Source organism: Lissotriton helveticus (genome assembly GCF_964261635.1).
Source record: "Lissotriton helveticus chromosome 1_1 unlocalized genomic scaffold, aLisHel1.1 SUPER_1_unloc_57, whole genome shotgun sequence".
In the NCBI taxonomy this organism is placed as follows: Eukaryota; Metazoa; Chordata; class Amphibia; order Caudata; family Salamandridae; genus Lissotriton; species Lissotriton helveticus.
This window is the reverse complement of record NW_027611700.1, coordinates 1,073,399-1,217,577: the sequence shown is the minus strand read 5'-3', so window position 1 is coordinate 1,217,577 and position 144,179 is coordinate 1,073,399. Positions and strand designations below refer to the sequence as shown.

Below are 144,179 nucleotides of genomic sequence, written 5' to 3'. Positions count from 1 at the left end.
GGCACTTCGCTGAGAATGGTGAGGGGCCTTGTTTCTCCCAACCACTTTCTCATTTCCGTTCTGCAAAGAGATTAATTTGAAGAATCCTATCAATTATTCGATGGCATCTGGATTTGCCATTTTAGTAAGTCTGTATAGTGATATCTTATAATCCATCATCTAGAGCCATACGATTGTGCTGTATAATTGAAAGTTTCCCCCGCCCTAAATATGTATATATCATTTCTGTTTAACGCTATAAAAATATACCTTTTATATTGATATTTTTATATACCCCCCTGTCATTAATCGTGTCAGCTTCATCCTGATGAGTTATAATTTTTATTCCGACTCTCGATACAGTCCTTCTATTAGTGTTGTGCCTTCTATGTTTACACTTTACTTGTCGATAGCGATATAGTTTATGCCAAAAATAAGTTGACCATTAGGCTTTAATGAAATGTTACCCCATTGGTCTCATTTTCTCTTACAATCGAAATATTAGCGATATGAAAACACTGTTTTTTTCTGCATTATAAAGCAGGCTAAATACATTAGCTATATCATCAAGATCTTAACTTTGTGCTGTGTTAGAGACACCCTATAATAGTCCCGTTGCTTTTCTCCAACGCTTACCTTTGAAAATTTGGACGGCCTCCCTGCACCCACACGGATCTTGATATTTTCCAAAGACAATCCCCTTTGGCGTTCTTGTCATTTATAAGCATGGGCGGATTTTGCGGATCCACGATTCACGAATTTGCGTATTCACGGATCGGTGATCCGCAAAATCCGCGTATTTGCGGATTTTCGTAATTGCGGATTTAGGGCGGGGCTTCCATGCGAGTGCACATGCCTCTTGTGTGTATAAAAAGTCAGATACCGATCAGAGACAGCTTCCCAGCCTTGACAACGCTCACAATGGTTTTCGGGCCGCTAAATGAGTCACTGAATTTAAGCTTCAACTAGGGCTCATGCTTACATGATATCTGTAAGTGCTTCCGGTTGAGGTTTAATTTTGTGCCAGCCCAGGACCATCGTGCCAGAATGAACTCTGCCCTTCATATTTATTCAAGAAGACGCCACCGTTTTGGGAAGAGGGCACAGCTGCCTGGCCTGGAAACTATTTTACGATGGCGCCGGCAAGCTGCCAGCGCCATCCTAAAATAGTTGCTACATTAGCTTCAACAGGAAGCGCGAATAGATAAAATAAAGCAGATGCACGAGCGCCTGCTTGATTTTATCTATTAGTGCTTCCTGTTGAAGCTAATTTAGTAACTATTTTACGATGGCGCTGGTAGCTTGCCGGCGCCATCGTAAAATAGTTACAACAACAGGCCAGCAAGGCTTGAACTTTTGACCTAGGAATCCGCCGCTCGCGGATTGCGAATTTTCGGTAAATTCGCGAGAGTTCGCGGATCGCGAATTTACCGAAAATCCGCAAAATCCGCGAGCGGAGCGGATTTAGCGCTCATGCTTAGTCATTTATACCGTGCTACGTCGGGTCAAAGTTCACTGAAAGTCACGTGACTTTCCCAGGAGTTTTCATCAATTTTATATATCCAAATGAATTATTAATTTACCTACAAATAAGGGTTATAACAACACTGACCCATAATTACTAATATCCTGCTACAGATTATAGTATTGACTTATATATACTCGCTCGTTTTACTTAACCGCAATTTTTGGCCGCCATTTTGGATCGGTATTTTTTTATTTTTTTATTTTAATTGTGAAAATTGTATCATCACTTACATCAACTTAATTCACATCCTGTCTCATCCTCATTGCTATTTTAATCACAGATATCAATTCGATATTCTGATCCACAATTCATGAGTCCGGTTTCAACAATATTTGCCCGCCATCTTGGATCGGGAATCCAGATCGCCTAGACTCACAAAATATTTTCTAATATGTATCTTAAGCAGATTTCCAAATTACGGAAACCGCAAGGATAATTTTACGGAAGTCAGCAATATCTAGTTCCTAAATGGATCATATATGTCTGTGTTGCCGGTTGGTCTATATTTTAAAGATCCAACGTTATTCATGACATCAGAGTTATTTTACTATATTAGGAATTACTTCCTGGAACCATACACTAGGTATAAAGATTCTGGATGAGTATCCATAGTGTTAAAAAAGTGTTATAGGGTTTTTATAAGAGTCTTTCCCAGTCCTCACGGCTATTAAGCCCTCTTTTAACAGTGTCAAACAGACTCATGTAGAATTGTTCACGTGTTTTCCTTTTGGTCTGTATACCTAGTGTGTGGTTCCAGCTTTCCAGGTAAATATACCGGAAAGAAACCACTGAATTAATTAATGGCAAGGGCATATTAAGGACAAATGGGTTCAATTATATATTAGCTTTCTATGCCATGTTTTAACATTGCCATCAACAATTCGGAACCGTAATATGGAGCTTTAATATATATAGTCAAACTGTTAGAGCTCCAAAAAAAAGTAATTCCTAATATAATTAAATAACTCTGATGCCATGAATAACGTTGGATCTTTAAAATGTAGACCAGCCACGCCAGCAGAGCGCCCGATTTGTCCCCCTCCCCGTGTATCCGTGTCCTAATTTCTTGTAATCGAATGAGCATAACCTCTTCATCTGCACCGCAACAGCTTCCACCTCAGTGCCTGCCCCGGGTTTCCCCGGTCTGTCTCTCTCCGCTCCCCTCAGTCTGCCCTCCGCTGATTCCAGGTCTGCCAGTAACGTTTTCCTGACCCCTGCCACCTTGTTAATGCAAACGCCCCTGACCACAACCTTAAATGCATCCCATTCTATTACCGCCGATGTCGCCATCCCCTCGTTCTCCTCAAAATATCGGGCAATGCCCACCCCAACTCTTCACTAAAGACCGGATCTTCCAGCGCCTCCGGGCGGAGCCGCCAGGTCTGTATAAGTGATCTCTCTCGGCTCCATCGTATCCGCACTAACAACGGATTATGGTCAGAGATTGTTCTCGCTAAGTACTCATTATCTGTCACCTTAGCATGGATGTCAAGGGTGCACAATATGGCGTCCAGTCGCACATGCAGGTTATGGATGCTAGAGTAATAAGAGTATTTTAGAGAAACAGTGGTCCTTAGATAGGAAGTGCAGAAGAGACAATAACATATAGACCTTAATAGGTACTATAGATATTCAATGCCCTGCCGGACAAAGAATTTTTAATTTGCAATTGGTCAGTAATAGTTTACATAAGGAACAACACAACACAATGTAGAAGAAAGCAAAACAAAACACATACAACACGAAGGGTTTCAGGCAACAAAAGAGCAATGGCTGCTTGGAATAATCATAGAGTCAAGCAAGCTAGCCAAAACAGTGACCACATTCTTCATATAAATTGCTAAACAATGGTACTGTTTTTGAAAATGTCGACGACGTTTCGATCCCTATCTCTTAACATACAAGGATCATCATCAGGACTAAAGAAATAATTGCCTGGTATTTTTACACAATGCCTTATAAAAGCGGTGATGCCATCCATAGGGTGAGGGATGACAATCCTGCCGTGATGGATATACTGGGGTAGTCAATAAAGCATTTAGAGTGGAGGAAAGCGCTGTAACAGCTTCACTTCGGGATTCACGCGTCAACTGCTACGATGGGCGTGGCACATTGACGCCTCTCAGCCATTGAGCGAGAAGGATTTTGCCCATCGTAGCAGCTGGTGCGTGAACTCCTCGCGATGGCTCCAACTATGCCGATAGTGCAGGATCAATAATGAAGGTCATGGAGCTGCAGCTGTGTGATAGCCAGGTTACGTACCTCACTTCAGAAGAGTTCAGGATCAATAACGAAGGCCACGGAGCTGCAGCCGTGTGATTTCTAGACCAAAAACAAGGTGTCTGTTCAGCAGATACAAATTAATAATGAAACTCACTGACCCACATGCTGTGTGATAGCCAGGGTGAGCACGCAGCTTCTCTTCAGGAGAGTGAAGAATCATTTATAAATGTCAATGAGCCGCATGTTGTTTGATATTCAGGTTGAGCACAACAGTAGGGGCTCATTAACAAAAGTCACAGAGCCTCACACTGGTTGATAGCCAGGCAAAATCACCATTTTACATTCTTGGACAACAATTTCTAGATGGCTAATGGAGCCAAATTTTGAAATGATTGTTCCACAAAAGAAATGAAAAACAAAAAGATTGATTGCACAAAATAATATATAGCTAGAACCAATCACGATGCTATAAAACTTACACAATAATTACTAGCTTTTACATGTTAAAAAGCAATGCATGTTTTTTGATATGTAATAGAATTAAAAAAATGATTTGGATTTTGGCATTTGACTGCTGATTGTAAAGAAATGAAATTGCTCCCCTAAACTCAAGATAATTTTTGCTGTCAGCAGGGAGTCTGATAGAGGAGGTAGTAGAAGGGGGTCCCGTCTCGACAGTGTGACTGCTGTCAGCAGGGAGTGTGGCAGAGGTGGTTTTAGAAGGGGTCCTGTACCGACAGTGTGACTGCTGACAGCAGGGAGTCTGGCACAATGAAGAGACGATGCTTGAAATGAATGTCTAGAGTCTTCCTCATCGGGAGTTGTGAGGGGCTCGATGTGACACTGTTAGTCAAATCTTCAAGGGGAGGTCACAGAGACTCAAAGACAGAGGATTTCAATGTCGAGCCTGTTTATCGCCACTTAATCATCCACACTGATCATAATAAGTGATTGGATCAGGCCCTCTCCTACCAAATTGTATTAGTATTGTTTTTATGTATGATTTTCTACTGTACCATTCTGCGCAGTGATGTTAACTACGATCCCATTGCACTTGTTACTTTCTTATATGCATAGTTGATGTTTGTCCTTCCGTATATATCCTTGTATGTCTTTATATGATTTACTGTATGTAATTTTGTCTGGAAACAACCAATAAAAACTTGTTTGAAATCAATAAACCACTAGGACAGCGGCTGATGTCAAACTCTTGAAGGGGGAAGAGTCACGTTCCCTAAACCGCTGCAGTTAGAGCTGACCCTAGGAAACCACCCAAACTTCAGGCAACTTGACCTCCACTGGTTCTTTTGGTCGGGCACCGCCAGAACCTCCTTTAGGATTACTTCAGGAAGTAGTGGGTTTGAAACTCTGTGACTTGGATTACAGTCCGTCTTTGTGTAAGTAGCCCTAAAGTTGTAGGGTGCTTCATAGGGTTAGCATTAGAGTTGGAATAGGAATGTTCCCTGCATTGTTTTTGGAGTTTTATTAAGCTCGCACTCAAACCGAAGGTATCGGGGATCATAGTGCTTTACATGAGCCCTAGTTGCGTTACAGATCGACACATTCATTTGTGTTAGGCACGGGGATATTGAATGATTTGCCCAGAATCACAGGATGTCTCATGTGACGGATCTGAGTGCCATGCATGAAAGTATAGAACTGGGAATTTTCAAGATTATTACGTCACCAACAGATAGTTGGAACGGTGCGCTAATATACCGACCCCCAGGAACTAAGACCAATTTCATGGACCAACTGAGAGATCTAATTGCTATACATGTGCTCCCCTCAAATACATTTCATTTGTTGGGGGATTTTAATTTTCATGGTGAAAATCATACGAACCCTGAGGTTAATAAACTCCTCTCTACACTTGACATGATTGAACTCGCCCAAAGAGTTACAGGCCCAACTCATCCAGCTGGCCACTCGCTAGACCTAATCTTTTCTAATATTGATCATCTAACGTGTAACCTCCCAGATTCTTTCGCTTGGACCGATCATTCAATGATTAAGTTCTCTTTCCAACAGCCATGCCCTAAGAGCTCAGACTTAAGTGCAGGGAAAAAACAAGTGGCTCAAGACCGTGGCGAAATCTTTCTGTAGAAGCCTTTAATGAGGCTTTTCACCTGAAATCACCAAAGAAGGATAAAGATGCTCCTACGACGTTGGAAGAATTTAATACCGCCTTTGTGACAGTTTTGGATTCTCCCCAATGTCCACCATCAGCCCCCTGGTGCACTTCGGAGCTAAAGATTGAAAAATCCAAATGCAAGAGATTGGAGAGACTTTGGCGAGTTAGTAAAGACCCACAAAACAAACTATGGTTTAAACAATTCTTGTCTAGCTGTAATCTGAATTTAAAATCAGCCAGACGTCTATTTATTATTAACCAAATTGGACGTGCCAGTAACGTCCCAAAGGCCCTTTTTAATATAGTAAAAGAAACACAAGATTTTTGTAATTCGTTAGCAATCTATTTTCAAGAAAAGATAATTAATATTTATGCTAACTTTTCATCGATCACCTCTCAAGACCTTGAAGCCTCTACTAGAACAGAGGGCTTAGAAAAAATGGCAGCAAGCACCTTAGATTGTTTCGAGTTAACCACGCTTGAGGAAGTTTCCAATGCTCTCTCCTTCTCAAAATCTGGCTCACCCGAAGATCTTTGTCCTCCAAAGATAATGGCCCTATTAGACACTCGTTGCGTGCCAGCAATTCTAAATATCAATGATTGTTCAATACAATCAGGTACCATTCCAATAACATGGAAGGAAGCATTCGTAGGTCCAATATTGAAGAAACCAACTGCGGCTCCCCGAGAGCTCAGCAACTACCACCCTATTTCTTTGGTACCCTTATTGGGCAAGCTGCTGGAAAGTATAATTAACAAGCAACTAAGTCTATGCCTGGAGTCCAACGAAATTCTGGATCAATCACAATCCAGGTTTCAACCGGGCTTCAGTACAGAGACTGCCATGCTCGCTGTAACTGACTCGCTCAGACAGAAAATAGACATTGGAGGATTGGTAGTACTGATCCTTCTAGATCTCTCGGCGGCTTTTAATACCATCTCACATTTAGTGCTCGCGGAGAGACCAGCTTCCTGTGGCATTCAAGGGACAGCCTTGAAGTGGTTGCAGAACTTTGTCAGACAGAACACAAACTATCATGCTAGGGCCATATCTGTTAGAAAAAATTGTAGAACAGCAAGGTTTTGAGATAATTTCATATGCTGATGATACTCATCTTATATTTACTATTGGCCCAAAGATAGAAGCAGAGAAATTGCGGTTCTCCTTCAGAATACTTGTAATCTCTAGCTGTATGACACAGAACTGCCTCCAATTGAATCCTGGAAAAACCGAGGTCATGCTAACGGGGAAAGCCTCCACTGGCTGGTCTGATGAATGGTGGCCCTCACAATTGGGACTAGCTCCTGTTCCGAAACAATGTGTTAAAAATCTAGGCCTAAAATTAGATCAGTCATTAACCATGAATGACCACATTGCTGCCACTACTAGCTCCTGCTACTATAGTATGCGTTTACTCCGCAAAATTCTTCCCTACTTGCCCACCAATCACCGCAGAACCTTAGTTCAAGCCATGGTCATCAGCCAATTAGACTATGGTAATGCTCTGTTGGCGGAAGTGGGAGAGACCCTGCTTACTAAATTACAAGTGATTCAGAACACGGCGGCCAGAATGTTACTGAACCGCCCTGCTGGCTCCCCTTATGCTCCCTTGTTGAGAGAGCTGCATTGGTTACCTGTAAGGAAGAGATCCTTTTTCAAAATCTGTTGTCTCACTTACAATGCGCTGAATGGCAGAGGCCCTTACTATCTACAAAAGATACTCACCTATCATACACTGAACATAAATCTCAGATCCAGTACTCTAGGCCTTCTACAGGTTCCTCGTATACGTTTGAGTCAGACTGGTGGAAAAGCTTTTTCGTATCTGGCCCCAAGATACTGGAATAAACTACTGCTGTCCCTAAACAAAATTTCCAAATACAGCACCTTTAGGAAACAACTAAAAGCATTCTTGTTCTAACTCTGTTCTGACTTTCAGTCCTCGGGCCAAATTTCTAGGCGAGCGCTGAGATGCCCCCAGGTAAGTCATGCGCTATAGAAATTAACTTAACATAACATACATAACATGCCTGAATATAGCTAAACCAGAACCCCTAAATGTGCGCTGCCAGCTTTGCGCAGTTTGACTTCTAATTATTATAGCAGCGCTTCAGCACTTGACAGCTCAGGAAGCCATAAAAATGTGTGTCTTTGCATTTCAGTGCGGTGATGCGGATCACCACATTGAAATGTGTTACTCTAACCCCTGATGCGTGGTACTTGGCAGGCCTGCTCCCCTCAACGCAGGCACCCTTGCAGTATGGTGCAAGGCTGCCTGCATTGGCGCTAGGCAGCTAAATTCAGCACCAGCACAGGGAGAAAAGCAGGGCTGCACCGTATTCTTGTAAATACGGTATAGTCCTGCATTTCATAAGTGGAGTGCGTGGTGTTAAACCAAGGAGGCCAACGCCGTGCTCCACCACTTCCTTGTAAATATGCCCCTTAATGTCACCAGCCTGACCTATTTTATCAAGAGACAGGAAATCCTCTCATTTCAGAAGATGCACCGCATTGATGTAGCATTGCTCCAGGACACACACCTGTCACCTAGTGAACATGATACATTCAGAAGGGATTGGATGAGTACGGTACTACATGCCAGCAGGATCCTGACTACCCTTACACACCCATCTACTCCTTTGGAACATAGGGAGAGTGGGTTGGACATCTGTTTTCACAAATCCCTGGAGGTTTGCACACTGCAGACATGGCGGGACCACCCGGGGCAGATATATTTTTGCCAAGGTTCAGATACTCAATGAGTCTTTGTGTGTGGGCTTTATCTATGCCCCGGCGGCTGACCAAACTCCTGCTCTCCTTTGGGACAGCCAGGGTATTCATGAGGGGAGGTGCTGGAATATGGCACCTTGACAAGTCCAGAAACCAAACGACCAGGCAGCCCCGAGACCGGTTCATCCTCCTTGACATTATTGATGATCATGCCTTGATGGATCCATGGTGATTGATGCACCTGAGGGACGCGGACTATACTTTCACCTCCTGCGTCCATTGTAAACGTTTACGCCTTGATCCTCCTACAGTACCTCTGATCATGATCTTCTGCAACTCGACCATAATCTTCGACGGTTGCAAACCCCTCAGGCCCCTTGGCGTATGTATACAGCACGGTATAAAACCCCTGAAGACAAGCACAGATGGTGCCAATATCTGAGCCAGTACTTTTTTTTAATAGAGTTTTATATAGTGCGAATTGACCCGAATAGGGTATCAGAGCGAAATACATAGCACCAGTTGCGTTACATTAGGACACATTCATTTTTGTTAGGCACAGGGAGATTAAGTGATTTGCCCAGAATCACAGGATCGTAAGCATCATTGCTGAGACTTGAACCCATTTCCCTAGGTTCGAGGTCGACCGCCCTAGCCGTTAGGCCAACTACTCTCCCCTAACTTGGAGGAGAACGTTGGGTCCATCTCCTATGCACAGGTGCTGTGAGAGGGCAGGAAGGCCCTTGAGAGGTAATTCGAGGAACGATTTGGCTGCTACTATGAGGCATAACAGTGTTGGTTGACTGACCTCCCGCTTCACCTGACTCAGACGTATAACGCATTGCTGACACATGCTCTTCTCAAGGAGCTGCTTGGAACAAAGTATGATCTGAACTCTGATTACACAGTGGAAGACCAGAGGGATACGCTCTGTTGACGATATAGTAGGGGATGGTGAGTTGGCCCCCTTTGCTACTCTCATGCGTGATTATGGGCTGCCACAATCGCATCACTGACAGAACCGACAGCCCCTGCAGAGCCTGCTACACATGCTGGGTGCTCCCCCTTATGATCTTGAGACTGACCCAATGTTGCATTATATCCTGATGTGGAAAGGATATAAGGACACCATGGTGGGATTGTATGTTACAGCTGTGGACAGCCTTTTTTCGAGCACCACTGCCCACAATTTATGCTGTTGGTGGGCGCAGAGGCTGTGCCTATCACTCACTGAGCAGGACGGACACGAGCTTTGGAAAGACCATGGCAGTTTCCTCCAGGTGGTCAGGTTGAAATTAATTTATTTCAAGTACCTACACCACTGGCACTGGACGCCGGAGTGGGTCTATAAAGCACATATGGTGGAGGAATCCAAATGCTGGAGGTGCTGAGGGTGTGGTGCACGGCCTGAGACATTTTGCATTTCCTGTGGACTGTACAGTACTTTGTGCTACTGGGGCTCCGTTTGGGATACCTTGATGACCAATCATGGGGTGGCATCGCAATTCATGGCCCGTCTGACCTTGCTTCACAAAATGTCAATATTCCAGGATTTAACACACCATGGTAAGAGTTTTCTGGCTACGGCCTTTGTAGTGGGAGTTGGCTTTTTGGGTGGCGACCATGGGGCCTGGCACCCTGACTTTTCTCTCCTGTTCCCATGTCCCTTCCCCTCGTGTTCCCCCTCTTCCTCCTTCCCTGATAATCTGCGGGATCTTCTGGGCCACATCACCTCTATCTGGAGGGGTTATCTTATTTATTGATTTTCCTGTTATCAATGTCTTCTCACAAGTTCTAGTTTACGCAGTATCTTGGACTCTGCTGAATCGATAAACATTCATTACTGTTATATGCTCATTGTATATGAAAAATCAATAAAGAATTGAGGTATTTAAAAAAAAGACACAGGGAGTGTTGTCACTTAACATTTGACTTTGACAATTCCAAAGGAAGAGACATTACTGAATTTATAGACATGATCAGAACACATGTAAAGTGATAAAATTAACAACCAAGTCTCACTAAAATATACATTCAATTTAACATTCTACTGAACTGTGTGCAGTACTCCTGGTGAAATATGAGAAAGGTTTTGCCAACAACATGTGGGACAGAGGGTCTGCTCTGTGCCGAACAGTCATGTGTGAAGTTCTAGTTACTCCCCATAGTTTGGAAGAATGGGCCAGGTTTGAGCGACCTCCAAATGTGTGAGTGTCACTTGTGATGAGTGAGGCTTGAGGGCTCTGATGTATGCAAGCCCAAACTAATGTCGCTGTTGAGGCACTCAAGGCTGCTTGCACGACAATGCTACAAAGAGTTGACGCACTCACTAATCAATGGTGTACAGATGACGAGTGTACTATGACATAGGGGCTTGTATGAAGTAGTACAATATTTTTGAGTAATGAAATGCCCCTCCCCTGTTCTTCAGACCAGTAATACCCACTTTCCGTCCACCACGGTACCCACCGCCATCCTAATTTGGCGGTGGGTAAATCAACATTTCAAGGTGGAAGGATCGCCACCGCCGTCCCGGAGGTGGCGATCCTCCCGCCATCATAATGAGCCTCTAAGTGTGTGCTTCAAAGAGCCTGAGGCTGCCTCGACCAAAATGCCTGGGGTGCGTGCTACTGCTCCAGTCTGTCCCCCCCCCTTAGTTTTCACTTGACTTTATCCTGGTGAGCCAACAGCAAATTTGTGCTTTACTTGGGTGATGATAGGAAATTAATTTCAGCTCTCTCAAGAGGCTGGTAGGTGTCTCTCGAAGGTAGTGCCCATGTTTGTGAGTCAGCTCGTACCCGGATGTATACGTGTGGTACATGAATGCTAGCTAAACTAAATTGCAGCAAAAATACACCAATTATTGGAGCATGTGGATGGAAAATAGAACAGGTAATTTATTTTGTATATTTACTAATTCGTGCTGAGCTGCCTCGAGTTGAATGAGCCATTCCTTGAAATTCTTCGAAACAACTGTGTAAATGTTGAGGGAGACTCATTTATAAAATTATTAACACTACAGGCACTAGCTGTTGGCTATGCCTGAGACTTCTCTGCGCCTCAGTCTGAGGCTTAATGCGTTTCAAGTGCTTTGCAGCAGTTTAAAGATTTTTTTGTTGCTCAAATTTAATTTCGTCTTCATTGCTTGATTTTTTCTCGCGAAAACAGTTTCACTCATTGTCATTGAAATGTCACTCATAATCACACTGAATTTATGAAATGTCACACATAGCAATATGAAACCTTGGCAGCTATGTATTGTCTCTTTGACACATGACCTATCCTGCATTGTCACTGATCTGGTGTTTAAAACTCCATGGTATTTTCCACTGTTTACTTTCCTACGTACCACGCTGTGGATTTGAAAAAAACTGCAAATAAATAATTTTTAAAAATAAATACGCTGTCCAGTTTAATTGCAAAACTAACCAAAATACTTATATATTCATTGAAATACTGATATATTCATTGAAATACTGATATATTCATTGAAATACAGATATATATACATTGAAATACAGATATATTCATTGAAATACAGACTGTCACTTCCAGTTGTCACCTTTCTGTAAATACGCTTAAGTCCTTTACGTCAGTGTTTAGAAGATGCTCATCTGAAGTAAAGCTACAAATACTTTTTTACAGCAGCAACCAAGTGTGAGGCCCTGTACTTGAACTGTCTGACCTTTAAAAACATTCACGTCTGTGACATCCGAAATCCCAGGTCTTTACAGGTATAAATGCTTGTGTGTGTGAAATGTATTCACTGCTGGAGCCTGGAGGCAGCGGTTCCGTCAGCGGCCACCAGAGGGCGATCCTCGCCTGCCGATGAAACCACTGAGCTGCACATTGGATGAAAGGGAGAAGGGTTTCCTCTTCCGGGTCAGCGGCGGCAGAGACAGCAGTAGCAGCGGAGGCTGTCATCACTGCCGGCCTCTCCTTGTGTGTCCAGCCAGCTGCCAAGGAGGAAAAAGCCCTGTCTGTCTGGTGGGCAGATACCTTCATCTTCAGACCCTCACAGACCCCCCTCAGACCCCAGATCTGCCCCTGTCCCCCCTCAGAGTCCAGATCTGCCCCACCCCCCCATCAGCCCCTCAGGAGGAGGAGAGAGCCTGGACATGTCTGCACAGGTCTCTGCTCAGGTAGGAGATTGTCAGCACCTTCTGCTGTGTTTGTAGAAATAGACTGAATAATCCTGGAAGGAATCTCTGCAGGAGCTGGGCTGAGCTGGGCTCTTCTATCCGGGGCCCCCTGGGGCTGAGCTGGGCTCTTCTATCCCGGGGCCCCTGTGGCTGAGCTGGGCTCTTCTATCCGGGGGGCCCTGGGGCTGAGCTGGGCTCTACTATCGGGGGGCCCTGGGGCTGAGCTGGGTTCTTTTATCCGTGGGCCCCTGGGACTGAGCTGGGCTCTTCTATCCGGGGGCCCTGGGGCTGAGCTGGGCCCTTATATCCGGGGGCCCCTGGGCGGCTGAGCTGGGCTCTTCTATCCGGGGCCCTGGGGATGAGCTGGGCTCTCCTATCCGGGGGCCCCTGGGTGGGGGCTGGGCTCTTCTATCTGGGGGCCCCTGGGGCTGAGCTGGGCTCTTCTTTCTGGGGGCCCCTGGGTGGCTGAGCTGGGCTCTTCTATCCGGGACCCTAGGGATGAGCTGGGAACTTCTATCTGGGGGCCCTGGGGCTGAGCTGGGCTCTTCTTTCTGGGGGCCCATGGGCGGCTGAGCTGGGCTCTTCTATCCGGGGGCCCCTGGGGCTGAGCTGGGCTCTTCTATCTGGGGGCCTTTGGGGCTGACTTGGCTCTTCTATCCGGGGGCCTCTGGGGCTGAGCTGGGCTCTTCTATCTGGGGGCCCTGGGGCTGAGCTGGGCTCTTCTATCTGGGGGCCTTTGGGGCTGACTTGGCTCTTCTATCCGGGGGCCTCTGGGGCTGAGCTGGGCTCTTCTATCTGGGGGCCCTGGGGCTGAGCTGGGCTCTTCTTTCCGGGGGCCCATGGGCGGCTGAGCTGGGCTCTTCTATCCGGGGGCCCCTGGGGCTGAGCTGGGCTCTTCTATCTGGGGGCCTTTGGGGCTGACTTGGCTCTTCTATCCGGGGGCCTCTGGGGCTGAGCTGGGCTCTTCTATCTGGGGGCCCTGGGGATGAGCTGGGCTCTTCTATCTGGGGGCCTTTGGGGCTGACTTGGCTCTTCTATCCGGGGGCCGCTGGGGCTGAGTTGGGCTAGTCTATCCAGGGGCCCTGGGGCTGAGCTGGGCTCTTCTCTCTGGGGGCCCCTGGGGTTGAGCTGGGCTCTTCTCTCTGGGGGCCCCTGGGGCTGAGCTGGGCTCTTCCATCCAAGGCCCCTGGGGCTGAGCTGGGCTCTTCTATCCGGGGGCCCCAGGGGCTGAGCTGGGCTCTTCTATCTGGGGCCCCTGGGCTGAGCAGGGCTCTTCTATCCAGGGCCCCGGGGGCTGAGCTGGACTCTTCTCTCTGGGGGCCCCTGTGCTGAGCTGGGCTCTTCTACCCGGGGGCCCTGGGGTTGAGCTGGGCTCTTCTATCCAGGGGCCCCTGGGGCTGAGCTGGGCTCTTCTATCCAGGGGCCCCTGGGGCTGAGCTGGGCTCTTCTCTCTGGGGGCCCCTGTGCTGAGCTAGGCTCTTCTACCCGGGGGGCCTTGGGGCTGAGCTGGGCTCTTCTATCCGGGGCCCCTGGGGCTGAGCTGGGATCTTCTATCCGGGGGCCCCTGGGGCTTAGCTGGGTTCTTCTATCCGGGGGCCCTGAGGCTGAGCTGGGTTCTTTTATCCGTGGGCCCCTGGGACTGAGCTGGGCTCTTCTATCTGCTCTGGGGGTGTTTGTTGGCATCATTTGTGTTAAAGAGGGGATCCTTGCACTGTTGCACTGCATCTTATTGCACTGTGAGGAATCTGTGCCACTGCACTGATCTGTACTGCACTATCCATGCATTCTACACCGTATCCTACTGCACTGGGAGACACCTGTGCATGCTGCACTGCTTTTTACTGCATTGAGGAATCTGTGCACACTGCTTTTTACTACACTTTACGACATCTGAGCACGCTGCGGTGCATCATACTGCAATATGAATGATCTGTGCACACTGCACTGCATCTTACCGCACTTTAAGAAATCTGTGCACACTACACTGCATCATACTACAATATGAGGGATCTGTGCACACTGTACTGCATTTACTACACTGAGTAATCTGTTCACACCACACTGTTTTTTCTGTGTGACGGCAATATATGGGCTGCATTGCTTTTTGTTGTACTGACGAATCTGTGCACACTGCACTGCTTTTTACTATGCTCTGTGTACACACGTCATTACTTGTAATTGACTATGATAAAGCATTGCATGCTGCTATTTACTGCACTATGAGCAATATGTGCACACTGCACTACTGTTTGCTACACCTTGAGAAATAATAGGACGCTACTCGAGGAGAAATCAGTGTACACTTCAGTGATGTTTACTGTACTCTGTAATCTGTACACACAACGCTGCTGTATGAGAAATATGTGCACAATGGATTGTGCATTCTGAACGGCTGTTTAATGCACTTTCAAAAATCTTTTAACACTACTGAGATTTGTCCTGATCAATTAGTAATGTGTGCGTACCTCACTGCTTTTCTGCGAAACTGTTGGAGCACTATTAGCACTATGAGAAATCTGTTATGCCCTTTGGTTTAAAAAATACCCTTGTCACCTTCCAGAGGTTGGTGAATCAAGTCCTGACTGGGTTGGAGTCCCTTAGTGCAGCTTATCTTGATGATATTGCTGTCTTTAGTTCCACCTGGCAGGATCACCTGATCCACCTTGGGAAGGTTTTAAAAGCCCTGCAAACTGCAGGCCTAACCATCAAGGCATCCGAATGCCAGCTAGGGCAGGGCACTGTGGTGTAGTTGGGCCACCTTGTTGGTGGAGGCCAGGTACAACCTTTACAGCCCAAGAGCCAGGTTATCCTGTACTGGGCATCTCCAACAACCCAGGCCCAAGTCAGGGCATTCCTTGGCTTGACTGGGTACTGCAGGAGGGTTGTGAAGGGATATGGGTCCATAGTGGCTCCCCTCACAGAACTCACCTCCAAGAAAATGCCCATGAAGGTAAACTGGACAGTTAGTTGTCAAAAGGCTTTTGACACCCTGAAAGAAGCAATGTGCTCAGCACCAATTCTGAAGGCTCCAGATTATGCCAAGCAGTTCATAGTGCAGACTGACGCCTCTGAGCCAGCGATAGGAGCGGTCCTATCCCAGACCAATGATGAAGGCCAAGACCAACCTGTTGCTTTTATAAGTAGAAGGCGTCTCCCCACGGAGCAGAGTTGGAGTGCCTTTGAGAGGGAGGCCTTTGCTGTGGTTTGTTCCCTTAGACCATTCTTGTTTGGTACTCACTTCCTAGTTCAAACTGATCACAGACCTCTCAGATGGCTAATGCAAATAAAAGGAGAAAATCCTAAAGTGTTGAGGTGGTCCATCTCCCTACAGGCAGCGAAAATTACTGAAAAAGCATATTCATTTCAATGTTCTGTATTTGCTAACTGTTGCATCCTTCTGCATACCCTGTAAATCAAACAAAGTACAATTTCTATTGCATTTTCAAACTGTTCTATATCCAGTAACTTATTACTGAAAAGTATTTAATGCATACCTGTGCCATGTTTACTTGTCATTTGCTGACTGAGTGTGTACATCAAATGCTTAACACTGTCCTCTGATACTGCCTTACTGCTCGACCAAGCTACCACAATCAGAGAGTAAGGTTCTATCTAACTTTAACCTCTGCCTACCTCTGGGTTCACTTGGTCTCTATACACACTATACCTCATTTTTGTGTAGTATATATATAGTCAGTTTCCTACAATATGGCATTGAGTTTTTTTGCTACAAGTAATGGATGGGATGGAAGTCTCTGTTGCGTTTGCTTCCAGAAGCATGAAAGATTTGGAAACACAATATTCTGTAATAGAAAGTGAAAGGTTGGAATGCATTTCGGGGTCGGCAAGTTTAAGCATTATCTCTTGGGAAGAAAATTTAGCTTGAGGACCGATCTCAGACCACTCATTGCTATTTTGTCTAGAATCCAAATTAAGATCCTCAGCCAAATTATCTATCAAATTATTGAGTTTTAGTGTGCTTCATATTACAGGAAAAAGAACTTTAGAATGGACTTTCTGTCTTGGTTACCATTAGATTTGTGTTAAGTGGATGTACAGGAAGAAATTGAGGCATGTATCATTGCCTAAGTTGAAGATTTGGTCATCTGTTCCGATATAATGGTATTGTTTGATCGGTTGGGGGAGGATACAAGGTCATGAATTTTGGGAAATTTTGGGGGCCGAGGGAAAAAGACTTCTTTGCAATCTTATTGCAAGGTGGCGGATGAGTTATCTTTAAAAGGTGGATTGTTGGTAAGAGGTGATAAGTTAATTCCCCCAGAATGTTTCAACCAAAAGATTTTGGAGACAGCTCATGTTGGTTTGAGCGCCACTAAGCATACGATAAGAAATGATTTCTGGTGCCCTGGAGTGGATGTGGAGGTAGAAGGATTAGTGAGAAATTGTGCACCATGCTGTTTGAGTGATAAACATTTGGTGACCTCTGTGTACACTGCTGTGCCTGTTTCATGTCCTGGTAAGGTGTGGCAGAGAGTTGTGGTTGATTTTTTTTCTCCAACCCTTTTCATGTAGTACCTTCCAATATGAGACACTTTATTGTCATGATGGATCATCTTTCCAGGCGGGTGGAAGTACGTGGTATAGCCGAACCCAACACAAACTCTGTGATTCCTTTTGTTTGTGAAGTGTTTTCTAAAGAACGGACTCCCGAGGAGCTGCTCACTGACAATGGAGTTCAATTTACTTCTTCCACCATGACAGAGATTTTAGGCAAATGTGGAGTGAAACACCTCCGCACGCCATTGTACCACCCTCAGGCCAACTAAAAGCGGAGAGATTCAACAGGTTTCTAGTGGAGTGTATTCAGAGCATGGTGACATCCAGAGTTGACTGTGAAGTAACAACTAGCGATTTAGTGTGGGTTTATAGATCTACACCTCTTTCGATCTCTGGTAAAGCATCTTTTAAACTCATGGCGGGGAGAAAAGAGGTCTCCTCATTGTGTCCCTCATTTGATCTCTGGTAAAGCACCTTTTAAACTCATGAGAGGGAGAAACAAATTAGAGAATTTGTTGGATAGTGAGAGGGAAAAATTGCTATTCCCACTCCAGAAAGTGCAACAGTAGGGAAAGCATTGTATAGCGGAAGGGTAAAAATTACTATTCCCACTCCAGTGAGTGCAACAGTAGGGAAAGCGTTGGATAGTGTAGGGTGTAAAATTACTATTCCCACTCCAGAGAGTGCAACAGTAGGGAAAGCGTTGGATAGCGTAGGGGTAAAAATGACTATTTACACTCCAGAGAGTGCAACAGTAGGGAAAGCGTTGGATAGCGGGGGATAAAAATTACTATTCCCACTCCAGAGAATGCAACAGTAGGGAAAACGTTGGATAGCGGGAGGGTAAAAATTACTATTCCCACTCCAGAGAGTGCAACAGTAGGGAAAGTGATAATTCCATATTAAAATAAAATGTTATTAATTATCAATACCAATAAAAAATGTATTACAAATAATTACCAATTAATAAAAATGTATTACCAATTACAAACATTATTTACAAATTATTAAAAATTAATTACCAATTAATAATTAATTATCAATTAAGTATCAATACATATAAATACAAATAAATATTTACTTTATTACAATTAAATGAGTTCCCACCCTATTCCCCTATAAACCCACAACCCGCTCCCAAAAAATAATAAAATTAACATAATTATCAATTAATCAATGAATAAAAGATATTTACCAATAAATAAAAATGACTTACCAATTAAAAAAATTAATTACGAATTAATAAAAATTAATTATGAATTAAAAAAATCATCACCAATTGATAAAAATTAATTACCAATTATTAATATTATCAATACATATAAATTAAAATTGATATTTAATTTACTATAATTAAATCACTTCCCAACCTATTCCCTTATAAACCCTCAACCCGCTACGGAATTAAATTACGCAAAAATTAACTATAACAAAATTAAACATACATTACAACATTAATACATAATTTTAATACATGTACTACCATACATAACACTAAAAAAAATTATATTATGGAAATCAATATTTTAAATTCGATATTATGGAATTCGATATGTCATACCCCAAATTCGATATTCTGACTTACTATATTGTGGTAATTTGATATTCTAGGCAGTCTATATTTTTGATTCGATATTTTGGGCAGTCTATATTTTGGAATCGATATTTAGGGTGTTCACCTTTTGTGTGTGTGTGTGTGTGTGGTGTTAAAAAAGAGAGAAGATGTGTAGCCTCTGCAGATAGGATGCCTTTACTGTTTATTGTTACTTGATGTAATATAGCAGTGTACAGACATTTGTGGAAAAGTAAATTTTGTCATGTTCTGTGTCCCTACGTGTCATCCATCATATGTTATGTGTGCATGACCAATATGCATATGTTATTCCCCATGTCCGATTCATGACGCAATTATAGTTGTGTCCTCCTCTAGTATGCCAGTTTCCAGTCCTCGTGAATACTACGAATACCAGGCCTATGTAAAGCTACGTTGCCACGTTTCTCAGTGTGCACGTTATTTCATTATAAAGTCCCCGTTTCCAGGCCTCAACAGGGCCCGGACATCAGATTCAGCTCCTGTCTCCTGAAGCCTCGCTGAGGAGCGATCCAGCCCCCACCTGTATCCTCGACCTTTCACTTACTTCCTGCCTCGCAGTGCCCGGTGCAGCTTGGCTCTGCCTCTGAGTCTGCCAAGACTATGTTATGATTCCAGCTATCAGTTTAGTCCTCCTTCTCTGCATTCCTAAGCTACTGAACTGCATCAATAGTTTCCGTCATTGTCTAGCCTATGCGGCTCCATGTTAAGAGAAATACTGTATTTAATGGTCATTTAATATTCTTCATCACGCACTACATGTAGAATAAATGCATGCTCCAGTCTTAGAGTCCGTTAGCTTTTCCCCTCATGACTTCTAGTTTATATCAACATGTTCCCTAAACATCAGATACTAGATAGGGTTTAGGTACATGTCGCTCCGACCCTCCAGACTTTAGTCTCTGCTCCTAGCACAGAGTTCATAGCCCCCAGCTTCTCCTCGTAACACGTCATTATCAGTTTGCGCGCACCATTAGGTTAGAGGTCCCGGCTCCTTAGGTAGCCCCCTCCTATGTTTCCGCCCATTCATGACATATTCTGTTACGTTTACATCACATGTCTGAGTTACGCCTTCTTTATCCCTTATCTTTCGCGACTGCTACGCGTCACGCCTTCTGCTCCACCCACTGCTACGCCTACTGCAATGTAATGCTATGTGTTTGCGTTATGTATATATGCTCATGTATTGTTATTAAAAGCCAGCGCGCTCATCCCAGATCGAGCCCCAGCAGCTGCTGGGCCCTGTCATCCTATTCCTATGCAGGTTGTCCTGTTCCTGTCCTTATGCTGTATTAAACCTGCAAAACTCCTACTACCTCGAATCTTGACTCTTATTTATTGAGCTATCTGTTATGATATATGTCTAGTCAAAAATAGGGTATTATTTATTTATTTACCACATAATGGCGCCCGAACAGGGACTTGCCCTTTCCCCACGCGTCGGTGAAGCCACGCCGACCCCCTGACCCTCTGCAGTCGTGACGGAACTCTTCTGCGCAGTGGCAGATATTTCTGCTCAAGTATCCCTCAGGCCCACGGAGGAGACGGAGGAGGCGGTCCAGCATCCAGACGAGACGGTGGAGGAACGCGGCGAGTCCCGACCAGAGCCCAAGCCAAGAGTCCAAGGTCCGAGGTATCCGGAGGTCCACCCGTAACTGAAGTCCGAAGTTCGTCGTCGTAGCAGTCCAGTCCAGTCCGAGGCCTTCCGTTCTTGCTGCCCGGTGAGTACCGTTACTGGGGTGGTATCTAGACAGGGTCAATTTAATTGACTCTGGTCTGTGGGTTGGTGGTACACAGTCCCACAAACGAAGTGTCCACTTCGGTGGATGCGGGTCCTGACGTGTCTCTTTAAGAGACCGGTAAGTTTCGTACTGTTTCAGCAGTGCATCTAGTTTCTGTTCTAGTCAAGTTTCTGTTCTCGAGAAAATTTCTGTTCTCAATATCTCCAGGTAGTATTCTGTTCGAACTGTTATTTTAAATGTTTTTCATGTATTCTAATGTCGTGGTATGAATGGAGTATAAGTATCGTGTTCATTGTGTATTGTATTGTGTCTAGATTACAGTTCAGTCATGCCTATATTTTCCAAGTTACGTCAGTTAAAGACTAGAAAGGGTCTGCTGGAAGCAGCAGTTCCCGTCCCGCCCAGGGACAGTCCAGGTCACTTTATGTATCAGAAACATGGCATAAGTGCCATATTGTATCTAGATTTATGGGTAGAGTATACCAAACAGTTAGAAGAAAAGTATAGATGGCCCGTATCGGGTACATGGGATGCCGAATGCATCATGCGAGTAGAAGAGGCATTATGGAAAAAGAAAGCCAGACAGTCACAGAAAGATGCCATCGAGTTATGGCGCAAAGAAGCTCATAAAAGAACCGAAAAAGAAATCAGAAAGTCAGAACTAAGTAGAGAATCCCAAGAACGAGCCCAAGAAAGAGAATTAATCGAGATAGGTGAACGAGTTAGAACTGAGCAATCAGACAGACAGAGGAATGCCCTCATTAAGGGTATGTATCCTCTTCTTGCTGAGGGCTTGCCAAAAGCGACCCCGGAGGCATCCAGTAATTTCCCGCCACCGTTAGTTCCGACCAAGCTACGTCACAAACCGACCGCAGCTGATATTTTTATTTCGTCCTATCTGGACGACACAGTCCCCGAATATGTAAATCCTGTTCGCACTCCGCCAGTCCCTGTAAATCAGGTAATTCCTGCTCCTCCAGACACCGGGGTGCCCTTAACAGCCCCCCCGGGTCAGCCCGCCATACAAGTCCAGCCCACGTTACAATTACCCACCCTGCCAGGACGAAAAGCATCAGTCGATGATTCTAGTTTAGGGGCCGCAGGAGGAGGTCCTCCTCAAACCCCGCCGCCATACAAACGTTTATCAGCACTCGAATTACATGCTCAAGCATCACAGCGTACTCCTAAGAGTAATAAGTCTGTTGCAGAGATCAGGCAAACCCTTGGCGAATGTGTCTATGACCCAGTTCCAGGCGAGTTTAATATGGTTTTATATTCCGTACGCGTAAGGAGAGTGACCGAGTATCTAGTCACCCTGCCGAATATGAAAGAAGATCTAGACAGAATATATCGTTTCATCCGTACAGGGGATGATCCAGAAAGTATTAGTGATGCCAGGTCTCAAAGGAAAGCTGAGATCCAGCGTATGATATTAAAGTTCTTAATTAATTTTCTAATAAGAGAACAAGATTACCCGTCTAAAGATCCGGCAGAAATGAAAACTCTGACAAAGTGGAGTGATAATATAGCTGAGGGTAAGCACAATACCATTAGTGCCATGGAAAGTATGTACAAGAAAATCCGTAGAGAGATAATAAAGATACACGAACAGCGTAAAGCAGCACAAGTAAGCGAGAAAGAAAGTACCTCTGATCCTGAAGAGGAAGACGACGAGAATACTGCCAGAATAGCGTATGTAGGAAAACCTAGATTTCCAGATCGCCATTTACGTCTAGAACACAAGCCAATTTTCCATCATTCAGCACCAGAACAAGGTTCCCTAGAACAAGTATTTCAAGCTACCGATCACATTCTGAAATCACGAATCGGTTACAGTGAGTTAAGTACCATGCATGAACAGGAAATAGTTCGGTCAGCAGTCCGATGGATTACTGATTCTACCACTTTTCCAGACGAAATAGTGGCACAAATGTTTCTGAAATTGCCCCCAGCCGAGCAGCGACTGGTGGGTATGTATATGATTCAGCACCTCATTACTCTGTATGAGGGTCAACATTCTGATCCAGGCCCGTTACATGATATCTTGAACGAGTTACTCCAGTATAGATGGAGAGGTCTAGGTACCGATTTAATTAGTGTCATTCTAGAACAGCGTCACAAATATAGAACATTCTTGAACCCACATTTTGTCCATGTCTCACCCCCAGAAAGTAAATCATTCTACATAGACAGACAGAATCCGTTACGAGAAGTCCACCCAGTCAGAGGAACGGGTGGCGAAATGCAACGAGTGTTTGTATACACTCCGATCACAAAGATGGAACTCCTCGAAATGAAGAAATTAATTCCCTGTCATGACAAAGATCCAGCAGGGTTCCATAGAGAATTAAAAGACATGCTCCGTATGGGAGAATACACTTACCCAGATATCATTAAAATGTTAAAGGTTCTGCTACCCGCAGGGGTGTATGAAAAGCTAAAGGAAAAAGAATGGGAGGTGGGAGAGAAAAAGATCGATTGGGCAGTCCTAGAAGCAGAAGATAAGATACGTGTACCAGGTACTGGTCTTGGAGAGAAATGTAAAGAATTACCAGAATTATTAATTCAAGTTTTACCCAGATTATTAACAACGAGAAAAGAAGACTGGGATGCAATCTCAGCCTGTAAACAGAAACAAGATGAAGATATTAGTGATTTTTATTCTAGGTTTGAAAAGTGCTTTAGTATCAACAGTGGTCTCAAGACAAGTAGTGAGTCATACCCTCACCTTTTCGTTACTAAATTAGTCGAGAATTCAAGCCCACAAGTTAAAAACCGAGTTCTGAAAGTCGAAAGCACCTGGCAAGCAAATACTCCGTCCCAGATGCTCCAGATGCTCCAGTACCACCAGAATAGAATCAGGGAAGAGCAAGAACACGAGAGAAAACGTATGAAAGACACGAAAATGAAAGTACTAGTTGCACAATCTGTTCCTCAAGACAGTCAGAAGAGGGGTCCGAATCAAGCCAGTCATCCTGCAGCTCCCGTTAAAGGGAACTGCAATTATTGTAAACAACCAGGTCATTTTATAAATGAGTGTGCAGTTCTGAAACATAACATAGCTACTGGTAAGACTAAAGAAAGACCACGTCCGCCTAGACAAGAACAAGTTTCACAGACTCCTCAGTCACAGAATGCACCACAGACAGTTACAGCACCGCAGCCTATTGCTGCAACACAGCATGTTACATCGCAGATGTACCAGTATGCACAGTCTGAGTATCCAGAGTACCAGCCATATTCATGAAACAGCCTAGAGAGGGAGGTAGGCTTGCCTCTCATCGAGATACCTGTAGATCAAGAAGGTCCCTATGTTCACAGTCAAGTATTAGGGAAAGACAGAAAGTTTTTGATTGATACAGGGGCAAGTAGGACCACAATTAGTCATGCCGAAGTTCCAGGGGCTCCGCTCTCAGGCTCAAGAAATGTTTCCCTTGGCCTATCGTTAATGAGATTTCAAAGCCAGTCACTCTAGAAGTAGGTCCATTGTCCCGCACTACTGATCTGTTACTTACTAAGTCATGCCCAGAAAATCTATTAGGCATTAAAACACTGAAAGAGTTAGGTGCAGTTATATGTTGTTCCCCAGAGGGAATACGTCTGTTCCTACGTGACTTTAAGGGTCACTATGTATTACGAGATTTTGATTCCAGACTGTCTAATGTCCCGCAGCATTTATGGGCGCAAGGTCCAACTGATGTAGGTTATATGCAAATCACACCCCATCGTGTGACTCTCAAACCAGGTGTAGTGTTACCACGAATCAGGCAGTACAGATTGCCACCTGAGGCTGTAGCAGCCTTATCCAAAATTATAGACGAGCTCATGGCTCAAGGAGTAGTTGTAGAAACTGACTCCAATGTATGTAACTCTCCGATCATTCCAGTCATGAAACGTACTGATCCAAATGCACCCCCAGTATATCGATTAGTGATTGATTTACGGGAACTTAATAAATGTATTATTCCGCAGTACCCAGTTGTCCCAGATATCTCTTCCCTATTGACAGCCATTGATTCCGAAGCCACGTTCTTCACTGTCATAGACCTCAAGAACGCATTTTTTAGTGTTCCCATCCATCCAGACAGCCAGTTTCTTTTCGGATTCTGTTTAAATGGAAGGAGCTATATGTTCACACGCGCTCCTCAAGGTTTCACAGAAAGTCCTAGTATTTACAGTCAAGCACTCAAGAGACAACTAGACAACATTCACATGCCAACTGACACTGCCCTGCTCCAGTATGTCGATGACCTACTGATCACAGCCCGTTCTGAACGTGACTGCGAGCGAGCGTCACTGACGGTTCTGTATTTCCTAGCCGAGATGGGGCACAAGGTGTCCCCTTCGAAGCTTCAATTCTGTGTCCAGCAAGTGGTCTACTTAGGACACTTACTGTCCAAGAGGGGTAGGCAGTTGACACCAGACCGTATCCAGTTGATAGCGAGTCTTCCCCAGCCCAGAACCCAGAAGGAGGTACGTGCCTTTATCGGCCTTACTTCTTATTGCAGACAATGGATTCCCCAGTATGCATTTCTAGCCAAGCCACTGATACAGTTAACGACACAGGAGGCAGCCGTATCGACTGTCCTCCCTTGGACATCTGAACATACACTTAGTTTCAACGAGTTAAAGAAAGCTTTATGCCAAGCTCCAGTTCTAGCCACACCGAACTACAGTAAGCCTTTTACACTTTTCGTCACAGAACGTGAAGGTACAGCATTATCTGTTCTCACACAAGACCAAGCAGGACAATACAAGCCTTGTGCTTATTTTTCTAGCACACTAGATCCAGTCGCCCAGGCTCTGCCTGCGTGCCTCAAGTCAGTTGCAGCCACAGCACTAGCTATCAGACAAAGTGATTCCATAGTTTTAGGACATACCTTGACAGTACAAGTCCCACACTCCGTGGAAGTTCTTTTAAACCGAACACAAACACAGCACTTGACAATTGCACGTTTAACAGGTTATGAATTGACACTGTTCCAGCCACACATAGATATTAGACGCTGCAACATCCTGAATCCTGCTACACTATTACCATCAGTTAATTCAAATCCTGCCGCACACGACTGTGTGGAAGTAGTCAACATTACGACAAAGCCAAGACAAGATCTGACAGATATTCCGTTACCAGACCCTGACCTGACACTTTATGTGGATGGTTCATGTATGAGAACTAGTACAGGAGAACTAGTCGCCGCGTATGCAGTGACTACTGACACCGAAGTTATTGAAACACACCGCATTGATACCCTGTCCGCTCAAGCAGCAGAGCTAGTTGCTCTGACACAAGCCTGTATACACGCCAAGAACCTGAAAGTTAATGTTTACACAGATTCACGTTACGCATTTGGAGTCGTTCACGACTTTGGAGTGCTCTGGCAGGAGAGAGGTTTCATGACTTCTCATGGAACCAAGATTCAGCATGGTCTCCTTATTCAAGCTCTGTTAGATGCCATACACTTACCGACATCTATTGCTATCATGAAATGCAAAGCACATACGAAAGTTACTGACATTATTTCCCAAGGTAATGATCTAGCAGATCGCACAGCCAAGCTTACAGCACAGACTCCAGACATTCAAGTTAATCCGACACAGACACAAACTCCAGATCCGACTACATGTATGACAGTTAAGGACCCCACCCAAGATGTCATAGATATCCAGTTACATGCTACTCCCGATGAAACCAAGAAGTGGTCTGAACAAGGAGGGGTCCAGACAGATCAGGGATGGTTAACAAAGGGTAGAACCGCATGGTTTCTCCCCGACTCTATGGTTCAAGTCATCATTAATACCGCACATAGTCCAGCACATTTAGGAGAAAAAGCAATGTTAGACAGTATCCAGAACATTTGGTTTAACAAGCATTTACGAGCTGCAGCCAAGCAGAAAGTCCGTACCTGTATGATATGTTGTCAGTTTAATCCAGGTAAAAGTGTCCCGGTGGAACAAGGTGGTTTCCAGCCCCCTGACCACCCTTTTGAGGTCCTCCAGATGGATTATATTCAGATGGAGCGATGTCGAGGTTTCAAGTATGTCCTTGTAGTTGTATGCGCTTTGTCCAGATGGACAGAAGCATATCCAGTCCCAGATTACACAGCCGCGACCACTGCCAAGCAGTTGGTTCGTGAATTCTTCCCTCGATATGGACTCCCTAGAGTCGTATATTCTGATAACGGTCAGCCATTCTCATCTGAACTGATGAAGCACGTTTCCCTGTTGTTAGGGTACCAGTGGAAGTTCCATTGTGTACGCCATCCTGAAGCAGCTGGTCTAGTCGAGAGACATAATCAGACTCTGAAAATCCGAATTGCCAAAATATGTAAAGATAAGGGTGTGGACTGGCTAGTAGCTCTGCCAGTTGCTTTGTTTTATATGCGCATGGTCGCACATTCCAGATCAGGTCTGTCCCCGTATGAGGTCGTATTCGGCCGCCCCCCTAACATGTGGGGTACTCCTAGACCCCGAAGTATTACTGATGTTTCATGTAATATGCTGACAGATTACCTAGCTTCCTTGATGTCTGCCCTCAACTCATGTCGTTCACAGGTTGCCGCCGCATTTCCAGACAATACCGAGGTGGCACCGCATGAAATCGTTCCAGGTTCGATGGTGTTCGTCCGGAACTTTGACAGATCAAGTCCTCTGGAGCCACGTTGGAAGGAGCCCCGTCAGGTCCTCCTCACCACCCGTACAGCCGTGAAATTGGAAGGACGCCGCGGCTGGGTGCATCTTTCGCACGTCAAGAAATTCTACGGATTAAAGCCGGTCTTTAAAAACATTTCCCAGGATATCAAGACTTGTCAAAACATTGTTCCTAAGGACTGTCCCGCAAATGACATTGACACAACCCCTCCCTTGTTAGAGAAAACTCCGCAGCAGGAGTATAAGCAAAAGCTAAGGTCTAGTAAAATAAGTCAGTCAGTTTGATTGTCTAAGTCCTCCCCTAGGTGAAACGGTTAAACTGTTTCTGACATGTATAAAATAGACCCCCATAGTGAGAGAGTCAGTCAAAACTCAATCCAATGTATCGTTTTTCTAAGTTTCATATTATTCATCAGCATAATGATTTCCTGCACTAGTTACGCATTTTTCCTGTGTTTTCCAGTTCCTCATGTAAATAAGCCTTCTAATGTTACAGTAGAACACACGTTTAGTGATCTGCCTCCTCACGAATATTCATACCGCCTCGCTATGCGTAACAATACATTTATCCGCATGTTACATTACTCACACCAGACCAGCAATGCCACTAATTGTTGGGTGTGTGGTCGACTCCCCCCTTTTCAGACGTCAAAGGGAGTTCTGCCACTCTTTCCTTATCCGTTTTCACATAATGGTTCGTGTGGAGCATGGTCCACGTTAACGTCATCCTCAACAGATATGTCCTTTCTTAACAGCACATGTTTCCCAGACAAGCAAGGTTTCCCCCACAGAACAGGTTTAGATCTAGAAAATGAAGTGTATAATTTAGGTAACTATTCGTCGAACTTCATGGTCCTGAATGTTCAGTCTGATACTACTCCAGACTCACCTGCTATTTCAGTATTACCAGTCAAAGGCGAATTATGTGTCCGAAATTATGGTTCTGTACACGTAGGACATAGTGATTGTATTACTATTATCCAGTATAGTGACAGTGGGAAATCTATTTTTAAAGCTTCACGTCATTCTTATTTTGTTTGTGGTCAAACTGCATATGCTCGTCTGCCCCTCGATTGGGAGGGAACCTGTTACATTGCCTTCCTACTGCCACCTGTTTTCCTAGCCCCACCAGACTACCATAGGAATTCCTTCCTAGTACATACTAGACACAAGAGAAACCTCCCGATTGTCGATTATACTGAAACTGCTGCAGAGCAATTCATTGATATTGATAAAGGTGTGTTCCCTTATTTAGGTACAGTTATAAACAGTAAGCTAATCCGTAGGTTAACAAGAACCCTTGAAGCAGTAGTAGATGAGACTGCCTCCGCTCTAGGTAACTTAACCGAAGAGCAATCCTTTATGAGAATTGTTGTGCTCCAGAATCGTCTCGTCCTTGACGTCATACTGGCCGATAGGGGCGGGGCCTGTAGAGTCATCGGATCCAGTTGTTGCATTTTTATTCCAAATAACGCGCCGTCTGTTTATTCAGCTATAACCAGACTTCATAAAATTGCCCATCTGTTACACCAAGATCCAGGCACCTGGACATGGTCCGGTTGGTTCTGGAATATAATTTCCGCCTGGGGATGGAAAGTCCTGTCCTTTCTAGGTATCGCAGTAGCGATCATATTCAGCTGCTGCCTCTGTATACAATGTGGCCCTGCGATTTGCGGCATGTGTGCTACCTCTTGTATTCCTAGTCCCAAGCCCCGTTCTAAATCCCGTTCCAAGACAATTCGAGATGAACAAATGGTACTGTATGAAATGATAGATGGTATCATGAGTATTGATGTTTCCTGATGGAAACGTAGTGACAAGGAGGGAATGTGGAAAAGTAAATTTTGTCATGTTCTGTGTCCCTACGTGTCATCCATCATATGTTATGTGTGCATGACCAATATGCATATGTTATTCCCCATGTCCGATTCATGACGCAATTATAGTTGTGTCCTCCTCTAGTATGCCAGTTTCCAGTCCTCGTGAATACTACGAATACCAGGCCTATGTAAAGCTACGTTGCCACGTTTCTCAGTGTGCACGTTATTTCATTATAAAGTCCCCGTTTCCAGGCCTCAACAGGGCCCGGACATCAGATTCAGCTCCTGTCTCCTGAAGCCTCGCTGAGGAGCGATCCAGCCCCCACCTGTATCCTCGACCTTTCACTTACTTCCTGCCTCGCAGTGCCCGGTGCAGCTTGGCTCTGCCTCTGAGTCTGCCAAGACTATGTTATGATTCCAGCTATCAGTTTAGTCCTCCTTCTCTGCATTCCTAAGCTACTGAACTGCATCAATAGTTTCCGTCATTGTCTAGCCTATGCGGCTCCATGTTAAGAGAAATACTGTATTTAATGGTCATTTAATATTCTTCATCACGCACTACATGTAGAATAAATGCATGCTCCAGTCTTAGAGTCCGTTAGCTTTTCCCCTCATGACTTCTAGTTTATATCAACATGTTCCCTAAACATCAGATACTAGATAGGGTTTAGGTACATGTCGCTCCGACCCTCCAGACTTTAGTCTCTGCTCCTAGCACAGAGTTCATAGCCTCCAGCTTCTCCTCGTAACACGTCATTATCAGTTTGCGCGCACCATTAGGTTAGAGGTCCCGGCTCCTTAGGTAGCCCCCTCCTATGTTTCCGCCCATTCATGACATATTCTGTTACGTTTACATCACATGTCTGAGTTACGCCTTCTTTATCCCTTATCTTTCGCGACTGCTACGCGTCACGCCTTCTGCTCCACCCATTGCTACGCCTACTGCAATGTAATGCTATGTGTTTGCGTTATGTATATATGCTCATGTATTGTTATTAAAAGCCAGCGCGCTCATCCCAGATCGAGCCCCAGCAGCTGCTGGGCCCTGTCATCCTATTCCTATGCAGGTTGTCCTGTTCCTGTCCTTATGCTGTATTAAACCTGCAAAACTCCTACTACCTCGAATCTTGACTCTTATTTATTGAGCTATCTGTTATGATATATGTCTAGTCAAAAATAGGGTATTATTTATTTATTTACCACACATTGGTCATGTTGTGTTATGTGATGGTTTGAATAGTGTTATAGATGCAAGGATACGCTGGGCCTTCTACAGCTGTGTAACAACTGGCTCTTCTGGAACTTCTCAGATCTCTGCCCCCACCCCGCCCCCCCACCTTGTGGATTGGCATTATTTCCACATGGATTCTACCCCTCTGTTCCGGTGGTTCTTGCCTGTCCTCCCCATGGCCTCCGCATGTTTGCCGCCACTGACCCATACAGTGAATAGTGGTGGGAGGGGAGAGTATATTTGTTTGCGAGTATCACAAAGTTCCTTAGTTTTCCACCTGTTACCCACTCCATAGCACTTTTATACCCTTTCTCTCCAACAACCTAGACAATATACCTCATGCGAGAGTTGTAGTAATGCCGACAGTGTAAGGTACTTCGCACACGGAACCCTCATTTGTGTTCGCTGCGAGACCCAGGCCCATTGAAATTGCAGGATGTCCAGCAAAAGACCAGCTATTTAACGCTTGTTTGAGCATTAGGGCTAATCAATCTGGCCCATAGCATGGTACTGGCGTAGAGAAAGTGTACGCCAGTCTCTATCACGCCCCTCTCCCCCATCGACAATGTCGTCAGTAAGCTGCCCATTTCAGGTGCGCCGCCAGACAATAAAGCTCCAAGTCAGGGACCGCTAACCCACCTCCATCAGTGGGGAGCCGTAGTTTGATTAATGCCAGTCTACGACGTCCTGTGCCTTATATGAGGTATATCAATAGGCTGTTAATCTCCCAAAAGATGGATTTTGTGAGCCAATTTGGGCGAGCTGCAAAGTAATGAAAGAGACTGGGAAGGAAAACCACCTTCACAGTATCACCCTGCCTGCGACTGATAGAGGAAGTATTAGCCAGAAATGTATGGATGTCTGCAAAAATCAGTGCCAGTTGAAGATTGCTCAAGATCGGCCAAGTTGTAGTAAATATGAATGCCCAGGAAGCATAATGTGACTGGTTCCGAGCAGAGATCCTCCCCGATTTCTGGCAGAATAGTGGCTGGTGTCAGAGCATGTATCGGGAATGCATTTGACTTATCCCAATTCACCTGGACTCTCGACGTCTGGCTAAAATCATCCAAAGCTCTAAATGCGTGATCCACATTTGCGTGTTCCCCACGCCGGTACACTTATAGATCCTCTCCATATAGGGGGATATAGATGGGGTGGTCGTCAATCACTATTGCTCGATAATGATGGATGGTGCAGAGTGTCAGGGCCAGGGTCTCAACAGCCAAGGCAAACGGCACTGGCGACAGCGGGCAACCCTGTGTGGCATCAGGCTCTACCCTACAGGGTGCTGATATCACACCCCATTTCGGACCGGAGACATCAGGGGCAAATATAGCAAACGTGTCCAGGTGAGGAAGCCATTCCCCAGTCCCATGCTGGCCAGTGTAGCATCAAGAAAGTGTCAACGCCGATAGTCACATGCTGTCTCTGTGTCAGTGTTGATCACTAGTGCTCTAGGATAGTCCACTAATAGGGTATGGAGCATTAGGTGAATGTTAGGGATCAAACTGCGTTTAGGTATAAAACCCATTTGATCCGTGTGAATAAGATCACCTAGATGGGGGCCCAGTCACCAACAATTTACTAAGTAGTTTATAATCTACATTTAATATGGAGAGCAGTCTATAGGATGGTATCTTATCACTCTACCCTTTTTGTGGAGTGGAACAAACAGGGACTTTCCCTTCATTGGTGGTAGTTCCACCACTGTTTTTGCTGCATTATACAGTGTAGTCAAGATTGGGGGAAGCGAGTTTGCACAAGATGCATAAAATTCCAGGGTCAAGCCATCTGAGCCTGGTACCTTGCCCAGGGCTTTACTCGCCCCCTCACCTCCTGGATTGTGATGTCACCTTCTAGGGATGCAGCCACTACCTGTGTCATTTGCTTCGTACTTGCCGATAGAACATAATCCTGCACTGGCTGGGTTGGGTCCACATCAGAGCACCCATAGATGTCAGAATAATAGACAGCAAAGGCTGTGTTAATCTCGGCTTACCTATAACGCTGGTCACCCTCCCCTTGTTGTGTATCTGCAGTATTTGGGAACGCTGTCTATCAGGATTGAGCATCCACACTAGTAAACTGCTGGATTTATAACATTCTATGTATGCCCTAGTTTTATATATCTCACTATTCATATGCCGTGAGTCTCTCCACTAGTTTGAGGAGTTTTTCCCTTTCTGCTCTCAGTGTGTCATGCAGCACCTGTGCTCCCTCTGACGGTAGATCCGGTTTTATTAAGAGGTGCTCCAAGTGTTTGATCTCAGTATGAAGCTGGGGCCGAGTCCCTACTACTGCTGAGATGCTGTGACCACGTACTACTAGTTTGAATGCCTCCCACTCTGCTAGTGGGGAGGAAGTCGTACATGTATTTTCATTAAAGTAATTACTGATCACGTTCCCTGGGGTAGATCTGAAGACTAGGTCATCAGCTTCGCAGTATTGAGCTTCCATGTCGCAGTGCGGGGTCTGGACAGCGCCCAGGCCAGAATCAGTAATAAAGGATGGTCGCAGTATTTTTCACCAGATATTCAACCCTTCTAGCTCTTGCATGTACGCTAGCCGAGCATAAGAAAGCATTTAAGTGTACTGATAGCTTGTGTGTACCCAAGTAATAAGAATCGAAGCCGCCCTCCGAAGTTAAGGTTCTCCAGGTATCAACAAATCCTCAATCGTTAATCCAACGTGGGCAGTTTTATGTAGTAGGGATGTGAGCAGTGGGGGTGTGATCTATCTAAAGGTACACCAGCCATGCAGTTAAAATCTCCTCCAAGTAACATAGGGTAATGATGTATTCGGGTGAACAGAAAATTAGGGAGAAAAGGAATGATAGTTTGGCCCACATTGGGGGCATAAATATTCACACAGGCTATATCTTTGCCATCCAGTTTACCTGTTAATATTATGTTGTGACCTTCTGGGTCTATGATCTCGATCTGTGAGAGAAACAGGGAAAGAAGGAAACAAACCAGCACCCCCTAGCAACGGCGGAGTACATGGTGGCAAAGATTTCCTCCTTCATCGCTTCTGCAGCGCTAGGCCCACAAAGCAGTTCTGTTTGAGGTATCTGTGAGGGATGATGCAGATATTCAACCTGCGGTCCCCTTGACCACCCACAGTTGTTGTTTCAGGAGTACCCAATTGATGCGTTCCAGATCTGTGGCAGAATGATATGCTTGATGTGAGACCTGATGCGCCATATGATATATTTCCATCTTTGGGAGTCTCAGTCCGCCTGAAGTAGCGGCTTGGAGTTTCGACATGGCCAGTCCACCTTGCCGGAAGTATGTTATAAGGGCTGCGTCTATTAGGCATAGTTCTGATGCCAAGACCAGTATAATAAGCATGCTGCAAATGTAGTTAAACCTTGGACTACCGCCATGTTCCCAGTTTAGACTCGTCCCCACAGCGACAATTGCCATTTGATCAATTTAGTGAAATCCCTGTGCATTTGATCAGTCAGTGCAGTCATATTGTCTTTGATCATCATTGGAAATCAATACTTATAATATTTCATCTTTGTGTCGATTTACCGAAATGGATGTGCGCGGAGGGCTTCCCTCGTTGTATTGACCATCAAGGGTAAGACTTCACTTTTGGTCTAGTTCATTTTGTACCTGGAAAATACTATAAAGTCTGATATGGTGAACGTCGGTGCTGACAGCGAACGTTTTGGAGAGGGTAAAGTGAGGAGTATGATGTCCGCACACAGTTAAATTTTCAGGTCGCCGGCTATGATTTCAGTTTCCCAAATGTCTTCTGTGCAGCATATGGTGAATGTGAGGGGCTCTATGGCTATCAGGAAGAGTGCCACGACCAATGTGCTTCTTTCTCTCCCTTTCCCTATTGCCCTTCTCCACTTCTTTTCTTGCCTGCCATCTGTTTGTTTTAATCCAAGTGCGCACTTCACATTATGTGTTGTATGCATGCTCAGAATTGAGATTTTCCTAGGTGTGAAGATTCAGAAAATCTCAACTATTATGCATTTCATCCCTTGCTTTATCAGCTTCCACGTTAAACACAGTTATAAAAGGACTACACTTCCCAGAGACCATTGGAATTCATGACTACAGAAAACTGCACCTGGTGCACCGTCATGGCACACTAGATCTCTTAGTTAATCCTCCCATGCATACAGCAAGTCCTCTTCTCTGATCATAGGCATTGAAAACAAGATGCATAGGCTTTTCTGTTTTCAGTTTCTATAGGTTCTAAATTGTGTTTTTTTCAGTACTTTGCTAACTTTAACTTTTTTTTGCTCTATAAAAAATCACAGGGCAAGTGAGTTTATTTCCTTATCTTGCTTGTCCCTATTGTAATTTCTAATATCCATCGATCTCCTCCATACAATTATTTTTTAATTTGTTCTTTCAGGTAATGTTTCAGTGTTTTGCTCACCTCCAAACCTTTCTCATTTCCCATCGATCTCTTTCCAGCAGTCTTGTCCCAGGATGTGCAGGGTGGAGGTATGTTTGCATCTCATTATCTCATAAATATTTGATTGCATGTTTTATTCTTGTCAAACATCAACAAAAGAAAACTCTTTGAGCAATATTGGTTGCAGGGAGCATCAATTACATAATATATGTGGCAGATGTAGAGCACATCATGGTTGGGAAGCATTTCCAGTTACATCAGTGTCAGAGCTAGATCTACTAACCCCTTCCAAGCCTTGGACATAACGGTTACGTTCAAGGTTGTGGCACTCCGGTGCCAAGGATTGAACCATTACGTCCAAGGCCCACTATTTTGAAATCTAGCTGCCCGATGCACTTTTTTCCAGTATACTGACAATTGGCGTGCATGGCGTGCTGACTTCCTTATAGTGAAAGTGAAATTAGCTGATCGGTTCATTTCATTTTCACTGCCTATATGCTCTTGGCACCGCAAGAGGGCGATCCCCTAGCAGGGATCCACCACTAGACACCAGAGAGGGGGGATTGGCTCCTTCGGCAAGAGCCTTTGCTCCCCCATAATAATTTGGCCATATTCAGTCTTTCTGCCCCCCCCCGGGGAGGTGGGGCGGAAGGCACACTATACACCAAGGAATCTTTTTTTTTTTTTACTTAGGGGTGCAGGCTGCCCAAAATGGGCATTATAATGCCCCAACTGTCACAGAAAGCCAACTAGGCACCAGGGATTATTGTCTTTTTTAATAATAGAGAGGTGGAGGCTGCCCACAATGGGCTTGTCTATGCCCATACCCCAAACACAACAGCGACAGTCTGCTTGCCCCTCTGGGAGGTAGATAGGGATTGTTAGACCTGGCATCCTTGGCGTGGGACTCCCTTTCCATTTTCATTATGCCTCCTACGTGTATGACCTATTTTTGTGCTGGACAAGATGCTCTGAGCACTGTGCCACTGCTGATCAGTGCCACAGTGCAAGTGCTCCTTCTGATAAATATGACATCTTATATTCGTATCTGACCCAGTGAAAATGGTAGAGATCCCAGACGAGTGTCCCTGAACTCAGGAGTTCGTAATGCATTCTTTTAGGGGAATGATTTTTAGACTCGGAGCTTGGAAATAGCACTTTTAGAAAGTGACTATTTTCTTACCCAAACCTTGCTGTGTGCTGCCGAAGATGTGTGGTCAGATGTCTGGGAAAAGTGACAGGGTCGAGGCCGTCTCCAGAGCCTGGTGTTAGCTGGCTGCATTTAGATGGGAGGGGTGGCGTAGTTTCCGTTGAGCATCCTGCCTTCCACAGTGCCGGCCCCACTTCCCGCTGAGCGTCTGGGGACCCTGCCTCCCTCATTCAAAGGAAAGAGGTGTCATCTGGCAGGAAACACCCACAACAAGGACCTGGGTACCGATGAACCCCCTGCCGGATCAAACAACTTCAAAAGACCCCTTTTGCCCTACATCTAGGGGCCTTTTTGGCTGTAGTTTAGATTGCTTTGGACTAAGAAGAGCCCTGCTGAATTTGTCGCGGCTCACACCCTATGAACCGTACCTCCTGTACGCATCACATCTTATCTGTTGAGCCCTGCTGACATTGTCGTGGCTCACACCCTACGAACCGTACCACCTGTATGCATTGCATCGCATCTGACAAGCCCTGCTGACTTCATCGCGGCTCACACCCTACGAACCGTTCCCCCGTACGCATTGCATCGCATCTGACGAGCCCTGCTGACTGCATTGCGGCTCACACTCTACGAACCGTACCTCCTGTATGCATTGCAACGCAACTGACGAGCCCTGCTGACTTCGTCGCGGCTCACACCCTACAAACCGTAACTCCTGTATGCATTGCATCGCATCTGACGAGCCCTGCTGACTTTGTCGGGGCTCACACCCTACGAACCGTACCTCCTGTACGCATCGCATTGCACATCTACAGCCCAGCAGTATTTTAGCGCGGCTCGTACGCCTCGTACCGACATCTACAGCCCAGCAGTATTTCAGCGCGGCTCGTACGCCTCGAGCCAAACATCAAGTGCGCCTCGTACCAACGTCTACAGTCCAGCAACTTCTCATCGCGGTTCCCCAGAACCGACTCATACTATCGAACACATCGTACCAGATGATTCCACATCACACCCCTGTCGACTGTGAGTATCCGAGTCGCCCCAGCCACTCGAAACCGAACTGAACTGAGTCTTGTTGCAACGCACTTACAATCATCTTTTTCTTCTAACTTATTGTGGATTCTTTTTTACCGTTATTGGCCTGATGATAAAGATTATATAAAGAACACTATATTTTCATATACAACTGGTGTGGTGTCCATTTGTAGAGTGTGAAGATATTACTGTACATGGTCATAAATGCGTCATGCCTTTCCTCGAAGATAAGTCTAACCACTCGGTAACACTACTAAGGGGGTAACCTTCTACCCTAACTAGAGGAGGTGGGTCCCTGCTTGGTCAGAAGTAACTTCCTCTGCCAACCAGAGACAGCCAAATCTAAGAGGGATTATTACCCCCGTTCAGCCCCCCCCAGGTGGGCAGAAAGCCCACTAGACGCTAAGGTTTTTCTCCCCTCTCTGAAAGAGGTGTGGGGGCTTCCCAGAATGGGCATGCTAATGTCTCTATACCCCAAAACTAAAGGGACAGTCTTTCTGTCCCTCCCTGGGGCAGATGGGGTTATTACCCCTGATCTGCCCCCGGGGGGGAGCCCACTAGACACCAGGGATTTCATTTTTATTAGAAAAGAGGGATGGGGGCTACCCACAATGGGCAAAGCCATGCCCCCATTCACAATTATAAAAATAGAAGTCTTTCTGCCCCTCCTCAGGTTTAATTGAGGGTACTAGCCCCCGCTATGCCCCCATGGGGCAGAAAGCCCACTAGGCCCCAGGGATTTCTTGTTTTTAATATGTATGCCAATGCCCCCACCTCCAAACAAAAAATGGGATAGTCTTTCTGCCCGCCTTCAGGGGGCAGATGGGGGTAATTGCCCTTGATTTGCCCCCGGGGGCAGGAAGCCTATTAGACACCAGGATTTGTTTTAGTAAAAGATGGGTGCGATGCTAATGCACCCTCCCCCAAAGGGGCAATAGCCCCTGATCTGCTCCCTGGGGTGCAGAAAGCCCACCAGGAACCAGAGAAATGTTTATAGGCTTAGGCTGGGCCGGTCCCCTTTTTTTGTGAACAAATCTTTGCAGCTTCTGCCCCCCTCCACACTCTTGGGGGCAGATCAGCAATATTTTTAGGCTAATCTGCTGAAAACCTCTAGACACTAGCCTCTGTGTGTGAACTGGAGTGTGGCTGATGGTCGGTGTTTACTGGCGTTTGACTGACTGTGTGTGAACCTGCATTTTGCTGGTGGTGTGTGTGGGCTTGCGCTTAGCTGGCAGTGTGTGTGGACTAGTGCTTGGTTGGCAGTGTTCGTGGATTGTTGCTTGGCTATCGGTCTGCATGGATGGACCATGTCTTGAGGTGTGTGTGTGGACTTCAGCTTTGCTTGTGGTATGTGTGGGCTGTCACTTGGCTGGCGATGTGCGTGGATGTTGTGTTGCTGGCGGTGTACATGGATGGTGCTTGGCTAGTTGTGTGCATGGATGGTGCATGGTTGGTGGTGTGCATGGATGGCGCTGGGCTGGTGGTGTGCATGGATGGTGCTTGGCTAGTTGTGTGCATGGATGGTGCATGGTTGGTGGTGTGCATGGATGGTGCTTGGCTGGTGGTGTGCATGGATGGTGCTTGGCTGGTGGTGTGCATGGATGGTGCTTGGCTAGTTGTGTGCATGGATGGTGCATGGTTGGTGGTGTGCATGGATGGTGCTTGGCTGGTGGTGTGCATGGATGGTGCTTGGCTGGTGGTGTGCATGGATGGGTCTTGGCTGGTGGCGTGGGTTGCGTGAAACCTCCAGCGTTTTGCTACCTAGAAGCTCCTGCAAAACGTCAATTTAGATAGAAAGTCACACTTTCCTCACATTTCTGTGTGGAAAAGTTGTGAGATCACTGCACCGGCACACATTTCCCACCACCCAGCGTACTCCTCAGTTTCCTGACTAGTGTATGAGTGCTTTTTTTTACTAACTTACTCATGAACACCTTTGCTGAAATAAGTAAGATGTGACATATTCAAAGCAACTTTTATGTACATTTCTGTGTACGGTTAAAGATGCCTTCATAAGTTTCAAAAATGGTAATCAAGATATATTTAAACAATCAATTAAAAATTGTGTATGCACATTCCGTTATGTTTCCCTTTAAGTAATTTTAAATCTGACAGAAAACAATCTTTGATTGTACGAAATGTTTCAAAATAAGGAAGATAACACTGTAAATCTGCAAAGACGAAGTCTGAAATATTGAGTTCCAGTATTCAGGAAAACATAAGTACCGACAGAGCCAGCCGGACTGAACATAAACTGAGGCATCCTGGAAGAAGGGACAAGGGACACGAGAAATTCAGTGATTCCACGAGTCTCAGCTGTGCACCTCCGTGCCTCAAAACGAAGAAGTAACCTCTAGAAAATTAAGACAACACTGATAAACCTCCTCTTGTGTAAACATGTCCAATAACAGCTTTGATCATGAGGTCGGTATGAGGTGGTTACAGCAGTGCTCTGCTTCCTTAAATAATACCAGGCCACCATTCAGTGCTAGAGGTGCATTGCAAACTGTTTCAGACCAATCCACAGCAAGCATTGAAAAGCGCAACGGAGTGGAGTCAGACAACTGAAGGTTAAAAGAAATGGGGTTTTGCAGTCTAAAATACACAGCACTGTCCCAGTGTGCCCCGACCAGAAGGACGATGGATCTTTACCCACAAGCACGCAGAACCATTATCCAGTCTAAAGACACAATTGCCCACGAAGAAGCCTTTCACACATTATGAGATTGGGAAGTAATTGGTGACCATTGCACTTTATTCTTTAATCGGAAAACAAACGTGCAAAATACGACTCATACAGGGAATGCAAGAATAACACAAGTGCTTTATCAGTCATGTTGGCCCTTCAGGAAGTACAGTCAAAGGATGTAAACAAGTATATACCAGAGCCAGAGACGCTAACCAAGAGAGAAGTCTCAGACACATGCAGTGAGGGCTTTAGTTTGTCTTCAATATTAAAACCCCATCAGCGAATACACACAGGGAAAAAACTATTCAAATGCACTGAATGTGTAAAGAGCTTTATTCAGTTATCAGACCTACAAAGACATCAACGAACACACACAGGGGAAAAACCATATCATTGCACTGAATGTATGAAGAGCTTTAGCCAGCTATCAGATCTCCAGACACATCAGCGAACACACACAGGGGAAAAACCATACCATTGCAGTGAATGTGGAAGTTGTTTTAATTACTCTTCAACATTAAGGAATCATCAGCGAACACACACAGGGGAAAAACCATTCAAGTGCAATGAATGTGGGAAGAGCTTTAGTCAAACAGCAAACCTAAAACGGCACAAGGGAACACACACTGGTGAAAACCCATATCATTGCAGTGAATGTGGAAGTAGTTTCAGTGATTCGTCAACATTACAGAATCATCAGCGAACACACACAGGAGAAAAACCATTCAAGTGCAGTGAATGTTTGAAGAGCTTTAGTCGATTATCAGACCTAAAATGCCATCTGAGAACACACACAGGAGAAAAACCATTCCAGTGCAGTGAATGTGAAAGAAGTTTTAGTGATTCGTCAACATTAAGGAAACATCGGCGAACACACACAGGGGAAAAACCATTCAAGTGCAGTGAATGTTTGAAGAGCTATAGTCGATTATCAGACCTAAAATGCCATCTGAGAACACACACAGGAGAAAAACCATTCCAGTGCAGTGAATGTGAAAGAAGTTTTAGTGATTCGTCAACATTAAGGAAACATCAGCGAACACACATAGGGGAAAACCATTCCAGTGCAGTGAATGTGAAAGTAGTTTTAGTGAATCTTCAACATTAAGGATTCATCAGCGAACACACAGGGGAAAAACCATTTAAGTGCAGTGAATGTGTGAAGAGCATTTGTCCATCATCATACCTAAATCAGCATCAAAAACACACACGGGGGAAAAACCATACCAGTGCAGTGAATGTATGAAGAGGTTTGCTCAATTATCATACATAAAACAGCATCTGTGAACACATACAGAGGAAAATCATTCAAGTTCAGTGAATCTGGAAGTAGTTTTAGTGAATCTTCAACATTAAGGATTCATCAGCAAACGCACGCCGGGGAAAAAACATTCAAGTTCAATGAATGTCTGAAGAGCTTTAGTCAACTATCAGACCGCAAGTACCATCAGAGAACACACACGGGGGAAAACCATACCATTGCAGAGAATGTAGAAGTAGTTTTAGTGAATCATCAATATTAAGAAAATATCAGCGAATACACACTGGAAAACCATTCAAGTGCAAGGAATGTGACAATGGACATATATACATATATATATATATCAGGTCTAAAACGGCATCAGAAAACACGCACAGGAATCATTCAAGTGCAGTGAATGTTGAAGTAGGTTTTATGAATATTCAATATTAAGTGCTGATCAGCGAACACACACGGGAAAAGCCGTGTCATTGCAGGAAATGTGTGAAGATCTTTTGTCAACTTTCAAAGCTACAAAGACGTCAGCCTCTCTTCAGAAGAGTGCAGGATCAATAATGAAGATCACAGAGCTGCAGCTGTGTGATAGCCAGGCCGAGCACACTTCAGAAGAGTGCAGGATCAGTAACGAAGGTCACAGAGCTACAACTGTGTGACAGCCAGACCGAGCACACTTGATAAGAGTGCAGGATCAGTAACGAAGGTCACAGAGCTGCAGCCGTGTGATAGCCAGGCCGAGCACACTTCAGAAGAGTGCAGGATCAATAATGAAGGTCACAGAGCTACAACTGTGTGATAGCCAGACCGAGCACACTTCATAAGAGTGCAGGATCAGTAACGAAGGTCACAGAGCTGCAGCCGTGTGATAGCCAGGCCGAGCACACTTCAGAAGAGTGCAGGATCAATAATGAAGGTCACAGAGCTACAACTGTGTGATAGCCAGACCGAGCACACTTCATAAGAGTGCAGGATCAGTAACGAAGGTCACAGAGCTGCAGCCGTGTGATAGCCAGGCCGAGCACACTTCAGAAGAGTGCAGGATCAATAATGAAGGTCACAGAGCTACAACTGTGTGACAGCCAGGCCAAGCACACTTCAGAAGAGTGCAGGATCAGTAACGAAGGTCACAGAGCTGCAGCTGTGTGACAGCCAGGCCGAGCACACTTCTGAAAAGTGCAGGATCAACACTGAAGGTCGTAGAGCTGCTGCTGTGTTAATAGCTAGGCTGAGTACTTCACTTCAGAAGAGTGCAGGATCAATAATGAAGGTCTCAGAGCTGCAGCTGTGTGATCGCCAGGCCGAGCACACGGTGTCTGTTCAGCAAATACAGATTATTAATGAAAGTCTCTAACCTGCATGCTGTGTGATGGACAGGGTGAGCACGCGGCTTCTCTTCAGGAGAGTGAGGAATCATTTATAAAAGTCACTGAGCCGCATGTTGTGTGATAGTTAGGCAAAATCACCATTTTACATTCTTGGATGACGATTTTTTGATGGCTAATGGAGCCGATTTTTGACATGATTGTTCCACAAAAGAAATTAAAAAACAGATTGATTGCACAAAAATAATATAAAGGTAGAACCAATCACGATGCTATAAAATGTACACAATAATGACTAAGTTTTACATATTAAAAAGAAAGACACGTTTTTAAGATATGTAATAGAATAAAAAAATGATTTGGATTTTGGCATTTTACTGCTGATTGTAAAGAAATTATATTGAGCCCCTAAACTCAAGATAATTTGTGTTGTCAGCATCGGGTCTAGCAGAGGTGGCATTAGAAGGGGGCCCTGTCTCGACAGTGTGACTGCTGTCAGCAGGGAGTCTGGCAGGGGTGGCATTAGAGGGGGGGTCCTGTCTTAACAGTGTGACTGCTGTCAGCAGGGAGTCTGGCACAGATGGCATTAGAAGGGGGTCCTGTCTTGTCAGTGTGACTGCCCTCAGTAGAGAGTCTGGCACAGGAGGCATTAGAAGGGGCTCCTGTCTCGACAGTGTGACTGCTGTCAGCAAGGAGTCTGGCACAGGTGGCATTAGAAGGGGGTCCTGTCTCGACAGTGTGACTGCTGTCAGCAGGGAGTCTGGCACAGGTTGCCTTACAAGGGGGTCCTGTCTCAACAGTGTGACTGCTGCCAGCAGGGAGTCTGACACAGGTGGCATTAGAGGGGGGTCTTGTCTCGTCAGTGTGACTGCTGTCAGAATGGCTCTGCTTTCGGCGTTCACATGACTGACAAGGTTTCTTTGAGATGGGACTAGCTCTCGTGTGTTGATAGAGAGATAAGTGCTACTGGTGATACAAAAACGTGGGCTTCACTTGTTTTAATTCAGTCATTTTTGTCCATCCAATGTATCATTTCTTAGGAAAGTTAAAAATATGTCTGTGGCTTGGCACTCCCCATGTTAATAATCCATAAAAATGCCATGAAATGTTCAGTACTTGTAAGTATTCTGCTACAAGAGGGATGTAGACATAGATTTGTCATATTCCAAAGAGACTTTTTTTAAGGGTCTTATTTAGTGCAACTTTATATACTGGGTGTTAGATTGTGTTATATCTAGAACAACGGTATCTGTGATGGACGTGGAATAAGGGAGCCGAGTACAAAGAGTTTCTCAGAAAGCTGTGAGCACCTTGTAAGGGTGAACAGTTATAAAGCTATGGTTATTTAAGGGTTGTTTTTTTGTCGAAATATTTATGCCACAATCATACCCAGAATGTCGGTCTTCCTGTGTCCAGGACTAACCGAGTGTTTCAAGCTTTTTTCATAGTATGGAAGGAAGGCTGTTCCTCAAAGCCCCTATAAGAACATACGGTGCTAAAGTTCGAGCAAAAGCAATCTATGGCGCCCTCCGCTGGTGTTACTGAGCAGCACCTGCTTGAACTGTTGTCGTATTTAACTTGTAAAAGAGAATTATGTGGGTTCCTCTGGGGAATAATCATGCCATAGTCCTATGGAAGCTTAACTTTAAATGTATAATTGACTATAATGGAACTGAAAGCCCTCCTGGACTGGGCCAAGATAGGGATAAGTAAGTAGTCTCTACTGATGATTGTCTTTGTTACCTGATGAGCTCGAGTGTGGATGATTGGCACAAGGATCGCTGTCATCACAAAGTTTATCCAGCTCACATCTGTGTATGGAATTGTGTTAAAATGTCCTCATTTTGTACACATATTCACTCCAGTACTTCTAAAGCCAGGACACCAATATCTAAATATTCATACAATTGAATCTAAATACTAGTGAGGCCGAGTCATTTGAAAATTTTAGAGAACCAAAACATTTGACACAAAAAATTGTGATATAAAATTGATTGTATTTGGTTCTTTTGATTGCGTAAACCTTTTTCTGACCCTGGTTCACTTTAAAACAGGTGGTAGCTGATATACCTATAAAGCTGGTTTCAAATACAGCCCAGCACACTAGGTCAATGTCCGGTAGACTAGGACAAGGTCACTTTCAGAACTTGGAAATTAAACCTTTAGTTACCGTAAAATGCTAGAAAGAGCATAGCACAGCCACAGAGCCAGAGTTCCGTCCACCATGGCACTTTTGGTATGGAAGGCTTTGCGAACCAATGATATTCAAGTAAAGAAAGATGACTCCCTATCGACTTGGCTACCTGTCCTGTATGGCATGGTGGGTGTTCACCGACAACTGGTTTCTCAATCTAGGCGGAGAGCACTCGGGATGCTCAAACTAATTCAAAAGGTAGTTTGATTGATGAACACGACAACTGTCCCTAGCTTTTACTGCAGTGTACAGAATAAAAAGGTCATACATTTCTGAAACACCTAGTTACTGACTCCAGAGGGGCGGATAAAATTATAGCAAAGCGGCAATTTGCCAACAGTTATGTATTGAGATACATGTTCACTGTATTAAAGCCCTTAAATGGCTTGTAATTGCTGGTATAAGTCCGGAGCTCCAACATTCCAATGTTTGTCTTCATGTTTTTTCTCTTTTTAATTTAGAATATTCTACACTTAGTGGGTGGAATCTTCTAATTGCCTTATAGCCCTTCTGCCTCTGGATATACCGGTCGTTAAAGGCCCTGAACTCGTTACAGGCCCAAGACGCAGGCCCTCGTCAGCGGGCCATAAGGCTATATTAAGGCCTGCCTGACCAGAATAGTATGTTTGCCAATCACGTATTTGATTGCATTCTTAAAACAGTACTTAACTGCAATGTTTAAATAAGTCTAGACATATTTAAACATTGTCAATTGAATAGAATAATTGTGAAAAATTCTGAGGGGTGCCCGACGATCGCTGTGGGGTTGGGGGCGTGGCATTAAAAGGTTTTAAGACCACTGGTCTAGGGTGTTCCTCATCGGAGAGGTGTGAGGGGCCTGATGTAACACTGTTGGTTAGTCAAATCTTAAAGGGAAGGGCACAGAGACTCAAAGCCGATGGATTTCAATGTCGAACCTGTTTATCACCACTTAATCATCCTTACAATTGCAATAAGTGACTGGGTCAGGCCCCCTCCTCCCATGTCCAGATGTGCTGCCAGCTAGGTATATTCAGCACAGGTTTGGAAATCAAGGTTTGAGATGTAAAACATGAAAGTAATAGATACATGTACGCTTTACAAAGGAACGATGATGGTGATGCCAAGCCCTGTGTGACACTGTTAGTACTGCTAGCAAGAGCGTGTACATTTATCTGCTAACAGCGCCGCTCCATGGGAATGGTCAGCCGTCCCTCATCATACCTGCAAACCCACCCTATTCTAGACCCTCTCCAGCAGCACCTGTAGGCGGCTGGCCAGTGAACACTAAACTCTCTCTCATAAACCCACCTTTAGCAGACATGGGGGTGAGCACTTCAGGCAAAAACAACAAAACTAGGGCTGCTGATCGACCCTGATCGCAGGCCCAGTGTGTTTGGTCCCAGAGATCCACGAGGACTAGTTTGGTCCTGTGTGGGGCTGAAACGTAACCGGTTCCTTACAGAAATACTGAGTGTTGACAGGGGACAGGCAGCCCTTGTTCTGGAAGAGCATGGGCAGTCAATGCTTATGACCAGGGGTTGCTCAGACCCTTAAAATATTTAGACAGTACATAAACCACTCCCTTTACCGTTCCCATCCCCTTCCCTCCCTTGATGAACTTGAACTTAGGAGCTGCGACGGCAGATCCGTCTGAGGGCAACACGGAGGTTTTTCATTTAAACAAGTTATGTCAGGAGAAACTTGAGTGAAACTGTGAGAGAAATATTAATTAGAGGGTTGCTCTTGCAATTATAGGAATGAACATTCTGGCTATTCTGCCCTGGTCAGGTCTAATTAGGAACATCATTAAGTATTCTTAGTCCTCAATGCTTAAACCTTAAACCTTAAACCCCAAGCATCCTCGAACCTTAAGCATATAAACCGTAAGTACATATAAATTGAGTAACAGAAAGTGCCGTTGCACTTCTTACGAACATTGAATGTTGGGAATTGAATTCCAGTGATAAGTGACAATGATAACAGTGTGTTGGCACAGCTAATTCAGGAGCAAAAACTAAACTCTAGATGCAAGAGTCGTGGTTTAACATGGGGTTTGAAAATTAACAGGACTTACCACCCTTACAACACTGAATATGTCTAACTGTATAGAAGTACATCATGCAGGGCTTCTTTGGATGACATTTGTGCAAAAGCAAAGTAATGGTGTAAGTGTTGTGTGACAAAGAATACAAAGTAAAGGATATCAAGTTTTCCGCTTGTTTGAGGAGCCGCCAGAAAGGTCCATCTCCTGGGCAGGGTTGTCTTCCAGGTGACGGGCGAGGTCTTGGGGGTTTGTAAAGATGCTTGGTTTTCCATTCTCTAATATTCTGGATTTCAAGGGTCCTGCAAAAAAGAATTGAATGTTCTTCTTCCTCAGAATGTCCCGAAGTTGTAGGAATCCTTTCCTTGTGTCAACTGTGTCTTTGGAGTAATCCTGTGTAAAGGTAATCCGTTGGCCTTCCCAGGTGACGTGATGATTTTTCCTGGCGTAGTTTAAGATGGCTTCTGTGTGTTGGTAGCGGAGCGGTTTGCAGATCATGGGGCGAGAGCCTTTTCTATTTAGAGGGTTGAACGACGGGATTCTATGGGCTCTGTCCAGTTCCAGGCCCTGTTGGAAGTTTATCCCCATTATCATTGGTATTCAAGCTTCGAGGAAGGCTACGCATGATCCTGCATCAGACTCTGACCCTTCCAGAATACCGAAAATACGTATGTTCCCTCTCCTTTTTCGGTCTTCCAATTCCGCGTTCTGTTTCTTAAGCTCACTGGTGATGTTGAGGAGGTGTTTGATCTCTTTGGTGGCCTGGGAGGTCGTGTCTTCAACATCGCTTATTCGTTGTTCCGCTTCATCAATTTTCGTGTTCATAGTGTTCATATCGGCACGGATTGTGGTTAGTTCTAGTTGCATTGCATCAGTGTTTTGTTTCGTTGATTTGGCCAGGTCATGGACTTCTGCTAATTATTTTAATATCATGTCCATTGTGCTATTTAGGTCTGGTCTTTTATCGGTGATTCTGAGATGGTTGGTTCAGGTTTCACTTTCTTGTAGGAGGATCTGCTCTCTTTGTCCGCCATTTCTAGTCAAGAGGTGATTGAGATGGCTAGGTGACGCGATGATTAAGGGCAGGCTTACTCTCAATGAGCTATATCTCGTAGGCTGCAAGGTCGACAAAGATCCCAGGGACTGCGCTTGTCAATATTAGCACATAGATACAGTTAAAGCCCAGGTAGGAGCACAGGTAGGATGATGAGTGTGCCTATGATATCAGCAGTAGGAACACTTGGGACAAGTAGTCAGCGCAGACACAGTAATGCAGATAATGTTAATGTCCAATTGGCAAAGTTAACATCCAAGCCAATGGGTCAGAGGAAGCTGCAACCTTGATTCTGACAGTATACCGCCTGTGAAGGCTTTATAAAATGTTGTCTTTCCTGAATGATAGGTATTGTAAGGCAGACAGACTTAGCTGGCAATGGAGTTGGGTCACCATCAGAAGAGGCTTGCCCCTATACTTGCGCCCAGTAATTAGCGACAGCAAACACCTACATGACACAGAATAGAGCCTTAGCAGAGAACCTTAATATTGTATCTCTGAACGTTAAAGGCCTCAATCATCCAGTGAAGCGCAGGAACATTTTTGAATACCTTGAGAAAACCAAAGGGGACACCATCCTCCTACAAGAATCCAAACTCTCAGAAGAAGACGTAGGCTTCATAAAACATAACTGGATCTCTTATGTCTTATGCTCTCCATCAGACCATAAGAAACAAGCATTGGCATAGCTAATAGGTGTAGGAGAGTAGGGTCTGCTATCCTATGGTCACCCCAAATTTTTGCTTTTTGCTTCACTGGTTTATGACTTAATGTGGCTGTGGGCCTGCTAATCAGACCCACAGCCTGCTGTTCTCTCTCTAAATTGATGCCAATGCACTTTAGGTGCATTACGAAATTGGAACTGGTTCACCTTATTGGCCCCTGTAACAGTGTACCCAGGTACCCAGGGCATAGGTGCTTCCAAGGCCTACCAGGGGCTGCAGCACGTATTGTGCCACCCCTGGCCTGGCCTCCGTATTTTACACAACTGGCTGATCACTCAGCTGGGGTAAGTCGGTGTAACCACCCCTTACTTAGGTGTAGTATGCCTATACCTAACCTAAAATGGAGACATATGTTCCTATCAGCCACTCCTATGGAAGGCCTCATCAATCCTGGAGGCAGAGTGCTTGGAAATATGTGAGATGGTGCTCTGGCATGAGCTGAGCCTGTCTGCTGCTTTCGGAACCATGTCCTTTAGCTGTTTCATGATACTGCCATACCATATACTCTTAAGTGCATTATAATCCTCGCGGTTGAATGCTATCTTAGGTATGACTTTATCAAAACATGTCGAGTAAGGTGTCATACGAATTGGAATACTACCCCCTCGCCAGTTCTGGCGGCGGGGGTAGCATTCCACCCTTCTAGAGGGACACGACATGTACCTAACCTGAACCCTGGTTAAAGTTAAACAGAGCCTCAGCATCACAAAATGGATGCTGCCACCACAGACACAAGTCTGACCTCCTGTTGCTGGGAGTCCTTTCAGTGAGGGCAGCTTGGACAAAGGGTTTCCTGCCTTGGGAGGTGCTAGCACCACCCCAGACAGGATTTTGTGTATTGGGTAGGACAGGGCTGAATAGAATCAGACATGCCTGGGGCACACAAGGTGTCCCTGTGCATAGGCCAGTTCAAACCGGTGCTGGGGCTTTCCAGCCCCAGTCCTGGCGCGAACTGGACAAAGGAAAGGGGATGTAACCACTCCCCTTCTTGGTCCCACCCAGAGGAGGGACCTAGTAGGTGATCCGCCCCCCAGATTGGAATAAGAGTGGGAGCTGTGTCCTGAGACTTCAGATCATCCTGAATCAACTTGAAACTAAGAAGACGACAGGGGCGTGGCTTGCGCGCCGCTGTAGCATGGCGTGTTGCGCTTGAGCTCCGAGGCGAGAGTGTCCCGTCGGATTAATTTCTCCGCTTCCTGACTGCCCCTGTGTGCGGAAACGGCATCCTTCTGCAGCGGAATATGCAGGGACCTGTTTGACGGCGTTTTTGGAGATTTCTGCCATCAGCTGAATGCCTTCTCTGTCGAGCGCCTGTGACGCTTGATTCTCTCACGGGCGGCCGCCATTTTCCCGCTTCTGACGCAGCTGGCATTTTTCTCTTCAGAAGTGCCGCCTTGGTTACATTATTGCCGGTTGTGGTGGCTGTCCAGGACATTTCTTCTACGATGCCTAAAGTTGGTAACATTTCTTTCTTTTTCCTGCTATTTTTTTGCTGCTTGGCTGGATATTAAGTTGCCCATGCGCTGTTTTTCTCAGTGAAGCTATTCTTTACTGGTGTAGATCTTTTTCTTACGAAGTCATTGCTGTGCCCTCCTGCTCTATTTGTGGCTCTGTCATTACTTTGGTATCTGCCTGCCCTGCATATAAGTCCGCTGCTATTATTTAATTAGCGCCCATTGCGCTCAGTGTGCTGTATTTCTCTATTTGGGTACAGACTACGCAGTTTTTGTTCTTCTCCTCAAGTGGCTGTGTCTTTTTTCTTGAAGGCTGCTACTCTATGGCTGCAAATATGGGTCGTTCCTTGAGCAACAAAGATTCAAAGGATGCTGGCACTTCGCTTAAGAGACTTAAACCATTGTCCCCTACGCCTGAGTCTGTTCAGTCAGACACTAACTCCACTCTGGACACAATATTAACGCGCCTTAATGAAGTGCATGATATTGCGCAGTCAACGAAAACTAATACGGATTTACTGCAAGTGGAGGTGTCTGCTATTAGAACTGACTTCAAAGCCCTCTCTCTTCGTGTATCTGCTACGGAATCACGAATCAGCTGTGCAGAGGATGGTATGCAGAAACAATCCAGATCTCTCAGCCACTAAGAGCGCTCAATGGCGGCATTGCGAAGAGATCTCACTGAGCAGGAGGACCGTAATCGTAGATCTAACCTACGCATTTTTGGTCTGCCGGAAGATGCAGAGAAATCATCTTCGTCTATGATTGAGTTTTTATCTCATTGGCTTCCGGACACCTTACAAATCTCATTCCAGAGAGAATTTGAGATAGAAAGAGCACATCGTGTTCCAACGTTTCGGTCTAAATCAGCAACCCAGCCAAGAGCAATAATTTTCAAGCCGCTGCGGCATCAACATACTGAACAGATTCTTTCTCATATGCGGAAAGCTAAACAGGTCATCTGGGAAGGTCATCGAATCTCAATTTCTCAGGACTTTGCCAGAGATACGGTTATAAGAAGAAAGGGCTTCCTTAATCTTCGGAAACGTCTTTCTGAGATGAACATTCCCTTTTCGTTTTCTGGTCCATCGAAGTTTCGCATTACTTACAAAGGACGTTCCAGAATTTCCGATGAGCCGGCCGACCTAGCTACATTCCTGGACAACCAATTGGAGATAGAGATGGAGATTCAAAGAGCGACATCGCAAGATCCTGGTGCCTCGGGCACTTGAAATGTCTTCTTGTTTTTTCTTGATGGTGGTTTTCTGTATGCCTGGGTTATCTCCTCTCTCCTGTTGAGCTTCTATTTCGGTCTTGACCTCCAACTCTGTTGCTGAAGTTTCTCTGTTCTCCTTGTGTCCGCAATGTCTTCTTTGGGTATCCCTCTTCCTTGCATTTAGGCTTTTTAGATTTCCTTCTCTCTCTCTTTCCATTATTGTTCTTATTTATTTTTCTATAGTTTTCCCGATCTTCTCTTTTACTCCTCTCTTTCCCATTTCTCCTTTCTATATTCTTTTTTCTTTCAGAGTCATGTTGTTTACTCTATTTCTGCATGTCATTTTCTCTTCTCTTTATCCTGTTTACAGCCCTTGTTGTCTATATTTCATCTCAATGTTCCTTTCAGGTCCGTTTTTCTTTTCTTGACTCTTATCTATTCCTAATAGTTACCTTGTTCTTTTTTTTTTTCCTGATATGTGTCATTTTCTATCTTCTTCTGTGTTTCTATTCTCCTATTTTCTTCCTTTCTTCTCTTATATGCATATATGTTCCTGCATTCTCAATTCCAGTTACATACGGTTAACTTTATACAGTTATAGATTGTTCATTAATTACATATTTATTTCTAGGCTATACATAATTATCTGCATGCATTCATCTATTGTTCATGCTTTACCACATTGTTTTGTTTCCTTATCAGATTGTCTGGTATTATTCCTTAGTATAATATAACTCTTGTTATTGGAGTAATAACTCACTGTGATTGTACACATTTCTTAGTTACATTATGATAGTTTACAATATTAAGCTGATATTCGTTGCTACTTTTGATTGTTCCCAGCTCTTATTTTACTGCCATCAGCTTGTTATATTATTGGGGCTATTGATATTAATTACTTTTCCTCCTTGTACGGGTCCCTTGCTCGCCTTTCCACATTCTCCCTAGTATGAAGTTGGTCTTTTTTAGGCCTCCCCTCCTGCTTCTTCTCTCCCTTCTCTCTTTTCTCTTTTCTTCTTTTCTTTCTTTTTTTCTATTTCGGATTCCCCACATGGATTCTCCCTCTTTGTTTCTTATATTTTCTGGTTGGTTCCTTGTCTCTGTGAGGTTGGCTGTTTCTCTGTCGTCCATGGCATTTTTTTTCTATCTTTCTGTACTTCCATGCCGGGTTTAAATGTATTATCCCTTAATGTTAAGGGTTTGAATCATCCGGTGAAGAGGTCGAAAATTTTAGATTATTGTAAATCTCTATCTTCTGACCTGGTCCTTTTTCAGGAGACCAAGGTCACTGCCAGAGAGGCGTTGTTTTTGAAGAAGGAGTGGGTTTCGGATGTTTGCTGTTCTGATGCCTCGGGCAAACGAAATGGGGTCGTTACATTAATTTCAAAGAATTCTGGCTTGTCTATAATTTCTTCTGATCATGATTCTGAGGGTCGTTGGTTGTTATCTAAACTGTCGGATGGACATCATGATCTTTGTTGGAAATGGGGGTTGCCCAAGTCTCAAAGGGGGTAGCATGGCATCAAGCGGGCAGGCCAAACTTCGAGGACATGTGAAGCACTCACGCAGTACCCTCAGTCAACACACCAGGCACACCACAAAAGAGGCAGGACACCAGTTTGAGTTGGAAAATTAAGCAGTTTAGTATCTCCAACCTGCAAGGCAAAAATGCATCAACAGTGTCATCATAACACGGCGCCAACTGGCACCAGAGCCAAGTGTATCAGGGGGGGGGGGGGGATTATTTACATGGGAAGTAGGGGCTGAGTCTGTAAGTCCATCTGAAATAAAGAAGAACCAATTAACATTGAGCCTGGGGCCAATATGGCGGGGCCAACTCAGGCTCTCATCCTTAGTGATAGACTGTAATGCAAAATACCATTAGCATGAGTACACATAACCTGCATTATCACTCCACCACGACCCCTGTGAGGGAAAACATCAGGGCATCATAGTAAGTCCCAACATACCGGAACACCTGCAATAGATCAGCATAGGGATATCAAACACCAGGCGGGAAGCATTAATAAGCATTGGCATCAGTAACCTCATATAACTGTAGGCCGTAAGTCAGCAACTCCTTTAGGCAGGCCTAAACACTTTAGTGAAAATCAGATAACCTCGTGCCATCCTAATCTTTTAGCATTCCGGTAACATCTCATTGGGAGAACAAACACTGCATTAACATCAGGTAGGGGCCATATTCGTGGACCAGGAACACCTGTAATGAAACAGGCTTGCTCCCTAACATGGGATGCAGCCAGGGGCCTGATATTCAATAAGACCTAGATATGTGCGCTAGGCATCAAAGGCAACCTGGGGGACATGACTCCTTAGCCCCCCAACCTGAAACCCAAACATTAGGCAGTACATTAACAACCATAACATATGCACCAGGCCTCTAATTGACTCCCTAGGGCACCCCACACTGGCATGAAGAGCAAGATCCACAGTACCTAGCAGGCGCCCTCAATGCCCCACCATTGCAGTTCCACCTTAGGAGTCCCTGTATCCTGGGACTCCACGCTCAAGAATTAGGGGCCCACAGAGTTCCGGTCAGTCAGGGGGGGGGGGGGCGAGCACCATCCGGCCCCGGTACCCTCTCTACCTCTCCACACAGTCAAACGTAGGCCCCACTCACCGGGCTCCTCTCACTGGCTCCTCGGCGGTAGGCCAGGCACCGACAATGTGCCTCGAGGCCCCGGTCGCACAGCACTCGAGTCGCGGGCTCTCCTCCTTCGTCTGGCTCGGGTCACACGGGGCCCGTCAGCCCTCCATCAGGCCGATACCATACAACCGGGGCTCCCTCTTCTCTCCGGGAGCCCCGCGGTACACCTCCGGCTAGCGTCGTGCCTCCCCCGGGCCCCTCCTCTCTCTCAGGGACCCGGGTCTCCTCAGGTAGGCCTCCTAGCAATCTCAGGTTCTCTGGGCCTGGGCTGGCCGATGGGGGTTCTCGGGCTGCTCTAAGCCCTCCGGCGAGGATACTCGGCTGTCCCCACCTCCGTCCTCACTGGGCCCGGGACTTCCACCGCGGCCTCCGCGAGGCCTCTCTCTGCTGCTGGGCCTGGTCTCGGCCTGGGAGCCAGTCAGAACGCGGCTCTCGGGGGCGCGACAGCACCAACCAATCGGTGCGCGGCGGGCTGGGGGCGCGGACGGTGACGTCACCGGCGCCCCAGCCACGTAATGCCGGCCTCTCCGGCTTCAGGCCTATTGCGGCCTCCTCCTCACATCGGCGGCCCTCTCCTGGTACCGGGGGCCGCCGCGACGATACCAAACACGGCGGGGGTCTCCCTGGTGACACCGGGCTGCGGCGGTGACGACGGCACCAGTAAGGGGTAGGCTCCCTTCTTAATTAATTAATTATACGGCGGAAAGCGCGCCAAAACGAGGGTTGGCTCCTCCAACGCGGTTTCTCCTCACAGTCTCCTCAGCACCCGGGCTGCGACGGTGATCTCCGGCTGCGACAAGGGGTAGGCTCCCTTCTTAATTAATTAATTATATGGCAGACAGCGCGCTGACACGAGGGTAGGCTCCTCCAGCGTAATTCTCCTCAGGAGAATGGCGCTATTCACAGCGCACTGCTCTTCCCTCTGCCCACACGGTCCTCAGGGCCAACAGCACTTCGGGGGCCACACCAATCACAGGGCACAGTCCCTTGGGGGCACAATCCTCCCCAGGCAGCAACAGTCTTTAGACACCCAGCGCTTAGGGGGCGATACTACAGTTTATGCCAGTCAGCTGTCCACAGCCCTTCACCATAGGCACCTCACAGCCCAGCGCTTCCAAAGGGCCTCACGCCACCTCAGCCAGCAACAATTCCTTTGGGGGCACAATCTTCCCCGGGGTGCTTCAGAGGGGCAGACAGTCCCACAGCAATTCCTCAGGGGCACACTCCTCACCTCCTGGGCGCTTCTTCACACAGCGCTGGCGTGGTACCCGGTCAAATAGCGTCAGTGACCTGGATAGGGGCCCTCCCTTGTCAGGGGCCCATGGGGACAGCAGAGGGGGGGTTTATAGGGGTGCAGGGCCCAGCTCACAGGCCCATGTGGCGGTAGCACCTCACAGCAGGTCCCCTCTCTTCTTTGTCCCAGCGCTGCCTGACTCTCTGGTGACACTTCTCCCTATTTATACCCTCCTCCCTCACAGAGCCAGCACCTTCCGGAATGTTGGGGATAACTGGTTCACACTGGCTCAAGGGGAGGGGTTGAGCACCCTGGGTGCCAGGCTTTCCCTCCAAAACTAGGGGTAGCTGGGTAATATTATCTAGTCCGCTGACCTATGTCAGTCCAGTGGCAAAACCCAGGGCCATGGCATCCATTTTAAATACAATACATTTCAATCAGGTGAAGTTTTAAAATGGGGGATTTTACAAGTGCTCACATTATGTCATGTAATTACATTTTTCACAAGGGGTCTCACACCACTCATGGCCTATACAGGTTTAATCCCATGGGGGAGACAATCTAGATAAGGGGGTCAAAAGCGAAAAATTTTGGGGGGAAAAGGCCAAGTCCAACACGACTCCCCCCCAGCCAAAAGCCAGGGTAGACTGATCAATGCCTTGATGGGCTTCCCTGCTTGGGGCGGAAAAAGGTGGACGCAGGCCTGCAACTACAGGAGCACCTGCAGTCTCTCCTCCACTTTGGAACCCAATGGTTCTCTTTCGCAACCCTCCCTTCACCAACAAAACCACCCCACTGGTGTTCCCTAGTGGGATGTTTCTCCTTCCTAGAGTGGGAGGCTCTAGCCTCAGGCTTGTAATTCTCTTGGACCACTCTTCTCTCTCCAAATGGCCACTGGTTCACCCATCTGGGGTCTACACCCTCAGACTGACCAGCCCTTAGGGGCGAGGCTCTCCTCCCCCTACTTCTCCTCCAAGGGTTCCTCCATCTCCTACGCCTGGGGACACCCTCACACAACTCTCTCCCCAACCTGGAGTCGAAACCCACAGGCTGAACTGGTGACAGGGGCGAGTCCTCCCTCTCCCTGCACCCCCTCCCAGAGTTCCGCACCCTCCTACCCGGAGAAGTACCCCTGGGAGTCACTTCTGGGGGGACTCTGGTTACAGAGGTCCCTCCCACCAGGGCAGGCAACCCCTGTCCCTGGCCACCCAACCCAGGATCTGCGCCCTGTGGCTGAGCCGGTGACAGAGAAGAGACCTTCCTCCCTCTGCACCCCCTCCCAGAGTTCCGCACCCTCCCACTGGGAGTAGTACCCCTGGGAGTCAAATTGGTAGGGACCTGAATTACAGGTACCCCACCCTCCAGGTCAGGCAACCCCTTAACCTGGAACCCCAGTCCAGGATCTAAACCCTGCGACTGGTCAGACCCCCGAACCACTGGAGCTCCGATTATTGATGCTCCGGGTCCTCCTGACATGAGGGGATCCCTTCCTCTGGATGACACATCGGGACAGCCTAGTCTCCCAACCTGGGGTTCTCTTAAAGAACACTCCAGGCCCGGTGACCACAGCTGGGGCACCTCGGGACACCTCCCCGTCTCACTCCCTTCAGGATCACTCCCCTCAGCCTTCCCAGACGCTCTGGCACTTACCCAGAGGTCTGCCTCCCGTGCAAGTTCCCTGGGGTCTGAGAACCCGCACCGCAACAGATGGTGACGCAGTCTTGGGAAACAACTCCTCAGCATGTGCTCCCGGATAACGGCATGGCACAGCCCTTCCCAATCCTATACTGCTCTCCTCACCACCCAATCCTCCAGTACAGTCCAACACTCCTCCTCGAACTCTCCCCAGGACTGATGGAACAGCTTTCCCCTGCCCCTAAATACTAACCCTTCCTCCTCTTCCGGGGAATCAGGCACAGTCTCATGGGTTTCGGGAGTGGGACTCCTTGCACTGGACCTACACTCGCTGCCACCACTGGATCCCACCCTCTTCCGTGAATCCAGACTCCTAAAACCACTCTCAGGGGACAACCTACCCACCTGAGCTGATCTCTCTCTGGCGAAGGCCCTCTCCGCCTCCGCCATCCTCTCCAGCGCTAGGACTTTTTCAGTCTCTAGTCGCTGCTCTTCTACCCTCAGCTGCGCTAAGCCCTCGGCATGCCTGAGCTTTGCCAGCGCCAGCTGATACTCCCTCTCTTCTCTCCTATCTACCCACTCTTCTGGGGACAGGGAAAGGGATGGGGCAGTGCCCCCGGGACTGGACCCAGTGCGAGACTCCCTATCTTCGGTGTCCTCCACAGCTACTGGCGTCTCTGCCCTGCTAGACTCTTCCTCCTCCTCATCGGAGCAATTACCTCCCAGGGTTCTAGATGGGGAGCCCTCGCTCTGGTCTCTAACCCACTGACCCTTCAAAACTTCAGGGGGTAGTCAGACAAGTCCCCATCAATCTCTAAGGGCTCTCCCCTCTTGAGGGACTCATAGAGAAACAAATTCCTCCTAATGTTCCCTACTGGGGGTATCCCTCTCTCCAGGAGGAAGTCTATCACCTCCTGTTCGGTGTACTCCATCAGTTCCACTTCCTGGTAAATCAACCCCATCGTGGCGAGATACACCCGGGACACACCCTCCCAGTGGAACAAGGGGACAGTTCAGAACACTCTTCAGGAGGAAGCAATTTAGCAAACAATAATAATCCCCACAACAAGGCTCGGATTACATCCAAAGCTCTATTTGCAGTGTAACCCGTGGCCGCTGTGGTACTGCGCAAACACAAGTCCTATCCCACCGCTCTGCCACCAAATGTTGGAAATGGGGGTTGCCCAAGTCTCAAAGGGGGTAGCATGGCATCAAGCGGGCAGGCCAAACTTCGAGGACATGTGAAGCACTCACGCAGTACCCTCAGTCAACACACCAGGCACACCACAAAAGAGGCAGGACACCAGTTTGAGTTGGAAAATTAAGCAGTTTAGTATCTCCAACCTGCAACGCAAAAATGCATCAACAGTGTCATCATAACACGGCGCCAACTGGCACCAGAGCCAAGTGTATCAGGGGGGGGGGATTATTTACATGGGAAGTAGGGGCTGAGTCTGTAAGTCCATCTGAAATAAAGAAGAACCAATTAACATTGAGCCTGGGGCCAATATGGCGGGGCCAACTCAGGCTCTCATCCTTAGTGATAGACTGTAATGCAAAATACCATTAGCATGAGTACACATAACCTGCATTATCACTCCACCACGACCGTTGTGAGGGAAAACATCAGGGCATCATAGTAAGTCCCAACATACCGGAACACCTGCAATAGATCAGCATAGGGATATCAAACACCAGGCGGGAAGCATTAATAAGCATTGGCATCAGTAACCTCATATAACTGTAGGCCGTAAGTCAGCAACTCCTTTAGGCAGGCCTAAACACTTTAGTGAAAATCAGATAACCTCGTGCCATCCTAATCTTTTAGCATTCCGGTAACATCTCATTGGGAGAACAAACACTGCATTAACATCAGGTAGGGGCCATATTCGTGGACCAGGAACACCTGTAATGAAACAGGCTTGCTCCCTAACATGGGATGCAGCCAGGGGCCTGATATTCAATAAGACCTAGATATGTGCGCTAGGCATCAAAGGCAACCTGGGGGACATGACTCCTTAGCCCCCCAACCTGAAACCCAAACATTAGGCAGTACATTAACAACCATAACATATGCACCAGGCCTCTAATTGACTCCCTAGGGCACCCCACACTGGCATGAAGAGCAAGATCCACAGTACCTAGCAGGCGCCCTCAATGCCCCACCATTGCAGTTCCACCTTAGGAGTCCCTGTATCCTGGGACTCCACGCTCAAGAATTAGGGGCCCACAGAGTTCCGGTCAGTCAGGGGGGGGGGGGGCGAGCACCATCCGGCCCCGGTACCCTCTCTACCTCTCCACACAGTCAAACGTAGGCCCCACTCACCGGGCTCCTCTCACTGGCTCCTCGGCGGTAGGCCAGGCACCGACAATGTGCCTCGAGGCCCCGGTCGCACAGCACTCGAGTCGCGGGCTCTCCTCCTTCGTCTGGCTCGGGTCACACGGGGCCCGTCAGCCCTCCATCAGGCCGATACCACACAACCGGGGCTCCCTCTTCTCTCCGGGAGCCCCGCGGTACACCTCCGGCTAGCGTCGTGCCTCCCCCGGGCCCCTCCTCTCTCTCAGGGACCCGGGTCTCCTCAGGTAGGCCTCCTAGCAATCTCAGGTTCTCTGGGCCTGGGCTGGCCGATGGGGGTTCTCGGGCTGCTCTAAGCCCTCCGGCGAGGATACTCGGCTGTCCCCACCTCCGTCCTCACTGGGCCCGGGACTTCCACCGCGGCCTCCGCGAGGCCTCTCTCTGCTGCTGGGCCTGGTCTCGGCCTGGGAGCCAGTCAGAACGCGGCTCTCGGGGGCGCGACAGCACCAACCAATCGGTGCGCGGCGGGCTGGGGGCGCGGACGGTGACGTCACCGGCGCCCCAGCCACGTAATGCCGGCCTCTCCGGCTTCAGGCCTATTGCGGCCTCCTCCTCACATCGGCGGCCCTCTCCTGGTACCGGGGGCCGCCGCGACGATACCAAACACGGCGGGGGTCTCCCTGGTGACACCGGGCTGCGGCGGTGACGACGGCACCAGTAAGGGGTAGGCTCCCTTCTTAATTAATTAATTATACGGCGGAAAGCGCGCCAAAACGAGGGTTGGCTCCTCCAACGCGGTTTCTCCTCACAGTCTCCTCAGCACCCGGGCTGCGACGGTGATCTCCGGCTGCGACAAGGGGTAGGCTCCCTTCTTAATTAATTAATTATATGGCAGACAGCGCGCTGACACGAGGGTAGGCTCCTCCAGCGTAATTCTCCTCAGGAGAATGGCGCTATTCACAGCGCACTGCTCCTCCCTCTGCCCACACGGTCCTCAGGGCCAACAGCACTTCGGGGGCCACACCAATCACAGGGCACAGTCCCTTGGGGGCACAATCCTCCCCAGGCAGCAACAGTCTTTAGACACCCAGCGCTTAGGGGGCGATACTACAGTTTATGCCAGTCAGCTGTCCACAGCCCTTCACCATAGGCACCTCACAGCCCAGCGCTTCCAAAGGGCCTCACACCACCTCAGCCAGCAACAATTCCTTTGGGGGCACAATCTTCCCCGGGGTGCTTCAGAGGGGCAGACAGTCCCACAGCAATTCCTCAGGGGCACACTCCTCACCTCCTGGGCGCTTCTTCACACAGCGCTGGCGTGGTACCCGGTCAAATAGCGTCAGTGACCTGGATAGGGGCCCTCCCTTGTCAGGGGCCCATGGGGACAGCAGAGGGGGGGTTTATAGGGGTGCAGGGCCCAGCTCACAGGCCCATGTGGCGGTAGCACCTCACAGCAGGTCCCCTCTCTTCTTTGTCCCAGCGTTGACTGACTCTCTGGTGACACTTCTCCCTATTTATACCCTCCTCCCTCACAGAGCCAGCACCTTCCGGAATGTTGGGGATAACTGGTTCACACTGGCTCAAGGGGAGGGGTTGAGCACCCTGGGTGCCAGGCTTTCCCTCCAAAACTAGGGGTAGCTGGGTAATATTATCTAGTCCGCTGACCTATGTCAGTCCAGTGGCAAAACCCAGGGCCATGGCATCCATTTTAAATACAATACATTTCAATCAGGTGCAGTTTTAAAATGGGGGATTTTACAAGTGCTCACATTATGTCATGTAATTACATTTTTCACAAGGGGTCTCACACCACTCATGGCCTATACAGGTTTAATCCCATGGGGGAGACAATCTAGATAAGGGGGTCAAAAGCGAAAAAGTTTGGGGGGAAAAGGCCAAGTCCAACAATCTTTATGTGATGAATATCTGTGCTCCTAACGTTGACGATCCGACCTTTTGGAAATCGGTTACCAAAAAATTGAATGACACCCCGCATTATGGCAATCTTATTGTTGGCGGAGATTTTAATTTACCGATGGATCCTCTTTTAGATAGGAATTCTGCGTTTCAGTTTTGCCCTCCTAAATCCCACAAACAAATGCTTAACATGTGTTCCTTTACTCACCTTCAAGATATATGGCGTCTTCACAATCCCACTGGTAGTGACTTTTCCTTCTTTTCTTCGCCTCATTCTTCCTTTTCTCGTATTGATTATCTCCTTGTTCATTCTTCTCTTGTTTCATCTTCCTCTTCTCCGCTTATACATCCTATTTTGATTTCTGATCACGCTGCGGTTACTTTTACGCTATCATCCTTTGCCCCTAAATCACGTGCTCGTTCCTGGAGATTGAATACCGAAGTTTTGCATGATGTTTCTCAGGTTACTGAATTTTCTAAGGCTATAGAAACTTTTTTCCATGAGAACGACGGCTCTGTCTCTTCCCCAATCGTCCTCTGGGATTCGTTTAAATGCACTTTCCGTGGTCAAGTTATTAAATGTATGTCCAAACGGAATTCTGCTATTAAAAAGGAGCTTACAGATTTATCCTCTGAAATTAAAACTCTGGAAGCCACTTTTAGGCACTCTAAGGATTCATCTTGTTTACAGCTAATAAAACAACTGAAATACAAATATAATACTATTTTTACTAAAAGAGCCCATATTGGAGTACAAGCGCAAAAATCCAAAAAATTATTGTTAAAAAATCGAGCTGGGAAGATTCTGGCGGCTACACTGAAATTCCAAGATTTCTCCTTTAAGTCCTCGCAAATTTCTTCTATTACTCACCACTCGGGATCTAAAAAATTCCAAACTGGTGAAATACTTGAAGTTTTTCGTGATTTTTATAACAATTTATATACTCCTTCTAATCAATCCTCTTTTGACCATTGTCAGGATTTTTTTTAATCGGTTCCGGTTCAGTCGGTCTCTGAGGATGATCGCATTTTTTTAAATAGGCCAATCTCCCCTGAGGAAATTGTTACCGCAATTAAAGCTACTCATTCTGGCAAGGCCCCAGGCCCTGATGGTTATCCTATTTTATTTTATAAAACTTTTCTCCCTGCACTTGTTCCCAAATTGCAATCTGTGTTTGATTCTTTTGTTAAGGATGGGTCTGTTTCTGGTACTGCTGCTGAAGCAACTATAGTAGTAATCCCGAAAGAAGGGAAAGACCATTCGGATCCCAAAATCTTCCGTCCTATCTCTCTTCTTAACATGGAAGCTAAGATTTTTGCTAAAATCCTGGCCAAAAGATTGGAATCCTTTATCCCTCATCTTGTTCATCCTTCTCAAACCGGTTTTGTAAAGGGTCGTCTTGCGCGAGACAATATACGCACCTTTTGTCATATTCTTGGTGCAGCTAAACGGTCTCAACTCCCTGCCGCGGCCTTGGCCCTTGACGCGGAAAAGGCCTTCGACAAGGTCTCTTGGCCGTTTCTTCGTGCTGTTTTATGCGCACACAACCTTGGCGACTCTTTTATTAACATGGTAATGTCCTTATATTCTCAACCTAGAGCTAACATTAGAGTTAATGGTGCTACGTCGTCATTTTTTAATCTTCGTCAGGGCACTAGACAAGGTTGTCCTTTATCCCCACTTTTATTCTTATTATCTATTGATCCTCTTCTTTGATTAATTGAATTACACCCAGATATTAAAGGTTTTTCATTTGGGCCTCACTGTATTAAAACTGCTGCCTACGCAGATGATGTTCTTATTTTTTCAGATAATATACCCTTGGCAATACCTGCTATTTCAAATACCATTTCCCTCTTCTCATCGGTTTCAGGTTATACCCTAAATAAAGATAAGACGGGAATGTTCCCTTTGAATGCCTATTGTTTCCCTTCTCATATGGGATCTGCGGGCTTTAAGTGGCAGTCTACACACCTGAAATACTTAGGGATTTACTTCTGTTCTACCCTTTATGCCACTACTGCCTATAATGAATCCCACACTCTCCTTAAAGTGGGTCGTCTTTTGGATACATGGTCTCCGAAACATATCTCCTGGTGGGGTCGCCTCCAGACTCTCAAAATGATGATCACACCTATTATTAATTTTGTTTCATCCATGCTTCCGGTTAAGTTATCAGATTCCTTTTTTCGTGAAATTGATGTTCTGACATCTACATTTCTATGGAATGACAAACGTGCTAGACTCGCATACAAATTTTTGCGCCGGCCTTGTGATATGGGAGGATGCAATTTTCCTGATTGGGAAAAATACCAAACTGCCTTTTTGGCCTCTCAAGGTGCCTTGTGGTTCTCTCCTCCATCTCCTCATGTTCCTTCTTGGCTGCTAATAGAGCAGGACTTAGCATCTCCTTTGCCTATTGCCTCTTTTTGCACCACATCTACTTTGCATATCCTGTTTTCTCGTTCTATAATTCTAGATACAATTGCTGCGGTCAGGAAAATAGATAAGAAAGTGGCAATCCCTTTACATAAAACTAGGTGGTCGTCTATTTGGCGGAATTCTAAAATTAAACTCAACATTACTCCCGTCCTCATGTCATACTGGGCAGCTAAAGGGATCTCTCTTGTTAAACATCTTTATGGCGCTTCTGATGAGCCATTACCTTTTTCCACCTTGGCTACGAAACACTCTTTAACGAACCTTGATTTTTATACTTTTCTTAAAATTAAAGTGGCCCTTGCTAAGGTACGACTTCATCCTACCTCTTCTACTATTTCACTTTTTCATATCTGGATTAAATCTGGTCACGTAGCCTCCAAGATTTATACATTTTTATCATCTGTTTCAATACCCGCACAGACGGTTGCTCAACAAAAATGGTTACACCATTTTGATCATGACATTACGGATCATATTTCCTCAGATACTTGGCAATTGATTGGTAAACTCTCTCTTCGCAATAAAATCGCTCCATCTTTAATGCAGTCTAAATTTTTCTCTCTCAATCTCCTTCATTGGACGCCTGTGCGTCTACATTCGCTCAATCTTAAAGATGACAATTTATGTTGGAGTTGTGGATTGTTGGCGGGCGATTTTCAACATATGTTTTTGGGTTGTTCCCTGCTTCAGCCTTTTTGGAGCCTCATCCATAAACATCTCTCTCTTATCTTTGGTATTGAGTTCCAACTCTCTTTCCCTTTAATTTTATTGGGTCCACTAGCTGCCCCTACTCCTCTCCCCTTAGATCCCATGGAAATACAGTTGATGGATCTTCTTCTGACTGTTGCGGTGAAAATCATACTTATGGAGTGGAAATCCTTTTCTTCGATTTCCTATCATACATGGTGGGCTTGAGTCTCCTTTTTGCGCAGCGCTCACATTTCGATTGATTAAGCTCATCTCTCTCCTTCTATCTCTAGTGGGGTTTGCAAAGCTTTGGATGATTATATGGATCTGTCATCAAAAGGGTTGGTTGCTCAGTTTCCTTTTTGATTTGTCTGTCTAATTGGTGTCTTATGATTTTGTATGATGGGTTAATCCTGTGGGAATCCTCCTTCTTCCTTCTTCTCTTTTCTTCCTCTATCCCTTTTCATCTTTCCTATCGCTCTCTCTTTCTTTCTTCTCTCTTTTATTCTATTTCCTCCCCTGTCTCTGTTCCAAAATTTGATAGTGATACTTTTGTTTATTGCTTTGATGATAACTTTTACCTAATCGGTTTCTGTATTCTATAATAGGTTACTTTTACTTTTATACGCATTTACTTTGCTTCCACCTCATTTTTAGCCCTTGATTGGGTATTTATCTTGATTCAATTGTATCACTTTTATTGTATTTTGCTCCTTCTATTCTTTGTCACTTCTTTATAAATAAAATATTTTGAAATCAAAAAAAAAAAAGATACTAAGAAGACGACTGGACTTCGACATTCTGCTGCACAGAAGACTGAAGAGCATCTCCCTTGTGGCCTAGGAGTGGCTGAGGTACTGGGTTTTTAAGAACCGGCACAGAACCGGCAACCCAGCGGTGTCAGGGTACACCCAGAGACCTCGGGTTCTTCCTGATTCAGACCACAGAAACTCAGAGTCTTCTAGGTGAAGTCAAGGATCGATTTATTGGCTGCAACCAAGGTAACAAGTGTCCTAGAAGTACAACACACAGGGAGTATGTTCTCAGGAGACTGCTCGAATTTACAAAATCAGGCTTCTCTTTTAATACAGAATATTAAGCTTCAGGCAAACATTCTTCGAATTTACAGTATATCATTTACATTTCTAGTTTACAAAGGAAAAGCAGAGTCATGATGACATGTCCATATTTCACTTCGCCCAGCCCACAATAAATTACTCGGCGAGGCCCAACCTTTCGTCAGATATCGATGGACCCCCAATAAAAACGTGTACCTCCCCATCATAAAGCAAGTGGAGCAGAAAGAGTGGAGACAGATTTGAGCAAGATACGGCAGGTGTGTGTGCGATGAAAAGGTTTTATGGCCAGTTAAGCCCTGATGCTATCTTGTTCGGCCACTGGGAGAGGAACTGACCTAACGGGTCCGGCCTGGGGCGATGGTTCCCATTTGCACAGGTTATAGGAAAGTCGATTAAGGTGTACGTGTCCTTTGGGAATCAAATTTGGCTGGATTATAAGGCTATGTAAAGAGCAACTCATAAAATGGCTGCCATGCACAAAATGGAAACCGAGGGTTCTGAACGATAATGGTGATTTCGAGGCGAAATCGTCACTCGAATATGCTGAAAATGTTTGTACGTGGTGTACTCGCCATTCTCGGTCTTTTGATACCGAATTCGTCTTATTACGACGAAGTAAAATTCCCGAGTCCAGAATTATTTATATGAGTCCAGAATTTTCAGAACCACAAACCCTCCTTTTGCCCTTATATAGGCAATTAATCTATCCTCATGTTAATCTGAGTCCAGATCTAAATTCCTAAAGTCATTGAGATGTTGCTGTAACATCATTCTAGTACTTAGTTCATCTCTTGATACAGGCTTCCTTACACATGATGTAACGCAGAGGCCACATATTGCAGGAGCTCACTGTACGCACAGACAGAACAGGAAAAGAATGGCTAAGACCATTGCTCTACAAATCGAAAATACAAATACAAATACAAATACAAATCCCAATGACCATCAGAATTGTCCATCCCCAGGCGGATACCAGTTCCCAGAACCATCCCATTAACGACCAATCTCCTTTATCCATGTGAATAGATTCGGAGATCTTATGTAGTTTGGAGATGGCCTGGTACACTGTTGGAGCGTTATCAGGGATGAAAACACAGCAACTCGTTTGGATCAATCTGCATACCCCACCCCGGTCTGCAAGTATGACATCTAATGCGACCCTGTTCTGAAGGGTCATAAGACGATCCGACTGGAGCTCAGCAGTCAGGTTACTAAGGGCTCCAGCAGTTTCTTTCACGGTTGACTCAACTACCCTTGTCAACAGCCTTATGTTCCTGCTGTTAGCCATGGATCCCCAGAATGGCAGAAAACCCTTCGCAAAGTCCCCAAACTCTTGCCCTGCAGTGTCTTCTTTACTCAAGACACCTCTAACTATCCTTGTCCTGTGGTAATCTGCCGCTGCTGTGTAGGTGGGAGGCAACAGGAACGAAACAAAACATGAGCCCGAAAAGTCAGGGGGCAACCATGTATAGGCTCTATCATGGCAGATGAAATAGGTACCCTTAGCTGCCAAAAACGCAGGGGAAGTCTGAGATCCAAAAACATATGTTTCAGTACAGACACTCTTCCCTAACTGAGCTCTGGGATTCTTGCCAGTACCCTGCAGACACAGGTGACCCTGATGGGGTACAATCCAAATCAGGGAAGATATCTTAGCTTGCTGTTTCTCACTTAAAATAGCTCCATATCCGGTCACGTTCCATCCTACATAGGCACGTATCTCATCTTCGGGGGTAGTTTCATAAGAAATACCATCCTTGATCATATCGACTATACCTTTGACCAGAGCACTATTCTTAGGGTTGTCTTTCATAGAGCGCAGGGGGAGATTTCACGTGCATATATAAACATTGTTCTGTATGCCCACACAGAACCATAGTGACTGAATGGTAAAACCAGATAAGGGATGCCTCTATCTGTTGTGTGAGGCATAAGGCCGCACACCCAACAGTTAGTCGTGTTCATTACTAGTTGGTGTTGGTGTAATAATTGGACAAAGGAGTTATTAATGAATTCTAACCTTCTATTGGATTCATGGTCAGGAAGAGGGTGGAAAGAATGGGAGGAAACAGTAGGAGGAGGTATGGGTGATACAGTGGGTGCAAATGTCACACGAAAAGAGAATAAAACATAACTTATTAAGAATGTCATCATACTGAATAACATACAAATGCACAATATTAAGAAGCTTTTCTTTGTCATTACTTTACATAATTTGTGTTTAAAGTTCGTTGGTTTGGCAGGTCTCTCCGCATCGGGAAACTCCATCCTCTCTAAAGTGCTGCCCGCGGTGGGAGGTTGCCTCTGCTAATGGATGCTTCTGTCAGTCTAGGGCAACTCCCTTGGACTAACCAGAACTACCGACCTAACGTCTTCAGCTGCACCCCAAAGACTTTAATCAACCGCGGCCCTAGCAGCGGAACCCGGATGGCAGTTCGAAAAACAAAAATAAGCAAGTTTCTCGGATGGGAGAGCTGCACTTTCAAAAAAGTACTTGGGAGGAGAAAATAAATATCTGTTTATTAGTCCATAGGTCTTGGTTTCGAACTGCAAAAGAAATTGCTTTTATTAGTTCGTATTTCTCGGTCTCAAATTATACCATTGTTTTCCAGGTACTGTTTGATCCTGGAACAAGAGTTCAGGCTCTGCAGTGTTCAATCGCTTGGATGGTGGCACAGCCTCTTGTAAAATGTTCTCATTTTCACGTTCAGAGTTAGTTCCTTTCACCCGTGCATCACTGAAGGGTAGGAAACGAGGAACCGTGTCAGTCTCTGAGTCGCCGACACCCTCCTGGACCCACTGGTCATACGGCAGAGGTAGGGGGATCCTTTTACAGTGGACCCCGTGGATCCAGGCCTTCTTCCCCTCCACTCAAACCGCCGATCTGGTAGAGAGAAGGACGAGGTGCGGTCCGGTCCACCTGGGCTGGTCGTTCTTAGTCCTCTGGAAGTTTCTTACCAGCACCCAGGATCCAGGTTCTATAGCATGTCCTGGAGTCTCAGAGACCGGAGGTAGGGTGTCGCGTACCTGTTGATGCAAAACACGCAATTTAGCCGTCAATTCATATAAGTAGTCAAGCAAAACAGGGTGCTCGAGTTCACTAAATTTGGTGGGTCGTGGCACTCCCCATATGTTGGCCGGGCGGCCAAAAATAATTTCATAAGGGCTGAGTTTCACTCGTGAATGCACAGTCATTCTGGTGGACAGGAGTGCTAAGGGTAGAGCATCAGGCCATTTAAGACCTGTGCTCGCTTGGATTTTGGCCAGTTTAAGTTTAAGCGTGCCATTGTAACATTCTACTAATCCAGCTGACTGGGGGTGATTTGCAGCATGGAACTTCTGCCGTATACCTAGCCCTTCACATACTCTCTTCATTACTCGACCCACAAATTCATTCCCATTATCAGACTAGACCATTCTAGGCATTCCAAACCTGGGGAAGTACTCTTTCACGAGGGCTTTTGCTGTGGACAAGGCAGTGTTATCTTTTAGGGGATAGGCTTCTACCCATCTTGAGAAAGCACAAACAACAACGAGAACATATTTTAAATTGTTGCACCTCTCTATGTGGATGAAATCTAGCTGCAAAACCTCGAACGGATACGTAGGAGGTGCAAAATGACAAGCTGGAGTTGGGGTTCCCCTACCAGGGTTGTGTTGCAAACATACCTTGCAGTTCTTGACCACATTCTCTGCACACTTGGGAGTCCCTGAATTTTGCCATACTGGAGCCAACAACTTGCAAATCCCTTTCACGCTAATGTGAGCCATTCCATGAGCCATTGTAACCACTGCAAGCACATACGCATCGGGTAACAACCATCTCTGATGCTCTGACAATTCAATCCAGCAACCATTCGCATCCAGTCTCCCCGTACTTTCTCTCCACGTGCTCAACTCTTTCTCTGTGGCCTCAGCTTGAATGGACTTCACACTCTCTATCGTGTCTTCACACATTCCAACATCACCAGTCCATCTCGCAGGGCCTGCAACATACATTCGGCTCATCATATTCCTTGCCGTTTCTTTCGCGATTTCGTCAGCAAATGCATTTCCACGACCAACATCATCAGTCACTTTCTTGTGAGCACTACATTTCACAATCGCTACTTGCAGAGGCAAGGTCAGTGATTCGAGAAGCTCAGTTACCAACTGACCATGCTGAATCTTAGCTCCATGCGAAGTCAGGAACCCACGTTCTCTCCACAATCGCCCAAAACTGTGAGCCACACCAAATGCGTACTGACTGTTGGTATAGACAGTCACTTTCATTCCTTTCGACAACACACATGCTCTTGTAAGTGCAATTAATTTTGCTGCCTGAGCTGAATTATGTGGGATACGTGCAGTTTCAAGAATTGTATGCAAAGTCGTAACAGCATATGCTGCAGTCGTGTCACCATTCGGGAGCTTGAAACATGAGCCATCCACCCATAATGTACCATCGCATTCAGCGAGAGGAGTATCATAAAGGTCAACTCTTTCTTTCGTCTCTTCTTCTGTTCTAAGAAAACAATCATGCTGTTCTGAAGCATCTGATTCCTCTACAATGGGCAATAACGTAGCTAGGTTTAAGGTACCGCACCTTTTTATGTGCACATGACTCGCTAACAGTGTTAATTCATAGCTTGACAATCGAGCACTAGTTAAGTGCTGTGTCTTGGTTCTATTTAACAACGTGTCTACTGCATGTGGGACCATCACGACTAGTGTGTTATTCATTACTTGACCAGCAGACTGTCGAATAGAAACAGCTGCTGCTGCTGTGGCTCTTAAACAACTTGGCAATGCTCTAGCTACCGGATCCAAAGTCGACGAAAAATATGCGCATGTACGTTGTTTGTCCCCAAATAACTGAGTCAACACTGACAATGCACATCCTTCCTTTTCATGGACATATAATGTAAAAGGCTTACTGTAGTTGGGGTTACCTAACACAGGGGCCGAACATAATGCTGTGCGTAGTTCAGAAAAACTTTTCTGACACTCTTCAGACCAAGGGATGGGATTGGGTGTGTCTTTACACGTTAATGCCACCAAAGGTTTGGCTAGTAACGAAAAATTTGGGATCCACTGTCTACAGTACGATGTAATGCCCAAGAAAGCACGCACTTCTCTCTGTGTTCTTGGCACACTCAATTTCGCTATTGCTTGTATTCTTTCTGGGGTCAGTTTCCTTCCCTCCTTCGATAAGAGATGACCTAAGTAGGTCACCTCTTGTCGGCAATATTGCAGTTTGGAAAGTGACACCTTGTGATGTAAGTCACACAGATGGAGCAGCAATAACATCGTTGCTTTCTTACAAATTTCCTCAGTATCTGCAGCAATAAGCAAATCATCAACGTACTGTACAAGAGTAGCACTTTCAGGTAAAACAATCGTATCAAGCTGTGTTTTTAGAGCTTGACTGTATATTGATGGACTTTCACAGTAGCCCTGGGGAGCGCGTTTAAAGCAAAAAAAGCATCCTCCTAAACTGAAGGAAAAAATATCCCTGCTCTCCTCGGCAATCGGGATGCTGAAGAAAGCATTCTTCAAGTCGATCACCGAGAACCAAGTGGCAGAAGCTGGAATCATAGTCAATAATGTAGTAATGTCGGGGACAACTGGGAATTGTGGCACAACTATTTTATTCACTTCTCTCAGATCAATCACAAATCTGTACACTGGTGGCTGAGACGGATCAGTTTGTTTTAAAACAGGCAGAACGGGGCTATTGCAAACGTTGCCTCTTGTCTCTTCAATCACATCTTATTCAATTAGCTCGTAAACGATCGCTAACAAGGCTTTCTCGCCCTCACTAGAAATTCTATAACGGGGAATTCGTGGCATTTGAACATTGGCTTTCAGCGTTACAACATATGGTGGAATTTCTAGAAGACCCACATCATTAGGACCAGTAGCCCAAAGAACATCTGGAAGAAACGACAATTCTGCTGGAAGTTTATCCCTTGACAAATACATTGGAGAAACCACTTTCTTACCTAAAGTAAGCTGTACTCCTGAAGGAGAACAGTACAAAGTCGCATACAATCTTTTTAACAGATCTAATCCCAACAAGTTTTCACCAGAACCTGTTGTCAGGATAAGGGGTGCTTCTAATTCACGAGGACCAACAGAAAGAGACAAAGTGTCAGAAATCGGATTTCTAACTGGGGCGCCAGAAAAACCTACGGAAACATTCATTTCGCCAGACAAAGGTGCGCCAGGGAGTTTGGAGTGCATAATAGAACTCTTTGTAGCACCAGTATCCAACAGAAAAGGCTCTGACACACCTGATGTAATCACCTCAACGTATGGTCCACTCTGATCTACTGGAACTGAAACAACTCCCTCTCTTTGTCTATGGCTGTCCTAGCAATCATTACCTTCCCAATGCTCATCTTCTGTATAATACTCATCAACATAGTATTGAGCTGTCCTGTCAGATGCATTATTTTGCTGATCGAATTTATTCATAGAATTTTGTGGTGGAAGGGGACGTGCGTTCTGGGGGACGTTTCCGCGTCCTCTACCTCTAGGCGCTTGCTGACCACCACGACCTCTCGTGTTTGAACCACCATTTGCGCGCTGCAACAGAATAGGGCAACTGTACTTGAAATGACCCTCTTCCTTGCAATATGAACATTGGTTGGGGCCTACAGGGACACGTGGCTGAGTGTACTCGACTCTTTGCGAGTTCCTCTGATACTGTTGAGGCTGCTGAAAGTTATTCTGATAGTTATTCTGACCACCACTATTCTGACCACCACCACCACGTGGCGGATATGCTTGCTGCAACAAAACCTTTGTTTTCAACTCCTTAGTCTTCTTTTCTACTCTATCCTTTTCGTCTTTGTCTCTATTTTCATAATATTATGTTGTAGCTAATATCTGTGCTGAAGACGAAATTGCCCACGAACTTTCTGAGTCCTTCAACTTTTTACACAACTCTGAAAGCAGATTGTGCACGAATTTATCGACGAACAATCTCTGACCACCTTCTGTGGTCATACCTTGACCGCTGTGGTCGACAAATGTTTCTTCAAACCTGGTGAAGAAATCTGACACCGTTTCATCTTTCTTCTGCTTACACGCAGACAACTTATCCCAATTTACACGTATTGCAGGCATTATCGTTTTCATGTAATCAACTATTTTGCCAGGAAGTTCGGCTATTAAAGGGTCAGGCTTAGCACCACCAACTTTTCGGGCATCTGCAGTAGCAATATTAGCCCACGAGTCACCTAATTCCTGATCATGATCTGTATGACGAATCTTACTCCATAAAGGCTGTGGGACAACTTTTCCAAACAACATATCAATATCGGCTAGATTCATGATGCATGACCCAGCAGTTTGCGACAACTCTTTGTAATACCCTGCGGGATTTCTACGTGGATCAGGTAATGTCTGTTTAAGGGCTAAGACTTCAGCTCGCTTCCATGGGACATGTACTCACACACGCTGAAAGTGTGGCAGAATAGGTGGGTCGACAGTTGTGTCACCCTCTCTCCATTGTGGGGGAACTTCTCTCATGGGGTACTGTCGCGCCTTTTTCCTACCAGATGTACTACGCTCAGATTGTGACTCAGAAGTGTTCCCCTTACTCCGATATGATAACAATATCTCAATTGCTCGCTCGACATCGGGACCTACGATCATACCCTCCCCAAACTTAAACCGTACACGACACAACTCTTGCGGGTTGCATTCCAGATCATTGTCTTCCAAATCCTCGCAGAGGAAAACACACATTTGTTCAAAAACATATCTCTGCGTCGGTGCTTCCCACTGACGGAAGACTTCCATGACAGACTCGACATCATACTTTACAGTATCCATAATCCATTTATGAGCTAAACGATTCAACGAATCTCTCTCCTGATAGTCAGGCAGTTGACTTCGCAACTGTCTTCGTCCTGTGTTAGGGGTCGTAGTAGGCGACCCGAAAAGAGGTGAGAAAATATTAGTTACAGTGCTGGCCATTCTCTGTCGAACGGATGGAGAAACTGAAGGGAGAATAGGTGGAAAAACGGGGTGAGGTAAGGCAGAAGTAGAGGCGATAGCAGAGGGGGCATTAGGAAAAATGGAAGGTGCACTAGGCAAAGTCGTAGAAGGCATAGGTGAAGCAGATGTAGTCGGTGAGCCTTGAGGAGGCTGCACCAAAGGAGCAGGAGCCAGCTGAAGAGCAGCTGGTGATTGCTGTAGAGGAGCAGGAGGCAATGCAATCATATGTTGCGCAACTAAGGGTTGCGGAGGTGCTGTAGGAGTTTGTGCATAGGGGGGTGGCGAACTTAACAAATGTGCCATTAACGGATCTTTTTCAATATTTTTCGCTGCATCCTGCTTGGGACGTGGTAAAACTGGATAGCATTTATCTATCGCCATTTTACGTTGCCTGTGCAACTGCTCACTCATCTGTTCTTCCTCATTGTCTTTGAACTGCATAGCAGCTTGCATTACGGAAATACCTCTTTCTCTCTTATTTTTCTTCTCTAATTTAATTTCCTTCTGTCTGGCCTCTTTACGCCATAGACGAAAAGAGTCAAACATCGCCGGCCGGGCTTTCTTTTTGAATAGTTTAACTTCGAGGTTATCTAAGATTTCGGTATCGAAGCTACCATGTTGGGGCCATTTTAAAACACCATCTTTTCTGGTGTATTTGATCCACACTTCATTGTATGTGATGGGGCCTACTCCGTGTTTAACATATAGCTCGTAAGTTGGAGTTCCAACTGGAGGAACCGGACATGAGTCCTCCAATCAGGAGTCCCTATTATTACCACCAAGACAAAACAAATTTCCAAGTCTAAGACCAGGCATCTTCGCTCTCTAGTCTAGTTCCAAACTTCAAAGGATTATCGATCACGATATTTCTCGTGAATACACGAGTCCTTCGGTTTTGGTGCTCGCAAGTACCAACAAATTATCCCAAAGGATACCCAAGACTAAGACCAACTAAGGACTGGGAGACGCTCCACTTATACTTAACTGAAATATCGATGACGTCACTAGAAGACTCGTCTTATCATTTCGCTCTACCAAACTTCAAGGGTCCAAATCAGGGCGATAGCCAGGGCAGCAGTCCTTCGTAGCCGTCAGGAAGCGGGGAACCTCGCAGCAAAGACCTTCGGACCACGTCGACATGCAGGGGTCGATGAAGTGGCGGCCTTCCTCCGGAATTTTCACACGAAGCTCCTCACGAACCTCTGGCTGGGCTGGTACCACTGGAATCGCCCCAAACGTTGGGCGCCAACTGCGGTACTGGGTTTTTAAGAACCGGCACAGAACCGGCAACCCAGCGGTGTCAGGGTACACCCAGAGACCTCGGGTTCTTCCTGATTCAGACCACAGAAACTCAGAGTCTTCTAGGTGAAGTCAAGGATCGATTTATTGGCTGCAACCAAGGTAACAAGTGTCCTAGAAGTACAACATACAGGGAGTATGTTCTCAGGAGACTGCTCAAATTTACAAAATCAGGCTTCTCTTTTTATACAGAATATTAAGCTTCAGGCAAACATTCTTCGAATTTACAGTATATCATTTACATTTCTAGTTTACAAAGGAAAAGCAGAGTCATGATGACATGTCCATATTTCACTTCGTCCAGCCCACAATAAATTACTCGGCGAGGCCCAACCTTTCGTCAGATATCGATGGACCCCCAATAAAAACGGGTACCTCCCCATCATAAAGCAAGTGGAGCAGAAAGAGTGGAGACAGATTTGAGCAAGATACGGCAGGTGTGTGTGCGATGAAAAGGTTTTATGGCCAGTTAAGCCCTGATGCTATCTTGTTCGGCCACTGGGAGAGGAACTGACCTAACGGGTCCGGCCTGGGGCGATGGTTCCCATTTGCACAGGTCATAGGAAAGTCGATTAAGGTGTACGTGTCCTTTGGGAATCGAATTTGGCTGGATTATAAGCCTATGTAAAGGGCAACTCATAAAATGGCTGCCATGCACAAAATGGAAGCCGAGGGTTCTGAACGATAATGGTGATTTCGAGGCAAAATCGTCACTCGAATATGCTGAAAATGTTTGTACGTGGTGTACTCGTCATTCTCGGTCTTTTGATACCGAATTTGTCTTATTACGACGAAGTAAAATTCTCGAGTCCAGAATTATTTATATGAGTCCAGAATTTTCAGAACCACATGGCCACCCTGTGAACACAGGCACCATCCAGCAACTCGACATCTGCTTTGCTGCCGCCTCCCGCCAGAGCCGGAGCCCAGAGCCTGACAAGACCCAGACTTCCAGACATCTCACAGCCCGATCCACAGTCCCTGCAAAGAAGGGACCCGTGGAGGCACCGAGAGACATGGGACCGGACCTCTTGAAAGACCCCTGAGAAGCTTACTGCGCAGCACCCGAGGCACCCTTGATGCTATGCTTTGGGGTTTGAGAAGCCCCAACCTCGAGCAGCCCTTGCACCGAAGATCAGCCCCCCAGCATCTCCACAATCTGCGTGGGGCCCTTTTGCACTGTGCCACTCGACGCGCCATCCCGGCCACTTGCCACGTGGCTAGCGGCCATCTTGGCGACAAAACCTACAATTTGCACCACTCGTCTAGTTGCTCCATACTGGCCCTTGCTCCCCTGAAAAGGAGCACCCGCTCTGACCTTGCTGGTCTGAGTGAGAAGCTTGAATCACTTCCTGCGTGGCTTGCTTTAGCCAAGGCTTGTTTGCTTCAATCAAGTTGCCGACACTGCCATCAGCGAGAGTCTACGAGGAACAGCTCGTGACCAATGCCTGGACGTCCTTGACCTCTTCGTGTCCACGTGGCTGCAGAGACAATCTTTACAACATCATCTGTTTGCACCCGACATCGCCTGGTTCCTTCCTGGTTCCAAGGTAGTCACTGGCTAGTGACTTTGAACATTGTCCCCTCTGCTTTCAGGTCTTCACCTCTTCAGATCCACCCTTGGATCCACCGGAACTCTTCATATCGAGCCGCCTGCAGCATCTTCAGCTCCAAGCACCATCGACCTGCGTGAGGAAACCCGACACTACTTCGACCCTATGCACCCGCTTCCTGTGGGTGAGGTAACTCAGCAACGCCGGTGTTCCCACACTGGTACACACCTCTAGTTTATGTGTCTAAAGTTTCATCCTTCTAGGTCACTCGGAAGGTTCCTTAATAACTAACTTTGTAACTTTTACGCACCATTGACATTGCATTGGTACATGCGTGCACTTTCTGCACTGCACCCGAGTCCCGCGGGCCTTTCCCGACTTCATCACTGCTAGTCTCGAACAGCTCCAGTGATTCCCCAGGCCCTAGGCCTCTTCACTTTCCCCATAGTGGTTCTTATACCACTATTTTAGTATATGGTTTAGGTGGCCCCTAGGGCTCATCCATATTCGTGCAACTTTTGTATATTTAAACTGTGTTTTGTTTTAACGCATTTGCTTCTGTGCTCATAAAGAGTATAGGGGATATTTGTATAAATAAATCTATATATATTTTCAATATATATCTGTGTGGTGTCCTTTCATTTGGTATTCAAGGGATTGTGTATGGTAAAACAGCTTGCTTCACATGCCTTTACAGAGTTTAGCCTAAGACTGCTTAGTCCATGCTACTCCTAGGATAGCTTGTCTATAAGGTTGACTTTACAACCTGCACCATAAGGGTTGCTTGGCATGGTACAAGGTGATCACTAGAACTAGTGAGCATCATATACCAGGCCAACTTCTCATATTGGTGAGCAGCGGATTGGGATTTGAGCTTGCTGTTGTTTTACCATTACAATCTTTGAGAGTATCATTTGAAAGATCATACAGGTACCTGATAGGTACACTAAAACAAGACTAGTATACTTAAGTTCTACTGAACTTAGTTGTTGTAGAGGATATGGAGTAGCACACCCTGACTACAACTACTAGATAGGTTCTGTAGGAAAACACAAATGTAGGTAGATTGCAACACAACCACCACACTAGAGCAATGTCTGGAGCAGAGGGATCCACTGGACCTATCTCTGTTGAGAGTGACCCTCCAAGGGCACCATCCAAATTTGCTATCTTTCCTTTTAAGGAATTGAGGCAGCTTTGTTCCATGAGAGGAATCTAAACGGGTCCTACCCCTACAGCTGAACACCTCAGAGAGCTTTTAGACAAGTCTGAAGCTCTAAAGAACTCCAAACCAGGCCCCTCAGGGACTGGTGATGGAGGTTTTCCTTCTGAAGAAGAAAATACTGATGCCCCTGCCCCTGTTATCCACATAGATGAGGAAGAACAGGTCACTGGCGATACTCAGCCAGAGGATGAGGAAGAAGAGGAGGAGGAGGAGGAAAGTAGGTCTGATGATGAGAGAAATAGCCAGGTGTTAGTCAGCAGGCTTAACCAGGCTAACTTAAGCTTATTTGGGACTGAACATGGGTCCAACCCATTCAGACCCCCAAATGGACTTAACCAGGAGCCCAGGAGAAGGAGGAATCACTCAGGTGAATCCAATAACTACCATGCTTCTAGAGGTTCTCATGGTCACTCCAGAAGGGAGTTGACTAGCCCTCAGAGAAGGGAACATGAGGCCAAAATGAGAGAGGCTGAACTTAGGATCCAGAAGCAAGAATTAGAAGTTGCCCTGGCCAAAGAGAAACTTGCTAGAGCAAGGCAGCCTAGAGAGAGTGGATTAGGATCCACTGGTTGCAGCAATATCCCTAAGGATAAAGACAGTTCCTATGACAATAGAAACCTGAGTAAGATTGTGCCCCCCTACAAAGTTGGGGATGATATCCACAAATGGATGATTGCACTTGAGAGAGCCTGCAAAGTACAGCAGGTCCCTCAGGATCAGTGGGCAGCAATCTTGTCGCTCTCCTTTGAAGGTAGAGGCCGAGACAGACTCCTCACAGTTAGTGATGGGGATTCTAGAACCTACCTGGTCCTGAAGAGTGCTCTGATTGATGGGTTAGGCTTAACCACTGAACAGTACAGGTTAATGTTCAGAGATACCCAGAAGACACAGACTCAGGACTGGTCTGAATTTGTTGAATGTGCCACTAAGGCTCTGGAGGGCTGGTTGCTGGGAAGTAAGGTTACAGACTATGAAGGATTGTACAATTTGCTTATGAGAGAACAGATTTTAAATAACTGTCAGAACCAGCAGTTGCATCAACATTTGGTTGACTCAGATCTAACCTCTCCCCAAGAATTGGGAAAGAGGGCGGACAAATGGGTTAGAACCAGAGTTAAGCAAAAGAACCAGAACCAGGGTGGTGACCAAAAGAAAACAGACCAGAAGGGTGGGGAGCAGAAAGCTAAAGACCAGAAGTCTTCAACAGGGCCCCAAACTAATACTGAGGGTGGGTCCCAAACTTCCAAGAAGAAGAAGAAAGAAGGTCAAAGAAAACCCTGGTGTAGCTTTTGCAAAAACACCACTCACTGGACAAGTGATTGTAAAAAGGGTGGAGCCCCCAACACTGCAGCCCCTAAGGCACCTGCACCCACTAGTACAGTTGGCAGTGTTGGTCCACATACTAAGGGGGTAGTGGGTATCACCTTGGGAACTGATGGAGATTCTGGCCTAGTCAGAACTCCTACACAGGCTGTTCTGATCTGTGATGGGGAAATTGATTTCTCCCCTACTGTCAGTCCCAATAATTTGGGCAAGTACAGACAGACACCTTTGATTAATGAAAAAGTGGCTCAAGCATACAGGGACACATGTGCCAGTGTCACTATGGTGACGCCTAGCTTTGTGGACCCTGGACAGTACATACCAGGTGATAATTACCTGGTGACCAATGCCAGCAATGTCACTACTACACATAGTGTGTCAATTGTTAACCTTTCCTGGGGAGGGGTAACTGGCCTAAAAGAGTTGTGGTTAGTGCTGATCTCCCAGTAGAATGTTTGTTGGGCAATGACCTGGAGAGCTCTCTATGGTCAGAAGTTGAGTACAGGACTCATGCAGAGATGTTAGGGATATCATCACATGTCCTTGCTGTGACCAGGTCACAGGCCAAAAAGTGCCTCTCTGAACCTCAGGTCTTGGATCCTGGAACAATGGACCCAGTACCTCCCAAGACAAGGAACAGGAGGGTAAAGGCTGTGCCTTCCCAAATGCCTACAAGTGAGGATCAGTCTTCACAGGAAGATGATTCTGAGACCCCTGAAGGAACTGTCCCTATAGAGCTTGAACCTGATCAGGTTGAGTTTCTGGGGACAGGGGGACCTTCTAGGGCAGACTTGGGGCAGGCTCAGTTATCCTGTCCTTCTCTTGAACCCCTCAGACAGCAGGCTGCTGCTGAGGCTGCTGGGAATGCTCAAGGTACCCATAAGGTTTATTGGGATGATGGGCTCCTTTATTCAGAGGGTAGAGACCCCAAGCCTGGTACAACCAGGAGGTTGGTCATATCTCTGCAATGTAGGGGCTTCCTTCTTACCTTGGCACACGATATTCCCTTAGCAGGACACCTAGGCCAGAACAAAAAATGGGACAGACTTGTCTGTCACTTTCACTGGCCTCACATGTCAGAAGATACAAAGGAGTTTTGTCGCTCCTGTGTAACCTGCCAAGCAAGTGGCAAAGCAGGTGGTACCACAAAGGCCCCCCTGATACTACTACCTGTGGTGGGGGTGCACTTTGAAAGGGTAGGGATTGACATTGTTGGACCAATGGATCCCCCTACAGCATCTGGGCACAGAATCATACTGGTGGTGGTGGACCATGCCACCAGGTACCCAGAGGCAATTCCACTTAGGACCACAACAGCTCCTGTTGTGGCCAGGGCCTTACTTGGAGTTTTCTCCAGAGTGGGGTTTCCTAAGGAGGTAGTATCTGATAGAGGTGCAAACTTCATGTCTGGATACTTGACAGCTATGTGGAAGGAATGAGGTGTCAACTACAAGTTCACCACTCCCTATCATCCACAATGCAATGGGCTTGTTGAAAGATTTAACAAGACCCTGAAGGGGCATGATCAAAGGATTACCTGAAAAGCTCAGGCGAAGATGGGATATCCTTCTGCCTGCCTTCTGTTTGCTTACAGAGAGGTCCCACAAAAGGGGGTTGGCTTCAGCCCCTTTGAATTGTTGTTTGGGCACCCTGTAAGAGGACCCCTATGTCTGGCGAGGGAAGGATGGGAGTTACCTCTCAAAAAGCCCAAGCAAGACATAGTGGACTATGTACTTGGTCTACGCTCCCGGATGGCTGAGTACATGGAGAAGGCATCCAAAAACCTGGAAGCTAGCCAAGAATTACAAAAAGCTTGGCATGACCAAAAGGCTGAGTACCAGCCTGGACAGAAGGTATGGGTGTTGGAGCCAGTGGCTCCAGCAGCACTCCAAGAAAAATGGTCTGGACCCCATACAATCATTGAGAAAAAGGGAGAGGTTACCTACTTGGTGGACCTAGGAACTCCCAGGAGCCCCCACAGGGTGCTCCATGTTAACAGGCTGAAAGCATATGTTGACAGGAGAGACATGGGCTTGCTCATGGCTACAGCCGAGGGGCAGGAGGAAGAGAGTGACCCTCTCCCAGACCTGCTGACTCAGAATCCTGAGGATGGCTCAGTTGATGGTGTGGCCTTAGATGGCAGCCTCACTGAACATCAGCAACATGACTGTAGACAGGTTTTGCAGTCATATCGACATATGTTTTCCCTGACACCCAGTCAGACTAACTGGTGTACCCATGTGGTGGACACTGGTGATAGTCTTCCTGTAAAGAACAAAATTTACAGGCAGCCTGACCATGTCAGAGACTGTATCAAGGCTGAGGTGCAAAAGATGCTGGAATTAGGTGTCATTGAGCCTTCAGAGAGCCCCTGGGCTAGCCCAGTGGTTCTGGTCACCAAACCTCACACCAAAGATGGAAAGAGAGAGATGAGGTTCTCTGTGGATTACAGAGGACTCAATGCTGTCACCAGGACAGATACACACCCTATTCCAAGGGCAGATGAGCTCATAGACAAATTGGCTTCTGCCAAGTATTTGAGCACATTTGACTTGACAGCTGGCTACTGGCAAATCAGGTTAGCTGAGGAGTCTAAAGCCAAGACAGCATTTTCTACCCCCAGTGGGAAGTATCAGTTTGTGGTGATGCCCTTTGGTTTGAAAAATGCACCTGCCATCTTCCAAAGGTTGGTGAATCAAGTCCTTACTGGGTTGGATGACTTTTGTGCAGCATATCTGGACGATATTGCCGTCTTTAGCTCCACCTGGGAGGATCACCTGGTCCACCTGAAGGAAGTGCTAGAGGCTCTGCAAAAGGCAGGCCTCACTATCAAGGCAAACAAGTGCCAGATAGGGCAGAGTAAGGTTGTGTACTTGGGCCACCTTGTGGGTGGAGGCTAAGTTCAACCACTGGAGAGTAAGATTCAGACCATAAAGGACTGGACTCCTCAAACTACCCAGACTCAGGTCAGAGCTTTCTTGGGCCTGACTGGGTACTACAGGAAGTTTGTTAAGAGCTATGGGTCCATTGTGACTCCTCTTAATGATCTGACATCCAAGAAGATGCCCAAAAAGGTTCAGTGGACAGTAAGCTATCAAAAGGCATTTGATGACCTGAAGAAGGCCATGCGCTCTGCACCTATCCTGAAGAGTCCTGACTACTCAAGAGAGTTCATTGTCCAAACAGATGCTTCTGAGTTGGGAGTTGGAGCTGTGCTTTCACAACTTAATGTAGATGGTCAAGACCAGCCCATTGCTTTCATTAGCAGAAGGCTGACCCCCAGAGAGAAACGTTGGTCAGCCATTGAGAGGGAGGCCTTTGCTGTGGTGTGGGCCCTGAAGAAGTTGAGACCATACTTGTTTGGCACTCACTTCAAGATTCAGACCGACCATAAGCCCCTCTTATTGCTTAATCAGATGAAGGGTGAAAACCCCAAACTGCTCAGGTGGTTCATTTCCCTACAGGGGATGGACTTTACAGTGGAGCACCGCCCAGGGACTGACCATGGTAATGCAGATGGTCTCTCCAGTTACTTCCACTTAGAACATGAAGACACAACTGGTCAAGGTTAGTCTAATGTCCCTGCGTTTGGGGGAGGTTGTGTAGGAGAGTAGGGTCTGCTATCCTATGGTCACCCCAAATTTTTGCTTTTTGCTTCACTGGTTTATGACTTAATGTGGCTGTGGGCCTGCTAATCAGACCCACAGCCTGCTGTTCTCTCTCTAAATTGATGCCAATGCACTTTAGGTGCATTACGAAATTGGAACTGGTTCACCTTATTGACCCCTGTAACAGTGTACCCAGGTACCCAGGGCATAGGTGCTTCCAAGGCCTACCAGGGGCTGCAGCACGTATTGTGCCACCCCTGGCCTGGCCTCCATATTTTACACAACTGGCTGATCACTCAGCTGGGGTAAGTCGGTGTAACCACCCCTTACTTAGGTGTAGTATGCCTATACCTAACCTAAAATGGACACATATGTTCCTATCAGCCACTCCTATGGAAGGCCTCATCAATCCTGGAGGCAGAGTGCTTGGAAATATGTGAGATGGTGCTCTGGCATGAGCTGAGCCTGTCTGTTGCTTTCGGAACCATGTCCTTTAGCTGTTTCATGATACTGCCATACCATATACTCTTAAGTGCATTATAATCCTCGCGGTTGAATGCTATCTTAGGTTTGGCTTTATAAAAACATGTCGAGTAAGGTGTCATACGAATTGGAATACTACCCCCTCGCCAGTTCTGGCGACGGGGGTAGCATTCCACCCTTCTAGAGGGACACGACATGTACCTAACCTGAACCCCGGTTAAAGTTATACAGAGCCTCAGCATCACAAAATGGATGCTGCCACCACAGACACAAGTCTGACCTCCTGTTGCTGGGAGTCTTTCCAGTGAGGGCTATTTGGACAAAGGGTTTCCTGCCTTGGGAGGTGCTAGCACCACCCCAGACAGGATTTTGTGTATTGGGTAGGACAGGGCTGAATAGAATCAGACATGCCTGGGGCACACAAGGTGTCCCTGTGCATAGGCCAGTTCAAACCGGTGCTGGGGCTTTCCAGCCCCAGTCCTGGCGCGAACTGGACAAAGGAAAGGGGGTGTAACCACCCCCCTTCCTGGTCCCACCCAGCGGAGGAACCTAGTAGGTGATCCGGCCCCCCAGATTGGAATAAGAGTGGGAGCTGTGTCCTGAGACTTCAGATCATCCTGAATCAACTTGAAACTAAGAAGACGACTGGACCTCGACATTCTGCTGCACAGAAGACTGAAGAGCATCTCCCTTGTGGCCTAGGAGTGGCCACCCTGTGAACACAGGCACCATCCAGCAACTCAACGTCTGCTTTGCCGCCGCCTCCCGCCGGAGCCCGAGCCCAGAGCCTGACAAGACCCAGACTCCCAGACATCTCACAGCCCGATCCACAGTCCCTGCAAAGAAGGGACCCGTGGAGGCACCGCGAGACGTGTGACCAGACCGCTGTGCTTTGGGGTTTGAGAAGCCCCAACCTCGAGCAGCCCTTGCACCGAAGATCAGCCCCCCAGCATCTCCACGATCTGCGTGGGGCCCTTTTGCACTGTTCCACTCGACGCGCCATCCCGGCCACTTGCCACGTGGCTAACGGCAATCTTGGCGATGAAACCTACAATTTGCACCGCTGGTCTGGTTGCTCCAGACTGGCCCTTGCTCCCCTGAAAAGGAGCACCCGCTCTGACCTTGCTGGTCTGAGTGAGAAGCTTGAATCACTTCCTGCGTGGCTTGCTTTAGCCAAGGCCTGTTTGCTTCAATCAAGTTGCCGACACCGCCATCAGCGAGAGCCTACGTGGGACAGCTTGTGACCAATGCCTGGACGTCCTTGACCTCTTCGTGTCCATGTGGCTGCAGAGACAATCTTCATGACATCATCTGTTTGCACCCGACATCGCCTGGTTCCTTCCTGGTGCCACGGTAGTCACTGGCTAGTGACTTTGAACATTGTCCCCTCTGCTTTCAGGTCTTCACCTCTTCAGATCCACCCTTGGATCCACCGGAACTCTTTATATCGAGCCGCCTGCAGCATCTTCAGCTCCAAGCACCATCGACCTGCGTGACGAAACCCGACACTACTTCGACCCTATGCACCCGCTTCCTGTGGGTGAGGTAACTCAGCAACGCCGGTGTTCCCACACTGGTACACACCTCTAGTGTCTGTGTCTAAAGTTTCATCCTTCTAGGTCACTCGGAAGGTTCCTTAATAACTAACTTTGTAACTTTTACGCACCATTGACATTGCATTGGTACATGCGTGCACTTTCCGCACTGCACCCGAGTCCCACGGGCCTTTCCCGACTTCATCACTGCTAGTCTCGAACAGCTCCAGCGATTCCCCAGGCCCTAGGCCTCTTCACTTTCCCCATAGTGGTTCTTATACCACTATTTTAGTATATGGTTTAGGTGGCCCCTAGGGCTCATCCATATTCGTGCAACTTTTGTATATTTAAACTGTGTTTTGTTTTAATGCATTTGCTTCTGTGCTCATAAAGAGTATAGGGGATATTTGTAGAAATAAATCTATATATATTTTCAATATATATCTGTGTGGTGTCCTTTCATTTGGTATTCAAGGGATTGTGTATGGTAAAACAGCTTGCTTCACATGCCTTTACAGAGTTTAGCCTAAGACTGCTTAGTCCATGCTACCCCTAGGATAGCTTGTCTATAAGGTTGACTTTACAACCTGCACCATAAGGGTTGCTTGGCATGGTACAAGGTGATCACTAGAACTAGTGAGCATCATATACCAGGCCAACTTCTCACAATAGGTCTGGCATTTGGGACCTTATAAGTGTTTGGTTATCCAGCACAATATCCTTGGTGCAATAAGATCAACTGTTGTATGGCTAAACACTTATAAGGTCCCAAAGGCGAGACCTATTGGCTATTCCAATGCTTGTTGGTGATGGGAGGAACTCCGGTGTTGTACAGGAACAATGGTGAAAAGGCTGGCACCATAGTTGGGGAATTGAACAGCTGTGGCATGTGACAGAGAACTTGAGGATGGAGCCAAGCTGTTACCAAAGGACAGCATGCAAGCGCCACTGGGAAGATGAGAGTTTAAAAGAATGCAATTAGCTTGATGATTTGGGGTCCAAGAGGCAACTTTTTGCAGGAGGAACGTGTGCATTACCGATGCCAGTTCCTACCCAGGCAGGTCATAAGGTAACGTTAGTCTAGACAAAGTAAGTGTGCAATTTCACAAGGCTAGGTGACTGCCTAAAATGTATGTTATAAGATGGTGCGGGGAGTGGGGTTAGTGCTTTCTCATTTTCTGGTTCCTACCAAAAGACAACTTACACTCTGATTCTTCTTGTAAGGGCTATGGATGAGAATGCTTTCAGCAAATTGAGGCAGGAAGGCAGGTCACTTGTCTGGGGCTGGTGCATGATATACTGGACTATTGTTGATTCACATATTGATCAATAATGCAGGCAAGACGTACTCAGGCTTTATCAGTCATGAGAGGTATGGCGCACATGCTGTCCTGTTAACAAGAAGGAGAATCCTCTCTGAAAGTTCTAAACAACCCCTTAGACGACTCATATTGTTTAAATTTCAGGCTCTTAGGCTGCAAAATTCATAGAAATTTGGAGCTTTAACTTTTGTCAAAGCTAAAGTAACCTGCAATTATTATATTCATGAGCAGGAACAGCCCATATTTAAATATTGCACTGCAGAAAGGGCTTCAAATCTTTGGCCATGTGTATTATGAATTATTCAATGGGCAGAATAATCTCAACCAGTTACTCATTACATGGTACTGAGGGCAGGCAAATCCATACAGAGAGAAAAGTAACTCCTTTTAACGAGATTTTCAGAGGTGAAACTGTGCCTGTAGTAAAAAGAAAGATGAGTTAGGGGTCCGATTCAATCATTGGCCAACAGAGCAATCACCATTGGCCTAATAAAGGACTTTACTTCAGGCAAGACAAGACTACTCCACCCGCTAAATTTATAAATACCAGCCAGCAGGCAGTTCTTTTCAATGCATTTTACTGTTTGTTTCGATGGAGCCCTGTAACAAATAGTAATCAATTTTTTATTTTTATAAAGAAATCCCAAAATTAGATGTTATTTATGGGAAAAAAAAACGTAATGCTCCCCTCGCTATGAGTTTGATGTGGTAATGTGATTAAATAACATTCCCTTATGACATAATTGTTGCAGATTCATCTTTGTCCTTAGCAACTGGGGCCACTCTATAGCGTACCAATTCTCACCCAGGCCCCAGTACCATTGGATCTACCCTTTTTTATGTAAAAATGGCGGGGGAGTCTTAAAAATATTTTTGCTGCAATGCGTCCACGTTTTTGGCAGCCAAACTAAATCGATGGCTAAAGGTCTTTTCCCAATGCAGCACATGTGTGCTGCGTATGCGAGACCTAAAAAGGACATTTAGTGGAGCTCACACAATTTTCCATCGCCAGCTTTTTACTGGTAGTTTCTCCCTTAACTTTCATCACCCTCTGACAAACCAATAAAAAGTTACCCAGGAAACTTGGTATATCCACCAAAATAAGCACCTTGAAGGGTCTGATTGGGTAGTCAGCCAATCAACGGAGGCCCGAGGCCCAGGGCCTACCAACCATTGGCTTTTTTCCCCCCGATTTGTGTGTGTGGGCCAACTATCACAGCTTCCACGCAGTCCAGCAGCCTGCCGCCACCCAGAACATGCACACACTCTGGCTTGTTCAGTGTCATACTGAGAAGTATGATGGGCTGACCTGGGATGGCAGAACATAAAGTGTGGTTTGTGTCTGCTCTCTTGCAGCACGGCTCTGAGCAGAGACACTTCCACAGACGAGTATAAGTTAGAGTGTGTGGCAAAGGAGGTTAATTTGCCCTAGCACAGAACTTTTCCTGTGTTTCTTGAGGTATGTTACGCTGCTAATGCTGGTCAACACATGAGGAGTGATAGGTGCAGCTAAAACTACATTTAGGTAAAGTTTTGTCAGCAGGCTCATTTGTTTTTAAAAAGTGTTAACGTTTATCCATTAGCTTTGGGATGGGATTCGCCTTTGCAGGGTCATCTCTGCCCTTCCCCTACCGCCCTGATTAAGGATTCTGAAAAGAAGAGCAATCCAAGTTGAGAATGCAGTCCGAGCAGAGATGTAAGCCGTATTAGCGCAAAGGATCCTGCTGAAAACTGCAAATGTGGAGATGATCAGTAGAGGGTTATTATCATGAACAAAGTGCCACTTTTCAAATCACATATTAATACAAAACCTAAATAAATAGTATGACTGGGTGGAGGAAAAATAGAAAATCAAAAAAAGCATTTTAGCTTGCTTTTTAAACTACTGGGAAGTGGCTCCATGTCATGTAAAATCATCAATCTGTCTTGGCTTTTGAAACATGGATTCAAATTCCCTCACATACAAAGTGATGTTGGCTAAAACAACAGGAAAGATTGAAGATGTCACATATGAAATGGAGTCACTCATTTTACAAAGCAGTCCAGTCAATTTCTAAAACAGTTTCATATGCAAAATCAAAGTAAACTCTGTTGACCTATTGTGTCAAAGTTCATTCTTTGGGATCATGCATTGATTATTGGCAATCCCACTCATTTTGGCGTTTGTGGAACGAAAATATATATTTCAGCCTTCACCAATAGTCTAATTAGCTTCCCCACCACAAAGAATAGTTAGAAGTCAGGAGGCAAGAGCATCAGGGGCTGTGGTGTGGGCAAAAGGTACTGTCATGTACATGGACGATGAAAAACCAGGTAGCAACAGGGCAAGCTTTTTCCCTCTCAGAACAAATACAAGAAGGGAATGAAAGGGCATGAAGGGGGTAGAGAAAATGAAAGAAGAACATACAATGTAGGAGGAAAGACACACAAGCTGAATGGAGAATACCGGTGGGATGAGACGGTGAAAAAGGGGGACGAAGAGCTAGAGTGCAGGACAGAAGGTAGAAGAATGAGAGTTGCATGAGGGTAGGTGAAGAACTGAGTTGCATGAGGGTAGGTGAAGAAATTAGTAGGGCCGAGCAGAGCTAAGGGAAGAACGCTTGTCATTTATCAAATATTTTGCCTCAAATTAGCCCTCAGCTCTAATAAAGCCACAGTTCGCGAAAAATTGCGATCTACAAATGTGGGACACTTTTTTGGGGTGTCCGGGCCTACTTCTGGTCTCAGTTTATCCCTGGTTCCTTGCTACAGTAACACTTTAAACATACACAGATGCCTTCAGTGAATTCATGTGATATTCAGCGAGTATTTGTCAAAAAGCAACTGATCATCTACCAGGAAACAAGGAAGAAAATTACTGCCTGGGTTAAACGCAACAACCTGAAAGCTAGTGCCTACTTTGTAAAAGAAAGTATGCCAGTGCCCGAAGCTCATCCGCCGGTTTAATAAAAAGTGGACGTGCCAAGTGCCAAGGCTGGTAGACTTAAATACCCTACCAGACACCCTCACCCCCCTCCCTCCACCTCGCCCCTTTCTCTAACTCTAGAAGGTTCCTGCTTTCTCCCTCTGTATGGTTCTTTTGTCTTTCTGATCTGTGTGTTTTCCTCTCTTCAGCTCGGTAAAAATCAGATGCATTATAAATAGGTAGAGATGGACGCCACCGGAAATCACCGACTCAAATTAAGCCCTGCTGAAAGCTTGTTTCATGTACTCTTATGCCAACTTTCCTTCTCTGACTTTGCTAAATCAAAAATATTTAAGAAAGTGAATAGTACCCTCCTTGTCAAGCAACAAATGTGTGAACAATTTATTGCAACTTGGGAAGAAAACAAAAGAAGCATGTAATCAAACCCAGTGAAATAAAATTAAATAGTTCAAATTCTACAAATTGTGATTAAAATTTTTACAAAAAAGCACAAATACATTATTTTACATTTTCCCAGTGTCCCATTAGCTACAGTAAGGATTTACTCAGTCTGGGGCCTCTTAGTTGTGATTTGATCTAGATTCCGGGCTTAAAACTTTTTTTCTAAATGTTAGAATGTCACAAGCCTGTTCTCTGATTGGCACGCACTTCTACCCACGGGCTTACCACTGTTAAAACAGATCTTTTCCGGGAACTGCGTATCCACACAGCCATTGCAGTTCTCAGGGGATCGATGCAGAGGAAAAGCGACCACACGGATGAGAATTCTTCCAGCGAAATCGGATTGATTCAATTCCCACGAGCTGTAGAAAAATATCCCATGCCAGTGTTTACCTTTAAAGTGTACAAGTGCATAACTGAAGGAAAAGTTTGTGAGCCTGTTTGTCGGAGCAGCACGAGCGTTCGCAAAATGTACAGAAGTGTTCCAGACTCGTGCACAGCAAATGGCACCCTTTACTCGAGGACGCTTGGATGAGACGCCTAAAATTGTTCGAAAACCCTCAAGCAAACTGAACAAGCGCGCCACGGCTAATTAAATCCAGATGGCCCTGCATTCCTCTGCTGGCTCCCGAGAGCAAATCGCTCTGGGAGTAAACCTTTTAAAAGAAGCTAGCACTTCCATAGACCTTTGGCCAATTGTGTGCTAAAGCCACACATGCACGAGCTTTTAGGAAAGCTGTGCTGATGGCAAGAGGTTGTTTTCCTAGTGCAGCACATGCGCTGCACTAGGCTCGACATAAAAAGGAGTGATTACCCTCATTGCTAAAAAGGCCAACATCACAACTGTATCGAGCTCCCACGATGATGATGGTAGACTTTTAATAACACACCTCCAGAGAGGTGATGACCCCATCCGGAGTTCTGGGAGAAGGTCTCCAGTAATCTTTAGAGCCTTCCGCAGGATGACCTTATCATAGTCGGAGGGGACTATAATTTGCCGCTAGACCCACACATAGAGCGCCAATCTAAATACAAATACCAGCCCTCCCGCTCACATGAAATCCTCAAAAAAATATGCTCTAAATATAACCTAAGGGATTTGTGGCGCCTACAACACCCAGACGCAAGAGACTATACATTTTAATCGGCCCCTCATAACTCCTACTCTAGGATTGACTACATCCTACTCTCAAGTGCTTTCACACATCTCATAGACAAAACAGATATAGCCCCCAAACTAGTCTCCGATCACTCTTGCATTAGTGCCAAACTCGCAGGTACACACTCCATTCTTCCCCCAAAGAGATGGCGGTTCAACAATGACATCCTCTCTGACCCAGCAAACAAAACAAAGATCGAATCCGTAATTAAAGAATACATTGAACTAAATATCCGTCCTGAAACAAGCTCATCCACTTTATGGGATGCTCTCAAAGCGACTATTAGAGGTGTCATTATCAGTGTTAAGACGCAAATTAATAAAAAACAAAATCAAGAACTGGAGTCGCTAGAGAAAGAAATCAAATCACTCAAGGTAAAACACTCTGCGAATATAGATAATAAAGACATCCTTGACCTTTTGATCAAGAAGAAATATGAATACAACAAGATAATGAGTAAACGCGCGGGTGTGTGGATTAATAAATTTAAAGCACTACAATTATGTGAGGGAAATAAGGCAGGCAAATTGTTAGCTTCGTATCTCATGCACAAACAGAAACAATTCACCATCCAATCGACTAGAGATTCCAAGAACATTGTCCAAACTAAACAAAACGAGATACTAAAGGCATTCCAAAACTTCTATGAGGACCTTTACAAAAATAAACAAACAATAGATCTAGAGATCTGCACTAAATATCTAGAGACATTGAGCCTACCAAAATTAAGTGAAACTGAGAGCTCAGCGCTAGGGAACACCATTTCTGAAAAGAAACTCTCTATATCCATTAAATCCCTCAAAAGCAATAAAGCTCCAGGCCCAGACGGCATCAAGGCCTCCTTTTACAAAGAATTTGATAAGTCACTAAAACCCACCTTACTAAAACTGTTCAACTCTATTGCTAAGGATGGCTGTTTAACCAAGTCAATAGGTGAAGCCAACATCATCGTTGTTCCCAAAGACGATAAGGACTCCCTTTTAAACAAAAATTACAGGCCAATCTCGCTTATCAATCTTAATTGCAAGCTCTATGCAAAAATCCTAACCAATAGACTAAAGCCAATTCTGCCAAAGTTGATAAGTAATTCGCAGGTGGGGTTTCTCAAGCATCGCTTGTCTAATGATACTACGAGATTCTTGTGCCACATCCTGGAAAAAGCTAAGATAACGCCCGTCCCTTCCATCGCCATTACCTTAACCGAAGAAAAAGCGTTCGATAGAGTATCATGGTCTTTTTTAAAACAATGCATGTCATCTTTTAAACTAGGTGAGGCATATATCAATATGGTCCTGGCCCTGTACTCTTGCCCTACTGCCCGAATAGCTATTAATGGCACCTTGTCAGAACCCTTCCGCTTAGAACAGGGAACCAGACAAGGCTGTCCCCTCTCTCCTGCATTATTTATTTTGGCCTTGGAACCACTGATCAAGGATATCAAACGTAATAGCGATATAAAGGATGTGTCATTCGGAGATACCATAGTGAAGCTGGCCGCTTACGTAGATGATATCCTAGTGGTTAAAGAGAACCCGAGTGATTCCATCAAAGCACTTATGTCCACCATAGAAAGATACTGTAGTCACTCTGGATACAAATTAAACCGCGACAAGTTCGAAGTCAAACCCCTGAACATCCTTGGTACCCGTGATATGTTAGGTGACTCTGGGCTTGCTTGGCAACCTGGTTGCATAAAATATCTGTGGATTGAATTTGGCAGTACGATCCTCGAGACACTCCATCACAACAAGGCTAACACCCTAGAGAAAATTACATGTCTCCTTGATGCATGGATCCCAAGATTCATAACATTGTGGGATAGGATTGAGACCATCAAAATGAGGATCTCGCCCCTAGATAACTATATAATCACTATGCTCCCTCTCCTTTTAACTGAGGACTTCCACCATAAATTAGACACCCTGCTCTCCTGTGGAAAGGGAAGAAAGCAAGAATTAGCTTGAAGAAACTTAGATTAGATAATTCACTGGGTGGGATCAATCTTGCAGGTCTCAAACTCTCCAGACGGCTTTTTTAGCAAAACAAGGCTCCTATTGGCTCGTTAAATCAGAGGACTACACCCCAGTTTGGCTGGACATTGAGAAATCAATCCTCATGAATCTCTCCCCTGCGTCCCTGCTTACCACGAATCTCAAGGCGGTTACATTCTGAAAGTCCTTGTTTAAGAACACAAAATGGGCCCTACTGAAGATCGATAAATTTCTGGACAACAGTATTAAGCGCTCCAACCTTGGATCACTTTGGAACAATCATAAAATACTCTACAAGGGAAGCCCTCTATACAATGACTCCTGGGTTAACAAGGGCATCTTTTTTCCACACCAACTCTTCAACAGCGCTTACCCCCTCTCGTTCAAAGAATTACAAGCTACTTATAACCCGGAATCAATTGAGTTCTATAACTTCCTAAAAATAAAATCAGCATTAAATAAAGCGAAGTTACCTCTTTTCTCTCCTTCCCTCCCACACTATCTCTCGAAGGTAAATAGGCTAGGTCATCAGGTCTCCGGGATGTATAAACTAATTCGCCCTCAACAATCTTCCCTTAATAAGAAGTTGGTAATCTTTTGGGAATCGCAGTCCTCCTCCCCAATCTCAGAGCTCGAACGGTCCAAAACTTGGGCCTCAACGCTGAGAAACAAGGACAAAGTTGGTGACCTTGATCATCTCACACTCCAGTGCGTTTGTGTGACACCATTCTGGGATAAGATCTTCAACTTCATATCTAACCTTTTCACTTACTCCCCTAGTAGAGATATCTCGTCACTAGTTTTTGGTTTCCTTAGAGCAAAAGCACTGACTGAAAAGGACAGGACACTCCTAGACTTATTTCTAACTGCGGCGATTAAGATTATCCTCAACAATTGGAAAGATACACGCAAAGCCTCCTTTAATTGATGGTTAAATTGGGTCATCAATCTAAGAAGCGCCGACAATATATCCCTCCAGACCTCGCCATGGAAATCTTCTACCAGACACATGTGGGACACTCTCGACACATATCTTAGCTCTCACAAACCGCCCTGATTCACCTCAATCACGCTAGGCCGGCTCACCTCAAAGATCTGACTATCGCACCAAGACCTACGAGCGGCACCGGCTATCCTAACCCCCCGCTCTCTGTGATAAGCCTCTACAACCGGGTATCTCTTCACACCTCCTGACACTACTGTCATGTCGTTCACCTTAAGGCACTCTCCCCTGACACTACATATGACATGTCTGAACTGGGGTGGTTTGGTGAGCAAAATAACGATGGATTAAACCCAGATCTGGGACTGGGGGTGAATGTTTTGCCATTGTGCAACATTCCATCCATCATCTTGTGTGTTTTGCGTGGTACTTGTCAGGCCTGTTCCTCTCAACGCAGGCCCCCTTGCAGTATGGTGCAAGGCTGCCTGCATTGGCGCTAGGCAGCTAAATTTAGCACCAGCACAGGGTGAAATGCAGGGCTGCACCGTATGCGTGTAAATACGGTGTAGCCCTGCATTTCAGAAGTGGAGAGCGTGGCATTAAGCCAAGGAGGCCAACGCCGTGCTCCACCACTTCCTTGTAAATATGCCCCTTAATGTCACCAGCCTGACCTATTTTATCAAGAGACAGAAAATCCTCTCATTTCAGAAGATGCACCACCTTGATGTAGCATTGCTCCAGGACACACACCTGTCACCTAGTGAACATGATACATTCAAAGGGATTGGATGAGTACGGTACTACATGCCAGAGGGATCCTGACTACCCTTACACACCCATCTACTCCTTTAGAACATAGAGAGAATGGGTTGGACATCTGTTTTCACAAATCCCTGGGGGTTTGCACACTGCAGACATGGTGGGACCACCCTGGGCAGATATATTTTTGCCAAGGTTCAGATTCTCAATGAGTCTTTGTGTGTGGGCTTTATCTATTGCCCGGCGGCTGACCAAACTCCTGCTCTCCTTTGGGGCAGCCAGGGTATTCATGAGGGGGGTGCTGGAATATGGCACCTTGACTAGTCCAGAAACCAAACGACCAGGCAGCCCCGAGACCGGTTCATCCTCTCTGACATTATTGATGATCATGCCTTGATGGATCCATGGTGGTTGACGCACCTGAGGGACGCAGACTACACTTTCACCTCCTGCGTCCATTGTAAACGTTTATGCCTTGATCCTCCCAAACAGTACCTCTGATCATGATCCTGTGCTACCCGACCATAAACTTCGACTGTTGCAAACCCCTCAGGCCCGTTGGCATATGTAAACAGCATGGTATAAAGCCCCTGAAGACAAGCACAGGCGGTGCCAATATCTGAGCCAGTACTTGGAGGAGAACATTGGGTCCATCTCCTTTGCACAGGTGCTGTGAGAGGGCAGGAAGGCCTTTTAGAGGTAATTTGATGAATGATTTGGCTGCCTATAAGTGCCACTGTGAGGTATAACAGCGTTGGTTGACTGACCTCATGCTTCACCTGGCTCAGACGTATAACGCATTGCTGACACCTGATCTTCTCAAGGAGCTGCTTGGGGCCCAGTATGATCTGAACTCCGATTACACAGTGGAAGACCAGATGGATACGCTCTGTGGACGATATAGTAAGGGACGGTGGGTTGGCCCCCTTTGCTACACTCATGCGTGATTATGGGCTGCCACAGTCGCATCACTGACAGTACCGACAGCTCATGCAGAGCCTGCCACACATGCTGAGTGCTCCCCCTTACGATCTAGATACTGACCCAATGTTGCATTATATCCTGATGTGGAAAGGATTCAAGGACACTAAGGTGGGATTGTATGTTACCACTATGGACAGCCTTTTTTCGAGCATCTCTGCCCACACTTTATGCTGTTTGTGGGAGCAGAGGCTGTGCCTCTCACTGTCTGAGCAGGACGGACACGACCTTTGGAAAGACCATGGCAGTTTCCTCCAGGAGGTCAGGCTGAAATTCAGTTATTTCAAGTCCTACACCATTGGAACTGGACGCTGGAGTGGATCTATAAAGCACATACGGCAGACGATTCCAAGTGCTGGAGGTGTTGACGGTGTGGTGCACTCGCCTGTGACATTTAACATTTTCTGCTGACTTTACAGTGCTTTGTGCTACTGGGCTCCGTTTGGGATACCTTGATGACCAACCTAGGGGCGGCACCGCAATTGATGGCCCGTCTGACCTTGTTATGTTAGGTTGTCTTGTAAAGCGCATGGCTACCCCAGCAATGGGGCGCCTCAGCGCTGTAGACCGCTGGGGAACCTGTCCTGGCTTTCCCTGTGAGATGGTCCCTACTCGGTATCTCCAGGGTGAAACCAGGCATCCCCGGCGTATGTGGGGGGCCGTTGTGGAGATGAGGCAAGCTTATGCCCAGAGTTGCCAAGTGTGATCCCTGGATAGAGTAGGCACCGAAGCGAGAATTATCGAGTCCGCTGACCCTGGTCCATGACCCTGCCGCGTCGGGAATTGGACCCTGGTCCCGGGCCATCCTCTGCTTCCAGGTCTGCCACCTCTAACCAGTGAGCCACACCACTCCACCTTGCGTCACAAAATGTCAGTATTCCAGGATTTAACCCACCATGGTAAGAGTTAGCTGGCTATGGCCTTTATAGTGGGAGTTGGCTTTTTGGGGGTGACCATGGGGCCTGGCACCCTGACATTTTTTTTCCTGTTCCCATGTCTCTTCCCCTCGTGTTCTCCCTCATCCTCCTTCCCTGATCATCTGCGGGATTTTCTGAGCCACATCACCTCTATCTAGAGGGTTTATTTCATTTATTGTTTTTCCTGTTATCAATGTCTTCTCACAAGTTCTAGTTTACACAGTATCTTGGACTCTGCTGAATCGATAAACTTCCATCCCTGTAATATGCTCATTGTATATGAAAAATCAATAGAGAATTGAGGTATTTAAAAAAGACACAGGGAGTGGTGTCACTTAACATTTGACTTTGACAATAGCAAAGGAAGAGACATTACTGAATTTATAGACATGATCAGAACACATGTAAAGTGATAAAATCAACAACCAAGTCTCACTAAAATAGACTTTCAATGTTACATTCTACTGAACTGTGTGCAGTACTCATGGTGAAATATGATAAAAGTTTTGCCACCAAAATGTGGGACAGAGGGTCTGCTCTGTGCCGAATAGTCAAGTGTGAAGTTCTAGTTAATCCCCATAGTTTGGAAGAATGGGCCCGGTTTGAGTGAGACGTCAGACCGACCTCCAAATGTGTTAGTGTCACTCGTGATGAGTGATGAGGGAGGTGGTTACTGTAAACAAAACAACAACGCCTGGAGGAGGCCACTATCTTGATATTTTAGGAGACAGTTGTGCTATTAACCGCGGCGCAAATTCTCCCGCAGTGCGAGAGAATTAAGGAGTGGGCGGGGCTGCGTTTGGCAACGGACTTGTGCAGCACCTGCGAGGTAGTGCTTGTGACGGCCGTTGGCCGACGCGAGCACGGAACGGGTTAAAACAGAAACTCAAATCCTAATTATAACCTAAATTTCTGTATTGTTCGAGGATATAAAACGTATCAAATATAAGGAGTAAGCCACAGACTCAGGAAAATTAGAAATAAGCTGTTCCTTTAATTTTCGCTTTGACACATGACCTATGCATTGTCACTGATCTGGTGTTTAAAACTCCATGGTATTTTCCTCTGTTTACTTTGCTATCTACGCGCTGTGGATTTAAAAAACCTGCAAATAAATTAGTTTAAAAAAAAAAAAAAAGCTGCCCAGTTCAATTACAAAACTGAGCGATATTCTCATATATTCATTGAAATACAGATATATTCATTGAAATACAGATATATTCATTGAAATACAGATATATTCATTGAAATACAGACTGTCGCTTCCAGTTGTCACCTCTCTGTAAATGCTCTTTAGTCCTTTACGTCAGTGTCTGGAAGATGCTCATCTGAAGTGAAGCTATAAATACTTTTTTACAGCAGCAACCAAGTGTGAGGCCCTGTACTTGAACTGTCTGACCTTTAAAAACATTCACGTCTGTGACATCTGAAATCCCAGGTCTTTGCAGGTATAAAGGCTTTTTGTTTGAAATGTATTCCCTGCTGGAGCCTGGAGATGGCGGTTCCGTCAGCGGCCACCAGAGGGCGCTCCTTGCCTGCTGATGAAACCCACTGAGCTGCACATTGGATGAAATGGAGGAGCGTTTCCTCTTCCGGGTCAGCGGCGGCAGGGACAGCACAGCAGCGGTGGTGACAACACTTCCTGTCTCTCCTGGTGTGTTCAGCCTGCAGCAGAGGAGGAAGGTGCCCTGTCTGGTGGTCAGTTACCTCCATCTTCAGACCCCCACAGACCCCAGACCTGCCCCGCCCCCCCCTCAGACCCTAGACCTGCCCCCACAGCCCCAGGAGGGGTAGAGAGCCTGGACACGTCTGCACAAGTCTCTGCTCAGGTAGGAGATTGTCAGCACCTTCTGCTGTGTTTGTAGAAATAGACTGAATAATCCTGGAGGGAATCTCTGCAGGAGCCGGGCTGAGCTGGGCTCTTCTATCCGGGGGCCACTGGGGCTGAGCTGGGCTCTTCTATCCAGGGGCCCCTGGGGCTAAGCTGGGCTCTTCTATCCGGGGCCCCTGGGGCTGAGCTGGGCTCTTCCATCCGGGGTGCCCCTGGGCTGAGCTGGGCTCTTCTCTTTGGGGGCCCTGGGGGGCTTTCCTTCTGGCCCTGGGGGTGTTTGTGGGCATCATTTGTGTTAAAGAGGATATCTGTGCACTGCACTGTGTCTTACTGCATTGGCGAATCTGCGTACACTGGATTGCTGTCTACTGCACTATGATAAATCTGCATTCATACTGTAAGAAGTCTCTGCCACTGCACTGCCGTTTACTGCACTGTGAGGAATCTGTACACACCCTTTTGCTCCGCTCTCGCTGTTAATTTGTTAAATCAGCCACCTCTACCCCTATTTTCGAAGCATGTCCCCAGGCAGTTGACGTCAAGGCTGCCTGTGCTCCCCGCGCCCCTTTTCTCCCTTTGTCCTGTTTCCATCTCTCAGACTAGGCAGAAGCTTCAGTCATTGCAATAGTTTCCTGTGCCTTAGGTTGGCTTATGGCATTGTCCGCTACAGAGGTTGTGTGCCTGCTGCAGGGATTGTGTGTGTGTGTGGATGTGTGTCTGTATAGACCTTGGGTGTGCCATGCAGGAGGCCTGTCAAGCAGTGGAAGGTACGTGACTGTGTTTATAAAGTATCTCTGTAAGGGTGTGTAGGTTGGATGTGTGTGCATGTGAACAGGGTAGCGTTGTCAGGGAAGAGGTGTGGTGCAGTGGCCAGGACGGCTGACTCCGGAACCCAGGGGCTCACAGTTCGATCCCCGTGCTGGCGGCAGATCAGCCCAGCAACATGTGACTCTGGGCAATTGCTCGCTTAATCTTCCCGACAGCCGCCAGCGCCTTGACACCCTCGGGTGATTGTCCTCGCTTTACAAATACAGGACATTTACATTTACATTTTGTAGGCTGTGTGTGTGTCTGTATGAGGCGTGTCTGCAGTGTGTCTCTTTGCAGGGTGTCTGTCTTGGCAGATGTTTGCGGGGCTGTCAGTCGCTCTTCCTGTCCTCTCCTCTTCTCTGTACAGAGATCTTTCGGATCACTGGCTGAAAAGAAGGTCTGCGCTGTGCAGAATAGTCGGGTACTACTCGGCACACATCAGACGTCTGAGCAAAGTCACATGTGAAGTTCTAGTTCTTCCCCATAGTTTGAAGAATAGCCAGATTTGAGTGAGACTTCAGCCCGACCTCCAAATGTGCGAGTGCCCGAAGCACCCAGGATCACTTGTGTGACAATGATACAAAGGGTTGCTGCACCCTACCATCATGCGTCGATGAGGAGTGTACTATGATACAGGAGCCTATGTGAAGGGTCCAAGAGACTCTCAAAGTCGTTCCGCTCTGCTTGTCACTTCACCAGGAAGGGGAGAACAAGATGAGTGAGCAGAAACAGCAAGAAGAGGCCAGAAAAGAGAAGTAAGGGCGATACAGAGAGAAAAACGCAAGGGGTAAAGTAAATAATAGTAATCATTCAAAATATGAAAGAAATAGGTCTGAAGGGGAGGGAACCAGAGTTAAAAAGGAAGAGCAGGAAAAGAAATGGAATGAACATTATTTATACATTGTAAAAAGTTTAATTGTTTGTTGTGAGCTAAAAATTAGAAGTAAGTGCCATGTGAATGTAATTCTTAAAGAGTTATGGGTGTCATTTGCTGTTGAGCGGTACCAATACTTGAACCAACTTTAGTGCTAAGAATCATGGATTTAATTCAAGTCATCAAACAGTGTAAATGCATCAACTGGAGGGATCCATGTATTTTCCTGTGGGGTACACATTTCAACTCTAGTGCGATAGCTATGGGGTCCCAGGTTCCAACTGTCGTCCTGTACAAGTGAGTTAATGTTCAGACTGCCCAGATCTGTTACCTTGGCATCACGAGTGCCAATACTGATACATTCCTAATAAAAATTTAATGTCTGAACTGGGGTGGTGTGGAGTGCAAAAAAAACGATGGATTTAGGCCCAGATCTCTGTACTGGGGTGAATGTATGACATTGTTCTGCATTCTGTCCATCAATTGTTGTTTTTGCATTTGTTTATTTATTTATTTATGCGATTTGTTGAGCGCGAACAATTGCCCAAGGGTGTCTCTGCGCTATTGATGAGGGCAGAATGAGAAAGGGAGATGGATTACTGGTTGAAAAGCCATGTTTTTATTTTTTTCCTGAAAATGGTCAAAGTGGGAGCAGACCTAACGTCTGGATCGAGAGAGTTCAAGAGTTTTGCATTTGAAACGTGGAAGCTACGATCACCCCATGCCACCGTTCTAGTACGTGGAACTGTCATGGTGAGATTGTTCATTGACCGGAGTGATCGGTTAGGGACATGGAATGTGAAATGGTCGATGAGAAAAAGTGGGCCTTGTTTGTGCGTGGCTTTGTAGGCGATACAGAGCGCCTTAAACTTTATCCTATGTTTGACTGTGAGCCAGGCCCGGACTGGCCGTTGCAGGCACCAGGCTGTGGAAAAGTAAATTTTGCCATGTTCTGTGTCCCTACGCGTCCTCCATCATATGTTATCTGTGCATGATTAATATGCATATGTATTCCCCAGGTACGATTAAAGACGCAATTACAGTTGTGTCCACCTCTAGTATGTCAGTTTCCAGTTCTCGTGAATACTACGAATATCAGGCCTATGTAAAGTTACTTTGCCACGTTTCTCAGTGTGCTCGTTATTCCATTGTAAAGTCCCCGTTTCTAGGCCTCAAAAGGGCCCGGACACCAGATTCAGCTCCTGTCTCCTGAAGCCTCGCTGAGGAGCGATACAGCCCCCACCTGTATCCTCGACCCTTCACTTACTTCCTGCCTCGCAGTGCCCGGCTCAGCCTGGCTCTGCCTCTGAGTCTGCCAAGAGTATGTTATGATTCCAGTTATCAGTTCAGTCCTCCTTCTCTGCATTCCTAAGCTACTGAACCGCATCAATAGTTTCCGTCATTGTCTAGCCTTTACGTCTCCATGTAAGAGAAATACTGCATTTAATGGTCATTTAATATTCTTCATCACGCACTACATGTAGAATAATGCATGCTCCAGTCTTAGAGTCCGTTAGCCTCTCCCCTCCTGACTCTTAGTTCATATCAACATGTTCTCTAAACATCAGATACTAGATACTGCTTAGGTACATGTCGCCCTGACTCTCCAGACTCTCCAGACTTCAGTCTCTGCTCCTAGCACAGAGTTCGTAGCCCCCAGCTTCTCCTAGTAACACGTCATTGCCAAGTTTGCGCGCACCACCAGGTTAGAGGTCCCGGCTCCTTAGGTAGCCCCCTCCATGTCTCCACCCCATTCATGACATATTCTGTTACGTTTGCATCACATGTCTATGTATACGCCCTGTTACACCTACTTTCACCCTTATCTTTCGCGACTGCTACGCGTCACGCCTATTGCTCCACCCACTGCTACGCCTATTGCAATGTAATGCTATGTGTTTGCGTTATGTATATATGCTCATGTACTGTTATTAAAAAGTTATCCTGGTCCTTGTCCCGATTCTGCCCCCGGCAGCGCTGCCATCCTATTCCTGTGCAGGTTGTCCTGTTCCTGTCCTTTATGCTGTAATAAACCTGCAAACTCCTACTACCTCGAATCTTGACTCTTATTTATTGAGCTATCTGTTATTCATTTATCCAGACAAGCCTAGATCCGGTATTATTTATTTATATACCACATAATGGCGCCCGAACAGGGACTTGCCCTTTCCCCACGCGCCGGTGAAGCCACGCCGGCCCCCTGACCCTCTGCAGCCGTGACGGAACCATACCGTGCACGTGCAGATATTTCTGCTTCAAGTATCCCTCAGGCCCACGGAGGAGACGGCGGTGGCGGTCCAGCATCCAGACGAGGCGGTGGAGGAACGCGGCGAGTCCCGACCAGAGCCCAAGCCGAGAGTCCAAGGTCCGAGGTATCCGGAGGCCCACCCGTAACAGAAGTCCGAAGTTCGTCCGTCCGGCGTCGAAGCAGTCCAGTCCAGTCCGAGGCCTTCCGTTCTTGCTGCCCGGTGAGTACCGTTGCTGGGGTAGTATCTAGACAGGGTCAATCTAATTGACTCTGGTCCGTGGGTTGGTGGTACACAGACCCACAAACGAAGTGTCCACTTCGGTGGATGCGGGTCCTGACGTGTCTCTGCATGAGACCGGTAAGTTTCGTACTGTTTCAGCAGTGCATCTAGTTTCTGTTCTAGTCAGTTCTGTTCTCGAGAGAATTCATGTATTCTGTTTTCCGTATTCCAGGTAGTATTCTGTTCGAACTGTTATTCTGAATGTTATTCATGTATTTTAATGTCGTGGTATGAGTGCGAAGTAATTATCGTGTTTATTGTGTATTGTGTTGTGTCCAGGTTATAGATCAGTCATGCCGCTCTTTTCAAAACTGCGTCAGTTAAAAACCAGAAAAGGTCTGCTAGAAGCAGCAGTTCCTGTTCCGCCTAGGGACAGTCCAGGTCATTTCATGTATCAGAAGCATGGCATAAGCGCCATATTGTATCTAGATTTATGGGTAGAGTATACCAAACAGTTAGAGGAAAAGTATAGATGGCCCGTATCGGGTACATGGGATGCCGAGTGCATCATGAGAGTAGAAGAAGCATTATGGAAAAAGAAAGCCAGACAGTCACAGAAAGATGCCATTGAGTTATGGCGCAAAGAATCTCATAAAAGAACCGAAAAAGAAATCAGAAAGTCTGAATTAAGTAGAGAATCCTTGGAACGAGCCCAAGAAAGGGAATTAATCGAGATTGGTGAACGAGTTAAAACCGAACAGTCAGACAGACAGAGGCATGCTCTTATTAAGGGTATGTATCCTCTTCTTGCCGAGGGCTTGCCAAAAGCGACCCCGGAGGCATCCAGTAATTTCCCGCCACCATTAGTTCCGACCAAGCTACGTCACAAACCGACCGCAGCTGATATTTTCATTTCGTCCTATTTGGACGACACAGTCCCAGAATATGCAAATCCTGTTCCTGCTCCGCCAGTCCCTGTAAATCAGGCACTTCCCGCTCCTCCAGACACCGGAGTACCTGTTACGGTACCCCCGGTCCAGCCCGCCATACAAGTCCAGCCTGCATTTCCATTTCCCACTCTGCCAGGACGAAGAGCATCAGTAGACGACTCTAGTTTAGGGGCCGCAGGGGGAGGTCCTCCTCAAACCCCGCCGCCACACAAGCGTTTAACGTTAGCCGAATTACATGCACAAGCGTCACAGCGTACGCCCAGATATCAGTCTGTTGCAGAAATAAGAAAAGCCCTTACCGAATGTGGCTATGATCCAGTCCCAGGCGAGGATAGTATGGTTTTATATTCATTACGCGTGAGAAAAGTGACCGAGTATCTAGTCACCCTACCAGATATGAAAGAAGATCTAGACAGAATATATCGTTTCATCCGTACAGGGAATGATCCAGAAAGTATTAGTGACGTCATGTGCCAAAGAAAAGTTGAAGTCCAGCTCATGATATTAAAGTTTCTGATTAATTGTCTAATAAGGGAACAAGATTATCCGACCAAAGATCGAGCCGAAATGAAAGTCCTGACAAGGTGGAGTGATAATATAGCCGAGGGTAAACACAAGACTATCGGTAGTATAGAGAGTATGTACAAGAAAATCCGTAAAGAAATAATAAGGGTACACGAACAACGTAAAGAAGCACAAGTAAGCGAGAAAGAAAATGACTCTTCTACAGAAGAGGTAGAGGACGAGAATCCCGACAGAATAGCGTATGTAGGAAAATCTAGATTTCCAGATCGCCATTTGCGCCTAGAACACAAGTCAATTTTTCATCATCCAACACCAGAACAAGGTTCTCTGGAACAAGTATTTCAAGCTACCGATCACATTCTGAAATCACGAATCGGTTATAGCGAGTTAAGTACTATGCATGAACAAGAACTAGTCCGATCAGCAGTCCGATGGACTACTGATTCTACCACTTTTCCAGACGAAATAGTGGCACAAATGTTCCTGAAAATGCCCCCAGCCGAGCAGCGACTGGCGGGTATGTATATGATCCAGCACCTCATCACATTGTATGAGGGTCAACATTCTGATCCAGGTCCGTTACACGACGTCCTGAACGAGTTACTCCAGTACAAATGGAAAGGTTTAGGTACCGATTTGATTAGGGTCATTCTAGAACAGCGCCACAAATACAGAACGTTTTTGAACCCGCATTTTGTTCATGTCCCACCCCCAGAAAGTAAACCCTTTTACATAGACAGACAGAATCCGTTACGAGAAGTACATCCAGTTAAGACAGACGGTGGTGAAATGCAACGAGTGTTTGTTTACACCCCTATCACAAAGATGGAACTCTTAGAGATGAAAAAGTTAATTCCCTGTCATGATAAAGATCCAGCAGGGTTCCACCGAGAATTAAAAGACATGCTCCGTATGGGAGAATACACGTATCCAGATATCATTAAAATGTTAAAAGTCTTGTTGCCCGCAGGGGTATATGAGAAACTCAAAGAAAAAGAATGGGAGGTGGGAGAGAAAAAGATCGATTGGGCAGTTCTAGAAGCCGAAGATAAGGCACGAGTACCAGGTACCGGTCTTGGAGATAAATGTAAAGAATTACCAGAATTATTAATACAAGTTTTGCCTAGGTTATTGACAACTAGAAAAGAAGACTGGGATGCAATCTCAGCCTGTAAACAGAAACAAGACGAAGATATTAGTGATTATTATTCCAGATTTGAGAAATGTTTTACCATAAACAGTGGCCTCAAGACGAGTAGCGAGTCATACCCTCATCTTTTTGTTACTAAATTAGTCGAGAATTCAAGTCCACAAATTAAGAACCGAGTTTTGAAAGTCGAAAGTACCTGGCAAGCTAATACCCCGTCCCAGATGTTACAGATGCTCCAATATCACCAGAATAGAATCAGAGAAGAACAAGATCACGAGAGAAAACGTATGAAAGACACGAAAATGAAAGTACTAGTTGCACAATCTGTTCCTCAAGACAGTCAGAAGAGGGGTACAAATCAAGCCAGTCATCCTGCAGCTCCCGTTAAAGGAAACTGCAATTATTGTAAACAGCCAGGTCATTTTATAAACGAGTGTGCAGTTCTGAAACACAACATAGCTACCGGTAAGACTAAAGAAAGACCACGTCCGCCTAGACAAGAGCAAGTTTCACAGACTCCTCAGTCACAGAATGCACCACAGACAGTTACAGCTCCGCAGCCTATCGCTGCGACACAGCATGTTACACAGCAGATGTACCAGTATGCACAGTCTGAGTATCCAGAGTATCAGCCATATTCATGAAACAGCCTAGAGAGGGAGGTAGGCTTGCCTCTCATCGAGATACCTGTAGATCAAGAAGGTCCCTATGTTCATAGTCAAGTATTAGGGAAAGACAGAAAGTTTTTGATTGATACAGGGGCAAGTAGGACCACTATAAGTCACGCCGAAGTTCCAGGGGCTCCGCTCTCAGGCTCTAGAAATGTTTCCCTTGGTTTTTCAGGAAAGCCTATTGTAAATGAAATATCAAAGCCAGTTACTCTAGAAGTAGGTCCATTGTCCCGCACTACTGATCTGTTACTTACTAAGTCATGTCCAGAAAATCTATTAGGCATTAAAACACTGAAAGAGTTAGGTGCAGTTATATGCTGTTCCCCAGAGGGAATACGATTGTTCCTACGTGACTTCAAGGGTCACTATGTATTACGAGATTTTGATCCCAGATTGTCCAATGTTCCACAGCATCTATGGGCGCAAGGTCCAACTGATGTTGGCTTTATGCAAATCACACCCCATCGTGTGACCCTCAAGCCAGGTGTAGTCCTACCACGAATAAGACAGTACAGATTGCCACCTGAGGCTGTAGCAGCCTTATCCAAAATTATTGACGAGCTCATGGCTCAAGGAGTAGTTGTAGAAACTGACTCCAATGTATGCAATTCTCCGATCATTCCAGTCATGAAACGTACTGATCCGAATGCACCTCCAGTATATCGTTTAGTGATTGATCTCCGAGAGCTTAATAAATGTATTATTCCCCAGTATCCAGTTGTCCCAGATATCTCTTCCCTATTGACAGTCATTGATTCCGAAGCTTCATTTTTCACTGTCATAGACCTCAAGAACGCGTTTTTCAGTGTCCCCATTCATCCAGACAGCCAGTTTCTTTTCAGATTTTGTTTAAATGGAAGGAGCTATATGTTCACACGCGCTCCTCAAGGTTTCACAGAAAGTCCTAGTATTTACAGTCAAGCACTCAAGAGACAACTAGACAACATTCACATGCCAACTGACACTGCCCTGCTCCAGTATGTCGATGATCTACTGATCACAGCCCGTTCTGAACATGCTTGCGAGCGAGCATCCCTTACAGTCTTGTATTTTCTAGCCGAGATGGGACACAAGGTGTCCCCTTCTAAGCTTCAATTCTGTGTCCAGCAAGTGGTCTACTTAGGACACTTACTGTCCAAGAGGGGTAGGCAGTTGACACCAGACCGAATCCAGTTAATAACGAGTCTTCCTCAGCCCAAGACCCAGAAGGAGGTACGTGCTTTTATTGGCCTTACTTCTTATTGCAGACAATGGATTCCTCAGTATGCATTTCTAGCCAAGCCACTGATACAGTTAACAACACAGGAGGCAGCCGTATCGACTGTCCTCCCTTGGACATCTGAACATACACTTAGTTTTAATGAGTTAAAGAAAGCTTTATGCCAAGCTCCTGTTCTAGCTACACCGAACTACAGTAAGTCTTTTACACTTTTCGTCACTGAACGTGAAGGTACAGCATTATCTGTTCTCACACAAGATCAAGCAGGACAATACAAGCCCTGTGCTTATTTTTCGAGCACATTAGATCCTGTAGCCCAGGCTCTGCCTGCGTGCCTCAAGTCAGTTGCAGCCACAGCACTAGCTATCAGACAAAGTGATTCCATAGTATTAGGACACTCCCTGACAGTACAAGTTCCACACTCCGTGGAAGTTCTTTTAAACCGAACACAAACTCAGCACTTGACAATTGCACGTTTAACAGGTTATGAATTGACACTGTTCCAGCCACACATAGAAATCAGACGCTGCAACGTTTTAAATCCTGCTACATTGTTACCATCAGTTACTTCGAATTCTGCCACACACGACTGTGTGGAAGTAGTTAACATCATGACAAAGCCAAGACAAGATCTGACAGATATTCCATTACCAGATCCAGACCTGACACTTTATGTGGATGGTTCATGTATGAGAACAAGTACAGGAGAACTAGTCGCCGCGTATGCAGTGACTACTGACACTGAAGTTATTGAGACACACCGTATTGACACCCTGTCTGCTCAAGCAGCGGAGCTAGTTGCTCTGACTCAAGCCTGCATTCACGCCAAGAACCTGAAAGTTAATGTTTACACAGATTCACGTTACGCATTTGGAGTTGTACACGACTTCGGAGTGCTCTGGCAGGAGAGAGGTTTCATGACTTCTCATGGAACCAAGATTCAGCATGGTCTCCTTATTCAAGCTCTGTTGGATGCCATACATTTACCGACATCCATTGCTATCATGAAGTGCAAAGCACATACGAAAGTTACTGACATTATTTCCCAGGGTAATGATCTAGCAGATCGCACAGCCAAGCTTACAGCTCAGACACCAGACATTCCAGTTAATCCGATACTGACATACACTCCAGATCCAACTACATGTATGACAGTTAAGGACCCTACTCAAGATGTCATAGATATCCAGTTACATGCTACTCCCGATGAAATCAAGAAATGGTCCGAACAAGGAGGGGTCCAGACAGATCAGGGATGGGTAACAAAGGGTAAAGCCACTTGGTTTCTCCCCGACTCTATGGTTCAAATCATTATTAATACCGCACATAGTCCAGCACATTTAGGAGAAAAAGCTATGTTAGGCAGTATCCAGAACATTTGGTTCAACAAGCATTTACGAGCTGCAGCCAAGCAGAAAGTCCGTACCTGTATGATATGTTGCCAGTTTAATCCAGGTAAAAGTGTCCCGGTGGAACAAGGTGGTTTCCAGCCCCCTGACCACCCTTTTGAAGTCCTCCAGATGGATTACATTCAGATGGAGCGATGTCGAGGTTTCAAGTATGTCCTTGTAGTTGTATGCGCTTTGTCCAGGTGGACAGAGGCATATCCAGTTCCAGATTACACAGCCACGACCACTGCCAAGCAGTTGGTTCGTGAATTCTTCCCCCGTTACGGACTCCCTAGAGTCGTATATTCTGACAACGGCCAGCCATTCTCATCTGAACTCATGAAGCATGTGTCCCTTTTGTTAGGGTACCAGTGGAAGTTCCATTGTGTACGCCATCCAGAAGCAGCTGGTCTCGTAGAGAGACATAATCAGACCCTGAAAATCCGAATTGCAAAAGTTTGTCAAGAGAAAGGTGTAGACTGGCTAGTAGCTCTGCCAGTTGCTCTGTTCTATATGCGCATGGTCGCACATTCCAGATCAGGTCTGTCCCCGTACGAGGTCGTATTCGGCCGCCCCCCTAACATGTGGGGTACTCCTAGACCCCGAAGTATTACCGATGTTTCAAGTAATATGCTGACAGATTACCTAGCTTCCTTGATGTCTGCCCTCAACTCTTGTCGTTCACAGGTTGCCGCCGCATTTCCAGACAATACCGAGGTGGCACCGCATGAAATCGTTCCAGGATCCATGGTCCTAGTGCGAAATTTCGACCGTTCAAGTCCGCTGGAGCCTCGCTGGAAGGAGCCCCGACAGGTCCTCCTGGCCACCCGTACAGCCGTGAAGTTGGAGGGACGCAAAGGCTGGGTGCATCTTTCGCATATAAAGAAATTTTATGGATTGAAGCCAGTCTCAAAGAACATTGCCCAGGATTCAAAGGACTGCCAAAGTACTATTCTTAAGGACTGTCCCGCAAAGAACAATGATACTGAACCCTCCCTGTTAGAGAAAACTCCGCAACAGGAGTATAAACTCAAGTTAAGGTCTAGTAAAATAAGTCAGCCAGTTTGATTGTCTAAGTCCTCCCCTAGGTGAAACGGTTAGACCGGTTTCTGACATGTATAAAATAGACCCCCATAGTGAGAGAGTTAGTCAAAACTCAATCCGATGTATCGTTTTTCTATGTTTCATATTATTTCTCAGTATTATGATTTCTTGCACCAGTTATGCATTTTATCTGTATTTTCCAGTTTCTCATGTAAATAAGTCTTCTAATGCTACAGTAGAGCACACGTTTAGTGATCTACCTCCTCATGAACTCTCTTACCGCCTCGCTATGCGTAATAATTCTTTCATCCGCATGTTACATTATTCACACCAGACCAGCAATGCCACTAATTGTTGGGTGTGTGGTCGACTCCCCCCTTTCCAGACACCGAAGGGAGTTCTGCCACTCTTTCCTTATCCATTTTCACATAATGGTTCGTGTGGAGCATGGTCCACGTTAACGTCATCCTCAACAGATATGTCTTTTCTTAATAGTACATGTTTCCCAGACAAGCAAGGTCTTCCCCACAGAACAGGGTTAGATCTAGAAAACGAAGTTTACAACTTAGGTAATTATTCTTCGAATTTCATGGTCCTGAATGTTCAGTCTGATTCCACTCCAGACTTACCTGCTATTTCAGTACTACCAGTCAAAGGCGAATTATGTGTTAGAAATAATGGTTCCGTACATGTAGGACATAGTGATTGTACTACTATTGTCAAATATAGTGACAGTGGGAAATCTATTTTCAAAGCTTCACGTCATTCTTATTTTATTTGTGGTCAGACCGCATATGTTCGTCTGCCCCTCGATTGGGAGGGAACCTGTTACATTGCCTTCTTACTGCCACCAGTTTTCCTAGCCCCATCTGATTATCATAGAAACACACATCTAGTACACCTTAGACATAGAAGGGAGTCCCCCATTGTCGATTATACTGAAACTGCTCTAGAACAGTATACAGATTTCAATAGAGGTTTCTTCTTCTTTATAGGACCTATCCAGAATAGTAAGCTAATTCGTAGATTAACCAGAACCCTTGAAGTAGTAGTCAATGAGACTGCCTCTGCTCTAGGTAACTTAACTGAAGAGCAATCTGCTATGAGATTTGTCGTTTTACAGAATCGTCTCGTCCTTGACGTCATACTGGCCGATAGGGGCGGGGCCTGTAGAGTCATCGGATCTAGTTGCTGCATTTTCATTCCTAATAACGCGCCGTCTGTTTATTCAGCTATAACCAGACTCCATAAAATTGCCCATCTGTTACACCAAGATCCAGGCACCAGGACATGGTCCGGTTGGTTCTGGAATATAATTTCCGCTTGGGGATGGAAAGTCCTGTCCTTTCTAGGTATTGCAGTAGCGATCATATTCAGCTGCTGCCTCTGTATACAATGTGGCCCTGCGATTTGCGGCATTTGTGCTACCTCTTGTATTCCTAGTCTCCAGCCCCGTTCTAAATCCCGTTCCAAGAAAATTCGAGACGAGCAAATGATACTGTATGAAATGATAGATGGTATCATGAATATTGATGTTTCCTGAAATGAAACGTAGTGACAAGGAGGGAATGTGGAAAAGTAAATTTTGCCATGTTCTGTGTCCCTACGCGTCCTCCATCATATGTTATCTGTGCATGATTAATATGCATATGTATTCCCCAGGTACGATTAAAGACGCAATTACAGTTGTGTCCACCTCTAGTATGTCAGTTTCCAGTTCTCGTGAATACTACGAATATCAGGCCTATGTAAAGTTACGTTGCCACGTTTCTCAGTGTGCTCGTTATTCCATTGTAAAGTCCCCGTTTCTAGGCCTCAAAAGGGCCCGGACACCAGATTCAGCTCCTGTCTCCTGAAGCCTCGCTGAGGAGCGATACAGCCCCCACCTGTATCCTCGACCCTTCACTTACTTCCTGCCTCGCAGTGCCCGGCTCAGCCTGGCTCTGCCTCTGAGTCTGCCAAGAGTATGTTATGATTCCAGTTATCAGTTCAGTCCTCCTTCTCTGCATTCCTAAGCTACTGAACCGCATCAATAGTTTCCGTCATTGTCTAGCCTTTACGTCTCCATGTAAGAGAAATACTGCATTTAATGGTCATTTAATATTCTTCATCACGCACTACATGTAGAATAATGCATGCTCCAGTCTTAGAGTCCGTTAGCCTCTCCCCTCCTGACTCTTAGTTCATATCAACATGTTCTCTAAACATCAGATACTAGATACTGCTTAGGTACATGTCGCCCTGACTCTCCAGACTCTCCAGACTTCAGTCTCTGCTCCTAGCACAGAGTTCGTAGCCCCCAGCTTCTCCTAGTAACACGTCATTGCCAAGTTTGCGCGCACCACCAGGTTAGAGGTCCCGGCTCCTTAGGTAGCCCCCTCCATGTCTCCACCCCATTCATGACATATTCTGTTACGTTTGCATCACATGTCTATGTATACGCCCTGTTACACCTACTTTCACCCTTATCTTTCGCGACTGCTACGCGTCACGCCTATTGCTCCACCCACTGCTACGCCTATTGCAATGTAATGCTATGTGTTTGCGTTATGTATATATGCTCATGTACTGTTATTAAAAAGTTATCCTGGTCCTTGTCCCGATTCTGCCCCCGGCAGCGCTGCCATCCTATTCCTGTGCAGGTTGTCCTGTTCCTGTCCTTTATGCTGTAATAAACCTGCAAACTCCTACTACCTCGAATCTTGACTCTTATTTATTGAGCTATCTGTTATTCATTTATCCAGACAAACCTAGATCCGGTATTATTTATTTATATACCACAGGGCAATCCCCCGGTCGGCCGCGAGGGTGGGGGCCGGTTTTGGGCCCCAGGGGGCCGGTTTTGTTACAGGGTCGTTTTTTGCAGCATAGCTGCAAAAACGGCACTGTAACAAAATCGGTCGAAAACCGGCCCTAGCAAAAAGCGCGGTCGCACCCCCCAACCCCCCCCCCCCGGGGGGAGGGGGGGCCGGCCGAACACTTTGCCAGGGCCGGTTTCGGTTCCCAGTCCGGCCCTGCTGTGAGCCAATGGTATTTTTTTATGGTGTCAGCAATATGTTTGAATTTAGGGGTGTTCGAAAGCAGTCTGGCCGCGATGTTTTGTATAGACTGTAGCCTTTTGATGACCTTGTCTTGGGCATTGACCAAAAGTCCGTTACAATAGTCCACTGAGGACATGACAAATGAGGTGACCAGTGTTTTACCGGAGTTGGGAGGGAGAAATGGGAGAATCTTTTTTATAGCTTTCAGTTTAAAAAATGATGATGAAACAGTGGAATTGACATGGGATGAAAAACTGAGTTTGTTGTCTAGGAGTATTCCTAGGTTTTTAACCTTGGTAGATGGGAGGGGGGGAGGGCCTAAGTTCGTGGGCCACCATGCATCACACTGCTGCACAACTCACTGCTGCACTACACACTGTTGCACGCCTCACAAAGCTGCACGCCACACACTGCTGCACGTCACACTGCTGCACGCCTCACACTGCTGCACGCCTCACACTGCTGCACGCCTCACACTGCTGCACGCGTGTAAAACAACAGTTGATGGACAGAATGCAGAACAATGTCATACATTCTCCCCAGTACATAGATCTGGGCCTAAATCCATCGTTTATTTTGCACTCTGCACTCCACACCACCCCAGTTCAGACATGGCCATATGCAAATCAGCCTTGACCATGTGCCTCATGGTCTTCAGCCAGGATAGTTTGACTCCAGTGGTTGTTGTTTTTCCATTTGTCACCCCGAGTGGGATGGGTATGCTCAGACGTGAGTCCCATGCTTTCCACACCACTGGAGTCAAGCTATCCTGGCTGAAGATGGCTGATAGCCAGAAACCGGTCCTAGGATGCTTGATTCCGGTCCGGGAAAGACATGGCTTGGCAGTTCGGGCTGGACTGTTCCCATGAGGCACAGGGTCAAGGCTGATTTGCATATGGCCATGTCTGAACTGGGGTGGTGTGGAGTGCAAAAAAAACTATGGATTTAGGCCCAGATCTCTGTACTGGGGTAAATGTATGACATTATTCTGCATTCTATCGATCAATTGTTGTTTTTGCATTCACACTGCTGCACAACACACTGCTGCACTACACACTGTTGCATGCCTCACAAAGCTGCACGCCACAGACTGCTGCACGTCACACTGCTGCACGCCTCACACTGCTGCACGCTGCACACTGCTGCACGCTGCACACTACTGCACGCTGCACACTGCTACATTACTCATACTGCTGCATGCTGCACACTGCTGCACGCCTCACACTGCTGCACACTGCTGCATTACTCACACTGCTTTCTGCACACTGCTGCATGCCACACACTGCTGCACGCCACACACTGCTGCACACCACACACTGCTGCACGCCTCACACTGCTGCACGCTGCACACTGCTGCACGCTGCACACGACTGCATGCTGCACACTGCTGCATGACTCATACTGCTGCATGCTGCACACTGCTGCACGCCTCACACTGCTGCACGCCTTACACTACTGCACACTGCTGCATTACTCACATTGCTTTCTGCACACTGCTGCATGCCTCACACTGCTGCATGCCACACACTGCTGCACACCACACACTGCTGCACACCTCACAATGCTGCACGCCTCACACTGCTGCACGCCTCACACTGCTGCACATTGCTGCATTACTCACACTGCTGCACGCATCACACTGCTGCACGCCTCACACTGCTGCACGCCTCACACTGCTGCACACCTCACACTGTTGCACACCTCACAAAGCTGCACGCCACACACTGCTGCATGTCACACTGCTGCACGCCTCACACTGCTGCCAGCCTCACACTGCTGCACACCTCACACTGCTGCACGCTGCACACTGCTGCATGCTGCACACTGCTGGATTACTCATACTGCTGCATGCTGCACACTGCCGTACGCCTCACACTGCTGCACACCTCACACTGCTGCACACTGCTTCATTACTCACACTGCTTTCTGCACACTGCTGCACGCCTCACACTGCTGCATGCCACACACTGCTGCACGCCACACACTGCTGCACGCCTCACACTGCTGCACACCTCACACTGCTGCACGCTGCAAGATTACTCACACTGCTGCACGCATCACACTGCTGCATGCCTCACACTGCTGCACGCCATACACTGCTGCACGCCACACACTGCTGCATGCCTCACACTGCTGCACGCCTCACACTGCTGCACACTGCTGCATTACTCACACTGCTGCACGCATCACCCTGCTGCACGCCTCACACTGCTGCACGCCTCACAGTGCTGCACACTGCTGCATTACTCACACTGCTTTCTGCACACTGCTGCATGCCACACACTGCTGCACGCCACACACTGCTGCACGCCTCACACTGCTGCACGCCTCACACTGCTGCACGCCACACAACACCACCACATCACTCAGGGACACCACCACATCACTAAAGGACACCACCACATCACTCAGGGGCACACCTCACACTGCTGCACACTGCAAGATTACTCACACTGCTGCACGCATCACACTGCTGCATGCCTCATACTGCTGCACGCCATACACTGCTGCACGCCACACACTGCTGCACGCCTCACACTGCTGCATGCCTCACACTGCTGCATGCCTCACACTGCTGCACACTGCTGCATTACTCACGCTGCTGCACGCCTCACACTGCTGCACGCCTCACACTGCTGCATGCCTCACACTGCTGCACGCCACACACTGCTGCACGCTGCACACAGCTGCACGCTTCACACTGCTGCATGCCTCACACTGCTGCACGCCACACACTGCTGCACGCCGCACACTGTTGCATGCTGCACACTGCTGCACGCTGCACACTGTTGCACGCTGCACACTGCTGCACGCTGCACACTGCTGCACGCTGCACACTGCTGCACGCTGCACACTGCTGCACGCATCACACTGCTGCACGCCTCACACTGCTGCATGCTTCACACTGCTGCACGCCACACGCTGCTGCACGCCTCACACTGCTGCATGCCTCACACTGCTGCACGCCTCACACTGCTGCATGCCTCACACTGCTGCACACTGCTGCATTACTCACACTGCTGCACGCCACACATTGCTGCACGCCTCACACTGCTGCACGCCTCACACTGCTGCACGCCACACAACACCACCACATCACTCAGGGACACCACCACATCACTAAAGGACACCACCACATCACTCGGGGGTTTCGCCACATCACTCGGGGACACCACCACATTACTCGGGGACACCACCACATCACTCAGCCCAACCACATCATCACTCAGCACCACAACAGCACCACAACAGCACTGTCCTTGCTTGCTACCAACAAGCATTGCTATAGCCAATAGGACTTATATTAGGAAAGTGTAAGCTATTGGCTTTGTAAACAATAATGCTATTAATTTATATATTTTCAAAGCCAACACATATTAAAAAATATTGTCATTTACAATACCAATAGCTCACACTTTCCTAATGCGAGGCCTATTGCATTGCAAATGCTTGTTCTTCATGTGCACGCACACAAGGAAAGGTTTGTAGCTCAATCGTTTCACGATGTGCATAGCAGCCTTGTGGCCTAATGGCACTGACCTCCTAATCCTGGGGTTACGGGTTCGAATCCCACTTGGGGTGGGGTAACAAGCAGTTCTGTTTTTTTTATTTTTGACAACTCAATACTAATAGCCGTCTAATGCATCAGTGTTTCAGGCAAGTTTGTGAAAGATGACAGTTTTTCCCACATCCGTGCCAAATTATTTGGTCAGTTCCGCTTAAATTCTGACTTGTGCTCCTGAACGTCTTGAAAATAAAACAAGAAGCAGTGTCAAAATATCGTAATAACTAGCATTTGGTAGTCCGTCTCCCTGACTTTGCTGAAGTGCTGTGATGTGGAAACAACTACCAATTTTCATCTAAGACAATAAAAAATGATGTAATCCGGTCTTGCTCTAGTACAGACTTATATGCAAAGAGTGGATTCTCAGTGCTGCTCACGGATCATCGAATCGAAATCTGCGGCAGTCTTAAGTGTTTGAATCCTATGTGACCTTTCAAGCCCCATCGTCCTTCCACACTTGATTCCACAGCTTCTGTTTCTTCGCTGAAGGTCTTTCATTTGTATGTGGCGCCCCTCGACTCCCTCCTGAAGTGTTCAAACCTCTAAATCGAAGACCTGCAGCTTTACCTGTTGTGTGGATCCTGTAAAAAGTGTGATAATGAATTCAAGGTTTTGGGTGTGTGCTGTGTGATGCCTGCCATTTATTTTTAATAAATGGAGAGAAGACATGGTGGTGGCCAAATGCTTAACATGGAACATAGTTTACCTCTTAACTGAATGGCTTCTGCCTCCTTTGTATGAAGAACCTACCCTCCCACTGCAAGACTGAAAATCTATCACAAGCACCTAAAACCAAAGACTAATATTCGTGGCTTCGTCCAGGATCCTCAGAAACCCCATGCTCCACCCACTCCATAAAATGACCCTAGTTACCCTCCAATGACGCATGTAAAAAAGAATTGCTCCATTGTAGGACATGGCATGCCATGCAGCTGTAAGTAATTTTGGGAAACTACCAGTTACTAGCAAGCATTGCCAAAGTCAATAGGTCTGGCCTATGAGAGCTATTGGCCTTCGCAATGTTCGTAGCCATGCTGAAGCTGTACAACATTGTGAATGCTGTGCAGTGTGGCTGACAATTTTAAACAAACATTTGTTTGAGCTATTCACATTATAAATGAAAATATCTTTTATTTATGTTTTGGTTTTTAAAACAAATAAAAGGCATTGTCATTTTTAATGTTAATAGCTTAAACTCTCGCAAATGCGTTACCTATTGCATTGCAAATGCTTGTTTAAATTGTGGCGGGGTGGATCTAATAGAGCACCAAAGTGGATGGTCTACATGGCTGCGGCAGCCTCGTGTGTGGTGATGGCGTTCAGCCAAGGTCCATTCTTTGGCTGAGATTGGAAGACTGGCTGCGAGGTTGATGAGGTCAGGTGGAGGGTTGAAGTTGTCGTATATGGATGTGATCTTGTTCCAAAAGAAGTTACATAGATTGTTGCAGGGGTCTTGTAATGGGGGGATGTTGCTGGTACTGGCTGCAGGAACCATGAATTATCTAATGGTGAAGATTTCTTTGCTGCTGTTGTTGGCTTAGATGCAATCGGCATGGGGTGTTCATTTGGCATTTCAGACTTGCTGTTGGAAGCATCTGCAAAAAGAACAATTGATGGACAGAATGCAGAACAATGTCATACATACACCCCAGTACAGAGATCTGCGCCTAAATCCATCATTTTTTTACTCACCATGCCATTCCAGTTTGGACCCAGCCATATGCAAATCAGTCTTGACCCTGTGCCCAATGGGAACAGTCCAGCCCGATCTGCCAGGCCAGGTCCTCGCTGGACTGGAAACAAGCATCCTAGGACCGGTTTTGGGCTTTCAGCCTTTTGTGGTATATAAATAAATAATACCGGATCTATTTTTGAATGAATGAATGAATAACAGATAGCTCAATAAAATAAGAGTCAAGATTCGAGGTAGTAGGAGTTTCTGCAGGTTTATTACAGCATAAGGACAGGATCAGGACAACCTGCATAGGAACAGAGGTGACAGGGCCCAGCAGGACAACTGGGGCCCAGCAGCTGCCGGGGCTTGATCTGGGATGAGCGCGCTAGCTTTTTAATAACAATACATCAACTTATATACATAGCGCAAACACATAGCATTACATTGCAGTAGGCGTAGCAGTGGGTGGAGCAGAAGGCGTGACGCGTAGCAGTCGCGAGAGATAACAGTAAAAGTAGGTGTAACTGGGAGTATACATAGACATGTGATGCAAACGTAACAGAATATGTCATGAATGGGCGGAAACATAGGAGGGGGCTACCTAAGGAGCCGGGACCTCTAACCTGGTGGTGCGCGAAAACTGGCAATGACGTGTTACTAGGAGAAGCTGGGGGCTACGAACTCTGTGCTAGGAGCAGAGACTAGAGTCTGGAGGGTCGGAGCGACATGTACCTAAACCCTATCTGGTATCTGATGTTTAGGGAACATGTTGATATAAACTAGAAGTCATGAGGGGAAAAGCTAACTTGATTCTAAGACTGGACCATGCATTATTCTACATGTAGTGCGTGATGAAGAATATTAAATGACCATTAATACAGTATTTCTCTAACGTGGAGCCGAATAGGCTAGACAATGACGGAAACTATTGATGCAGTTCAGTAGCTTAGGAATGCAAAGAAGGAGGACTGAACTGATAACTGGAACTATAACATACTTTTGGCAGACTCAGAGGCAGAGCCAAGCTGCACCGGGCACTGCGAGGCAGGAAGTAAGTGAAGGGTCGAGGATACAGGTGGGGGCTGTATCGCTCCTCAGCGAGGCTTTCAGGAGACAGGAGCTGAATCTGATGTCCGGGCCCTTTTGAGGCCTGGAAACGGGGACTTTATACTGGAATAACGTGCATACTGAGAACCGTGGCAACATTACTTTACCTAGGCCTAATATTCGTAGTATTCACGAGGACTGGAAAATAGCATACTAGAGGTGGACACAACTATAATTGTGTCTTTATCAGACATGGGGAATAACAGATGCATATTGGTCATGCACACATAACATATGATGGATGAGGCGTAGGGACACAGAACTTGGCAAAATTTACTTTTCCACATTCCCTCCTTGTCACTACGTTTCCATCAGGAAACATCAATTTTCATGATACCGTCTATCATTTCATACAGTACCATTTGCTCGTCTCGAATTATCCTGGAACGGGACTTAGAACGGGGCTTGGGACTAGGAATACAAGAGGTAGCACACATGCTGCAAATCGCAGGGCCACATTGTATACAGAGGCAGCAGCTAAATATGATCGCTACTGCAATACCTAGAAAGGACAGGACTTTCCATCCCCATGCGGAAATTATATTCCAGAACCAACCGGACCATGTCCAGGTGCCTGGATCTTGGTGTAACAGATGGGCAATTTTATGGAGTCTGGTTATAGCTGAATAAACAGACGGCGCGTTATTTGGAATGAAAATGCAGCAACTAGATCCGATGACTCTACAGGCCCCGCCCCTATCGGCCAGTATGACGTCAAGGACGAGACGATTTTGCAAAACGACAAATCTCATAGCAGATTGTTCTTCGGTTAAGTTACCTAGAGCAGAGGCAGTCTCATTTACTACAGCTTCAAGGGTTCTTGTTAACCTACGGATCAGTTTACTATTCTGGACAGGTCCTACAAAGAAGAAGAAACCTTTATTGAAATCTGTATACTGTTCTAGAGTAGTTTCAGTATAATCGACAATTGGGGACTCCCTTCTATGTCTAATGTGTACTAGATGTGTGTTTCTGTGATAATCAGATGGGGCTAGGAAAACAGGTGGCAGTAGGAAAGCAATGTAACAGGTTCCCTCCCAATCGAGGGGCAGACGGACATATGCAGTTTGACCACAAATAAAATAAGAATGACGTGAAGCTTTGAAAACAGATTTCCTACTGTCACTATACTGGATAACAGTAGTACAATCACTATGTCCTACGTGTACGGAACCATAACTACGGACACATAATTCGCCTTTGACAGGTAGTACTGAAATAGCAGGTAAGTCTGGAGTAGTATCAGACTGAACATTCAGGACCATGAAATTCGACGAATAATTACCTAAATTATATACTTCATTTTCTAGATCTAAACCTGGTCTGTGGGGGAGACCTTGCTTGTCTGGAAAACATGTACTGTTAAGAAAAGACATATCTGTTGAGGATGACGTTAACGTGAACCATGCTCCACACGAACCATTATGTGAGAATGGATAAGGAAAGAGTGGCAGAACTCCCTTCGGTGTCTGAAAAGGGGGGAGTCGACCACACACCCAACAATTAGTGGCATTGCTGGTCTGGTGTGAATAATGTAACATACGGATAAATGAGTTGTTGCGCATAGCGAGGCGGTATGAATATTCGTGAGGAGGCAGATCACTAAACGTGTGCTCTACTGTAGCATTAGCAGACATATTTACATGAGGAACTGGAAAATACAGATAGAACGCATAGCTGGTGCAGGAAATCATAATGCTGATGAATAATACGAAACTCAGAAAAACGATACATTGAATTGAACTTCGACTGACTCTCTCACTATGGGGGTCTATTTTATACATGTCAGAAACAGTCTAACCGTTTCACCTAGGGGAGGACTTATACAATCAAACTGACTGACTTATTTTACTAGACCTGAGCTTTAACTTATACTCCTGTTGCGGAGTTTTCTCTAACAAGGGAGGGGTTGTAATAATGTCTTGTGCGGGACAGTCCTTAAGAGCAATATTCTGGCAGTCCTTCAAATCCTGGGAAATGTTTTTAGAAACGGATTTCAGTCCTTTAAAAAGTTTAATATGAGAAAGGTGGACCCACCCCTTCCTGCCTTCCAACTTGACGGCAGTACGGGTGGTCAAGAGGACCTGACGTGGCTCCTTCCAACGTGGTTCCAGCGGACTTGATCTGTCAAAATTCCGGACCATCACTAGGGAGCCTGGAACGATTTCATGTGGTGCCACCTCGGTATTGTCTGGAAAGGCGGCAGCAACCTGTGAACGACATGAGTTGAGGGCAGACATCAAGGAAGCTAGGTAATCTGTCAGCATATTACATGAAACATCGGTAATACTTCGGGGTCTAGGAGTACCCCACATGTTAGGGGGGCGGCCGAATACGACCTCGTACGGGGACAGACCTGATCTGGAATGTGCAACCATGCGCATATAAAACAAAGCGACTGGCAGAGCTACTAGCCAGTCCACACCTTTTTCTTTACAAACTTTTGCGATACGGATTTTCAGAGTCTGGTTATGTCTCTCGACCAGACCGGCTGCTTCAGGATGGCGTACACAATGAAACTTCCACTGGTACCCTAACAACAGGGAAACATGCTTCATTAACTCTGAGGAGAATGGCTGACCGTTATCAGAATATACGACTCTAGGGAGTCCATACCTAGGGAAAAATTCACGAACCAACTGTTTGGCAGTGGTCGCGGCTGTATAATCTGGGACTGGATATGCTTCTGTCCACCTGGACAAAGCGCATACTACTACAAGGACATACTTGAAACCTCGACATCGCTCCATCTGAATATAATCCATCTGGAGGACCTCAAAAGGGTGGTCAGGGGGCTGGAAACCACCTTGTTCCACCGGGACACTTTTACCTGGGTTAAACTGACAACATATCATACAGGTACGGACTTTCTGTTTGGCTGCAGCTCGTAAATGCTTGTTGAACCAAATGTTCTGGATACTGTCTAACATAGCTTTTTCTCCTAAATGTGCTGGACTATGTGCGGTATTGATAATGACTTGAACCATAGAATCGGGGAGAAACCATGTGGCTCTACCCTTCGTTAACCATCCTTGATCTGTCTGGACCCCTCCTTGTTCAGACCATTTCTTGATTTCATCGGGAGTAGCATGTAACTGTATATCTATGACGTCTTGAGTAGGGTCCTTAACTGTCATGCATGTAGTCGGATCTGGAGTATGTGTCTGATTAACTGGAATGTCTGGAGTCTGTGCTGTAAGCTTGGCTGTGCGATCTGCTAGATCATTACCTTGAGAAATAATGTCAGTAACTTTCGTATGTGCTTTGCACTTCATGATAGCAATAGATGTCGGTAAATGTATGGCATCTAACAGGGCTTGAATAAGGAGACCATGCTGAATCTTGGTTCCATGAGAAGTCATGAAACCTCTCTCCTGCCAGAGCACTCCGAAGTCGTGTACAACTCCGAATGCGTAACGTGAATCTGTGTAAACATTAACTTTCAGGTTCTTGGCGTGTATACAGGCTTGTGTCAGGGCGACTAGCTCTGCTGCTTGAGCGGACAGGGTATCAATACGGTGTGTCTCAATAACTTTGGTGTCAGTAGTTACTGCATATGCTGCGACTAGTTCTCCTGTACTAGTTCTCATACATGAACCATCCACATAAAGTGTCAGGTCGGGATCTGGTAACGGAATATCTGTCAGGTCTTGTCTTGGCTTTGTCGTAATGTTAACTACTTCCACACAATCATGTGTGTCTGGATTTAAATTAACTGATGGTAACAGTGTAGCAGGATTCAGAACGTTGCAGCGTCTGATTTCTATGTGTGGCTGGAACAGTGTCAATTCATAACCTGTTAAACGTGCAATTGTCAAGTGCTGTGTTTGTGTTCGGTTTAAAAGAACTTCTACGGAGTGTGGAACTTGTACTGTCAGGGAATGCCCTAAAACTATGGAATCACTTTGTCTGATAGCTAGTGCTGTGGCTGCAACTGACTTGAGGCACGCAGGCAACGCCTGGGCGACTGGATCTAATGTGCTCGAAAAATAAGCACAGGGCTTGTATTGTCCTGCTTGATCTTGTGTGAGAACAGATAATGCTGTACCTTCACGTTCAGTAACGAAAAGTGTAAAAGGCTTACTGTAGTTCGGTGTAGCTAGAACTGGAGCTTGACATAGGGCTTTCTTTAACTCATTGAAACTAAGTGTATGGTCAGATGTCCAAGGGAGGACAGTCGATACGGCTGCCTCCTGTGTCGTTAACTGTATCAGTGGCTTGGCTAGAAATGCATACTGGGGAATCCATTGTCTACAATAAGAAGTAAGGCCGATAAAGGCACGTACCTCCTTCTGGGTTCTGGGCTGGGGAAGACTCGCTATTAACTGGATACGGTCGGGTGTCAACTGCCTACCCCTCTTGGACAGCAAGTGTCCTAAGTATACCACTTGCTGGACACAGAATTGAAGCTTCGAAGGTGACACCTTGTGCCCCATCTCGGCTAGAAAATACAGGACTGTAAGTGATGCTCGCTCGCAGTCACGTTCAGAACGGGCTGTGATCAGTAGATCATCGACATACTGGAGTAGGGCAGTGTCAGTTGGCATGTGAATGTTGTCTAGTTGTCTCTTGAGTGCTTGACTGTAAATACTAGGGCTTTCTGTGAAACCTTGAGGAGCGCGTGTAAACATATAGCTCCTTCCGTTTAAACAAAATCCGAAAAGAAACTGGCTGTCTGGATGAATTGGAACACTAAAAAATGCATTCTTGAGGTCAATGACAGTGAAAAACATGGCTTCGGAATCAATAGCAGTTAACAGGGAAGAAATGTCTGGGACAACTGGGTACTGAGGAATAATACATTTATTAAGCTCTCGTAAATCAATCACTAATCGATATACTGGGGGTGCATTCGGATCAGTACGTTTCATGACTGGAATGATCGGAGAATTGCATACATTGGAGTCAGTTTCTACAACTACTCCTTGAGCCATGAGCTCGTCAATAATTTTGGATAAGGCTGCTACAGCCTCAGGTGGCAATCTGTACTGTCTGATTCGTGGTAACACTACACCTGGTTTGAGAGTCACACGATGGGGTGTGATTTGCATGTAACCTACATCAGTTGGACCTTGCGCCCATAAATGCTGCGGAACATTAGACAATCTTGAATCAAAATCTCGTAATACATAGTGACCCTTAAAGTCACGTAGGAACAGACGTATTCCCTCTGGGGAACAGCAAATAACTGCACCTAATTCTTTCAGTGTCTTAATGCCTAATAGATTTTCTGGACATGTCTTAGTGAGTAACAGATCAGTAGTGCGGGACAATGGACCTACTTCTAGAGTGACTGGCTTTGATATCTCATTAACTATTGGCTTTCCTGAAAATCCAAGGGAAACATTTCTTGAGCCTGAGAGCGGAGCCCCTGGAACTTCGGCATGGCTAATTGTGGTCCTACTTGCCCCTGTATCGATCAAAAACTTTCTGTCTTTCCCCAATACTTGACTATGAACATAGGGACCTTCTTGATCTACGGGTATCTCGATGAGAGGCAAGCCTACCTCCCTCTCTAGGCTGTTTCATGAATATGGCTGATACTCTGGATACTCTGTCTGAGCATACTGGTACATCTGTGATGTAACGTGCTGTGTTGCAGCAATAGGCTGCGGTGCGGAAACTGTCTGTTGTGCATTCTGTGGCTGAGGAATCTGTGAAACTTGTTCTTGTCTAGGCGGACGTGGTCTTTCTTTAGTCTTACCAGTAGCTATGTTATGTTTCAGAACTGCACACTCGTTTATAAAATGACCTGGCTGTTTACAATAATTGCAGTTCCCTTTAACGGGAGCTGCAGGATGACTGGCTTGATTCGGACCCCTCTTCTGACTGTCTTGAGGAACAGATTGTGCAACTAGCACTTTCATTTTCGTGTCTTTCATACGTTTTCTTTCGTGTTCTTGCTCTTCCCTGATTCTATTCTGGTGATACTGGAGCATCTGGAGCATCTGGGACGGGGTATTTGCTTGCCAGGTGCTTTCGACTTTCAAAACTCGATTTTTAATTTGTGGACTTGAATTCTCGACTAATTTGGTAACGAAAAGGTGAGGGTATGACTCACTACTTGTCTTGAGACCACTGTTAATACTGAAACATTTCTCAAATCTAGAATAAAAATCACTAATATCTTCATCTTGTTTCTGTTTACAGGCTGAGATTGCATCCCAGTCTTCTTTTCTCGTTGTCAATAATCTAGGTAAAACTTGAATCAATAATTCTGGTAATTCTTTACATTTATCTCCAAGACCGGTACCTGGTACTCGTGCCTTGTCTTCAGCTTCTAGAACTGCCCAATCGATCTTTTTCTCTCCCACCTCCCATTCCTTTTCCTTTAACTTTTCATACACCCCTGCGGGTAACAGGACCTTTAACATTTTAATGATATCTGGGTAAGTGTATTCTCCCATACGGAGCATGTCTTTTAATTCTCTATGGAACCCGGCTGGATCTTTGTCATGACAGGGAATTAATTTCTTCATTTCAAGAAGTTCCATCTTTGAAATCGGAGTGTATACAAACACTCGTTGCATTACGCCACCCGCCCCTTGGACTGGGTGGACTTCTCGTAACGGATTCTGTCTGTCTATGTAAAATGATTTACTTTCTGGGGGTGAGACATGAACAAAATGCGGGTTCAGGAACGTTCTATATTTGTGGCGCTGTTCTAGAATGACACTCATTAAATCGGTACCTAGACCTCTCCATCTATACTGGAGTAACTCGTTCAGGATATCATGCAACGGACCTGGATCAGAATGTTGCCCCTCATACAGAGTAATAAGGTGTTGGATCATATACATACCCACCAGTCGTTGCTCGGCTGGGGGCAGTTTCAGAAACATTTGTGCCACTATTTCGTCTGGAAAAGTGGTAGAATCAGTAATCCATCGGACTGCTGATCGGGCTAGTTCTTGTTCATGCATGGTACTTAACTCACTATAACCGATTCGTGATTTCAGAATGTGATCGGTAGCTTGAAATACTTGTTCTAGAGAACCTTGTTCTGGTGCTGGATGATGAAAAATAGACTTGTGTTCTAGACGTAAATGGCGATCCGGAAATCTAGATTTTCCTACATACGCTATTCTGGCGGAATTCTCGTCTTCCTCTTCAGGATCAGAGATACTTTCTTTCTCGCTTACTTGTGCTGCTTTACGCTGGTCGTGTAACCTTATTATTTCTTTACGAATTTTCTTGTACATACTCTCTATGGCACCGACGGTCTTGTGCTTACCCTCGGCTATATTATCACTCCACCTTGTCAGGATTCTCATTTCGGCAGAATCTTTAGACGGGTAATCTTGTTCTCTTATTAGACAATTGATCAGGAACTTTAATATCATGAGCTGAATCTCGGCTTTCCTTTGAGACATAATCTCGCCAATACTTTCTGGATCATCCCCTGTACGGATGAAACGATATATTCTGTCTAGATCTTCTTTCATATTCGGTAAGGTGACTAGATACTCGGCCACCTTTCTTACGCGGAATGAATATAAAACCATATTATCCTCGCCTGGGACTGGATCATAGACACATTCGGCAAGGGCTTGTCTGATTTCTGCAACAGACTGATATCTAGGCGTACGCTGTGATGCTTGTGCATGTAATTCGGCTAACGTTAAACGGTTGTGTGGCGGCGGGGTTTGAGGAGGACCTCCTCCTGCGGCCCCTAAACTGGAGTCGTCTACTGAGGCTCTACGTCCTGGCAGAGTGGGAAATGGAAATGTAGGCTGGACTTGTATGACGGGCTGGACCGGGGGTACCGTAACAGGTACTCCGGTGTCTGGAAGAGCGGGAAGTGCCTGATTTACAGGGACTGGCGGAGCGCGAACAGGATTTGCATATTCTGGGACTATGTCGTCCAAGTAGGACGAAATAAAAATATCAGCTGCGGTCTGTTTGTGACGTAACTTAGTCGGAACTAATGGTGGCGGGAAATTATTGGATGCCTCTGGGGTCGCTTTTGGCACACCTTCGGCAAGAAGAGGATACATACCCTTAATGAGGGCATGCCTCTGTCTGTCTGACTGTTCGGCTTTGACTTGTTCACCTATCTCGATTAATTCTCTTTCTTGGGCTCGTTCCTGGGATTCTCTACTTAACTCTGACTTTCTGACTTCTTTCTCGGTTCTTCTATGAGCTTCCTTACGCCATAACTCGATGGCATCTTTCTGTGACTGTCTGGCTTTCTTTTTCCATAATGCTTCTTCCACTCGCATGATACATTCGGCATCCCATGTACCCGATACGGGCCATCTATACTTTTCTTCTAACTGTTTGGTATACTCTACCCATAAATCTAGATACATTATGGCGCTTATGCCATGTTTCTGATACATAAAGTGACCTGGACTGTCCCTGGGCGGGACAGGAACCGCTTCCTCTAACAGACCCTTTCTAGTTTTTAACTGACGTAACTTGGAAAATATAGGCATGACTGAACTGTAATCTGGACACAATACAATACACAATAAAAACACGAAATCACATCACACTCATACCACAACAGTAAAATACATGAAGAACATTATAAATAACAGTTCGAACAGAATATTACCTGGAATACTGAGAACAGAAACAGAACAGAATTTCTCGAGAACGGAACAGACTAGAATTACTGGATGCACTGCTGTAACAGTACGGAACATACCGGTCCCATAAAGGGACGCATCAAGACCCGTATCCACCTAGGTGAACACTTCGTTTGTGAGTCTGGGCACCACCAACCCACGGACCAGGAGTCAATTTAGATTGGTCCTGTCTAGATACTGCCCCAGCAATGGTACTCACCGGGCAGCACGGAACGGAAGGCCTCGGACTGGACTGGACTGCGGACGACGAACTTCGGACTTCAGTTACAGGTGGGCCTCCGGATACCTCGGACCTTGGACTCTCGGCTTGGGCTCTGGTCGGGACTCGCCGCGTTCCTCCACCGTCTCGTTTGGATGCTGGACCGCCTCCTCCGTCTCCTCCTTGGGCCTGAGGGATACTTGGAGCAGAAATATCTGCCAGTGCACGGTATGGTTCCGTCACGACTGCAGAGGGTCAGGGGGTCGGCGTGGCTTCACCGACGCGTGGGGAAAGGGCAAGTCCCTGTTCGGGCGCCATTATGTGGTATATAAATAAATAATACCGGATCTATTTTTGAATGAATGAATGAATAACAGATAGCTCAATAAAATAAGAGTCAAGATTCGAGGTAGTAGGAGTTTCTGCAGGTTTATTACAGCATAAGGACAGGATCAGGACAACCTGCATAGGAACAGAGGTGACAGGGCCCAGCAGGACAACTGGGGCCCAGCAGCTGCCGGGGCTTGATCTGGGATGAGCGCGCTAGCTTTTTAATAACAATACATCAACTTATATACATAGCGCAAACACATAGCATTACATTGCAGTAGGCGTAGCAGTGGGTGGAGCAGAAGGCGTGACGCGTAGCAGTCGCGAGAGATAACAGTAAAAGTAGGTGTAACTGGGAGTATACATAGACATGTGATGCAAACGTAACAGAATATGTCATGAATGGGCGGAAACATAGGAGGGGGCTACCTAAGGAGCCGGGACCTCTAACCTGGTGGTGCGCGAAAACTGGCAATGACGTGTTACTAGGAGAAGCTGGGGGCTACGAACTCTGTGCTAGGAGCAGAGACTAGAGTCTGGAGGGTCGGAGCGACATGTACCTAAACCCTATCTGGTATCTGATGTTTAGGGAACATGTTGATATAAACTAGAAGTCATGAGGGGAAAAGCTAACTTGATTCTAAGACTGGACCATGCATTATTCTACATGTAGTGCGTGATGAAGAATATTAAATGACCATTAATACAGTATTTCTCTAACGTGGAGCCGAATAGGCTAGACAATGACGGAAACTATTGATGCAGTTCAGTAGCTTAGGAATGCAAAGAAGGAGGACTGAACTGATAACTGGAACTATAACATACTTTTGGCAGACTCAGAGGCAGAGCCAAGCTGCACCGGGCACTGCGAGGCAGGAAGTAAGTGAAGGGTCGAGGATACAGGTGGGGGCTGTATCGCTCCTCAGCGAGGCTTTCAGGAGACAGGAGCTGAATCTGATGTCCGGGCCCTTTTGAGGCCTGGAAACGGGGACTTTATACTGGAATAACGTGCATACTGAGAACCGTGGCAACATTACTTTACCTAGGCCTAATATTCGTAGTATTCACGAGGACTGGAAAATAGCATACTAGAGGTGGACACAACTATAATTGTGTCTTTATCAGACATGGGGAATAACAGATGCATATTGGTCATGCACACATAACATATGATGGATGAGGCGTAGGGACACAGAACTTGGCAAAATTTACTTTTCCACATTTTATCAGCCAGGATAGCTTGACTCCAGTGGCATGGAGAGCATGGGACTCACGTCTGAGCATACCCGTCCCACTCGGGGTGACAAATGCAAAACGAACAATTGATGGACAGAATGCAGAACAATGTCATATATTCACCCCAGTACAGAGATCTGCGCCTAATTCCATTGTTGCTTTGATCACCATGCCATTCCAGTTTGGACCCAGCCATATGCAAATCAGTCTTGACTGGGGGTGAATGTTTTGATTTGCTCTGCATTCCGTCCATCAATTGTGTGTCTTTTACTTTCTCGCCCTAAGTGCACCAGGTATGCCCAGACATGGGTCCTGGGCTCACTGTGCCACTGGAATCAAGCTACCCTGGCTGAAGAGGGGTAAAACCCTGAAACTGGTCTATTCATTGCCGTTCTTGATGTCTTCCGTTAGGTTGTTGCTGTGCATGAGGGGGAACAGGTGTCGGTGCAGGTGTTGATCCATTCATTGCAGTACTTGATGTCTTCTTTTTGGTTTCTGGTATGCTTGAGGGGGGTCCAGGGTGTTGGTGCAGGTGGTGATCCATTCATTGCAGTTCTTGATGTCTTCCATTAGGTTGCTGCTCATATCCTTGAGGAGGGGTCCAAGGTGTTGATGCAGGTGGTGATGCATTCATTGCAGTTCTTGATGTCTTCTGTTAGGTTGCTACTGATATGCTTGAGGGGGTCCAGGTATCGGTGCAGGTGGTGATCCATTCATTGCAGTACTTGATGTCTTCTGTTTGGTTGCGGTATGCTTGAGGGGGTTCAGGGTGTCGGTGCAGGTGGTGATCCACTCATTGCAGTTCTTGATTTCCTCCATTATGTTGCTGCTCGTATCCTTGAGGGGGGGGGGTCCAAGGTGTTGATGCAGGTGGTGATACATTCATTGCAGTTCTTATGTCTTCGGTTAGGTTGCTGCTATTGTGCTTGAGGAGGTCCAGGGTGTCGGTGCAGGTGGTGATCCATTCATTGCAGTTCTTGATGTCTTCCATTAGGTTGCTGCTATTATGCTTGAGGGGGTCCAGGTGTCGGTGCAGGTGGTGATCCATTCATTGCAGTACTTGATGTCTTCTGTTTGGTTGCTGGAATGCTTGAGGGGGTTCAGGGAATCGGTGCAGGTGGTGATCCATTCATTGCAGTTCTTGATTTCCTCCATTATGTTGCTGCTCGTATCCTTGAGGGAGGTCCAAGGTGTTGATGCAGGTGGTGATCCATTCATTGCAGTTCTTGATGTCTTACGTTAGGTTGCTGCTATTATGCTTGAGGGGGTACAGGGTGTTGGTGCAGGCGGTGATCCATCCATTGCAGTTCTTGATGTCTTCCATTAGGTTGCTGCTATTATGCTTGAGGGAGTCCACGGTGTCGGTGCAGGTGGTGATCCATTTATTGCAGTTCTTGATGTCTCCATTAGGTTGCTGCTGTGCTTGAGGGGGTCCAGGGTGTCAGTGCAGGTGGTGATCCATTAATTGCATTTCTTGGTGTCTTCCATTAGGTTGCTGCTATTATGCTTGAGGGGGTCCAGGGTGTCGGTACAAGTGGTGATCCATTCATTGCAGTTCTTGACGTCTTCTGTTAGGTTGATGCTATGCTTGAGGGGGTCCAGGTGTCGGTGCAGGTGGTGATCCATTCATTGCAGTTCTTCAGGTCTTCCGTTAGGTTGCTGCTCGTATCCTTGTGTGGGGGTCCAAGTTGTTGATGCAGGTGGTGATCCATTCATTGCAGTTCTTGATGTCTTCCGTTAGGTTGCGGCTGTGCGTGAGGGGGTACAGGGTGTCGGTGCAAGTGGTGATCCATTCATTGCAGTTTTTGATGTCTTCCGTTAGGTTGCTGTTGTGCTTGGGGGGTCCAGGGTGTCGGTGCAGGTGGTGATCCATTCATTGCAGTTCTTGATGTCTTCCATTAGGTTGCTGCTATTATGCATGAGGGGGTCCAGGTGTCGGTGCAGGTGGTGATCCATTCATTGCAGTACTTGATGTGTTTGGTTGCTGGAATGCTTGAGGGGGTTCAGGGTATCGGTGCAGGTGGTGATCCATTCATTGCAGTTCTTGATTTCCTCCATTATGTTGCTGCTCGTATCCTTGAGGGAGGTCCAAGGTGTTGATGCAGGTGGTGATCCATTCATTGCAGTTCTTGATGTCTTCCGTTAGGTTGCTGCTATTATGCTTGAGGGGGTACAGGGTGTTGGTGCAGGTGGTGATCCATTCATTGCAGTTCTTGATGTCTTCCATTAGGTTGCTGCTATTATGCTTGAGGGAGTCCACGGTGTCGGTGCAGGTGGTGATCCATTTATTGCAGTTCTTGATGTCTCCATTAGGTTGCTGCTGTGCTTGAGGGGATCCAGGGTGTCAGTGCAGGTGGTGATCCATTAATTGCATTTCTTGATGTCTTCCATTAGGTTGCTGCTATTATGCTTGAGGGGGTCCAGGGTGTCGGTGCAAGTGGTGATCCATTCATTGCAGTTCTTGACGTCTTCCGTTAGGTTGATGCTATGCTTGAGGGGGTCCAGGTGTCGGTGCAGGTGGTGATCCATTCATTGCAGTTCTTCAGGTCTTCCATTAGGTTGCTGCTCGTATCCTTGTGTGGGGGTCCAAGTTGTTGATGCAGGTGGTGATCCATTCATTGCAGTTCTTGATGTCTTCCGTTAGGTTGCGGCTGTGCGTGAGGGGGTACAGGGTGTCGGTGCAAGTGGTGATCCATTCATTGCAGTTTTTGATGTCTTCCGTTAGGTTGCTGTTGTGCTTGGGGGGTCCAGGGTGTCGGTGCAGGTGGTGATCCATTCATTGCAGTTCTTGATGTCTTCCATTAGGTTGCTGCTATTATGCTTAAGGGGTCCACGGTGTCGGTGCAGGTGGTGATCCATTTATTGCAGTTCTTGATGTCTCCATTAGGTTGCTGCTGTGCTTGAGGGGGTCCAGGGTGTGGGTGCAGGTGGTGATCCATTTATTGCAGTTCTTGATGTCTTCCGTTAGGTTGCTGTTGTGCTTGGGGGGTCCAGCGTGTCGGTGCAGGTGGTGATCCATTTATTGCATTTCTTAATGTCTCCATTAGGTTGCTGCTGTGCTTGAGGGGTCCCAGGGTGTCAGTGCAGGTAGTGGTTCATTAATTGCAGTTCTTGATGTCTTCCGTTAGGTTGCTGTTGTGCTTGGGGTTCCAGGGTGTCGATGCAGGTGGTGATCCATTTATTGCAGTTCGTGATGTCTCCATTAGGTTGCTGCTGTGCTTGAGGGGTCCCAGGGTGTCAGTGCAGGTGGTGATGCATTAATTGCAGTTCTTGATGTCTTCATTAGGTTGCTGCTGTGCTTGAGGGGGTCCAGGGTGTCGGTGCAGGTGGTGATCCATTGATTGCAGTTCTTGATGTCTTCCGTTAGGGTGCTGCTATTATGCTTGAGGGGGTCCAGGGTGTCGGTGCAAGTGGTGATCCATTCATTGCAGTTCTTGATGTCTTCCGTTAGGTTGCTGCTATGCTTGAGGGGGTCCAGGGTGTAGGTGCCAGTGGTGATCCATTCATTGCAGTTCTTGATGTCCTCCATTTGGTTGCTGCTACACAATTCCTGAAGAGTTACTGAATTAACAGCAGCCCACACTGATCCCTCTTTTTTCACAATCAGTTCTTGTGTAACGGAAATCTTGTCCATGTGCTTCTACCTAAAACCTTATTTGTAGCATATGGGTGCTCCGTGGGTACCCTTTCTTCACTGCGTTACTCTGTGAACACTGGTAAATCATCTCCTTTCTTTGACGTTAATGAGAAGTGACATGATCAACAGAACCTTTAGTTAAATTTCAGTGTAAGGTGAAATACTCCTTGCAAAATTTCAAAGATGGTAAAGAATATAAGTAATTTACAACCTGGTAAATAGTGTTTATTCACATTCCATTATGTTTCATTTACTAATTGTGAATCTCTTTACATCCTACAGAAAGCAAGCCTTGAATGCATGAAATTATTATAAAAAATGAAGATAACATTTCAAATCTACAAAAATCAGTCCCCAACAATGAGCTCCGGTATTCAGGAAAATATCAGTGCAGTCAGCGACAGAGGAACCTGCACCTAAACTGACAGATCCTGGATGAAGCAGTCGGGGGCAGTTCAGTGGATGTTAGAGTCTGACCTGTGCACCTCCACGCCACAAGACTGATAAATTAACTCTAGAAAATAAAGGCAACAACATTCACAAACCGCCTCATGTGTCAACAGGCGTCCAACACCAGCTGTGATCATGGGAATGGTATGATGTGGTTACAGCAGTGCTCTGCTTTCTAACGTGATAACGAACCATCATTCAGTGCTCTGGGTGTATTGTGAACTCTTTCTGGCAAAACTGCAGCAACCAGTGAAAGCACAACGGAGTGGAGACAAACAACCAAAGGGTAAAGGAAAGAGGAGTTCTGCTATCTACAACACAGCAGACTGTCCCAATTTGTACCGACCAGAAGGAAGATTAATCTTTACCCACAAGCATGCAAAACCATCATTCAATCTGAAGGCACAATCACCTTCAAAGGAACATTATATATATTATGAGTGTGGCAAATATTTAATGGCTATTGCAAGTTATTGTTAAATCAGAAATCAAACGTGCAAAATACCACAAACATACAGGGTTTGAGAATAACATAAGTGCGTTATCAACCATGTTGGCCCATCAGGAAACGCAGTCATGGGATGTAGAAAAATATATCCCCGACCCACAGACACTAAGCAAGAAAGAAGAACCAGACACATGTAATGAGCACTTTAGTTTGTCATCGCTGCGAACGCACACAGGAGAAAAACCATTCAAGTGCAGTGAATGTGTAAAGAGCTTTAGTAGGTTATCAGAACTACAACGACATCAGCGAACGCACACAGGAGAAAAACCATTCAAGTGCAGTGAATGTGTAAAGAGCTTTAGTAGGTTATTAGAATTACAAAGACACCAGCGAACACACACAGGAGAAAAACCATTCAAGTGTACCAAATGTGAAAAGTGCTTTAGTCAGTCATCAAACCTACAAAGTCATCAGCGAACACACACAGGGGAAAATCCATACCATTGTACTGAATGTGCAGTGTGCTTTAGACAGTTATCACAGCTACAAAGACATCAGCTAAAACATTATGGGGAAAAACCATACAATTGCAATGAATGTGGAAGTATTTTTAGTGATTCCACAACATTAAGGAATCATCAGCGAACACACACAGGGGAAAAACCATTCACGTGCAGTGTATGTGTGAAGAAATTTAGGTGGTTATCAGAACTACGAAGACATCAGCAATCACACACAGGGGAAAAACCATTCAAGTGCAGTGAGTGTGAGAAGAGCTTTAGGCAATTATCAAACCTACAAAGCCATCAGCGAACACACACAGGTGAAAAGCCGTACCATTGCAATGAATGTGACAGTGCATTTATTGACTCTTCATCATTAAGGATTCATCAGCGAACACACAGAGGGGAAAAACCATTCAAGTGCAGTGAATGTGCGAAGTGCTTTAGTCAATCAGCATACCTAAAAGAGCATCAGCGAACACACACAGGGGAAAAACCATTCAAGTGCAGTGAATGTGCAAAGTGCTTTAGTCAATCAGCACACCTAAAAGAGCATCAGCGAACACACACAGGGGAAAAACCATTCAAGTGCAGTGAATGTGCAAAGTGCTTTAGTCGTTTTCCAGATCTACAAATACATCAGAGAAAACACACACAGGGGAAAAACCATATGTTTGCAATGAATGTGGAAGTTGTTTTAGATGTTGCTCAGCGTTAAGGATTCATCAGCGAACACAGACAGGTTAAAAACCATACCATTGCAATGAATGTGGAAGTAGCTTTAGCCATTGCTCTGCATTAAGGACTCATGAACGAACGCACACAGGGGAAAAACCCTTCGAGTGCAATGAATGTGTGAAGAGCTTCAGTCAGTTATCAAACTTACAAACACATCAGCGAAGAAACACTGGGGAGAAACCATTCAAGTGCAGTGAATGTGCAAAGTGCTTTAGTCACTTATCAAGCCTCCAAATACATCTGCGAAGACACACAGGAGAAAAACCATATAATTGCAGTGAATGTGGCAGTGCTTTTATGGTCTCTTCAAAATTAAGGATTCATCAGCGAACTCACTCAGGGGAAAAGCCATTCAAGTGCAGTGAATGTGTGAAGAGCTTTAGTCGATTATCAATTCTACGAAGACATCAACGAACACACACTGGCGAAAAACTTTACGATTGCAATGAATGTGGAAGTAGTTTCAGTGATTCCTCAAATCTCAGGATTTATCAGCAAACACACGCAGGGGCCAAGCCATTCAAGTGCAGTGAATGCGTGAAGAGCTTTAGTTGGTTATCACAGCTACAAGTACATCAGCGAACACACACAGGGGAAAAGCCCTTTAAGTGCAGTGAATGTGTGAAGAGCTTTAGCGACTCATCATCTTTCCTAAGACATCAGCGAACACACACAGGGGAAAAACCATACCCTTGCAGTGAATGTGCTAAGTGCTTTAATAGGTTATCACATCTACAAAGACATCTGCTAACACATAATGTGGAAAAAAACATACTATTGCAGTGAATGTGGCAGTAGTTTTAGTGACTCTTTAGTAGTAAGGATTCATCAGTAAACACACACAGGGCTGTGAAGAGCTTTATTAAATCAGCACACGTAAATGAGCATCAGTGAATGTGTGAAGAGCTTTAGTCGATTACCAGACCTACAGAATCTTCAGCGAATACACACAGTAAATGACATAATCGCATGAATGTGGAAGTAGTTGTAGTTACTCTTCAGCATTTAGGTATCATCAGCGAACACCCACTAGGGAAAAACCATTCAAGTGCAGTGAATGTGTGAAGAGCTTCAGTCAATTATCAACCCTCCAAACCTCCAAACACATCTGCGAACACACGCTGGGGAAAAACAATACAATTTCAAAGAATGTTGAAGTAGCTTTAGTGATTCCTCAAATCTCAGGATTCCTCCAAGAACACACACGGGCAAAGCCATTCAATCGCACTGAATTTGTGAAGAACTTGAGTCACTTATAAGGCCTACGAATACATCAATGAACATAGACAGGGGAAAACATTCAGTTCAGTGAATGTGTGAAGAGCTTTAGTCAAATACCAGACCTACAAAGACAAACAAACACACACTGGGGCAAAACCATACCATTGTAATGAATGTTGAAGTAGTTTAGTGAATCTTCAGAAGCTATAATAGAAAACCTCCCGGGGTTAGGGTCCCGCAGAGGTAAGAACCCCTTCCCTAAATAAATGAGTACAGCCCTGGGGGTGGGGTCCCCGGGGCCTATAAAGGCTCGGGGAGTGGAGCTGCACAGAACACCAATTTTGGAAAAGGGGGGTGGTGATGGACAGAGCTTCTGAATGATGCAGAATACTCTTACCAAGTCAAGAGATCATGGTTTTAATCCATCACCGTTTTTTAGCTCACTGCACCATCCCAGCTCAGAACTTGGCTATATGCAAATTAGTCTGTTCCTGTCCCAGTGCATGATGGGAACAGGGCAAACCAAACTACCAAGCCAATTCTTATACTGGGAAGGAAACAAGCTTCCGGGGACCGGTTTCTGGCATCACAGCCTTCTTCTGCCCGGCTTGCTTGAATCCTGATGGTGCAATGAGCAAGGGACTCACGTCTGAGTATACCCTCCCACACATAGTGTGGATAAATCCGATTTTGGAAAAGGGGGGTGGTGATGGACAGAGCTTCTGAATGATGCAGAATACTCTTACCAAGTCAAGAGATCATGGTTTTAATCCATCACCGTTTTTTAGCTCACTGCACCATCCCAGCTCAGAACTTGGCTATATGCAAATTAGTCTGTTCCTGTCCCAGTGCATGATGGGAACAGGGCAAACCAAACTACCAAGCCAATTCTTATACTGGGAAGGAAACAAGCTTCCGGGGACCGGTTTCTGGCATCACAGCCTTCTTCTGCCCGGCTTGCTTGAATCCTGATGGTGCAATGAGCAAGGGACTCACGTCTGAGTATACCCTCCCACACATAGTGTGGATAAATCCGATTTTGGAAAAGGGGGGTGGTGATGGACAGAGCTTCTGAATGATGCAGAATACTCTTACCAAGTCAAGAGATCATGGTTTTAATCCATCACCGTTTTTTAGCTCACTGCACCATCCCAGCTCAGAACTTGGCTATATGCAAATTAGTCTGTTCCTGTCCCAGTGCATGATGGGAACAGGGCAAACCAAACTACCAAGCCAATTCTTATACTGGGAAGGAAACAAGCTTCCGGGGACCGGTTTCTGGCATCACAGCCTTCTTCTGCCCGGCTTGCTTGAATCCTGATGGTGCAATGAGCAAGGGACTCACGTCTGAGTATACCCTCCACATTCAGTCCATCACTTGTTGTTTTTTGCAATTGCCGCCCTAAGTGCGCTGGGGATGCCCAGACGTGGGTCCCAGGCACTCCACACCACTTGGAGTCAAGCTAGCCGGGCTGAAGAGAGGTGTTACCTCGAAACCGGTCCGGTCCTCGGATGCTTGATTCCGGTCTGGGAAAGATATGGCTGTTGTAGTTCGGACTGGACTGTTCCCATGGGGCAACAGGGTCAGAGCTGATTTGCATAAAGCCATTATCTGACCCAGGGTGGTGTGGAGTGCAAAAAAACGATGGATTTGGGCCCAGATCTTTTGACTGGGGGAGTGTGTGACATTGATCCACATTCAGTCCATCACTTGTTGTTTTTTGCTGCACAGAACACCATAAATAAAAAGAATTTAAGAAAGAATAAATGAGAGGCATAAACCACACATTTATTATTTGTTGCTCCTTGAAAGAGTTCCCTATAATGCCCTGCAGGAGTTTTAAAGTATATTTTTGCAGCTTGGGTGCTCCAAGAAGGCAGAGGGGGACTACAAAGCATGTTAGAAACGTTGTGGGGGGCTGCATTGAGTGCAACAGCTTTCCAGCAACATTTCTAAAAAAACATGAAGTCTCCTGGGTCTTTGAATCCATGACCCCCGGAGAACTTACCATATTTTTTTAAAACACTCCTACATGGAGCTCTATGGTCTTCAGCTGGAGTGCAAGGCCCTCTTGTGTTTTTTCTGATTCCATTTTGTGAGCTGAAACAATGTTAAAAGAAAGATTCATAGATATGTTGGTTTTAATTTAAAAAGCAAATCTCTGGTTCTTTCTTTTAACATTTAGCAGACCACAAACTGCTTTGATAATAAACACTATGTAAAACAAAAGACTCACAGACATGATTTTTTTTTAATTAAAACCTTATTAAACATTTTTGTGATCATCACTATTATTAAACATTGTAGTGTGTGAATTTCGGAAATATAGATTTGAATGAACACATTCATGATTTTTGGAGAAGGATGATTTATATATCTATTATGCTATGTATACATTATGTAGATTTATATTCTCACCCCTTGATGAAGCCAATAGGTCCACTTATTATATTTCGATGTTGTGACTCTTTAACAAAATCGTTAGTCTACCTGAGTGCACCCAGGACATTGAGACCAACCGCACCCTGCGTGTGCCAGAAGGTCGTGTATGGGGCGGGGTTAGCTGCTTGCATGGGGTTGGGTGCAGGGCCTGGTCACATGCCACTCTGCAGCCAATCTCATGACGTGTGTGGCCAAAGGCCATGTCTGGGGTGGGGTTGCCTGTATGAGAGGGGTTAGACGTAGGGCCTGTCCACAAAACCTTTAACATAATGACAGTGTGCACAGGGGTTGGGTGCCCTCTAGGAGTTTAAGGCATGGCCTTGCATCAGACAAGGCCCTGCGGCTAACCTTACGCCACGCACAAGCAAAGGCTGTGTGCGACAGGTGTTGCTTTGTGTATCGTATTACAAGATAAGCCTTTATGTTAAAAAAAACTAGAAATTCTCTCAAAAAAACAAAGGGTTAAGTGACGTTATAGTTATGAGTTGTAATATTATCTTTCATTACATTAAAAAATGCCATAGAAATGCAGTGAAAAAACAAAGGTTAAACTGACATAGATATAGTTAGGTGAGAATTTCAGTGACAGTCTTGCATTTCAAACTGAAAAAACACTAAAACTCACAAGTTATAATTATCCTTGGTAACTATAACTCGTGCCCTAAAGTAACTATAAGTCATACCCTCCCCATGCACAGCTAATTACCCCACATATTACATCACTCGTGACATGTTCTGTAACATCATTATTATCATCGCTGCAGTATTTCAAATTAAATCATTGATAACTGAACTGTGCATGGCGGCCGTGGGTCACTCATATATTATTAAAGCATCATAGAGTAACACACGTCATTTACGGGCAACACATTTTCTGACCACTAGATTTGCAGACAGCTTTACTGATAAAGGTGTCTGGCACACAAATTATAATGTATGGAAGTCGGGTTTCAGTGAATATCCTTTGTGCATCACTCAGTAAAACTGTCTTGATTTGTTTTGATCCTTTTAAAATCTTTGTTCCAATTACGCTTCAGAATTACAAAACAATGGATTTCATTTTGCTTTCCAAACTGCTGATATATTCTGAAATAAATCAGCAGTTAAGAAAGGTAAGATGTTGTGTGTTGGAAAAAATGACTCCTGATAGCCTTTCATTTCACACCAGCAAGATTGTCACATAGTTCACTTTAAAAACACCAATCGCTTTGGAATCAGAGTAAGAAAAGTAAACACCAATCCCCATGTTAACAGAGTAAGCAGGAATTTGTCAGAAGACATAGCCCTAAAAATGACCGCTGCCTTTAAAGCACAGCAGATGTGATGAGATAAATACAAAATGTAAAGGCACCGTTATTTATTACTCTTTCACGACACCCCAAAAATTAACCGGCGGCCCACAGTTAGGGGAACGCTGTTCTATGATATTGATTGATCGACTTATTGGAATATACATGAATTCTAAAATAAATGTTAATCGATTAATTTACTCAAATTCTGTCAACTCTTCTGTGATTTTCTTGTTTTTGGAGAGGGAGTGCTTGAAATATATGTCTACTTGCCTCCTCATCAGGAACGTGTGAGGGACCCGATGTACCACTGTTGGTCCGTCAAAGCTTAAAGTGGGGGGACAGAGACTCAGCTGGAGGGTTTCAGTATCATACCTGTTTATCAATACCACTCATCCTCACTGATTGAAATAAGTGACTGATCTGGTTCCCTCCTCCCTGGTCCACTAGCTGGAGGCGGGGGGGGGGGGCAGTATCATACCTGTTTATCAATACTATTTTCATTTTTTTATTTTTTTTTATTTAAGAAGTTTTCTATAGCGCTGTCAAGACCCAAAGGTAGCAGAGTTCTTTACATTGAGAGAATAGCATATAATCAACAGAAACATGACATAAGAAATGTATTAACTTATCCTCCCTGATTGAAATAAGTGACTGGAGCTGATTCCCTCCTCCCTTGTCCACTAGCTGGGGGGCGGGGTCAGTCTCATACCTGTTTATCAATACTACTTATCCTCACTGATTGAAATAAGTGACTGGATCTGGTTCCCTCCTCCCTGGTCCACTAGCTGGGGGGGTTCAGTCTCATACCCGTTTATCAATGCTACTCATCCTCACTGATTGAAATAAGTGACGGATCTGGTTCCCTCTTCCCTTGTCCACTAGCTTCGGGGGTTCAGTATCATACCTGTTTATCAATACTACTCATCCTCACTGATTGAAATAAGGGACTGGATCTGGTTCTCTCCTCCCTTGTCCACTAGCTGGGTTGGTTCAGTCTCATACCTGTTTATCAATACTACTCATCCTCACTGATTGAAATAAGTGACTGTATCTGGTTCCCTCCTCCCTTGTCTACTAGCTGGCTGGGTTCAGCATACATTGGAAAATCCAGTTTTCATGATGTAAACAATAAAGGCAAGAGAATCATGCAGGTTTTATGATCAAAGGAGAGAGAGAGAAACCAGAGACGCTAGTTCGTTTCCCCTAGGGTATCGTAGCTAAACAAAAAGAACTAGCTCTGTCAGTGTGCTATGTGTCTGTGTGGGAAACCATTTCTCGGTGCCTCGGGTGGGGCCCGATGATGAAGCATGCCATCAACTAGGTTGATGGGTGAGGGCCTTCATAAAAAATCAAATGGTTTCCCACACATACACATAGCACACTGACAGAGCTAGTTCTTGTTGTTTAGCTAGGAGAATCACATAAGCATTAAAAAGGAGAGGGTAAAACACAAAGTCCTGTGTGACTCCTCATAATCAAGAACTTTAAACAGGAGTTCAAACACGTATATACTAAGAGTGCCCTTTATGAAATAGGTAATCTGTGCCTTGAATCTCTGTTAAACTCACCCTATTCAACGTCCTTTCCAGTAGCACCTGGTATGTGAACACTAGACACTCTCTCAGTCAAACACAACCTATTCTACAACCTCCGCAGTAGCACCTGTAGGAGACTGCCAGGTGAGGCACTCTTTAATAAACCCAGCCTCTTTTACACGCTCCTCTGCAGCACCTGTAGGAGACTGCTGGGGTGAGTGTGAGGTGCTTCCTAATAAACCCAACCTCTTTATCCTCCCCCACAGCACCAAGAGCAGACTGCCGGGTGAGTGTGAGACACTCTAATAAACCCAACCTATTCTACAATGTCCCCCATAGCACCTGTAGGAGACTCTTGGGTGAGCGTCAGATACTCTCTAATAAAGCCAAACCCCTTTTACACACTTCCCTGCAGCACCTGAGGAAGACTGCCAGCTGAGGGTGAGGCACTCATTTAAACTCAACCACGTTTACACGCTCTTCAGCATCACCTATAGGAGACTGACAAGTGAGCATAAGGAGCTTTATAGTAATCCCAACTACTTTTGCACCCCCTGGAGCATCTGGAGGAGACTGATGGGTGGGTGTGAGGCGCTCTCTAATAAACTCGACCTCATTTACACGCTCCAGCAGCACATGTAGGAGACTGCTGGGTGAGTGTGAGGCACTCTCTAATAAACCCAACCTCTTTTACACTCTCCTCAGCAGCACATGTAGAAGACTGCTGGGTGAGTGTGAGGCACTCTCTAATAAACCCAACCTCTTTTACACTCTCCTCAGCAGCACATGTAGGAGACTGCTGGGTGAGCATGAGACGCTCTCTAATAAACCCAACCTCAGTTACACTCTCCTCAGCAGCGCATATAGGAGACTGCTGGGTGAGCGTGATGCGCTCTCTAATAAACCCAAACTCTTTTACACTCTCCTCAGCAGCACATGTAGAAGACTGCTGGGTAAGCATGAGGTGCTCTCTAATAAACCCAACCTCATTTACACTCTCCTCAGCAGCACATATAGGAGACTGCTGGGTGAGTGTGAGGCACTCTCTAATAAACCCAAAGTCTTTTACACTCTCCTCAGCAGCACATGTAGAAGACTGCTGGGTAAGCATGAGGCGCTCTCTAATAAACCCAACCTCATTTACACTCTCCTCAGCAGCACATGTAGGAGACTGCTGGGTGAGCGTGAGGTGCTCTCTAATAAACCCAACCTCATTTACACTCTCCTCAGCAGCACATGTAGGAGACTGCTGGGTGAGGGTGAGGCGCTCTCTAATAAACCCAACCTCATTAACACTCTCCTCAGCAGCACATGTAGGAGACTGCTGGGTGAGCGTGAGGTTCTCTCTAATAAATCCAACCTCATTTACACTCTCCTCAGCAGCACATGTAGGAGACTGCTGGATAAGCTCGAAGCACTCTCTAATAAACCCAACCTCATGTACACTCTCCTCAGCAGCACATGTAGGAGACTGCTGGATAAGCTCGAAGCACTCTCTAATAAACCCAACCTCATGTACACTCTCCTCAGCAGCACATGTAGGAGACTGCTGGGTGAGTGTGAGGCGCACCAAACCTCATTAACACTCTCCTCAGCAGCACATGTAGGAGACTGATGGATGAGTGTGAGGCACTCTCTAATAAACCCAACCTCATTTACACTCTCCTCAGCAGCACATGTAGGAGACTGATGGATGAGTGTGAGGCACTCTCTAATAAACCCAACCTCATTAACACTCTCCTCAGCAGCACATGTAGGAGACTGCTGGATAAGCTTGAGGCACTCTCTAATAAACCCAACCTCATTTACACTCTCCTCAGCAGCACATGTAGGAGACTGATGGATAAGCGTGAGGCGCTCTCTAATAAACCCAACCTCATTTACACTCTCCTCAGCAGCACATGTAGGAGACTGCTGGGTAAGCGTGAGGCACTCTCTAATAAACCCAACCTCATTTACACTCTCCTCAGCAGCACATGTAGGAGACTGCTGGATAAGCTTGAGGCACTCTCTAATAAACCCAACCTCATTTACACTCTCCTCAGCAGCACATGTAGGAGACGGTACACAGACATAATATCGACTCCAAAATATCGTTTGGACATAATATCGACTCCAAAATATCGTTTGGAGAAAATATCGACGGGACAGAATATCGACATCCAAAATATCGTTTTTAAGGTAAGTGAAGTAATATCGTTTTTAAGGTAAGTGAAGTAATATCGTTTTTATTTTTAGGGTTCAGGGTCAGTTTTGGGTTTTTGGGTAAAGGGGTATTTTTAGGGTTCATGGTCAGTTTTGGGTTTTTGGGTAAAGGGGTATTTTTAGGGTTCAGGGTCAGTTTTGGGTTTTTGGGTAAAGGGGTATTTTTAGGGTTCAGGGTCAGTTTTCAGTTTTTGGGTAAAGGGGTATTTTTAGGGTTCAGGGTCAGTTTTCAGTTTTTGGGTAAAGGGGTATTTTTAGGGTTCAGGGTCAGTTTTCAGTTTTTGGGTAAAGGGGTATTTTTAGGGTTCAGGGTCAGTTTTCAGTTTTTGGGTATTATTTTATTATATTTTATTACTATATATATATGTTTAATAAATATGAAATAAAAAAATATTTATTTAACTTTCATTAATTATTTAATTATTATAAGTTAAGTTAAGTAATTTTAAGTATATTTTAGTAATTAATTATTAATATTAATTTAATTTAACACTGTTTTTAGTAAATACGATATTTTTTACAACTATATTTTTGTAAACGATATTTTGTACTCGATATTTTTGTACTTACCTGTTTGTACATACAAACTCGATATTTTTGCTGTAGATATTTTTTCCTCGATATTTTGGGTAGTCGATATTTTGGTAGTCGATATTCTTTCAGTGATCCGTAGGAGACTGCTGGGTGAGCGTGAGGTTCTCTCTAATAAACCCAACCTCACTTACACTCTCCTCAGCAGCACATGTAGGAGACTGCTGGATAAGCTTGAGGCACTCTCTAATAAACCCAACCTCATTTACACTCTCCTCAGCAGCACATGTAGGAGACTGATGGATAAGCGTGAGGCGCTCTCTAATAAACCCAACCTCATTTACACTCTCCTCAGCAGCACATGTAGGAGACTGCAGGGTGAGCGTGAGGCGCTCTCTAATAAACCCAACCTCATTTACACTCTCCTCAGCAGCACATGTAGGAGACTGCTGGGTGAGGGTGAGGCGCTCTCTAATAAACCCAACCTCATTAACACTCTCCTCAGCAGCACATGTAGGAGACTGCTGGGTAAGCGTGAGGTGCTCTCTAATAAACCCAACCTCATTTACACTCTCCTCAGCAGCACATGTTGATCCCCTGCTTAGAGCATACCGTGCCTGAGCCTCCTGGTAGCATCGACAACTATGTACATTAGTTTAATGAAAGGATCACTGTTAGAAATGGGGTCTCTAGTTGGCAAGTGCTTGCACCTTTGTCCAAGTAGGGACCCTTCTTCCTAGTCAGCTTAAGGGAGTTACACTCCTAAAATAACCCCTGCTCACCCCCTTGGTAGCTTGGCACGAGCAGTTAGATGTATTCTAGAAGCAGTTTGTAAAGTATTTACACATAACCAACAGTAATAAAGTGTAAGTACTACAAACGGACACCACACCAGTTTAGAAAAATATCCAGTATAGACAAAAAAATGATAAAAATCCACATTACAGTACTTAGAAATCTTCAATATCATAATAACCTTGAACAACAGTTCCTTGAAGTCTATAGCTCCGCCCGGGGCTATCGCGGCGTCGTGAACAAACAAATCCAAATAGTTCTGGCTGACCGCGGCGTTGCAGGTCAACTACCTTTAAGAAATGCAGGGCATCAGCGACCTCTCTTGAGCTTCCGAAAGCACGGCGTCCACAGGCGTCGGTTCCGAAGGTCGGTTCAGGAGTCCTCGGGCCCCTCTGTGCCCGTCACTGTGATCCCAAGCCCCCGTGTGTCATCATTATGACCCCACGCCTCGTTAATGAACAGTGACCCCCTCTGTGCCCGTCACTAGGTCTCCG

General features: G+C 45.9%; 1 pseudogene; it reads left to right on the top strand.

Annotated features, from left to right (window-relative positions):
* The first annotated feature begins 40,647 nt into the window (after positions 1-40,647).
* On the top strand, positions 40,648-134,449 carry LOC144806255 (uncharacterized; annotated as a pseudogene).
* Positions 134,450-144,179: the final 9,730 nt, after the last annotated feature.